Source organism: Meleagris gallopavo, chromosome Z, assembly GCF_905368555.1.
Source record: "Meleagris gallopavo chromosome Z, MGAL_WU_HG_1.1, whole genome shotgun sequence".
NCBI classification, from domain to species: Eukaryota; Metazoa; Chordata; class Aves; order Galliformes; family Phasianidae; genus Meleagris; species Meleagris gallopavo.
In genome coordinates this window covers 43064592-43208770 of record NC_139435.1, presented here as the reverse complement: position 1 = coordinate 43208770, position 144179 = coordinate 43064592, and the positions used below count along the sequence as shown (strand labels likewise).

Genomic DNA, 144179 nt, shown 5'->3' with positions numbered 1-144179 from the left:
AGTACCAGGAGAGAAAAATTCATGTCTCTGTTGTTCTGAAGAACATCTCTGAATAATTTAAACCCCATTTACATCCTCTTTGCAGCATTTAATTGAAGTTACATGAGCAACTGACCCTGCTCTGGCACAGGGGAGAAGTGCTCTTCAAGAGTCTGGCTCACCTTGTATGTAAATCCGTGCATCGCTTATGAACCTGGTTTAGTTGTTCTACATCTACATACTCTCACCCACCTTGGCAGCACAGTGATGAGCTACTTCTTCAACAAAAAGTTCCAGACATATTTGTAATGAAAATCATATTATCTCAGTTTCTGAATGATGGAGAAAAGAGGGGAAGGAGTAAGAAATATTAACTGTTACACTCATTCCAAATAGAACCACTTTTTCATAGTTTCTTTTGTTTTATGCACAGAAACGGATTTCCTGCTGTGATTAATTGAAAGAATCAGAAACCCTTCATCTATTCATGAAGGGACTTTATCTTGGAGGGTATCGGGACACTCAAATTCTTAATTATTTGTTATTCAGAGTCAGACAGGAAAGAATGATGAGAAATTTTCTTGGAGCAATTTTACAATTGAAGAGAACCAAAATAATTTGGGTCTTTCTAAAGCAAATTTCTTTCTAAAGCAGATCTGGTAAACAGGCTATAAACCATGGCTTGTTTAGTGAGCAAGGAGCATTCTTCCTGGACTCACAGCTTTGAGTTCATCCAGGTTGCAAATCTCTGGCTTTACCAATAATTAAGTACAACATAACATAGTTTGCTAAGAAGTGTCATAAGCTATTATGCTTTTGTGTATGACTGCACAAAATACATCACGGAGTAAATACACAGTCTGTATTACAGATTCAGGTCAGGCAGAAGTGGATTATTTACACAGTAGTAGGACGGAACACAGAGTGACCAAATTTCAGCCCTCTCTTGGTACAAACTCTAATATTATGAGGGCTTCTATAACTTTATAGGAGATACAAACTGCTCTGCAAAAGGTGGAGCAGCATCTGCATGGAAGGAAACTTTATTGCAGCAACTGTATCCATTTCACCATGTTAGGTCCCACCCAGGTGGGACTCAGGTCCCACAGCCTCTACCTCCCTCCTTCCAGATTCTCCATCTCTCATTCATGACACTGCTGTCCTTGACACAGTTCGTGATCCAGTTTTTGGCGTGGAATGGCCTGCTCCCATGGATCTCCCAGAAAATTTGTTAGTTTTGAATATTTACTAGGAGACTTGGATAGATATGGTGCCTGCACACATGACTTGAGCAGAGCCAAAGGTTTGAAGTTTTGTGATTGTCCATTTGACCATATGGGGTTTTTTGAGCAAATTTTGTTCATTTTCAGAGAATGTTCCACTATCATCAGTACAGGATGACTTGAAACTAGGATTTTACTGTCTTGGCCCTATACCTGTTTCAGCTAAGAGTCCCAGTAACTTTATACAATTTCTTTCGTAATTGTAGTTTGAACTACTTCCACACAGAGAGGTTCAGTTTTCGTTTCTGTATGTGCAGTGCTTTTGCTTTGGTCTCTGCAAGTGATCTCTCCTGCACCACATGCAGTAAAATCCTCCAAATGTGTTCAGACTCATATGTGACCTTAAATGTGCAATTATTTAGATTTCAAAACAGATACCATTTAGAAAGGCAATGTCTGTTCTCCTAGAGTGTGACAGGATGTCAACTTCAAATCTAAACTGGAATACTGTTAATGTGAATTCTATGCTAGTGAGAGTTGTTAGTTCAAAGTGTCAGTGTGTTCTGCCAGCTGTCAGGAACTACAGGAAGGACACAGACATTAACTAAAGAGATAGGCTAATTTTATTGTTTATTTCAAATTAATACAAACAATAAAGCAGAGCCTATATTCAAAAGACATGCTTAACAATAAAGAAAATAAGAAAGGTAATACGTCTAATCATTACTACATGAGGTTAGCGATAGTGATTGACAAAGATACATCATCAACTGCCCTAATAGTTCACCATCATCCAGATCCGCAGTCGCTGGGGAGCCCAGGTTGCAGAGAGGATCTGGAGAACCAGTCCTGGCAATTGGGAAGTCTTATGGTCCACCCCATAGATGAGGTCTCCAGAGTCACTGAAAGCAGGTCCAGCCTCTAAACCACTGAATAAACATGTATGTGTAACAGACAGACAGAACATCTAGTTTTCTCCTTCTCCTGTTGGTTTTCACCCCAAAACATGGCCAGGGTTCAAGGAGGAGCCAAGGGCATTGTGCTATCTATTTTGGTGTACCACAGTCCTCTTTGGCAAGACTGTCTGCCCAGGCCCCCTGTAACATACTTAATTGGGTAATAAGTATTCCCTTGTGATCAAGTCAGATATCATTTGACCATAATTGTTACATACTAAGCATTGTAACAGAGATTCTGTAGATAAACACCACAATTTGCATACTCACCCTAATGTGGCAAAATATGGATTAAAATTACATGTGCAATATCCACTAGATATCCACTGTGAGTTTATGAGTTTCATTCACGGGCCAATTTTGATTTCAGGGCCTATTGTTCAGGCTCCAGCATTTCACAGTGAAAGCAGCGCTCTTTATAACCACAGATGAGTTGCAGCATTGAATATGGAACCAGGGAACAGAGGATGTGCGCATCAGTGTTGTCAATCAAATCAGGACTGGTACATTAGAATACAATCATGATCTCATATAATTCTCTTTGTCTGCCCTTCCAGTCTTTGTTCTTCTCACCACAAAGGACCACATGTAATGATAAACTTAGGCAGCTTTTGGAAAGAAGATACCTGGATTTATGTCAAGAAATTTTGCTTGGATGCAACTAACTTACAACAATTCAGCAGACCGCCTCAATGCACATATACTACATGGCATCACAAAATGTGCAGGTGTTGCACCAGCTTACTTGGAGTTCCACAGCACACTTCAAACCTATCAGTTTTAAGAGACAACATTTGCTGTTTTATTGTAACAGACATCAAGAGCAGAGATGCTGAGTCACAAAATCAGGAACACTAGTGTACCATTTGAGATTCAGAAAATTGTTTTCACTCTCAGTGTACAAGAGAAATATAACCAGTAGATAGATAGCTGCATAAATGAAACATGACAAAAAACATCATATTTTATGTCCAGGGAAGCAGGCTTATCTGTTAAGGAAGGACTGATCTTTAACCAGTACTGCTAGAATAGAAACCTGAGTACATTTGAAAACCAAACACGAATTACTTCCAAAGCACAGAACCCCACTAAGCATCCTCATTTTGAGACATACACCTATTTGAGTAAAGCCTTTTTTTTTTTTTTTTAAATAACAATTTTGATTGAAGGATAATGCTGATAAATTTAATGTTTACACAGGAATCATACACTTCTAAGTCTGAACATAGTTTTCTTCGACACTCTGTGCATGCATTTGAGATTATTAGCATGAGAAGGAGAGGAAAGGATTACTTGCTGACTATGCAAGTAGTAAAATAATCTTTTGTTATACTATAGTATCTATTCATTTATGAGCATCTTACAAATCTACATAGGTACAATTAGTGTTCAGCATAGTACAGACATTTTTAGGTCAGTAGTAGTATCTATCCACTACCTGCCTGCACAGTTTTATCTGTTTGAATCATCAGGACTCATATCTGGTTCCCACTGTTGCAGAAGTCCAAGAACACTCCTGAACTGAATTAGTCCAATTGGAAATATTTCTTTGGAATTTTACCACTGTGATTAAATTGCAATAATTTTTTTCTTTTTTTGGAGGGGGGGGCATGGAGAGCAGTTCCTATAGGAATTCCTTCAGTTCACAATGGCTGCCTCCAGAGTGTCATGAATTGTATTGAAATTGGTTTAGGGAAATGTAAGTGACACTGTGGAGGTAAAAAAATTAAATCAGTCTTTGGGTTTAGTCAGCTATATGTCCATCTTCATAGAAACAGTCAGAAGAAAATGTAGGTTTGCCCATTTATTACCTTCATGGAGAACATGGAATGTCTAGAGCGACTCTTATCAGTGTATGGCTTTAACAAGTCATGCTAAATAGCAAAATGAGGTTGTGCACAGTCTGGAAATATTAGGAAAAGCAAAAGGTATGAGCTGATACTTTTTTTCCTAAAAAAATTGCTTGCAATCTACTCTTTCCTCTGACTGCACAAAGAGCTACTGATACTTCATTTTGTATTTACTCTCAGTTGAAATGCAAAATGAAAGACTAAAATCCTATTAAAAGAAATTCAAGAAATCTTTAGAGCATTTAAAGAAACTTCCAAGGGGGAAATATGCATTTTAGATTATTATTCTTTAGCCCAAACTGAAAATTACACACTTCAGGTATGATGGAAAATATGTTGCTTTTTCCCATTCGCAGAGAAAATGCAAATAAACTACTATTTTCTGTTTAGATTATTTGTCACGGTCCCATCATATTCTGGCATAATACTCGTAGTTTTCTTTTGAGAGTTCCCAGAGCAATCATAGATAAGAGTTACAAAGGCTAAAATCTGACTGTAAGCCTGAATACTCCTTTAATTGCAAGTCATGCAAAAGATGGCAATACCAACTCTTTCAGGCATGCAACTTTGAGGCAGCCTCTGATAAACTAAGAGAAAAAAAGACTTTCTGCTGGCCTTGTATTTAGTACTACTGTACTAAATTCTAGTACTATTGTACTGCATTCTAGTAAACTATGTAAAATGTATAAGTAACTCAGTAGTTCTTTATTGCTTTATTAATCTATTTTACACATCTGTGCTCAGTAATAACAGTAGCCATAATGTGTAGGCAACAGGAATTGGAAATGAGATGTTGCATTAAGAACCCAACATATCTGACTTCACATGCATCAAAGATCCTTACTTTTGATTCTAAAACATAATTCCAGGGCAATAAAAGATTCTCAGTTGTCAGATGTATCCAGCATTTCAGAAGTTGTTTGGAAAGAAATGTGATTGTCAGCCACAGGAATTGCCTCTAGCTGGCAAAAACTACAGGTCGCATGGTAGGCACATTTCAACCCTACATAAAGCATCATCAGTTGGAACTTAACAAAAAAACCAACACTTCCACTTTAGTCATGTGAACCTTGTCTTAAACGTAAGATCCGTAAGATCTGAAAATAAAACGCAATGTTTTGTCAAATAAAGTAAAATTAACATACCATTTATAATCTAATGGTTACTTGTTATTTTCTTTTTTTTTTAAGTGGATATAGGTTAATCAAGCTTTTAGTGTCTAGATCCAATGAGAAACTATTATTTGCATTAACAGCTAAATGATATATGACTTAACAAGACTGAAAATGTTCTGAAACTTGATCAATGAACTGCATTTTACTCCAGTGCACAGAAAACGATGACTTGGCATTTTCTACTTGGTTCACTACTACTATTTCACACAAACCAAAAACAAGTAGCTGTTAGAACTTAAATGGATTATACTCACAGGCAAACATAACTAATTTGATGATCATAAAGAATTCAATTATAACCTTCAGGTATGCATGTGTGATTCTGTTTTTACCTGAACATAGATGTTAGACAAACTCAGTAGTTCTATCTTAGTCTGCATTGGAGATATTCAAGACCCACCTCGATACCTATCTGTGCAGCCTGACCTAGGGAGCCTGCTTTGGCAGGCTAGATGATCTCTAGGGGTCCTTCCACCCTCTACAACTCTGACTCTTCTTCAAGCCGGCTAGCAGCATAGCAGGAGAGGTGCTGTCAAACAGCATTCAAGTAATGTATCGCCAACAACATTTTTTGCTAAGTTAGTGCTTGCTTAGAGCCCTTTTCTGCAAACCATATACGCACATGGCTAAATTCTTATGACCAGTGCAGCAAGATGAACACAAGCTTAGCTGAGCATAGAACTCCCTCATTTTCATTGTTTCAGTTTCTGTTTTGAGTGTCTCTATTAATGTACGGGAAACTGCCCACAGAGCATAGTTTTACATCTTCTATGTGTAAGATGTTGGTTAAAATGTCAACCAACAGTATTTACAGTAACAACACTGCAAGAAAAAGATGAGATCAAGAGAAATTAATTTTGTACAGCATAAATCAGTTTGCTAATTTGAAAATGTATATACATATATTATACCTCTGTGAAAGTCAAGTGTTCAGCATTTGCAATAGAAAAACAGCCCTAAAGGGTTAGTCAGTAAATAGGTAACTTTGGTGATTAAGGCTAAATTAATTGCTGTGATACTAAGAAAGAAATTAAAATCCAGAAGAATTAAAAATGAATTCATGTCTATAATGCCAATAGAGAAAATGCTTGAAGACTAGTATTTGAGATTATTAGTGGAAAGAATTATGCGTGGGATGCTTACACCTTGAGCAGATAAATATTCTATCACAATGCACAGCACTGGTAAGCAATCTTTTAATATTTATTTATTGAATGGGAACATAACATATATATTTGTAGATTTTTTTTTTTTTAAGGTTGACAACAGCAGCTCTTCAGAAAGAACGCCAAGCAGGTAGTAGGGCTGTACAAGATGGAGAATTATAGAAATAGTATTTGAACAAAGACATCAGTTTCATCTGCTGTGATAATGTCTATATATCCCTGATACTACACTTCACGTGAATATACAAATGGTATAATTAGTGGTAATGTAAGAGACTACAGCATTAGCCACAGCTAGTCACCGCAGTCAATAAAAATCACTGTATGGATCAATTTACAAAGAATCAACTCACAATGCTTGCCATTTTCCTTAACAAAATGCTTCTCCATCAATTCAACATTGTGGGCTCAATCTCAACACATAGTGTTTCACAAAATTATTTACTAATAGAAACCCATATCTTGCCAGTTCAATGAAGGATCAGAGTTGTCATGGTTTTATCTCTAGCTCTGTGTCCATGATGGGACCAGCCCAAAAGGGCAAAGAAAGGAAAGGAATGAAAGGAAAAAAAAACCAACCAAACAGCAGCAACTTACTTTACTAATTTTAGTAACAAAATACAAGTCAATTGAGATTGAAGCTAATAAATATCAAGTAAAAGGGAGTGAGTTTCTGGAAACCCAAACTCTCTCATTTGCCAGGGAGCAAAAAAAGACAGTCTCAGGTGACTTCCAGTCAGTTTTATTTTTCCCTCTTCCCAGAGGACAGAATGAAAAAGCAAGTCTTCTGGGAATCGTGGTTCATTCTTCTCTTCCAATACAGCAGCATTAACTCTTTATCTCCCAGTGCACCACATGATGTTATGATCTGGAATACTGATAACAAACCACAAAACCATGACAAGCGTGCAGCTTCCATCAATGTGACCAAGCTATAGTCTATTGGTATACAGACATACATAACAATAACATATATATGTTGTCTCAACTTGTTGAGAAAAAGTGTTTGATATTCATTATATTTTGTCAGTAGCATTGAATAGTAGACAGTTGAAAGCTGCTAATGAATTTTACAGAAGCTATGGGAACATTTCAATGAATTCAGGTGTCAATATACTGGTAAGTCTGGTTTCCAATGGACACGCTCAAAATAGTAACAAACCTTTACTGTTATCTCAGTGAGATCTGCTCCTGCTAACTCACAAAGTGCTGCCAATAAGCAATTTTCTAATACCCTGTATTTCCTCTACATCAGACATCTATTAATTTAATGCAAGTGAATCATAATTCTGATACTGCAAATACTGATGTGCAAAACTATCAAAATCAAAACAATGAAGTACATACAGAACAGCTTTATGTGGAAAGTCTGTGTGCAGTTACAGAGCTATAACCTCTTTGGGATTACAGCAATGTGGTGAACAGCTTACACAATTTGAGTGCTGCAACAGATGGACACAGGCTCTTAGGAAGCACAGGATGGGGCAGCAAAGAGGAAATATCCACATCCATCCATCACTCCACATGAGAGCAGATGAAGTTCTGGCAGCTATGTACTTTCAGAACAGGTCAAGAGACTACAAACCCAAATAGCAGGCAAACTAACATAGGTGCTCTTGTAGTGTGTACTGCTACAGATTATGTGACCAAGAAGAAGCAGTACCAAATTTAAAATTCCAGAGATAAAGAAAACCCAGCAACTTACATAAACACCACCCACAAAAAGTATGCTATCAGTACTTGAACATTAAACAGGTGTATTTTAATCATGTCATTTACAGATTAGACTGTTAAAATAGAGAAGACTTCAGATTTGTATACTTTAAATATTTATTAAAGCAAACAATTTTGCTGATAGAATGTGTTTATCATTAGAAAAGATTGACAACAGAAATAGCTTCATGGATATATTTTGTACAGATTTTGCAGAATAAGATATTTGCATAGATTTCACAGTGCTTCTTTACTGTCTAAAATAGCTTAACTTCCTGAAATACTTCAGTATTATTAGGAACGCTTTGGTTTGTACTGACTACAGTAGATAAAACAATACAAATAAAATAGACATTTTATGACTTAATGGAATAATCTTCAAGTCAAAAACAAACTCTTTTTTCAAACAAAATTAAATAATACAGCCTTACTCTTCTTGTTCCGAAGATCACAAAAATTGTTCAAAAGCGCTACAAAATCTCCATGATGGCCTGTTTTGCTTGTCAACTTCTATTTAGCTAGAAAAATTCTGAAATATATCCGCGCCCTCAAGCCAGTTCTGAAAACAGGATAGCCCTTTGTCTCTGATCTGTTTTCTTCCTTTGTCAGTAATGACTTCTCCAGTTTGTTTCACAATCACCAGTTTAGGAATTGCTGTTATGTTGTATTTCTTCTTCAGATCACTGAGAGAAAAAAGTTAAATATAAAGACATCATTAGGGATCATTCTAGGAAAACACCTAATTTCTTGTGAAAAGTACGCTGATAACTACATGTGGCAGAGCAGAAGCAATGACTGTCCAGACTCTGAAGAGTTTGAGGCATAGCACTGGGTAGTGTGGAGAGATTGAGAAGGCCCAACCAGAACTGAGCATTTACCTGGTGAAAATTAGTTAAGGGAGCTAGGAGAGATGAAGCAACCTTCCCATCACTGCTCTTCACCACTGTCTGTAGCCTCCAGAGAAGTTGAAATTGAATCTTATGGACTATAAAGAGATCAATTATAGTGTGACATATCCTTCCGCCCCATTTTTATTAGCCAGAACCAGTTGTCTCTTTTTGCTGGCTAGGAGGAAATACTTTACTTAAATCAGCATAAGCTATTTATTCCAGTATAGAAATATTGTAATAAATCAAATCTGTAAAAGAGCACGGTACATAATACTTTAAGCAGGAAAAAAAAACCAACAGAAAAACGCATTAAATTCCTTCAATGACACAAGCTGAAATCTCAACAGAAGACAAACTGGTAATATGTGGCCTTTTTTGCCAACAGTGATCATTTCTTGAAATCAGGATATGGAAAAATCTGACAGATTACAAATAACTATCTTGCAGTCAACTGTTTCCTAAGAAAACAGTTAAACTGCAGGTGAAAAAATTAAAAAGCCATACAGCAGCAATGCTCCGTACTGATGGACCAAGTAACTCAAGAAAAACTAGAGACGACTTCTGAAGGACAGAAAGACACAAAATCACAGAACTGCAGGGGCTGGAAGGGACCTCAAGAGATCATTTAGTCCAACCCCCCTGCCAAAGCAGGCTTCCTAGACCAGGCAGCACAGACAGGCATCCAGGTGAGTCTTGAACATCTCCAGAGGAGACTCCACAGCCTCTGTGGGCAGCCTGTTCCAGTGCTCCATCACCTTTACTGTGAAGAAGTTCTTACACACATTTGTGCAGAACTTCCTATGCTCCAGTTTGTGGCCCCTTGTTCTATCATCATATGCCACTGGAAAGAGCATGGCCTCATCCCTTTGCCTCCCACAGCTTAGATATTTACAGACATTGATCAGACCCCCCCCTCAGTCTTCTTTTCTCATGGCTGGACTGGCCCAGGACTCTCAGCCTTTCCACGTAAGAGAGGTATCCAGGCCATTTATCATCTTTGGGGCCCTCTGCTGGACTCTTTCCAGCAGAGTTTTTTTTTGTACGGAGAAGACCAAACCTGGACACAGTACTCCAGGTGAGGCCTCACCAGGGCAGAATAGAGAGGGAGAACCACCTCCCTTCACCTGCTGGCCATGTTTGTTTGTTTTTTTTTTTCTTTTTTTAAATGCACAGCAGGATGCCATTGACCTTCTTGGCCACCAGGACACACCACTGGCTCATGGCCAATCTTCCATCGACCAGACATCCAGGTCCCTCTCTGCAGAGCTCCTCTCCAGCAAATCATCTTCCAACCTGTACAGGTGCATGCTGTTATTCCTCTACACTTGCTTTTGTTAAACCTCATCTGGGTCCTCCCTGCCCAGCTCTCCAGCCTATTCAGATCTCGCTGAATGGCAGCACAGCCTTCTGGTGTGTCAGCCATTCCTCCCAGCTTCGTATCACAGCATCCCCTCATCAAGGTCATTGATGAAGGTGCTGAACTAGGCTGGACTCAGAACCAACCCCTGGGGAATACAGGCTTCCAACTGGACTCTGCACCACCAATCACAACCCTCTAAGCTTGGCCAGTCAGCCAGTTCTCAACCCACCCCTCCATCCACTCACCTATTGCACACTTCCTCAGCTTCATTATAAGGATGTTGTGGGAGCCATTATCAAACGCCTTGCTGAAATCCAAGTAGACTGCATCCACTGCTCTCTCCCCATCCATCCAGCCAGCGATGACACTGTAGAAGACTACCAGGTTGGTCAAGCATGACCTCCCTCTGGTGAACCCATGCTGACTACTCCTGATAACCTTCTTCTCCTCCTATTGCTTTGAGGAGATGTCCAGAACAAACTATACCATCATGTTTCCATGGACAGAAATGAGGCTGACTGGCCTGTAGTTTCCTGGATCCTCCTTCTTGCCCTTTTTGAAAACTGGAGTGACAGTGGCTATCCTCCAGCCTTCAGGCACCTCTCCCATTCTCCAAGAATGCTCAAAGATGGTTCGGCAATCACCTCTGCCAGCTCCTTCAGCCCACGTGGATGCATCTTAGGGTGCCTAGGGATTTATGTACACTGATGTTGCCTAGACACTCTCAGACCATCTCCTCCCTCACCAAAGGGAAGCCGTCCATTCCCCAGACTCTCTCACTTACCTTCAGGGTCCAAGATTCCCAAGGAGGAGTCTTTTCAGTAACAACAGAAGCAAAGAATGCATTCAGTATCTCCGCCTTCTCAGCATCCCAATTCCAGAACAACACCCTTGTTTAGTAGGGAACCACATTTTCCCCTAGTCTTCCTTTTACTGTTGACATACATTAAAAAGCCTTCCTTATTATCCTTTATCTCCTTTGCCAGATTCAAGTCCAGGTGAGCTTTAGCCTTCCTCACTACATCCCCAAAGGGCCTGACAACATTCCTATATTCTTCCCAAGCAGTCAGACTCTTTTCCCACATTTCATGTACCTTCTTCCCTTTGGGTTTATGTATGCACTCCTTGCTCATCCACACAGGTCTCCTGCCAACTTTCCCTGATTTCTTACTCATATGGATGCACTGATCCTGAGCTTGGAAGAAGAGCTGTTTAAATGCTGATCAGCTCTCACAGGCCCCCTTACCCTCTGACACCCTAGCCCACAGGATAGCTCCAAGTAGGCCCTGAAAGAGATCAAAGTTGGCTCTCCTAAAATCCAGGGTAGCAATCCTACCTTTTGGTTTGCTTCTTCCACTCTAGATGCTGAACTCCATCATCTCTTGATCACTACATCCAAGGTGCCCCTGACCTTCATTTCCCTAACAAGCCCATCCTTATTAGTAAGAACAAGGCCCCCTCTCCTCATCAGTTCCTCCACCACCTGCATCAGAATGTTATCTTCAACAAAGTGCAGGAACTGTCAGAACCACACATACCTGGCCATGTTGCTTATCCAACAAATATCTGGATAATTGAAGTCCCCCATAAGAACTAGTGCCTGTGATCATGAGGCTACTTCCAGCTGCTTGTAGAAGCCGTCATTCACTTCCTCCTCTTGATCAGGGGGCCTATAATACTCACCCAAAACAGTGTCACCCATATTAGCCTCTTAATTCTCAGCCACAAGCTCTGCACTGCTACATAACCCACCCCCAGGTGGAGTTCAATATATTCTAGCTGCTCTTTCACATAAAGAGCAACTCCACCATCCTGCCTAGCCAAGGATCATGAATCTCCAACCACCCTGGCACATGCAAGGCCATCAACCTCCACATATAATATTAGATCAGGCTGCCCAAGGCCCCATCCAATCTGGCTTTGAACACCTTCAGGCAGCCTGTTCCAGCACCTCACCACTCTCTCTGCAAAGAACTTGCCCATGACATCCAACCTAAATCTTCCCTCCATCAACTTAAAAACATTTCCCCTTGTCCTCACAAGAGCAGAGTCAAGGGGGACAATCACCACCCTGTCCCTGCTGGACACCCCTCTTCTAATGGAGCACAGGATACCATTTGCTTTCTGAGCTGCAAGGACACACTGCTGGCTCATGTTACCTTTTTCATCCATCAGGACTCCCAGATCCTTCTCTCCTTCCAGTCTGTATAGATGCCTGGGATTCCTCTGGCCAAAGAGCAAAACCTTGCACTTTGCTGTGTTGAACCTCATTAGGTTCATCCAGGCTCACCTTTCAAGCCTGTTGAGGTCCCTCTGAATGGCATCCCTTCCTTCCACCATGTCAACCGCACCACTCAGCTTGGTGTCATCAGCAAACTTGCTGAGGGTACACTTGATTCAATCATTGATGCCATTGATTAAGATGTTAAAGAGCACCAGTGCCAAGACAGACCCCTGGGGGACGCCGCTCATTACCAGCCTCCACCTGGACATAGAGCCATTGATGACCACCCTCTGTCTGTGGCCTTTCAACCAGTTTCTTATCCATCAAGTGGTCCACCCATCAAATCCACATCCCTCCAATTTGGAGATAAGGATGTGGTGGGGGACCATGTCAAAGGCCTTGCTCAAGTCCAGGTAAATGACATCGGTCGCCTCTCCCTTGTCCACCAATGTCATCACTCAGATTGGTTAAGCATGACCTTCCCCTGAAGAAGCCATGCTGGCTGTCTCAGATCACATGTTCATTAGCACAGGCATTAGCATGTTAGACATTATCTGTTCTCACTGAAATAAGGAGAAGCCTCTAAAATCCTACATGAAATACAGGACCAGAGAAAGCATTCTTGAAATGTGTCTTTCCTTCTCATTTTTTAGCAAGAAAAAACCTTAAACAGGTAACGAATGCTGCTTTGCCAGGTAGTTAGCAGCAACTTTTAGTACAGGAAAAATAGTAAGATCTAGCAACACAGGCTTATTCAGACAACTCTGAAATAAAAACAAGCTACCAAGGATACCCAGAGACTGTTTTCAAATCTCCTAAAATGGTACCAAAAAAAAAAAAAACAACCCAAAGCAAATTCATGTAAGGAGAGTGTAAAAGGTTATCATCTCATATCAGTGCTAAGATAAAGAAGATGGAAAATGCACTATATTGCTTCAGAGACAATCAAATAGTTTATGATGCCTAACACAACTGTAGAACAGACAGAACTGTGGAAACTGAAGGTAATTTGCCATTGAGACTGGAAATAACAAACAGTTTGCTTTCCTAAGGGAATGTGTACCCCGGCACAATATCTTGTTTATGCAGCCCTGGACAGAAGGTTGCTTGCATCAAACCAGACTGAAGCATGCACAGATTCTGCTTATATTTGTGTGTAGGTGGTTGTACGACTAGACTTGAAGAACGCTCAGGAATTGATCTGCAGATATCACTTCTTTATCACCATGGATGTGTTAGAGGTGTTTATAAAAGCATTTTAAAGCCTGGTTAGATCACCTATGGGGATCTCAGATGCTGTGACTCAACTGTACAAAGAACACAGGCACCATCAAATGAACTTACAATGACAATTTAATCACTAGCCATAAGCAGAAACATCCTGTGCCTCAAAGGAAAACTCAATTTTCTCGCAATATATCGAAGTGATAAGTAATGACATTTTTAAATATCAGCTGAAAGAAGACATTCCCAGGTGAAGCCTACAAGTATGTACTGTTTCTCACTGAGAAGAGAAATCTAAAATCCAAATAGTCAAAGCTGAAAAGAAAGCTATAGAAAAGGATAGCTGGGGAAGACTAGATGAGTAGCCTTTTCACAGTTAAAGAATATTTTAGCAAAATCCTTGAAACTGTTACTTTTTGGCCATGCAAGATGGCCAACATAACACAAGATGACAACCTTCATTCACATACGAAATACGAAAAGATGAGAAACATTATTTAAGGATCCTGGAAGTCTCTGAAGTTTGTTAGGCCTTGATTTTTAGGAGAATCTTATCAAGGAATGTTTCCGAGGATACAAAGATTTTACAGTATCACGTACTGATTTTAGACTACGGTAGAGCCTATTTCCTTCATAGAAACCGACACAGTACTAAGATTTGCATTTGGGGCTAGAACAGTATTGGTAACAACACGCAAGTGTTTTACCTATTGCTAAGCAGTATACTTACACAGTCAAGTCTGTGTTTGTCATACTGTCCTCCCAGTGAGGAAGCTGAGGATGGGCAAGAGCCTGGTAAAGGACATGGCTGAGAAAGTAACTGATCAGAGGAATCTCCCAAACCACATGACAGAGTCAGCAATAAAAGCTGGGAGGAAGAAGGAGAAAGTGGGGGGACATTTAGATTTCACTGGCATTGTCATCTTCTCATCATGTATAATGAATTCTTGTTTCTCTGCAAATGGCTCAATAAGTGCCTGCTGATAGGATGTAGCAACTGAATTCCTTATTTTGCTTTGTTTGAGGATGCAGTTGCACGCACTTTATCTTTTAATCTGTCTTTACTTCAACCCCACTTCAACAAGTTCCCTCCTCTCAGATTAATCCCCCAGCCTCCACTGCGGAGGTGGAATGGCAGTTAAGCAAATAAGCAGCAAGTGGTGCTTAGCTGCTTACGAGACTTAACTCCTAAAATAAGTGAATAATTTTATATGACAATTTAAGATTTATACATAAAAGGGTTCTTTAGAGACAGACAACACGTGACAAAGTTAATATCATAATGGAAACATACACAATACACTCATTCACTAGGTTAAAGTGATATTTAACAACCCTTCAGTTAACAGCCTTCACTTGTCCGGTATTTTTCTAGCAAAAGTACTTCCATCTTGCTATGCTGCTTCTAGTAGTATATGCTGTAACCCATAGCCCTGTGTATTTTCTTTCAGCAGTGAACTTTCTGCACTGTTAAGCATTAGTCGCTTAATGATATCAAAGATGCACGTTGTAAGAATGGGATTCAATTTTAGTATTCAGATTTGGGATCAGTTTAAACAGGTTACAACTCAGATGTACTTGCTTATAGACTTGCTTATAGATACTTCTCACTTGCGTTTTTCAGTTCCCCTTGACACACTTCTAAAGATGCTAGTCCACACTCAAGTCTAAAGTTTCTAATATAGAATGTAAGCATATCCTTCCTCTTCCCATTATTTGGGACTGTCTGAATTCTAGTTTTCACTGATGTAAATGAAATGAGTTTTCACTCATGTAAATGCCTGCCTACCTGTCAGCTTGTAACTGACCACAGCTAGCACACCACAGACAGCCACACAACGAATGTCTGATTTCATAGTAGGGTTAGGTATAAACAGAGCAGTCTCTTCACATAGCATAGTGAACACAGCAGTCCCTATTTACTAACATTTGTTGTTCATATATTCCCTTTTACTCCTCCTCTAACTCTCTTATTCCCATTCCTCTACTGCTCCTTTTTTTTCTAGAATGTCCCTGTCCCACCTCTGCAAGAACCCAAAGCCTATGCCTGCAGCAGCAAAATCAACATCAAAACTGCAAGCATTCAAACATCAGGAGTAATATTTCCTGCTAGTCATGTCATAGGTCATCTACTGCAGTAAAAGTAAACCTTTTGCCATCTCTGAGAAAACAGTCAGGACTGACAGCAGAGAAGAGTCCTGCTATGTATTTACTTTTTTGCTTCTCCACAGGAACTTACATTTTGTCCACTATCTTATAGGCTACTTCTAAATAGGAAGAAATTCAGGCCCATGAAATGTTGTACCTGTGTGAAAAGCTTTTTATCCAATTTCAAGTCAGCTCTTTTGTACTATAAGAGAACTGGTTTAAGTTGCAGATTTACGCACTCAAGTCACCAGCTAGCACACCAACTTCAATGTAGACTTTGAGAGAGAGCACAAGAGAGAAATCAACTTGAATGACTTACAATGGAATTTTTAGAAGGTTAATGAATAAAGATTAATAAATGCACAAAATGTTAAAATACCAACTTGATATAAGTTAAATTTAAAATTGTGTTCTTACTTAGAATTGAAATAAATGGCCAGAATTACATCTGGACAAGTTGGATGCACTTGTAAAATGTTTACAGTGATTCATAAATATCTCTGAAGCCGAACTGCCAGCTAATTCAACCTAAGCTTCTTAAGCATTTTCATGCGACTCTTTACAGTAAGCAAGAAACAACTTCAAAATCATTTTATTTTCCTATTTCTCCATACTTTGTTCTTCCATTATACATTTTGAACTCTAGTCTCACAGCTACCCCTGACTGCACAAACCATATTTCACTACAGGTATCTGCAGGTCACTAGAGACTGAAAAGCTGATTAGGTTGCCTCCATACATCCATTCCACATGACTTGGGCAAGTCATGGCACAGTTCGAAATAGAACCCTAATCCACTGACTCTGAAGCCGTAAGCACATTCCAGTGATCTATGCCAAACAGCTTGCTGGATGAAGTGACAAGGAATTCACCTGCTGCATCCCATCAGCAGACAGGAGAACAAGGTCATCACAGGTAACTGCTTCCTGGGAAGGCAAACACCATCACTTTGAATGCCCCTGCCTTCTTACCTCACCCCAGCTTTTACTACCACACACATGGTATGTGAAACACATTTGGCTATCATGGGTCAGCTCTCCTGGCTGTATTCTCTCCTGGTTCCTTACGCACTCCTGCTGTCAGGGCAGCAGAAGTAGAAAGGTCATTGACTTCGCTAAGCACTGCCCTGTAACAACTTAAAACATCTGTGTCCTATCACTGTTTTCATCAAAAATCCAAAGTACATTATCATGCACACCTCTATGAAGAAAATTAACTCCATCCCAGCCAAAACTATGGCAACAGTTTGCTCTCCCTTCAGTTCATCAGCAACGAGTTTTGCTACTCCTTCACTCTTATGTCTTTCCAGAGCAGTACCAAATCGGGAAACCCAGAACTATCGCTGTGCTGGAAAAGCCCTGGATAGAGAGCCAGCAGCAGCCTTGCCCAGAGGACAGGACGATAAAAGCAGCAGAGGCTGATGCGGCCAAAATCCCGCAGGACAGGAAGCGCGACCTGGAGCTGCCAGGGCACCAATCAGGGCTGCACAGGGGTCAGGCAGAGGTATGGGAAAGTCCTTATGCCGGAGAGGGGGATACGAGCCGGCCCCCGCGGTACTCACTGCTTGTAGGGGTCGTGGAAGGGCAGAGCCAGCCAGTCGCCGTGCATGGAGTGCATGTAGCCCACCATTTCCTCGGCGCTGTGGTCAGAGGAGATGAAGACGACCTCGAATGGCGCGGGCGGCTGGCTCTCCTCCAGCAGCTCCGTATAGAAGTCGCAGAGCACGGGGGTGAAGTCGCGACAGGGCGAGCACCAGCCGGCCGAAAAGTAGAGGCCTACGACCTTGTTCTGCAGTGCCTCCTCGGGGTCCACGCTGCGGCCGTCCTTGCTAACCAGCAGCCGCCCGCTGAACACATCCACCATGCTGCCTCTGAGGAGACACGGCGGAGCAAGGTGCGGCACAGGGGCGGTGAACGTGCACACTCCGAGGGCGGCACTGGGCTTGGGTACTCACGCCGTCTGGAGAAACATCTCGGCACGCATGCAACCCCCTCCAAACCCACACACCTTTACCATCAGCATCAGCGACACTACCACGAATTCGTCTTTCACGTCGGCTTTCCAGCTGTATACCCACCCCGCCCCCTGACAGACAGCAGAGCTGGCCAATGGTCGCGGCAGGAGGGCGTGGCCGCGCCCCTGTCCTGTACGTGCTGAGGGATGACGGACTCGAGGTGGTGGGCAGGGCCTGTGCCCGCAGGGCGGTGGGAGCCGTCCCCGAGAGGTGAAGGGCACTTTTTACCTGGGTGGAATTCGCATCCCCATCAGCTTTAGAAAACTTCTAAAGTTTGGTTAAAGGGACATGGTTGGGGGTGATAACCACACGTGGCACATTGTGTCGTGTTCAGTAATTGCACTGCATCCTGTTGGAAGAGAATATATCTTAAACCAAAACTGACCGATACAAGTGCTGCTATTTCTTTCGGATACTTCGAGCTTAAATTATAGAGCTACTATCACAGAAAACATCACACATTAAAACTGGCCTTTACAGTTGCTGGTCCTTTTTCAGCTGCAGAGCCACAAAAATCTTCTATTTTGGGAAAAGATAGAGTTGTGATCAACGTACATCATGACTGAAGTACCAAAAAACAATGTTAATCATAATAAGTATGATTATGTGTAGTTTGGCCGCAAAGTCCTCAGTGAAGGACTTACACAGATGTCTCCCAACCATCTGCCATCAGCTGTGAGAACTGCAATATCAGAAGTCAAATCATAGAATCATAGAATGGCCTGGGTTGAAAAGGACCACAGTGATAATCAAGTTTCAACCCACCTGCTATGTGCAGGGAAAATGTTCAGATCTAATCTGTTACAGGAAGAAACTGAGGACAGGCCCTCCCCCATTCCTTCTGAGGTCTCTTTGAAGTGTTCTTTTTCTCCCCTTGACTTAGTTACTCTCACCTTTTGTCTTGAGAGAACTAGAGAAGAAATCACTTAAAAAACTGAGGAGAAATAGCACTGCAGTATTTTTTCTATGTGTGTTTTTATAACTGTTTAGATGGATCAGTTTTGATTTGAGGCATGCATCCACATGTCAGTTTTCACTGCTTTTTTTCTCTTATTGCAGGAGTCAAGGATAATATCAATTAATTGCTAATGAAAAGACAGCTTGTTCTTGTGCAGAACTTAATGCACCTTTAAAAAAGCATAATTGAGAGCTTAGAATTATTATTCTTTTACAAATTATTTATGTATATTTAAATTAATCCTTTGGAATCGGGGCCTTTTTATTTATGATCTCGTATCTGACTAACTTGTAATCACTGTTCTATTATTTCACTGAATGAAAAAAAAGAATTACTGCATGGGCATTTGGAAAATGTTTTTGATTCAAGTATAGCTCTGATCCATTTTCATGGACTGCTTTTGGTTTCAAATCCAAGTGTCTTTTCAAAATCGAAGTAGCATTTGAAACAAACTAATCTCCATCTCTTATAAATCATTTCTCCAAATTTTGAATTCAGTTTTGTGGTATCCCCCTTTAGACTTCCACCTGATATCCAAAGGAGAAGATTAAAGTAGCTATGGGAAGTTATTTTTTAAAATGACACAGAAAGTAGGTTTAGCTAAACTGACCCTTCAGCTAATGCTTCTGCTCTACTGTCTGCCTTTCTGAGACTACCTGTGAAAAAGGACAGAGAGAGGGTCTTTGGAGAACTGGGGAATCACAGGAAAACATAAAAATATTCCCATAAAAGTTCAGGCTATCACAGGGTCACTGTTCACATTCCCACCAATACGTCCTACTGGTAAAAGACACCCCCCCCCGATTAATTATGAACTGAAGCAATAATCCAAGGAGCATGCAACTATCCTACACTGTACATTAGAAAGCTGGTTAACCAGATACTGCACTATTCCATAAAGAGAAGTCATTATCAAGACTGTCTTCTGGGCCTTTCGGCAAGCAGTAACAACTCCACAGGGAGAAATCTAGATGCTCAGGTTGCAGCTGCTTGTATTTGTATTGAAGTTGCAAGAATAAAAGGTAATCCAAGCTGATAGGGCATATTGCTATAAATAATACAGTCCATTGCTTCTCCCTGTGTTTTTAACTTCTTGAAAGTCTGTCTGCAAGCAAAACACCAATTTTTTTTCTTCTGGTAATTCTTATAGCTGGTAAAAAGAATGACCTTGTATCTGAAAAGTAAACTGTACTACCTTCCAAGGTAATTTTCGTTGGTATATTTCCTTTTATGTAAGCATACAAGCAATGAAAGACAGGAGAAACCTTAAAGGTTGTGTGGAAGGCTTTATGGATAGAGTCGCACCCTGTCTGTACAGAAGATAGGTATAGACATGCATGTTAGCACATAAGAAAAATTATTAGTTGATGTGCTCAGGTTATAAATAATGTTAGTTACAATAAATCTATTGAATATAATAGCTACAGAGCATTAAAAACAACAACAACAACATCAACAAAAAACAACAACAACCAACAAATACTTTCCCCAAGAAGCTTAATGTGTTCATCTCTGTCAGGACATCAAGATTCACTGAAAATGCAGCATATCGCACAAAGTCTTACCTTGCACCTACTTGTCTTTTGACCATAAAGAAAGTTCTCTGTGACATTAGCATGGACCAATATAAAAAGTCTCATTTTATGACCTATCCTAAGCAGGCTAGAACCTGTTTTGGCTAGAAATGTTTTCCAGGAGTATTCTCATTAGAGGTGTTAGAGTTACTGTGATTGCTCCATTCCCTCATCTCCTGATAGTAATGGAGCTCTTTATGCAGAACATGTGATCTTTTCTCAAGGGAAGCGACATTAGCTCTTAAGATGATACTATCAGAAAGGTTGTAAACAGTATTTATTCAATAGAAGTCCCTGGAAAAACCGAGAATAAAGTAATTAAAAATTAAATTTCCCACCATATAACACTGCATTTTGGATTTTGCTAAAAAAAGGCTTTTAAATACTGAATTTACTATAATATTCTAGTGTAACATTGTTTAGTTCTGTCTTTTAATCTGAAAGCAAGACTTTCAAGTTATTTTTACTCAGATTACAAGGAAAATCCTACCTCCCATTTGTATTTAGCCTCAGTTAACTATAAATGAGTTAATTATAAATCCAAATTTTGACAAGCCTATGAGAATTAATAAGAATATCAAGATCAATCACATAAATCTAATTATGTTTTCAATGACTGAGGGCATTATTCTGAGAAGGAGACATGGAAGAAATGAAAAACAAGCAATAATTGATCAAACTTGCTAACTCCTACATTGTGATTATCCTCAAGGCAGTATAATTCCATACCCTTCTGACTGCAAATGTAGTGTCTGCTTTATTTTATATATTATTTTATATATAGCCCTGTAAGCTATATTCAAGTTAAAATACAAGAAGATTCCAGAAGTTTCAAGTGTTTTTCTTGATACAAGTACATTCTTGTTACCCTTCACTCTCTCGGTTGTCTCTCTAATAGCTGGGACTATTCTGAGAAGCAAAGGCTATGATTCAATTAGCATTTCCAATATGTAGTCTTTTTTAAGAGTCCAGAAGCACTTGCAGTATATATATGATGCTCAATATTTAATTGAAAAGGTGTTAGACTCAAGGATTCAATGTGCTTATATTTCTTAAGCATTCTGTAGGGAATGTATACCTGTATTGCACAACTAACATTGACAAGCCATGTAATCAGAGAATGGAGCCATAAGGCACGAGCTGACTCAGAGGAGAGTTCTAAGAGGTTGGAGGCTTGTTGGATCTGTGTTGAGTTTAGTCATTAGCACACTGCATATGTACTTCATTACACCCTAATTAAAAATTGAAAGAGACAAACATAATCAATGTGAACTTTGCTTGAGCAAAACTAAATTAATCCCTCAAGAAGTCAGATTAAAACTGACCTTCAAGCATCCTCCTGTGTTTTGACACCAGCTAGGAAGAATGGCAGTCTGTAAAATGACATAATCAGAAGGAATATATAGATTAAAGATAAGTACCATTTGGATACAATTTGGAATGCAAGCTCCACCGACTCATTCCTTAACTTGGTTAATAAATGTCATGGTTTTATGTTCTTTTTTTGGATCTCAGTATTCTGCATCAAAACATGATGTAGTGTACTGGGAGTTAAAGTGTTAATGCTCCAATTCCAGGCACCTATCCCTATACATTACAGAAGTCATGGGATCTGGCCCTTCTGGGTGGGGCGGTCTCTTACTGCCTGGCAGTGGGTGCTGGAGGGTGCTTTCCTGGCCGTTCCAAGCTTTTCAGGTTTGAGTCGGTCTCGGAACTCTCTGTCTCCTATCTTATTTGATTTATTAGTCTCGACTTCAATTAGATTGTATTATATTGTGTTATCTTGCATTCCGATATAACAATAAAATAAGTTTTCCTCCATAGATTGTTGCCACTGGTTTTTTTTTCTCCCTTCCTTCCTTCCCATTTTGTGGGGTGGTGGACGGAGGGCAGGGGCCTACTGCCCCCCCCCGTCACGGGCGTAAATTGATAAATTGATCTAGTTAACTCCATGACAATAAAGTGTATGGATTTACCATCATTGGTTGTATATCTTTAACATTTCTATTAATTGCTCTCAAATCTTGTACCAAACTATAACTCTTGCCATCCAATTTTTCATTGGCAAGATTGGAGTGTTGTATTTGGATTCCTATCGAGTTAATAATTCAAAATCCAAAAAGTTATTTATTATTTCTTTTATCCTCCTACAATCTCATGCTCAAAGGGCATTGCTTTACCCTGACTGGTCTGGCTCCTGTCTTTAACTTAATTCCTATTGGGCTGCATTTTTGGCTCTGCCTGTGGGAATCAAATGTTGTTTCTGCATTAGAATTGGATAATATATATATTTTTATTTCATAATCTCCACTGTCATAGTTCTTTCTGGGAGTCTTTCTGCTTAACTTGGGGAAGATCTCTGATAGTTTACATCACTTATCGTCTAGATAACCCGTCCCAGGGACGCATGCTCTGTATATAGGTGTATATAGGTGTATATATGTATATTATGTCATACACACTGCAAGAATATCCAGCACCAGATGAAAACAGAGAACAAGTCATGGCATGCCCGAGGAAGCGCCTGAAGAGACATCGGAAGGCCTGACATCATCCCTCACCACGGTAATCCTTGTTTAACGAAGACTTGGAAGCAAATCACCATATCAATACGACAAGAAGAGCACTGAGACATCTTGGAAACTACAGGATGGCGACACCAGATAACAAACAAATTAACAACTAAATAACAAATGTAAATCCTCTGATAAGATTGTGAACCTGGAGTACCCAGCCAGTGGGGAAACAGGGGAGAGGGGGGAGGCAAGGGGGAGAAAACAGGGTATAAAGGCTGTCATGTTGTGTCCATAGGTGCGCTCCTGCTTGCGGGACGCCCGCCATTGCAATCGCGAATAAAATCTGCTTTTATCAGAGATACCGTCCTGGCAAAATTATTCGGATATTTCCAACAATTTGGGGGCTCATCCGGGATTATTATTGCCTCTTTGGGTGTCTCCCTACTGCCCTGGACAGGATAGGTGCACCCCGCTGATTTCAGCGGTCCTGTCTGGGTGGTGAGGTGACTCCTTGGGACGGCCGATAAGAAACCGAGACTGTTAGATAAAGGACGGATTCTGTAAAAGCCAAGGGGCAGGTAGGCACGGGTGTTGGCCATTGCGACCCGGTAACTTCGTGCACGGACCAAGGTAAGAGAGTTTAATTCTTGCCTTGGGGGTCGGTTGAGACTCTTGAGTGTGTGTGTGATTGAGACGCACGTCAGTGCGAAGCGAGTGCGGAGTCCCGACCTGCGGTTCCGTTGTCCCGCGAGGGGCGCGGCCAGGGACGGACGAAGCGGCTGTGTTGGTGGAAGGAAGAGTCTCGGGAGGGAGCTGTTGGTGTACGGTACCCTGTGCACTTGACGAAGTGGCAGCAGTGCACCCCTATTTGAATTCGAGAATCGGAGTAAGGTACTCCGGAGGGATTGGCCCTAAATCCGAGAGTCGGAGTGTGGTGAACTGTGGGCTGGGTAGTTCACAGTAGCACTCCGGAGGGATTTGTGCTCACGGGCTCTCGCCCTGATGGGGGACTTCAACCATCTGGATATCTGTTGGAAAGACCACACGGCAAGCTGCAAGATTGCATATTGATGATAACTTTCTGGACCAGGTATTGGACAAACTGACCAGAGGTGAAACATTTCTGGACCTGCTGCTAATCAGTGTGGAGATCATTAAAGGCATTAAGGTTGGAGGCAGCCTGGGCTGCAGTGACCAGGTCCTGGTTGAGTTCACAATCTCGAGCGTTTGTGGGCCTGGCAAAGAGTGGGGTCAGGTCCCTGAACTTTGGAAGAGCAAACTTTAAGCTGTTCAATGGACTGCTGGACAAGATCCCCTGGGATGCTGTCTTTAAAAACAAAGATGTTGAGGAGAGTTGGCTACTCTTCAAGGATGCCTTTCTGAGAGCACAAGAGCTCTCTGTTCCTCTGAATAAGAAAGCGGGCAGAGGAGGTAGGAAACCAACATGGCTCAGCAAGGACCGGCTGGGCATACTGAGCACAAAGAAAGGTGCATACAAGCTCTGGAAACAAGGGTGTGTCACCTGGGAAGAATACAGGGATGCTGTGTGGACTTGCAGACGTGGGATCAGGAAAGCCAAGGCGCAGGGGGAACTGAACTTAATGAGGGATGTGAAAAACAATAGGAAGACATTCTACGGGTACATTGGCCAGAAGAGACAGGCTAAAGCGAGTGTACCTCCTTTGGTAAATGTAAAAGGAGAACTGGCTTCGATGGACGAAGAGAAGGCTGAGGTACTGAATGAGTTCTTTGCCTCGGTCTTCACTGGCAGCCAGGATTCTACTATTTCTCATGTCCCTGAGCCCTGCATCCCTAAACCTCTAGGTGGGGACCGGGGTGGTAAATCCCCCATCCAGTGTAAGGGCAGAGCAAGTCCGAGACCGCCTCATGAGACTGAATGTGTACAAGTTCATGGGGCTGGATGGCTTGCATCCCAGGGTTCTGAAGGAGCTGCCTGAGGTGATTGCTGAGCCGCTGTCCATCATATTTGGAAGGTTGTGGCTATCAGGTGAAGTCCCGGATGACTGGAGGAAGGGTCACGTCACTCTCATTTACAAGAAAGGGAGCAAGGAGGACCTGGGGAACTACTGGCTGATGAGTCTCACCTCTGTACCTGGGAAGATCATGGAACAGATCCTCCTGGACGACATGCTTGATCACATGAGGAATGAGCATGTCATCCAAGACAGCCAGTGTTGCTTCACCAGGGAAAAGTCATGCTTAACCAATCTGGTGGCCTTCTGCAATAGAGTGACGACATTGGTGGACAAGGGAAAGGTGACCGATGTCATTTACCTGGACTTGAGCAAGGCCTTTGACACAGTCGCCCACCACATCCTTATCTCAAAATTGGAAGGATGTGGATTTGATGGGTGGACCACTTGATGGATAAGAAACTGGTTGAAAGGACGCAGACAGAGGGTGGTCATCAATGGCTCTATGTCCAGGTGGAGGCTGGTAACGAGTGGCGTCCCCCAGGGATCTGTCTTGGCACTAATGCTCTTTAACATCTTTATCAATGGCATCAATGATTGAATCAAGTGTACCCTCAGCAAGTTTGCTGATGACACCAAGCTGAGTGGTGCGGTTGACACGGTGGAAGGAAGGGATGCCATTCAGAGGGACCTCAACAGACTTGAAAGGTGAGCCCGGGTGAACCTAATGAGGTTCAACACAGCAAAGTGCAAGGTTTTGCTCTTTGGCCAGAGGAATCCCAGGCATCTATACAGACTGGAAGGAGTGATCCTTGAGAGCAGCCCTGCAGAGAAGGACCTGGTGGTCTTGATAGATGAAAAGCTTAACATGAGCCAGTAGTGTGCTCTTGCAGCTCGGAAAGCAAATGGTATCCTGTGCTCCATCAGAAGAGGGGTGCCCAGCAGGGACAGGGTGGTGATTGTCCCCCTTGACTCTGCTCTTGTGAGGCCCCATCTGGAGTACTGTGTCCAGGTCTGGAGCCCCCAGTACAAGAAAGACAGAGAGCTGTTGGAGAGGATCCAGAGGAGAGCCACAAAGATGATAGGGGGCTGGAGCACCTTCCCTGCAAAGATTGTGGGCGGTGGGCTTGTTCAGCCTGGAGAAAAGAAGGCTGCGGGGTGACCTCATTGCAGCCTTTCGATACCTAAAGGGAGTCTACAAACAGGACACGTGTCAACTCTTTGAAAGGGTAGATAACAGCAGGACAAGGGGAAATGATTTTAAGTTGATAGAGGGAAGATTTAGGTTGGATGTCATGGGCAAGTTCTTTACAGAGAGAGTGCTGATGTGCTGGAACAGGCTGCCCGGAGAGGCTGTGGATGCCCCATCCCTGGAGGTGTTCAAGGCCAGATTGGATGGGGCCCTGGGCAGCCTGGTCTAGTATTAAATGTGGAGGTTGGTGGCCATGCATGTGGCAGGAAGGTTGGAGATTCATGATCCTTGAGGTCCCTTCCAACCCTTGCCATTCTGTGATTCTGTGGAAATAATCAGTACAATTTATCCTCAGATCCTTCCTCTCTCTGCTTCCCTCCAGGGCCCAACCTTCCCTCAGTATTCTTTTCCAACACTTGCATAGCTGCCCACCTAAACACACCTCTTCTCCAATAAACATATCCATGATAAACATCATTTCCATCCTCAGTAGAAATTAGGCCCCAGAAATCGATCTAATTGTTCTGCTACACTTATAGGATCCTAAATTAAGGAATTTATTTCCTTCTTGAAACTCCTAAATTTTCTGCTAGTAAAAATAGCAGGCATTAGCATACCCTAGTTCCCTTTGACCTAAGGAATCTTCCCTAAGAGGATAAAGTCAAGTATTAGTAAGGTTAGTGTTAGAGAAAGGATAAGTCCCCAGGTCACATTCACATTGCTCTAACTCCCTCAGTAATCGAGAGTACATACTCTCTCCAGGACCCTGCACGGGATCAGCAGCACAGCTACTTTCCTTTTCTGGAGAAGTCACTGCCGCTTACATTGCTTTAGAAATTGAAGGGGGAAAGTTATCTAAGGGATCCCATTTATGATCTTTCTGCTTCTCTTTCATTTTTCTTTTTAACTTTGACTCCTTGTAAGGAGCTTTTTAACTTCTTGCACCCATTAAGCGACATTAGCTAATTCTGTTTAAGAAACAGGAGTCTTACTGTTTACATATAAATTTCAAGTCCAACAGGCCTAATCTTCATCAGATTTGACCCTATTTCAGTCAAAAAATGATTTTCCCTGTAGTGGCTCTCTAGGCTATGTCTGTATACAGTATTTAAACATCTTTTCCCTAGTTTTGAGATTATTTTCCAATTCTGGAGCTTCTTTCCCAAGGGGCTATCTCTAGGCATGAATCTGGGGACCCTTTTCCCCTGTTCCTGGGAGCTCCTATTCCCCTTCCCTTCAAAATGCTGCTGTGAACTCCCCAGAGGTTACCACACTCCGATTCTCAGATTTAGGGCTGATCACTCCGAAATACCTCGCTCCAATTCTCAGATTCAATAGGGGTGTATTGCTGGCACTTCAAGTGCACAGGGTACTGTACACCAACAGCTCCCTCCCGAGATTCATCTGAGTCTCCACCAACCTGCAAGGCAAGAATTAAATTCCCTTTCCTTGGTCCATGCACGAAGTTACCGGGTCTGCGGGGGTCAATACTGTACCCACCTGCCCCTTGGCTTTCACAGAGCCTGTCCTTTATGTAACAGTCTCGGTTTCTTATCAGCCATCCCAAGCAGTCACCTCACCACCCAAACAGAATCTCTGAAATCAGCTGGGTGCACCCATCCTGTCCAGGGCAGTAGGGGGACCCCCAAAGAGGGAATAATAATTCCAGACGAGGCCCCAAATTGTTGGAAATATCCAAATAATTTTTGACAGGGCAGTATCTCTGATAAAAGCAGATTTTATTTGTGATTGCAATGGCAGGCATCCTGCAAGCAGGAGCACCTCTAAGGACATAGTAACAGCTTGTGTACCTTGTTTCTCCCTTTGCCTATCCCCCTCCCCTGTTTCCCCATTGGCTGGGTACTCCAGGTTCACAATCTTATCAAAGTTTACATTTGTTAATTGGTGTGAGGTGATTTTCTTCAAAGTCTTCATTAAACAAAAAGAGCCGGGGGATGGGGTGATGCCAGGCCTTCCCAATGTCTCTTCGGGCACTTCCTTGGGCATGCCATGATTTGTTCTCTGGTTTGATCAATCTCCTGCAGGACATTCTCACCTTGTGTATGATAAAATATACATATATACACCTGTATACTGAGCGTGCATTCTGGAGGAAGATTTGCGTATAGGAAAAGTGATGCAGACTATCAGAGACCACTATCAAGTAAAACAGACAGACTCCCCAAAAGAACTACGTCAGCGGAGACTGTGAAATAAAAAAAAATTATCCAATTCTAATGCAGAAATAACTATTGATTCCAACAACACTAACCTGTGAGCTGTGACAAGAGACCAGCACGCGAAGAGGGTACTGAACCAAAAAGATTCAATTTTACCTGATACAGTCTGTCAACTAAAATACATACTGGATATTCATAGAAATCCTTGGGCCTGTGAAATTTGCTGCGCTGCTTCATCAGCTGAGACCAGAAAACATGAACAAATGGGTCATAGTTTTAGTTCCAGTTGAGATGGAATTGTTTCCTTCAGAATGTCTGGTATGCTGATATGTTTTGGTTCTAGGAGTAAAACAATTTTGATAACATATTGTGGGAATCAAATGTTGTTTCTGCAAACAAAAAAACCCAAACTCAGATCTCTCTCCCTCCCCTAGCAGCAGCTAGTTACATGAAATTGCACTGATACAACTTGAACTAAAGTGTACTTTAAGTTGTGATTATTTTGGAACATTCTTAAGAAAAAAATAAGGCAACTCCTCAAATAAGATGGAAAAAGTTTGTGCAAGAAGTTAATATTTGTTATTATTAAAGAAAAAATAATGGGCATTTGGTTAACCCCATTCTTATATCTCTTTTGAGTCCTTAATTATCTTAAATCACAGCAACCCAAACTCCTCCAAAAGACTCTTACAAAAGCTTATTCCTTCCTAAAAACAATGCAGTCTGCATTGCACTGAAAACAGTAGCTCATTTGCTTAGAGCATGAATATTAACAAATATATGTATATATGTATCTTATCATAGATTCATAGAATGGCCTGGGTTAAAAAGGACCATAATGATCATTGAGTTTCAACCCTCCTGCTATGTGCAGGGTTGAGAACCACTAGATCAGGCTGCTCAAGCCAAATCCAGCCTGGCTTTGAATGCATTCAGGAATGCGGCATCCACAACCTCTCTGGGCAACCTGTTCCAGTGTGTCACCACCCTCTGTGTGAAAAACTTCCTCCTAATATCTAACAAAAATCTTCCGTCTCAGTTTAAAACCATTCCCCCTCGTCCTATCAAAATCCACCTTGATAAATAGTCGTTCCCCTTCCTATTTATATGATCCCTTCAAGTACGGGATGGCCACAATGAAGTCTCCCCAGAGCCTTCTCTTCTCCAAGCTAAACAATCCCAGTTCCCTCAACCTTTCCTCATAGAAGAGGTGCTCCAGCCCTCTGGTCATCTTAGTGGCCCTCCTCTGGACTCACTCCAAGAGTTCCACATCCTTGCTGTACTGGGGGCCCCACTCCAGATGGGGCCTCACAAGAGCTGAGTAGAGGAGGACAGTCACCTCCCTCTCCCTGCTGGCCACCCCTTTTTTAGTGCAGCCCAGAACACAGTTGGCCTTCCAGGCTGCAAGCGCACACTGCCAGCTCACGTCCAGCTTCTTGTCTACCAGGACCCCCAGGTCATTCTCCACAGGGCTGCTCTCCAAGAGATCTTCCCCCTTGTATTTATACAAACCCGGGATTGCCCTGACCCAAGGGCAGTACATTGTACTTGGCCTTATTGAACCTCATGGGCCCACTTCTCCAGCCTGTCCAGTTCCCTCTGGAGGCTTCCCTTCCCTCCAGGGTATCAACAGCACCGCTCAACTTGGTGTCATCTGCAAACTTGCTGAGGGTGCACTCGAAGCCATTGTCCATGTCATTGAAGAAAGTGGTGAAGAGCAGAGGTCCAAAGACCGACCCCTGTGGGACACCGCTTGTGTCCGGCCTTCACCCTAACACAGAACCATTAATAACAACCCTGTGGCTGCGTCCAGCCAGCCAATTTGTAATCCATCGAACAGTCCATCCCTCAACTCAACATCTCTCCAATTTAGAGAGAAGGATGTAGTGAGGGACTACGTCAAAGGCTTTGCAGAAGTCCAGATATATCTATCACCCCTCCCCAGTCTACTGAAGCCATCACTCCATCATAGAAGACCAACAGATTGATCAGGCATGATCTGTCCTTAGTGAAGCCATGCTGGCTGTCTCAAATCACCTGTTTGTCTCGTATGTGCCTTAACACAGCTTCTAAGAGGATCTGCCCAGGCACCGAGGTGAGGATCACAAGCCTGTGGTTCCCCGGATCTTCCTTTCTCCCCTTCTTAAAAAGAGGAGTAATGTCTCCCTTTTTCCAGTCACTGGGGACTTCACCAGGCAGCCATGATTTTCAAATATGACAGAGAGTGGCTCGGCAACCACATCAGCCATCTCTTTCAGAACCCTGGGATGGATATCATCAGGCCTCATGGACATATACACAATTCAATTTCATGAAGAGGACTCGGACTCTTCCACCATTACAGTGGGACAGAAAGCATTCCCCACACCTTCATCTAGAGGCTCATGGTCCTGGCAGGAAGCCTGGCAGGAAGCCTGACCACCCGTGAAGACTGAGGCAAAATACTCATTCAGTACCTCAGCTTTTTCTATGTCTGAGGAAGCCAGCTCCCCATTACCTTTCATCAGAGGGGGAACACTCTCCTTGCCTGTCTCCTCCTGCCTATGTACCTGTAGAACCCCTTCTCGTTATCTTTCACAACCCTCGCCAAGTTCAGCTCCATCTGCACCTTGGCTTTCCTAATCCTACCTCTATACACACAGACAACAGCCCTGTATTCTTCTCAGGAATACATAACCCTGCTTCCACTTTCTGTACATTTCCCTCTTTTCTCTCAGTTTAAGCTGCGGGTCCTTGCACAGCCACGACGGTAGCTTGCCTCCCCTGCTCGACTTCTTCTGCTGGGAGTTGGAGAGCCATTGCACTCTGAGAAGGTTGTCCTTAAAGAGCTGCCAACTTTGTTCTGTGCCCATAGGAACAGTTTCCCAGGAGATCCATGATGTCAGGCCTTCCAATGTCTCTTCAGCCACTTCCTCAGGCATGCCATGACTTGTTCTCTGGTTTGATCTCCTGCAGGATATTTTTGCAATGTGTATGAAAAAAAATATATATATACATATATATACAGAGTGTGCATTCCTGGGAAGATTCGCCTAGAGGATGAGTCATAGAATCATAGAATCACAAAGTTGGAAATGACCTATAAGATCATCCAGTCCAACCATCTTCTCGTTACCACTGCTACCACAAGCTACTTGCAGCTCCTCATCCAGACGCCTCTTAAACACTGCCAGGGATGGAGACTCCACCACCTCCCTGGGCAGGCCATTGCAGTGCCTGGCAACTCTCTGAGAGAAAAAGTTTTTCTTCGTGTCTAACCTAAACCTTCTCTGGTACTACTTGCAGCCATTTCCCCAGGTCCTGTTCATTGCCTGAGAGAAGAGGCCAAACCCCTCTTCACCACAATCTCCCTTCAGGAAGTTGTAGAGTGCAATGAGGACTCCCTTGAGCCTCCTCTTCTCCAGATTAAACAATCCCAGCTCCCTCAGCCGCTCCTCTTAAGACTTGTGCTCCAGACCCCTCACCAGTTTCATTGCCCTTCTCTGGACATGCTCCAGGGCCTCAATGTCTTTCCTGTAGTGAGGGGCCCAAAACTGAACTCAATACTCGAGGTGCGGCCTCACTAGTGCTGTGTAGAGGGGGATGATCACCTCCCTGCTCCTGCTGGTCACATTAGTTCTAATGCAGGTCAGAATGCCATTGGCCCTCTTGGCCACCTGGGCACACTGCTGGCTCATGTTCAGCCAAGCATCAACCAACACCCCAGGTCCCTTTCCTCTTCACAATCATCCAGCCACTCGTCCCCAAGCCTAAAATGCTGCATGGGGTTATTGTGGCCGAAGTGCGGAACTCGATACTTGGCCTCGTTGAACCTCATCCCATTCACCTCAGCCCGGTGATCCAGATTATCTAAATTCCTCTGAAGAGCCTCCCTACCCTCAGGCAGATCAGCATCACCTCCCAAAGTGGTGTCATCTGCAAACTTACTGAGGGTACATTCAATTCCCTCATCTAGGTCATCAATGAAGATATTAAACAAGATAGGCCCCAGACCCCTGGGGGACACCACTTGAAATGGGTCACCAGCTGGACTTAACTCCATTAATTACTACCCATTGGGCACGGCCCTCTAACCAGTTTCTTACCCAAAGGAGATGTAAACTATCAGAGATCTTCCCCAAGTTAATTAGAAGGACTTCCAAAAAGAACTATGACAGCGGAGATCATGAAATAAAAAAAATATCATCCAATTCTAATGCAGAAACAACATTTGATTCCCACAACATCTCTCACCTGGGCACCAGGCAGGCAACACACCTCTCTGTGGGACAGATTAGAGCAGCTTATCGGGCTCTCGGTTTCCCTCAGAAGGGAGTCCCCTATGATAACAGCCCTACTTTTTTTCCTGACTGATGCTGTAACAAAACAGGGAGCAGACTGACCAGCTTTGGGTAACCTCTCCTACACAGATGACTTTCACCAACATCCCCCAGCCCGTCCAGCGCCAGAGGCTCATACCTGTTACGTAAGGGCACCTGGGGAGGTGGGACACACTGAGGGGCAGTCCGCTTGTTGCCCCCAAACAGGGACTTGTTTCCATCCCTCACTGTCTTTAAGATCACCACTTCCCACCTGATTGTGAGACAGCACATGATCCCCCACTGCTTGAGGAGCATCTCCCCCGCATCTTTCTTGTAGGGATGGCAGAGGGCCATCGATCTCCTTCCCACAATCCTGGATGCTCCTCAGCCTTTCTACTTCCTCCTTTAGCTCTACCACCAGGCTGAGCAGATCATCCACCTGCTCACACCACACACAGCTGGTATCCCTGCTGCCCTCCTCTAGCAATGTTGGAAATATCCAAATAATTTTGTCAGGACGGTATCTCTGATAAAAGCAGATTTTATTTGCGATTGCAATGGCGGGCGTCCCGCAAGCAGGAGCGCCCCTATGGACACAACATGACAGCCTTTATACTCTGTTTTCTCCTCCTTGCCTCCCCCCTCTCCCCTGTTTCCCCACTGGCTGGGTACTCCAGGTTTACAATCTTATCAGAGGATTTACATTTGTTATTTACTTGTTAATTTGTTTGTTATCTGGTGTCAGTCGTATGTCTCCAAGATGTCTCAACACTCTTCTTGTTCATATTGATACGGTGATTTTGTTCAGAGGCCTTGTTAAACAAAGAGTATGGAGGGGAGGTGTCCGATCTTCCTCAATACCTTCTTCAGGCTCTTCCCGAGGTATGTAATGAATTGTCTTTTTAAATTGGCAGGATACTATTGCAATGTGTGTGACATATATTCTCAATGCTGGCTATACATATATACATACATATTACTTTACTTATAGAACCCCAATAAAGTAGTAAGACCCCTGAAAAGAACTATTAGTTCTAATAAAGGACCCAAACGGTAGAGGGACCATGAAGTTAACAAAATTCTTATTTTGTTCTGATGCAGAAACAACATTCAATTCCCACAGCAGTGACAGGATCAGGCATTCTCTGCAGCCTGAGACCTGAATTGTGGCACGGCCGTTCATACTTTCAGTCTGAGTCTCCACATCCCCGTTAGCAGCAGCTCGCCGCCATGTGGTGACCACGGTTGCACCTCCGTGTGTCCAGAGCGCAACGACCTGTGAAGTGACCTGTTAAGTGCTAAGTGCTAACCCCCTCCTACATATCAAGGTGCCCCGCCCTGCCTACTCGCTGATCCGCGCGGGGTTTGCCCTGAAAATCACTCGTTTCACAGCGAGATAACAACCCGCCTCCCTGTGTAGTCGAGCGATTAGGTGGCTTATCGTTTCACCTTGTCTGAGCGGCCCACGTGATCCACACCCTCCCTCACTGCTCCCCAAGGCTTTTTCTAGGCAGAGGGGCATGGATGCAGAACCGTTGCCCTGGCAACGCCCACTTCACGTCAGCAGCTCTCGCGAAGGCTGCCGGGCTGCTATTATCTCGGGGTTCCCTGGATGAAGAAACTGACCGAAACCCCCCTACCTCGAGATCAGTCACTGCGGTTCTGGTTGGGACAGCTCCGAAGCAGCAGTCCAGCAGCTAAACTTGACAATCTAGCCAAGCAAGGAGTAATGTCTTTTCAAAAATTTAGCCTGCTCATACAGACAAGGAACCTTGCAGATGTGAAAGCAGCATAAGGTAGTATTCAATCTGCAGCTTCAGCTAGGATTCCTACCTACCTCCACAAGTAAGATGAGCCTTTGGGGAGGAAGACCAGTGTGGATGAAAAGGGAACTAGACTCCAGGAAAAGAAGAATCTAAATCTTGTGAAAAAAGGGATGGGCAACTCGACTTGGGGAAAGTACAAAGAAGTTGTTAGCATGTGCAGGGAGAAAATTAGAAAGGCAAAAGACCAGCTTAAATTCAACCTGGCCATTGTAGTAAAAGAGAACAAAACACTTTATTTACAAATATATTAGCGGTAACTGGAGGGCTATGGAGAATCTTCAGCCTTTACTGGTTGTGGCGGGGAATAAAAATCAGGAAAAGGCTGAGGTTTTCAGAGCCTTCTTTACATCTGTGTTTAAAAGTCAGACATCCTTGGGGTAAAAGTTATCCTTGGGGTACTCTACTCCCTGACCTGACAGTCTGATAGGGAACAGAATGAACCCCCTACAATTCTGGTGGAGACAGAGACCTGCTAGTCCACCTAGCAGAAGGCCAGATGGGGCCAAATTGGATCCACCTGAGGGTGCTGGCGGAGGTCTTTGCAAAGCCACTTTCCAACATCGATTGATGGTTCTGGTCAATCTGAGAGGTCTGAGAGGATTGGAGACTTGCCAACGTGACCTTCAACTACATGAAATTTTGTAAGGGTCTGGGAAACCACAAGCTTGTCAGCCTGACCGTGGCGCCAGGAAGGTTACAGATCAAATCATCTTGAGTGAAATCGTACAGTGTGTGTGGGACAGCTGGGGGATGAGGTCCAGCCAGCATGGGCTCATGAAAGGCAGGTTCTGTTTGACCAACCTGATCTCCTTCTATGATTGAGTGACCTACCTGGTAGATGAGGGAAAGGTTGTTGACATAGTCTTCCTAGACTTCAGCAAAGACTTAGACACCATCTCCCACAATATTTTCCTGGAGAAGCTGGCAGCCCGTGTCTTGGACAAGTACACTCTTTGCTGGGTAAAGAACTAGGTGGAGGACCACGACCAGAGTGGTGCTCCTCAGGGGTCAGTGTTGGGGCCCGTTCTGTTCAGTATGTTTATTGAGGATCTGGATGAGAAGATAGAGTGCACCGTCAGTAAGTTTGCAAGTGACACCAAGTTGGTTGGAAGTGTCAATCTGTCTGAGGGTAGGAAAGCTCTACAGAAGGATCTGGACAGGCTGGATCACTGGGCTGAGGCCAGTGGGGTAAAGTTCAACAAAACCAAGTGCTTGGTCCTGCACTATGGTTGCAACAACCCCAGGCAATGCTACATGCTTAGGGCAGAGCAGCAGGAAGACTCTGTAGAAGAAACAGACCTGAGATATTGGTCGATGCTCAACTGAGTGAGCAGTGTGCCCAAGCAGCCAAAGCCCAAGCAGCCAAGGCCAATGGCATCCTGGCTTGTATCAGAAATAGTGTTGCCAGCAGGAGCAGGGTGGTGTTCATTCCCTTGTACTTAGCGCTGCTGAGGCATCAGCTGGGGTACTGTGTTCAGTTTTGGGCCCCTCACTACAAGGAAGACATTGAGGCGCTGGAGTGTGTCCAGGGAAGAGCAATGAAGCTGATGAGGGGTCTAGAGCGCAAGTCTTATGAGGAGCATCGGAAAGAACTGTTCAGTCTGGAGGATACCCATGGGAGACAGGAAAGTTGGAGCTCTCTACAACTATGTGAAAGGATGTTGTAGTGAGATGGAGGTTTGCCTTTTCTCCCACCTACCTAACAACATGTTTAGAGTGCTCAAGTTGCATCAGGAGAGTTTAAGGTCGGATATAAGACAAAACTACTTCACTAGAAGAGTGGTCATGGACCAGAATGAGCTATGCTGAACAGTGGTTGAATTCATTGCTCCTCAAGGTGTTCAAGAAATGCGTAGGTGTGGTACTGCGGGACATTGTTTAGTGGGCAACATTGGTAGTAGATGGATAGTCGGATTAGATGATTTTAGAGGTCTTCTGCTACCTTAATGATTCTGTTGTCATTACAGTTTTCAAGATACTCACATTGAAATTGCTTGTGTGGGAATAAAATATTATTTCTGCATTAGAACAACTCTCCGCTTTCTTTTCGGGGTTCTCTGATAGTTTTCATCACTTATTCTCTAGATGAACCTTCCCTAGGAATGCATGCTCAATATATAGGTGAAGTAATTTATAATCACAGAGGTTAGATAGATGGAGTAGGTTATGGGCACAAAGACTGCAGCTCCTGTCTGTCCAGCCTTCTGAAATACTCCAAGCCTTACTAATATTTGGTGCTGGGCAGACAAGACCCAAGTAACAGAAAATTTGAGGAGGACAAGTTAAATAATTAGCAATATACTTGTATAGCTAGCAACAATTTATGTCTAGTCAGCATGAATATATGTAATATTTTGTCATACACATTGCAAGAATATCCTGCATGAGATTGACCAAACCAGAGAACAAGTCATGCCCAAGGAAGTGCCTGAAGAGGCATCTGAAGGCCTGGCATCCCTCCCCCTCGGTGCTCTTTGTTTAACAAAGGAAGCATCCTCTGGACAGAATGGAAGAAGCCTTGGAGAGAATCACTATATCAACATGATAAGGTGAAACATCTTGGAAACAGTAGGATGGTGACTGACTGGCACAAGATAGCACATGAATCAACAAGTGTCAGAATGTAATTAACAACTGTAAATCTTTGGTATGATTGGAATACCCAGCCAGTGGGAAAACAGGGGAGGGGGCAGGTATGGGGGAGACAAGGTACAAAAGCTGTACTACTGCATCCATAGAGGCGCTCCTGCTTGCGGATGCTCACCATTGCAATTGCAAATAAAATCTGCTTTTATGAGATACCATCCTGACAAAATTATTTGGATATTTTCAACACTTTTAAGTAGCCTCCTAATGCAAAATTTAAGGGGAATTTTCATTACTATAGAATGGAGAATTTAAATGTCTTTGTTTAAATAAAGCTTTGTTTAAATTCTCCTTAATGAAAACAGATACTACAAAACTCAGGTTGGTTCAGCAGCTGTAATACAAAACAAGTTCAGGCAATGGTCAAAGTATTTATATATTTTCACCACAATTTAATGTAGGCAGCTTGTGCAGATTAATACTTAGACCACGAATGTGATGCTTCTGCTAAGCAGACTTAGATCCTCCTAATTGGCAGAGGTATACATTATACAGATGGACCAGTCTTTCATGCAACAGAATATAATAAAAAGGAGAAAATTAAGTGAATAGAAGAGGCTTGGGTGTTCATCTGAACTGCATGTTAGTATGCTACAGGTGTTCAGCCTACATTTAATGAGCTTTCTAAATTTGGTGACAAAACATGTATTTCAGGGTATCTGTACAATACTTTCCACTCTGAGGGAAGAATAAAGATTCAACATGGATGGTCTGCCTTGGTAATTCATCTTTACTAACATAAAAGAATGAAGTCTTCATATAGTAGCGTGAAAAGCTCCTATAGTTTAAGAAAATTTGCAGCATCATGATGTTATTTACTAATTGTCAACTCTGCTTTGGATCTTCTCAGGAATTAAAAAACAAAACCACCACCAACAAAAATTAAACAAAGTAAGTCAAAGTACACAAACGTATCACCTAACAATTACCAAATGCTTCTGCATTTTCCCACCACTGAAGTACTTCGTTGTGTGCTGTGGAAATAAATGCCTCTTCACAAGAGCATTGTGTGATCCTCTCCTGAAGGGGAATTTTTCTGTGTTTGGTGGAATATGATTTAAACACTACACTTCACCTTTGTCAAATAAAGATTTAGCTTTGCAAGTAATCATATTTCATAAGGTATTATATCAGCATACATTGCTCAGTATTGATTAGAAAACTTTAAAAAACTACTTTTTCACAATCTGAAAATACATTACTACGTTTTGTTCATGAAGAGTTTACAGTCATAGTTGCACATAAAGGGTTTATTTTAAATGTTTTAAGGATAGAGTTACATCATAATTATAAAAATTACTTACAGAATTAAGTAACAGATTTAAAGTGTTTATACTTCTAAATGCAGAGAACAGAGAACTGTCTACATTGTTCAAAATAAAATAAAAATAATGAAACCAAGCTCTAAAGATGAAGTCATTACCTAATTTTAAAATGTGAACACGAAGACCTTTGAACCATACACATACCAAGAACCATCCAAATTGCACTAATGATGTAAAATACAAAAAACACAGCATTTTCAAGGAACCAGAAACTGTTTTTACTGTCATTCTTTTCCCATAAGCAACTAATTAATTTTCTGAAGACAAAGACCTCATTTTTAATTCTTTTTTAAAATTAAATTATCTACCTGTTTCAATAAAAAGGGGTTTTCCCATATTTCATTCCAACTTAGTTTGGGGTTTGGCACTCAAAAGAAAAATGCAGTGTTTTACTGATTAGGTGTGACTTTATTTATTTGTTAACAGAATACACGGTCCCTTTAAATGCTGTATGACACATACAACTGGAAAAATTACCTTCTGTTGGCACTATGCTTGTCTCACCGGTGCATTTAATCCTACTAACAACCATTAAAACAGCACAATAAGCAAACTCACAAAAACTGAACACAAAATAAAAACAGAACAAAACCAAAACCTAAACATTTTTAACATGCAACTTTAGTTTGTTACATTGAACGTTCTAACCCCCTAAGCATGCAAAAAATGATGGTCTGCATTTAACTTTTTTTCCTTTTAAAAAGTTTTACATGGCAGCCTGACATCACACACGCACACACACACAATATACAACAGTACTACAGCAGGTAAATGTGAAAGGCCAATAACTTTTATACAAAGATCCATGGCCTGTGCCATCACAGGCCCTATGTAATTTTGGAAAGTAATGTTGAACCCCTAGAACAAGGAACCAACATTTAGTTACCAGGGTAACGCAAGCACTGCATGCAGATCTGAAACATGAGCCTAAAACAAAGCCCAAAGAAGATGGGCAGGGAGTGGAATTAGTCTCAAGTCTCAAAAAGGTGGTTTAAGCTACTGAAAAAAAGAGAAAAGAAAGAAAAAGGAAAGAAGAAAAAATGAAAAGAAATACCCATAAAATAGCCAATGGGGACATCTAAAAACAACCATAAAATTTACAGTTTATAGATTATACCCTAATTGGCAGAATATGTGGTGTATTAAAGTGGCTTGCAGACAACCCACAAATGCAAGCCTAATGCTAAAAGTGTTCTCCTAGATCTAAACCTCAGATCTTTCAAAACAAACACATTCCTCAATGTATAGCCCCAAAATCAGTGTACTAAGTTATTCACGTGTCTTGTGTGTCATCAATACACTCACTCATTCGTGTTGCCAGAAATATCAACTTGGGCTCATGGAGCCAGGCTCAGCTTTGAGATTTACATGCAGGACTCTTAAGAGTCAATAGAAAACACATATAACAGATCTGCAGGATGAAAACACTGTGTTGCAAATCTGCTCACTTTGTTCAAAACACAAGGAACATTTACTCAGGTACCTAGTGCTTAAGGACTGCATTGAGAAGCTATTCACTATAAGACAATAGCCTGCCTTTGGTTGCCCATGGTGAAATAACCGGACATAATGCAATATAATAGCAATGGACAAAGAATTAAGGTATCATATTTATATGGTGAGTATTTATTACAATTCAACAGCATAATGAGGCACAAGCCTTAAGGCTAAAATATGAAATCAAGCAAAAAAAATGGACAGAAAGGGGCTTAAACCACCGAGTCTTCGGTATACCCAAATCTGAGATCACACAGACTTCTGATCTCTGATTAACAGCATATCTCCTGCATCCTTCCACTAATGGCATAAGGGTGGATTTCAGAGTGCATGTTCCATCAACAGCGCTGTCTTCACAAAACTGCACTTTCATGAAGCAGTTCTTTGAAACTTGCAGAGCTCCGCCTTTGTGTAACACGACAATTTTGTTGCTGTGCTGATCGTTGTTGCCATTCTTATGCTTTCAAAAGCTGCCACACTTACAAGAACAAAAAAACAAACAAACAAACAAACTCAAACAAACAAAAAGAAAAACACCCCACCAACAACCCTAATCTTCATTTGCAACTATCCTGCAAGATTACAACTGTGAAAGGATTTTGCTGCTGAGGGCTGCTAGGTACTTCCACAATCTAATGCAGATGGCTGAATCACTGAGACTGCCTGTAGCTTCAATGAGATAGCACACCACTGGCATGCAGAACTGTAGTGTTCACAGAATGAAATTCAAGTAACAGCATATCTCAAAGTAAGTACAATCTACACCACAAAAAGCAACAACAGATTTAAGCTGCAGATTTGTCTGGACACTCCTACTGTAGAAACGCCAGAAAAAGATTCAGTTGGGAAGGTGCCTTTTTGAATCAAAATGGTTAGAAACAAACAAACAAAAAAAAATCAAAGAAGAAAACAACAACAAAATCAGGCAAACAACAGAATGCAACAGACTGAACAGAAGGCAACAAATGCCTTTCCTTTTCTACAATTAAGTCTTCAATAAAAAATGATTCCTGACCCTCCACCCCCTTTGAGACTGTATTTACCATGTAAAATATAACCATTGTTAGGCATCTAATCCACACATTCAGGTTGCTAGATTTTGGTATTAGATGAGAGACTACTGATTGCCAATGCGTAGTCTAAAGTCTTCTGAAGTAGCATATATATACTGTTAAACTTGTGGCACCAAGCACTTGTGTTTTGCTAAGAGAGTGTAATGAGCAAATAAAGAAGTACAACATTTAGGAGTGAAGGCAGCCTTGTTGCTTGTATTTTACTGGTTCCTACAACTTGTAAATACGGGCTATTAACCTTGCATTTTCTAGTTAACTGGTTATACAGATTAAATATATTTTTATAGTTTTAAGACTTTTCACTGAAAGGTGCGCAAGTCAAACACTTGATATTCTACAGCCATGTGACTACTAAAAATGCACAAGTATTTCCATGTACTGCAAATTCTTAAGAAGCTATATTTAAAATAAAGTGTAGAAACACAGCAGACTGGTGTTACTTGGGTTAGGCACTCCTCAGTGCAGCACAAATCATTCAAACCTTTCAGTAACATCAATTCTGTCCCAACCCTGAAAACAAGGACTGCCAGAAGCCAAGAAATTAAATTTAATGTTAAAAAAGAAGGTATATCAAAATATCAAGCTACACTTGCATGAGGTGAGTGCAAAGCTGAAGAAAGTTAAAATCTATGAAAAAATTTAGAGTAAGGACTACAATACTAGATCAACTTTACACAGCCTGAATTTGCAGCTGTTTTTTGCTTTTAACTCCCTCCTGCCGAGATATACTGACTTCCTCCAAGAAAAGGAGTTCTCCTACACAAAATGTGTCATGTTCACATAATTTTTTTCCTATTATTCAGAACAAAACAGTTTTGCTGGCAGAGATTGTGGGTTCGCAGGGACATTTAAGCTTTCATTAAACTGGAAAGCAGTCAAGTCTTTGTGTCTACAAATTTTACACTTAATAGTTCCACAAATTTGGCAGAGTTCACAATGATGTCTAGGATGTCTTCACCAAATCATAGACATAAATATGGAAATCATCATCAAACTTGATGAAATAGACAGATGGTTTGGCTTCAACTTGATGAATGACCATGCCAGTCCGTTTTGAGCCATCTTCTTTGGCATATTCCACTTGTTTGCCTACCAGGCTGTCCACAACTTCACCTGGTTCCCGTTCTGCAGGAGGTGAATCATCTGTAACACAAAACCAGTGTAGTTTGGTAGGCATGGATAGAATTTCAGTATGGAAAACAACATCAAACTCATCTGCAAAATCAGTAAGAAACTATCAGAACTTTTAAATACATAGTATGCTGTTTTGTTCGGACAAAAATTTAATAACCAGTGTACTTCTGGAATGTACAGTTGCGTATTTTTTTAGCCTACCAATAATGTCAGTTAACATAATGTGTCAGTGAACATGACAACAGTTCAATTTTACAAAGTCAAAAACAGCACTTTTGATTGTTTAATCTTTAATCAAAAAGGTTTAAATACATGTTATCAAAAATGTTTGTGGATTACTGAATTTAAGCTACCAGCAGGAACAAGACTGGATCTCATCAGCAGCTACCCCCTACACAGACATTATGCGATGTTTGAATATATGGAACAGGCACACTTCCAAGATGTGTGCTAAGAGTAACCTCTTTGTTAGAGCTTTTGATGGGACGTTGGAATAGATATCATTACTGAAGTCTAACCGTATTATTTGCTTGGCTAGCAAAATCTACCCAAAAATGCCCTTGTATTTTTTGACAATGTCTATGCCACATGTGGATGCAAAAAGACAAGTAAATTATAGAATAAATACAATAAGAATAATAGCAGTGTCCTGGAGAACTGGAAGTTAGCCTCACCAAAAAACCCACATTCTTTCTCTGCTTCTTTTATGAAGTTTCTCTGTAAATGTACAATTCCTCCATAAATGCATCATCACAAGTAGTTATCATTCTCTCAAAATCAGATTTATGTGAAATATTTGTTGACAAAACGTAAGCTAACACATTTTAATTAGAAAGAATTGTGCAGTATTAACACAGTTTTAGTATCAAAACCGGTATTTTTTCCTTACAAAGAAAAAAGAGCTTAAAAGAAGTTACTAACATCTTTGTGTTCTCACAAAGACAAAGACAAACACAAAGACAAGTAACAACCTAAGCTTGAAAAAATAAACTTCCCTATAAGTTCTAGTTTAACACTATGGCAAATTCTACTCTATCCTATACTCTTGAACAATATTTATTCTCCAAAAATTCTTCACATTAGTAGGAAAAGCCAGAAAAACTTTCATTTCAAGAAACAAGGAAAAAAAACTCCCCATATCTACCGTTTTCTTTCTTCATTTTGCAACATGTGAAAGAAAATGAATTTTCAGTAGCTTAAGTGCTTCTTTTCCCCAATAAACTGCTCGAAGATTTTCCACTTTGAAGACCTACCACAGCTAAATTAAACTGCTTCAGAAATACAAATAAAAAACAATCTCTGTGAGCTACAACACCTCTTTCCTATTAAGAACAGTAGTGGAAAGCTTCTGGTTTGTTGAGTTTCTAATAAAACTCCAGATAGAATCTCTTGCATACTAGCAAGAACATATTTTCAGCAAAGTTAAGAATAATTATAGAAAGCAGTTTTCCTCTACTTACTGCATATACTCCTCTGCTGATTAAAAATGAAATTTTCCAAGTTATAAGAATTATTTTAACATCATCTGCAAACTTAGTGTGCTTTTGAGTACTGTGTCCAGATCACTTATAAAAACACTGAATAGAACTGGCCCTAAAAAGGAGCCTTAGGAACCCCAACAGTCTAATGTAACCCCATTTACTACAACTCCTTGACCTCAACAGATCAGGCAACTGTTCATCCACAAATTTGCTTTACTTCTTAAGCAGAGGATCTCAACTATGTAGTTTCCAAATACAAGTTCCATGCAATCCAAACCCTCTATAATCAAATTTGGAATTGCATCCACAATCAGCTCTAGCCCAGTCTACAGATATGTCCAGAAGTGTATCTAGAGTGAGCGAGCAATTTTTAAGCAGATGAATAAACAAACCACCCCCACAACTTCTCAGATTAACAGAAATGCATTCATACAGGATCATGTCCATGAAAACAAACTCCCATATTGTATGGGGCTGCTGAGGGGCTGCCTGAACCTCTGATTGATCACCTGAGGCAAGCAATGAGTCAGCCACGGGAGTACAGGTGAAGGCAATTCACCTGTGCTGCAGGAAGGGGTGGAGCCTGGCTCCACCTCTCCAAGACCCATTTAAGAGCTGACTGCCAGTGGGGAAGGATCTCTCTGGAGATCTGTTCCACTGGAGTCTATTTTGCAAGCCCAGGATAGGGTGAGTGTCTTTCTTTTCCTACTCCAATATAATAATTACATCATCCAAGCTCCTGGATATGCTATACCATCTGTATATTTATTGATTGTACACATGTCCATAAATACACGCAAATACTTATGTAAAAAGATGATGCTTTCCAGAAGAGAAAAAAATGTTAGTGGGCCTACTTACTTGAATCAGGCATAATGCGAAGGTCACCCTCTTTATAATCATCTAAGAGTTGGTACATGTACAAGACAGGATCTTTCTCATAGGTAATATAAAACCATGTGTTCATAATAGGAGCTCGAGCCAAGACCATCCCCCTCCATTCATCTTTTGAGCCATCTTCTGTCTCAAACATATGTTCCACAGCTTTGCCAATCATTGTGTCTGCCAGGTGGGCATCACTAATTCGAGATGAAGCTGCAATGACAACATTCCGTAAGTTCATTCAAAAGCACAATTATATGCCACTGTGAAAAAGTTTTTGTCTCATGATTCACAAACAGATTTTATTTGAAGTTAGTCAATTCATATACAAAGCAAATACTGTTCATTCCAGAGAGTTTACTTAGTGAAGAAATGCAGAATTTTACTAGTGTTATTAAAACAATAAATCACTGTATTGCTCATATCATAAAATCACAGAATGGCCTGGGTTGAAAAGGACCACAATGATCATCTAGTTTCAACCCCCCTGCTACGTGTAGGGTCACCAACCACTAGACCAGTCTGCACAGAGCCACATCCAGCCTGGCCTTGAATGCCTTGCTCAAGATCAAATACTCATAATGCAATACCAGCATAGGCCACAGCAATGAAAACTATTTGTATATTAGCTAGATATTGGGCAGTGAGTAGGTCAGGCAAACAAGAAAAGGAAGAGAAGTCGAACAGAGAGCAGTTCAAGGAAAGTGAAGTCTTAGAAAATGTTTCCTGTTGTTATGAGAAATACTTAGGTAATATACAGAAGGAAAAATATCACTTCCAGAAATACTACAGACAACATAACCAAGATCACCTAGAGTTTAAATTTTAATGGAAAAATCAAAGTTAACTTTTCATAATCTTGTTATGGTAAGACTCTAAACAAAACCCACAGAATGTAATATATGCTATTTAAAGACAAAAAAAAAACCATCCCAAAAAGACTACTGGATTCTCTGATATTGTCAGATCTTTGTGAAATCAGAAAATTTAAACAGAACATTTAAGATTACCTGCCACGTGACAAAAAATAATTAATGAAATCTAAGTAATCTGATGTCATCTTGGGGATGCCGGGAATTACTGAGAGAGAACATTCAAAAATAAGTGTCAAAATATATGTGTGTATTTAGGAAAACCAAACACTTACCAACTCTGTCTGGAAGGACTTCAAGTGCAGAAACTCTTTCATCTTTGTGCAGCTCTAGTCCATATACACAATCAAATCCATCATACTTTATAAGATAAAGAGAGGGATTTACAGGAACTTGGTCAAGAACTGTGCCCTTCCACTGTGTTACAGGTCCACTCCCTTCTTTCCATCCATGCTGTATTCTGCAGCCTACAATGTTTCTTCGTGGCTGAGAAATAGGTTTGCTTGGTCCCACATTGTTTCTGTGCTTTCTGTACACAGATACAAACATAATATTAAATAAGCATATATTCAAAATTCTACTCTGGATAAGAATTTGTGTACTTTGTCTGCAGGTTAGTGTATCTTAGCGAAATAAAAGTATAAAGCTTATGACGCTATGCTGGAAAAAAAACAAAACAAAACAACCAACCAACAAAAACATACTCAAGAGTAGTGTATTACTCCCAGCAACATTTTAATGAGAGTTTTGTAATTGTATACCTGAAACTAGTTTGCTTAAGAGCAAAATAGCTATGCTATCAACTCACCTGATCACATCTCAAAGCACAGTTACCTCACAGAACTTTACTATCTCGTTTCTCTCCCTTGTGAATAGTAAACATAAATCCCTTACATCAGGATGAAGAAATGAGTGGAAGTATTACTGTCAGGTGACTAAAATTCTTCTAAGGCATTTTTTTCTCCTATAACCTGTGTTTTCATCTGAAGGATATTTAGCTTCCTTCTTTGCTTATTTTGGAGTCGAAGTATTTTTACAGGTATGTCAGCAATAACATTCCTCTGGCATTCCTTTTTATTGTAACACCGTTAAAATTATACGTAATGGTAATGGCAATAGAAGGCATACTTCTTAGCGAACTAAACATTTTTCTGCCTTTCTTGTTTTCATGGAAGTTGCATGAAAATTCCTTCTGGTGAATATCAGTTGTTCTGATCAGCAATCACATAAGCTATTTGACAAAGCACTGAATGCTTTATGCAAGTTTTATTCTATACAGTTATTAAAATCACCAACTGACCATTCGAATACAAATGGAAGAAACATACGAACATTATGACAGTATACTGGGGATAGGAAATTAGTACTATGTTTATTTTAGCATTTTTTAATATACATTTTAATTCTTAAAATGATTATTTAGAGGGGTGACACATCAAAATACTGGTGAATCTCAACTAATACTAAAGTAACTGTTTTGATTAGTTACTACCTGTTACATACTTCATTTATATGGCAAACATGCAATAACATTCTTAAAAGCAACATCTGAAGAATGAAAATAGCTTACAAACAAAACAATTTGTTTTCCTTAAAGACAGCAGTAACTGAAAAGAAAGATGATGAGAGCTCACAGAGCAGTGCATGTATGATAGAGATACAAAGAAGACAGCAGTGAAATCTCAGTCCTACAGAATAAGGCACTCATATATGAAACTAGAATGTATAATGCTGAAGATGTAATCAAAATTCTATCAAAAACGAGATGTATGATTATTTCATCAGCTTGTTCCACCTCCAGAAAAAGATCTTAGCAGAAACTTCAATGGTTGAATTTAACAAAATTCCCCTTTTATGATTAGAATTTTTCAGCAAGAAAAGGCTACAGTGTTTGTAGTCCTAACTTCTGAGAGCATAAATTATTATAAACTATCAGCTACAAGGCTCTTTCTCACAGTTGGTTTTAATTTTATGCTGAAACTAGAACGCATTTTCAAGCTCTTGCTCAAGTTTTCTTTTTTTTTTAAATTATAATGGTCTCAGTAATACTTTATTATGACTGAGATGAGACAACAGAAATGAGTCTTACATTTACTTAGTTCTAATGAATCTTAGTATCACTTAAGACAGAATAAAACAAAGTAAAAAAACTTGAAAGCTACAATAACATCAGTTTTTTATGTTTATATATGCTGCTAGTTATCTGATTCTTGAAAAGTTTAAAGATACTGTTCAATTTCAATTTTTGCTTTCTACCTGTAAAGCACCCTGAAATGTTTAAAGTGAAACAAGTAAGTGAAAAGCTTCATAGTCATTCTAAATAATACGATGAAAAAATACTGCAAAAGTGAGTTCAAACTAGTAATTACCTTTTAAAATGCCTTGGAGAGAGCAAAAAACAAATGTAGTCAAACACCAGCCAGATCAAGTTGTTTTTGAAGGCTGTTCTACTACTGAACTGCCATTCGCTCTCATTTGCAATATTTTTTAATGTAAAAAATGAGATCTTTAAATTAGTACATTTCCAAGGAAAATTTATATTTTCTTACATATGAACATGTGGTAAGAAAAAATATATAGCTTCTTAAGTAACAGCTACCAATTTATTTTCATCCAAGACAGAAAGTAATGAACCCAAGTAATACCTTAACAGTATGCTGTTTCTGTAATACACCAAGTAATAAAAATATACACAGCCTCTGAGATGCTATATCCAGAAGACCCAAAATGTTTACCTCTATTAGAATTCTCTTCAAAAATTCCACTCAGATTTTCAGATTGAGATAATTTTTCTAGATACATACAACACATGGAGTCAAACAAACAAAAAAACAGCAAGCCCTAGAAATAGTTCTCAACACATCAGACATATCCTCAGTGTGTTTCAGATCCTCTTCCATACCTTGAAGACATTAAGCTGGTAAAGAAAACCTAGTTATGAAAAGGCTTCATTATCGAAACCAGGTTTGTGAGACTACACAGGCAGAAAGAAATCTTCCTGCTTCTTCAATTTATGCTTAGATGGTCCTCATACAAACTTTCATTTTGTATGTGCTAACAGGAAAAACAGTGTACTGCAGAACTACTTACGATTGGCAGCTGAGAACCATTACTTCAGGACTGTGCTTACAAGACAAACTGGTATTTATAAAAGGAGCACGGCAATTTCCAATAGTCTATCTAGTTGTCCTTTTAATTAACTTTCGAAAAAATTTAAGTTTTGTCCAGCTCTCAGAGAAATATGAGTTAGAACTAGGGAAAGAAAAGCAAAGGATGAAAGAAAGCCATACCCCTAAGATTTGGAGGAAAAAAAAACAAAAACAAAACAAAACAAAACAAAAAAAACCAAAAAAAAAAACCAAAAAAAAAAGCACAGCTGCAAAAAAACTGGCAAGAAAACTCTGCAATTGTGTAAGTGCAGCACAACAGCAATGGTCCAAATAATTTCAGGCTTTCATAGTATGAGGAAGAAAAACTATTAAAAATGGGACCCCGAACTTATTACAGTCTACCACCAATAGCAGAATGGCAATGAAACAATTATTATTAACTACTTTTCACAATATTCAGATTATGAGGCATGTTAGACAAAGTGCTTTCTACACTCCCTCAAAACTCACTATTTAGTTGCAAAATCTTACGATGCTGCAGGAGCCAAGATTACAAGTTGGTTTAAAGAGGGATCAGAAATTCAAAAGGCTAGGTTCACTGATAGTTAAACTATAGGTACAACCTGCACCTTGAGATCCTCAAATTGCAAACTACAAGAAATGTGGGGAGAAGAAAGGATTGATACATACATAATTTCTTGTACTCTTTTCTTAAGTACCAAGAGTGGAAAAAGAATGAGATCTGAGAGACTACTGACTGATCTGATGCTAATGAGGTCAGATTCATATTCACAGCAATCGTCACTATCCACTGACATCATCTGGAAGATCTGTCCTTATACAACTGAGTATACTATATATTGAACACTATAACCATGGCTGAATCCTTTCCAAAAGGCTCAACAGTTGACTACCACTTAGTGATGACTTCAGAAGAGTAATCTGCATTGCTCATATGATCACTTCCTTAAATCATGCTCTCTTATGTACTCTTGGCTCTTCCCTCTGCCACAAAAATTCTGTAACAAGTACAAAGTCTCCCCTATGGCCTTAACATACCGATAGGCTTGTTCCTCTTGTTTTATATTAAATGAGGAATATAAAAGTCATGATAGCTAAATCAACAACAAAGTATGCATTACTTACTGTCTACTGTAACAACTCAGAGTATTATAAGCACATATTTTTACAGAATCATCCATATCTCACTTTCTTACTGTAAATTACGCATGTAAACAATTCTCTGCTAGTCTCTCTTATTCTCAGATAAGTCAGTGAACAACACGTATCTTCGTTTGGCACATAAAACCTTCACTAAATGATCCAGAAACAGTTGAACTAGGCTAAATTAACATAAAACTAAGCTGGATAGTTAAATTCCTCAAAATTGTATCATATAGCCTTTATGCTAGCAAATGCACAACCTATTTAGGTATTTAAAAACTGTATATCAACACAACAGTAAAGACAAATCTAGCCACCCTCAAGTACAAAAGGCAACCCACCTCTGATAGTCTTCCCATCATACACTCCTTTCTCTGAGCGGTTGAAAAAGAACAAGAGAAATTAAGTTTTAACCAACTCTACCTGCCTCTAGACAAATAAACTTATGTCTTTGCCTTCTATGAAGATAGATAAGAATGGATAATGATGAGTTGGTGGAAGGGATTAGAGTAATTTTACATAAAATTTTGTCTCTGGGAAACAATTATTACTTATTCAAAAATGTTAAGTCACTGACAATACACTTGCTAGGCAAACTGCTTTGCATTGATGCATGTCATAAACCACTATAATAGGACTTTAGGTTTAAAATGGAACTAGTGACTTTTTAATAAGTTTCAGGCTAAAGCAGCCTAGATTTCTCCATCAGAGATGCAGTCAGATACATCTCACTGTTTGATACTAAGATCAATAATGCCCAAAGTATTAACTATTTTCTCACAGCTACTCAGCAACCTTCAGCTGCTAATTGAAGATCTTGTACAGGAAATAATGCATGTCATGAGAATGCATAAGAAGATATCCTGTACACATGAATAGCAGTCTTCTAACAGACATACTTCAGATGTCCTTTATTTCAGAAAAGTGAAAAATCCTTTTCAAAACTACAGTTCTTGTGAATGGAAGATAAAATATTTCTAAGGTTTCCATACTGGTCTACCAGTAAGAATGCTTTAGAATTGTTAGTAACGGATGAACGTTTTGCCAGATTAACAGAGGTCCCTGAGTACATGTGACTGGTTTCTGGCTTGCAACTGCTTCTCTCTGAATCCCAGAGAAATTATAAATTGTAGTCACAAGATAATTTCAGAATAACATTCAAAAATGATGCTTAAAACTCCCTTAGTGGCTTATTCTTTCCTACCACTCTCCAGAAAGAACTGAAGTCTGACTCTACACAAAACGACTGAATGCTATTCCCTAAATTTTACAGAAGCTAAGTGATTGGAACAATGCAGATATATTTCTAAAACAGTCCTTCCAGTTACAGACAGCTATATTTTTGTAAAAATATTAACAACTTACTTGTGGGAAGTTCTTTTCTTCATCATACTGGCAGAGACTCCTGCATGACCTACAATATAAATGATGATGGAATTACTGAAAAATAAAGTCTGTGTACAACGTCACAACAATCTATATTAAAAAAACTTATATATAAAAATTTCTCTATGAGCACTAAAATGTACACAATCCAAAGATGTCATGTTGTGAATTATCAATGTACGCCTGCAATGGGAGAAGGCTTTACAGAAATAAGAAATAAGCTTGAGGAGTGACGAGGCTACAATAGCTAAAAAGGCTGAACTTCACTTAACAGGGACCTGGTCTATGTTCTAGAAAAATGGCCACAATAGTTGAGATGACCAGCTAGCTACAACAGTTAGATGATTGTGTAACTGTCTGTTCTTACGCTAATCAAAAAACTGCAAATGCATGTCTTGCTGAATTAATCAGACCAACATGGAGGAAGCATACATATGATTCAGCCTAAAGAACATAAGAAAACTAAGCAATAAACAAAAAGAGGCATGAAGAGAGCAAGTCTCTTAAGTTGGCTTCAACTCATATATTCCTTTTGAACAACTAAGAATGTCTAGCACTATGATGAGGAGCTTGTTATAGACATGTTAAATAGAATCATATTTGCATTGTGATTCAGCTGGACGTTACAATTACTATATTAATTCTGCCAAGCATAACTTATACTTTAATTGCTGTAATATTTTGCTAAATCAAACAGTAATGAAATGTCTAAAGACTTAAAATAATGTGTTTAAAGAGTTAAAGCCTCCTTTTGTGAAGTATGCAAAAGAATCTGGTAAGAGAGTCCTGCATTCTTGCCAGTAGAGGCATAATGCACAAGAAAGTCCATGACATCACAGGGCAGATGGTAAGCAGTACTGAGAATTCTGATAAAGTATGACAGTCATGAATAAGAGTCTAAAGAAAGGTACTTCACACAGCGATTTAGGAAAAGTAGTGAAAACAATAGCTGCATATGGGCTCCTTAAATGTGCGGAACATTTACCCTGTGCACTTGAGTGCAAACAAAGCCTGGAAGAAGCTAGCAGAAAAATCTGAAGGATGGACAGAAATCTTTGGTGTGATTTTTCATGGATAGAAGGGCATTGCACTTATTCCAGGATATTTGGGATGAATGTGAAAACTTAAAACCTTATAATAAGAGAAAGCAAAGGAGAAAAGAAGGCTGGTGATGGTTGTGAGAATGCTGCTGCTGAACAGTAGTTAACTTGTTTTTTTAGCATGTGATTCTTTCATGATGTACAAAACATGATGAACACATCTAGAAAAAAAATATAAACAAGTTTTCTAAATCAGAACTATATCATCAGAACACACTGAATGCCCAGTGTATACGGATTCTTTTCTACAGCCTACTCAAACAGACCCTATTAAAGTCACATCTGTTATATATATATATATATTTAGACTAATGAATGCTCAGGAGATGTTTGGCTTGATTCTGATTCTCCCAATCTTTATCATATGAATTGAAAAAGCACCAGGTGAACACTTTGGATAATTATGCACTCCCTGAAATAAATTGATCTCAAAACTAAACCAGGAAATAAATCCCTAGAATGGATGGCCTCTCTATAGGGAAAAGGAGCAAACCAGGTTATTCTCAGTATAGATGATGCTCACAGTTCAGTATTAGAAAAAAGGATACTTCTATAAACGCCAACACTGAAATAAGCAGACCTCATCCTGTCTTCTGGGTCAGACAACTGCTTGTCAACTATGGTTAAGGGTAGTGGCAGAGAGCATGGGGGATGAGAAGTATCAGATGGTTAATGGCGGTTGGGAATGCTCAAAAGTTGCAAACTCCCTGATAAAATCAGCTACCTCAGATAGGTTTGACAGACCCAAGTCTGTAGGGTCATGCCAGGGAGCCCTCAAACTTCCTTGGCAGTACAGTGTCAAGAAGCTTTTTGCCTGCTAGAGGGAGAGCTTTATAGAGCTGATAACAAAAGGCAGAGAGGTGGCTAATTGCCAGGACAAAAGTACCATCACAGCCACCACCACAGTGCAACTGCTACATTATGATTGTGCTCTTATAAATGAAAATCCCATCTAACATCAAATACATTCAGAGGGGTAAAGCAGGCATTAAAACAAAAGCTTGTTGTGGGCAGTATTCAAAAGAACATTGTCAGAGCAATGAACTAATGTGTAACTAATCGGACATGTTTTACTAACATCTATAAACAGCCATGTGTATAAACATGCTCAGAATTTTGACTATTAATGCTTAAATAAACACTCACAGAAAGACATTTAATAAAGTTTTTCTACAGGTCTAAACAAACCAATCTTTCTATATTTAACAGTATGTACATGTTCCAAGCATAGCTTTGGGTAAGGTAAGCCATGGTAAGTCATAGCAGTATCACACAAGAGAGTCAAGCACTAAAAGTACTCCTAACCATCAGTCTCCATAATATTCTTATTCTTGCTTTTTCAAATGGAAAAATAAAGAGGACATATAAAGTAACAAATGGCAGAATTAATACTGTATCTTATAACATTCAAGCTTGAATCAAATCCTCAGATTTTTGTTTCCAGCTCTAATGACATCTAAAAGGTCTGGGTTACAAAAACAAGCTTTACAGGGTAAATACTAAAGCAAATATAGCAGTATAGACTTTTAGGAGATCATACAATTAGAACTGTACTTTAAGCACATTTATATGAACTTTCAATGAGAAAATAATAATTTCAAAAGATAACCAAAAGTTTGATTAGAAATGCTGAAGAATTTGGGAGCTGACTGCAACTAAAGTTGCTTCTGTATATGAGGTGGTTATGTTTAATTTATACTTAATTAAACAAAATTTATTTTATTAAAAGTATGGGGGTGTTTTACTAAAACTACAAATCTTAAAAAAAAAAAATTTCTCATAAAGTAAAGGATCTGCATCATCAGAACATTAACACGTTTCATGTTTTAAATTACTGACAGATGATGGTTTTGGCTAAAACAGCTCAGCAGAATCACAGAACACCCTGAGTTGGAAGAAGTCTATAAGAATCATGAAGTCCAAATCCTGGCTTGACACAGGACAACTCAAAAATCAGACCATATATCTCAGAGCATTGTCCAGATGCTTCCTGAACTCTAGTGAGCTTGGTCCACTTCTGTTCTTGTGCATGATCATTCTTGTGTGAGATTGAGGAGGAATTTGTTGACTAGAGAACTATCATCGAGCTACTCAGTTAGAGCTTTCAGAATTATCATGTTATAGGAATGAATCTCTTTACTGTGCTCAACATACTTCTTATATATTCTTCACTAGCAAGCAATAATTTGCCAATAACAGTTTACTGGCTTAAGATTCTACCAAGCAACAGCAATAAGACAATAGGTTTCTCAATGTGACAACATTAACTATGCATATCAGCAGAAAAGTGTAAAGAGAACATCTCGTTATTCTTTAACCAGTTTGTTCTAGTTTGCTGACTCCCAGGGTGTCCTAGCTACAAGGCCTACCATGGAGTTTATCAAACCCATGGTGATTCACCCATAGTTACATCCTCACCCACAGAGAACAATACAGAATACGGTCTAAATGACTAGAATCAAAATCAAAAGATTTATGGACCCTCATTCTGCAAAGACAGTGAGTGGTTATCTTTACTTCTGCTTAAGGATGAAGACCATCAGCTGAGGAAAAAACACCAGTATTAACTGAGGAGGGAGTGCATGATCCCCAGAGACCCTTGTTGAAAATTCCTGAATCCTCTACTCAAGTGGGTTGCCACCCCAAGCGCAGTCAAACTACCTGCAGTATATAATGTTGAATGTGCACATTTACCTTTGTTGTTCCACCAACCACAGATCAAGACTCAAGACAACTCTGGGTCCATGTTAAGTGGTGAAATTTCTCCCTCTCTGTCTTTCCCCTAATCTTCTTTTACTCATTTTTCTTCAGTAACTGTTGCCTACTACTAGAAAATTACCTAATTTTACCTCTAAATAGTTGTTAGAAAGCTCAGTAAATTGTCTGATATGGTTCCGTTGAGTCACTATCTGACTAGGTTGCTCTTGCAACCCTTCTCAAACATACAGTATCACTATTTGGAGGACTTCAAACACTCACCACTCACTGAGTGGGATAAAACAACTCTGCACAGAACTTTTTCTTGATATCCAAACTGAACTTTCCCTGTCGCAGCTCCATCCCTTTCACTTCTACTGCTGGTCACCAGAGAAGACTGCCCCTCCACACCCCTCATGAGAAAGCTGTAGGCTGCAGCGAGGTCTCCCATCAGCCTCCTCTTTCCTGGACTGAACAAACCCAGGGACGTGCATTCCTGGTGCAGAATATGGCACTTGCTCTTGTTAAACTTCATAGCGTCCTTAGAGTCAGAAGGGACCTTTAAAGGTCATCTAGTCCAACTCCCCTGTGATGAAAAGAGACATCCACTGCTAGATCATGTTACTCAGAGCCTGTTCCAGCCTGGCCTTTAAACTCTCCAGGAATGGGACATCCACATCTCTGGGCAACCCACTCCAGTGCCTTATCACCCACACTGCAAGAGACATTTTCCTTTTATCTAACCAAATTCTACCCTCCTTAGGCTTGAAACCATTTCTCCTTGTTCTATCACAACAAACTCTGCTAAACAGCCTGTCCCCTTCTTTCCTGCAGCTCCCCTTTAGATACTAGAAGACTGATACCAGGTCACCTCAGAGGATTCTCCAAGCTAAACAGCCCCAACTATTTCAGCCTGTTCTCATAGGAGAGATGTTCTATCCCTATGATTATTTTTATGACCCAAATTTCATGTGGTTTTTGATTCCTTAGTCCTCCAATTTGTCGAGGTCTCTGTACAGGACTTCTACACCCTTGAGAGTCAGCATCTCCTCTCAAATTATTATCATCTACCATCTTACTTAATCCTGCATCCAGATCATTTACAAAAATTAGAAAGAAGTCTAGATCTAGATTTGAGCCCTACAGAATCCCACTGGTGACTGGCTCTGAGTGATGCAGTCCCATTTGCTGTAACTCTCTGAGCCTGATATGTGAGCCAACTGTTCACCCATCTCATTACATTTTTGTCTAGCTGTGTGCTGGACTGCATTTCTCACAGAATCCTGTGTTGAGATTGGGAGTCATTCTCAGTACTTTGCTGAGAGTATGTGCATTCTTTTAACATTTCATCAAAGCACATAAGCATCATACCAAGCAAACAAATGCTAAAAACAAAAGTCTGCTAAGGGTTGAAGAGGTGACTTTTACTCTTTTTTGGTGTCAGCTGAAACTTGACAGTTCTTGAAGGAACTTGTTTGTTCCTATATTAAGCTCTAAATTGAAGAGACTGACGAACATTTAGCTCCTCACATCACTATTTTGGACAGTTTAATATATAATTACAACATTTAGATATAACAAACTTACAAGAAGGTAAGATGATATGTATTTGAAGATCCTAAGAGAACAAACCCACTGTATGAGTGATTATAAGCCAATTGCCCTGAAATCACTCCCATACTTTCCACTAACATTTCAGAAGGATGTAAACTCATTTAAAGACATTTTAAGATAAGTTACTGAATTATGTAGCGCTTCCCTCAGCTAGCAGATCTCTAATTGTAGCAACAGTTCACCGATTCATGTTTTTTCTTTCTTAATGGGGATGGAACAAGAGTCTGTACTCCAATTTTAACCTTACATAACAAAGCCAAAAGCAAAACAATCTGACAAATCAGTCTGTCCAAGTTTTCCTTTGCTCAGGACAACTGCTACAGAAATAGTTTTTGCATTATGACTAGAAAGTTCAAGAGTATCCACAGACAATTCAGAGTTGTAGCTATACTTCAAGATGTAACTCATGCCACTTCATTATCTATCACTCTGGACAGCATTTGTTCTACTGCTAAACAAGATATAGTGGAGATATACCTCAATAATCCTCGCAATTATCAGTGAGAATTTTGAAATCGGAAGGGGGGGGGGGGAAGGAGGGAGGGTCCCCACACGTGTAGAAAATAACTTATTTTAACAACTGCATTACTATTACTATTACTATTAATAGTTAAATTTTAATAGTTAAAATTTACAAATTTCCTTGCCCGATTGTCTTTCAGCTACAATACACCTAGATAAAACAGTAGTAAGATAAAAACTCTATGATAAGAAGTGGATAGATTGCGAGCTGTGTCTGAGTAACAGCCATGACAAGGTTGAGAGCTTATGGATTAAAATCAGGGATTGGTCCAGTAAAGGACATCTGGCGTCTGGGATCTGCTACAGGCCACCTGATCAGGAGGAGCATGCTGACATGGCCTTCTTGCTTCAACTGCAGCAAGTGTCACACTCATAGGCTCTTGTCCTAATAGGGGATTTCAACCACCTGGATATAAGCTAGGATAGCAGCATAGCGGGTGGCAGACAATCCAGGAGATTCCCAGAGTTTGCTCAGGATAACTTCCTGGTCCAGGTAATAAGAGAGACCAACATGAAGTGAAGCCTTACTGGACCTGATGCTCACCAATGCACGGGAGAGCATTAGAGAGATTAAGATTGGAAGCAGCCTGGGCTGTAGTAACCATCCCTGGTGGAGTTTGTGATCTTTACGAATGCAGGCCTGGCAAAAAGCAGAGTCAAGGACCCTGAACTTCAGGAGAGCAAAATTCCAGCTGATCAAGGAACTGCTGGATGGGATCCCTTGGGAAACTGTCCTTAAGGGTGTAGGAACAGAACAGAACTGACAGCTCTTTAAGGACACCCTTCTGCAAGCACAAGAGCTTTCCATCCCCCAGCAGAAGAAATCAAGCAGAGAAGGCGGGTGACCAACATGGCTGTGCAAGGACGTGCAGCTTAAACTGAGTGAAAAGAGAGAAAATTTATGGGAAGTGGAAGCAGGGTGGTGTAGCCTGGGAAGAATACACAGATGTTGTCCACATGTGTAGAGATAGGATCAGGAAAGCCAAGGCACAGATGAAGTTGAATCTGGCAAGAGATATGAAAAATAACAAGCATGGATTTTACAGGTAAATAGGCAGGAGGAGACAGGCCAAGGAGACTGTACCCCCTCTGATAAATGAGGATGGAGAACTGGCTTCCTCAGACCTGGGAAAAGCTGAGGTCCTCAATAAGTGCTTTGCCTCAAACTTCACTGGTGGTTATCATGGTGCAGATCCTCCTTATTACCATATTAAGGCACATATGAGACAAACAGGTTATGTGAGACAGCCAGCATGGCTTCACTAAGGACAGATTGTGCCTGATCAATCTGGTGGCCTTCTATGATGGACTGATAGCATCAGTGGATAGGAGAAGGGCGATGGATGCCATCTACCTGGACTTCTACAATGCCTATGACATGGTCCCTCACCACATCCTTCTCTCTAAACTGGAGAAGATGGACTGTTAGTTGGATTAAGAATTTGACTGGTCACAACCACAGGACTGTAATCAGTCATTCGGGGTGGAGGCCAGTCACATGTGGTGTCCTTCAAGGGTTGGTCTTGGGACCACTGCTCTTCAACATCTTCATCAATGACATAAGGCGATAGAATTGAGTGCATTCTCAGCAAATCTGCAGACAACACCAAGCTGAGTAGTGCGGTCAATACACTGAAGGGAAGGGAAGCCATCCAGAGGGACCTGGATGAAGTGGGCTGGAGAAGCAGGCCCACGAAAACCTAATGAGGTTCAACAAGGCCAAGTGCAAGGTGTTGTGCTTGGGCTGTGCAATTTCAGGTATTTATATAAAAGAACTCCTTGAGAATAGCTCTGTATAGAAGCATTTGGGAGTCCTTGTGGATAAGAAGCTGGACATGAGCCTGCAGTGTGCATCTGCAGCCCAGAAGGCCAGCACTATCCTGGGCTGCAATAAAAAAGGGGTGCCCATAAGGGAGAGGGAGGTGATTGTCCCCCTCTACTCAGCTCTTGTAAGGTGGAGTACTGCATCCAGGCCTGGGCCCCCGAGCCCAAGAAGGATGCAGAGTTCTTGGACCTGGTCCAGAGGAGGGCCACTAAGATGATCAGAGGGCTGTAGCACCTCTCCTATGAAGAAAGGTTGAGGGAACTGGGCTTGTTTAGCACCAGGAAGACCTCATTGTGGCCTTCCAGTACTTGAAGGGAACATATAAACAGGAGGGGGAATGACTGCTTACATGGGTTGATAGTAATAGGACAAGAAGAAGTGGTTTTACACTAAGATAGGGGAGGTTTAGGTTAGACATTAGGAGAAAGTTTTTCACAGAGATTGTGGTGGCACACTGGAACAGGTTGCTCAAGGATGTTGTGGATACCCGTTCCTTGGAGGCATTCAAGTCCAGGCTGGATGTGGCTCTGGTCAGCCTAGTCTAGTGGTTGGTGATCCTGTCCACGATAGGAGGGTTGAAACTAGGTGATTATTATGGTCCTTTTCAACCCAGGCCAGTCTATGAATCTATGAAAAATTCTCAGACTGCCGTTTTTCCTGTTAAGAAAAGTTTTTAAAACAAATTACTTTTTTAAAATAATAGCTGATATAAATAGATGTTATTTAATGAAGTAAATGAAGTTGTTAACCTTCAAAAATAAGTTACTCAGCTAAAGACTATATATACTACACTATATCATAGATCATATAACCATTAACACTGCTTTGACAAGATATACACATTCCTATCTGCATAACAGCATCGTGTGGAAGAACATTTCTTTATTTGGTACTTGTACAAAAGGTCAGAGATGGCACAAAAAGCCTGTATGTTCCACAAACAATTGCTGCTGCCAGTCCCTATCAGCCCTGAGATCTTGGCATGCAGCTGAGGCTCCACATGGAACACGTCACCCCCTGTCACCCTGCAAACAGGTGGTAGAGGGGAACTGGCAGGCAGACGGTGTTCCTGCTACAGTGAACTCCAGTCCTCTCCTCCACCTAGTCTCCTGTCCTTCCCCCCTAGTGAAGAACTGGGAGGTGTGGGGCAGAGGAAAAAGCAGTATAACTCTCTCCCAGAAAGACACCAGGGTGATATTCACCAGTGGTGGATCCGCTGCCCTGCCATCAAGGCAATTTATGAGAGGAGGAGGGGTGGAAATGGATACTGGCTCAGCGAAGTGGACATCCCCCATCCCGACCATACTCAGCTTCTCAGGTGCCTCTGCACAATAGGTTTAAGGCCCTGGAACTTGAGGGAGAGGTGAGTGAGGCTGTGGAGGGAGGTCCACCCATGAGGTTGCCTTGGGTGAAGCGGTCGACCCCACACTTCAAGACTGACTCCACCCAGAAGGACAGGAGGGTGGTTGTCATAGGCGACTTCCTGCTGAGGAATGGAAGGCCCTATATGTTGGCCTGATCCTACCCACAGGGAGGTGTGCTGCCTCCATGGGACACGGGTCAGGGAGATTTCTATGAAACTTCCTGGACTGATTCGCCTTTCTGATTATTACCCCTCATAGACAGTTCAGGCTGGCAGTGACGAAGTCACTGAGAAAAGCCTGAGAACTATCAAGAGAGACTTCATGGGACGGGGGCGGGTAGCTGACGGAATAGGCGTGCAGGTGTTTTTTTCTTCTATACCTTCAGTGGCAGGAAAGGATACTGAGAAGATCTAAAAAACCCACCTCATGAATAAATGGCATAGAAGTTGGTGCAAACACAGGAACTTTTTTTTTTTTTTTGACCACGGGGCAATTTACTCAGCACCTGGCATGATGGCTGCAGATGGAAGTAGCCTGACTCCAATGGATAAGAGGGTCCTTGCCAAGGAAATGGCAGGACTCACTGAAAGGTCTTTAAACTAGGTATGAAGGGGGAAGGGAACAAAATGAGTGCCACTGGGGTTGAAAGGGCAGATCAAGGGCTCATACCAAACTTGATGTGAAAAGAGGGTGGAGTACAAAGAGATGGATTAGCGCAGAGGGATGCTGGGGATGCTGCTGTTCTAAGGGATCCTGGATCCTCTATAAAGGCGGTGAGACGGAAAGCCCAGCTGAAGTGCCTTTATACTAAGCACACAGGCGCATAGGCACACAGGCACACAGCCTGGGAAATAAGCAGGATGAGTTGGAAACCATGATGCACTTGGAAAGTTATGACCTTACTGCTATTACAGAAACATGGTGGGATGACTCCCATAACTGGAATACCACCACTGAGGGATATCGGCTCTTCAGAAGGGACAGGCAAGGCAGGAAGGGTGGGGGAGTTGCCCTCCATGTCAAAGAGTGGATAGACTGTGTGGAGCTCCTTTGAGAAACAGTCAGGAACAGGTTGAGAGCCTGTGGGTTAGAATTAGGGACGGGACTAATAAACGCCAGCTGGTGATAGGTTGTACTACAGGCCACCAGATCAAGGGGAGACTGCTGACGAGGCTTTCTTCCTTCAGATGCAGGAGGCATCATGCCCACAGGCTCTCAACCTGGTGGGGGACTTCAACCATCTGGATATCTGTTGGAAAGACCACACGACGATCTGAAAGAGGTCCAGGAATCTATTGATGATAACTTTCCGGATCAGGTATTGGACAAACTGACCAGAGGTGAAGCGTTGCTGGACCTGCTGCTCACCAATGCAAAGGAGATCATTAAAAGCTTTAAGGATGGAGGCAGCCTGGGCTGCAGCAATCACGCTCTGGTCGAGTTCATGATCTCGAGGAATGTGGGCGTGGCAAAGAGTGGGGTCAGGACCCTGAACTTTGGAAGAGCGAGCTTTAAGCTGTTCAAGGAATTGCTGGCCAAGATTCTCTGGGAGGCTGTCCTTAAAGACAAAGATGTTGAGGAGAGTTGGCTACTCTTCAAGGATGCCTTTCTGAGAGCACAAGAGCTCTCTGTTCCTCTGAAAAAGAAAGCTGGCAGAGGAGGTAGGAAACCAACATGGCTCAGCACGGACCTGCTGGGCACACTGAAGACAAAGAAAGGTGCGTACAAGCTCTGGAAACAAGGGTGTGTCACCTGGGAAGAATACAGGGATGCTGTGTGGACTTGCAGACACGGATCAGGAAAGCCAAGGCGCAGGGGGAACTGAACTTAGTGAGGGATGTGAAAAACAATAGGAAGACATTCTACGGGTACATTGGCCAGAAGAGACAGGCTAAAGCGAGTGTACCTCCTTTGGTAAATGTAAAAGGAGAACTGGCTTCGATGGACGAAGAGAAGGCTGAGGTGCTGAATGAGTTCTTTGCCTCGGTCTTCACTGGCAGCCAGGATTCTACTATTTCTCATGTCCCTGAGCCCTGCATCCCTAAACCTCTAGGTGGGGACCGGGGCGGTAAATCCCACACCCACTGTAAGGGCAGAGCAAGTCCGAGATCCCCTCATGAGACTGAATGTGTACAAGTCCATGGGGCTGCGTGGCATGCATCCCAGGGTTCTGAAGGAGCTGCCTGAGGTGATTGCTGAGCCGCTGTCCATCATATTTGGAAGGTTGTGGCTATCAGGTGAAGTCCCGGATGACTGGAGGAAGGGTCACGTCACTCTCATTTACAAGAAAGGGAGCAAGGAGGACCTGGGGAACTACTGGCTGGTAAGTCTCACCTCTGTACCTGGGAAGATCATGGAACAGATCCTCCTGGACGACATGCTTGATCACATGAGGAATGTGAGCGGAGAGTCAGCACAGCTTCACTAGGGAAAGGCCATGCTTAACCAATCTGTTGGCCTTCTACAATGGAGTGACGGCACTGGTGGACAAAGAGAAGGAAACTGATGTCATTTACCTGGACAAGCAAGGTCTTTGACACTGTCCCCCACCACATCTTATCTCCAAATTGGAAGGATGTGGATTTGATGGGTGGACCACTTGATGGATAAGAAACTGGTTGAAAGGCCACTGACAGAGGGTGGTCATCAATGGCTCTATGTCCAGGTGGAGGTCGGTAACAAGCAGCATCCCCCAGGCATCTGTCCTTTGACGGCTGCTCTTTAACATCTTTATCAATGGCACTGATGATTGAATCAAGTGCACCTCAGCAAGTTTGCTGATGACACCAAGCTGAGTGGTGCGGTTGACAAGGCAGAAGGAAGGGATGCCATTCAGAGGGACCTCAACAGACTTGAAAGGTGAGCCCGGGTGAACCTAACGAGGTTCAACACAGCAAAGTGCAAGGTTTTGCTCTTTGGCCAGAGGAATCCCAGGCATCTATACAGACTGGAAGGAGTGATCCTTGAGAGCAGCCCTGCAGAGAAGGACCTGGTGGTCTTGATAGATGAAAAGCTTAACATGAGCCAGCAGTGTGCTCTTGCAGCTCAGAAAGCAAATGGTATCCTGGGCTCCATCAGAAGAGGGGTGGCCAGCAGGGACAGGGTGGTGATTCTCCCTCTTGACTCTGCTCTTGTGAGGCCCCATCTGGAGTATGTGTCCAGGTCTGGAGCCCGCAGTACAAGAAAGACAGAGAGCTGTTGGAGAGGATCCAGAGGAGAGCCACAAAGATGATAGGGGGCTGGAGCACCTCTCCTACAAAGACAGGTTGAGTGAGGTGGGCTTGTTCAGCCTGGAGAAAAGAAGGCTGTGGGGTGACCTCATTGCAGCCTTTCGATACCTAAAGGGAGTCTACAAACAAGAGGGGAATTAACTCTTTGAAAGGGTAGATAACAGCAGGACAAGGGGAAATGTTTTTAAGTTGAGGGAGGGAAGATTTAGGTTGGATGTCACGGGCAAGTTCTTTACAGAGAGAGTGCTGATGTGCTGGAACAGGCTGCCCGGAGAGGCTGTGGATGCCCCGTCCCTGGAGGTGTTCAAGGCCAGATTGGATGGGGCCCTGGGCAGCCTGGTCTAGTATTAAATGTGGAGGTTGGTGGCTCTGCATGTGGCAAGGGGAGTTGCAGACTCATGATCCTTGGGGACCCTTCCAACCCGGACCATTCTGTGATTCTGTGAAACAAGCACCATTCATAAAAATAGGAATATATACACTGAGCAACCCCTATTAAATACAGGATTGGTGATGCATCAACAAGTGTGTTCTTGTGTTCTTCTGATTTTTGTTTTCAGTATACCACATCATAACATCATGTAAAACAGTGAGAGTTACAGAGTCAACGTTCTGATTCTGTGGACTGCCTTTTTGGGGGCATTTTGGATTCTCGGAAGGGAAAGGAGGAGTGGCGCGGAATTCCTGGAGGTCTTCTCACGCAGAGGAATAAAGGTGGAGCTCCTGGCAGGACCCCAGCCACTCTTCCTCTTGCTCACTCAGCTTGCTGGGAAGAAAAGCACGTGCTTCCCCTGCAGTCTACTATAGCTTAAGATGTCGTATTTGGACACTCTTTTCTTTCTCATTTCCTTTGATTTTGTTGGATTTAGTAAATTACCATTCCTCCTCAGATCGTTGCCCTTGCTTTTTTTTTTAGATCCATCTGCTATCTTCCTACCCTTCCCCCTCTCCTCCTTTCCCAGAGTGTACAGCACCCAAGTGCCTTTCTCATTAGTCACAGGGCCCAGCCCCACTACAAGAAGCTAGTATTTTTTTTTTCCTCTCTCTTTTGTCTCCTTCCAGGCTTGTGCCCCTATCATGGACACAGATCTAGGGATAACTCTGTGACACTGTATTGCCCATCCCTTACTCAAAAAATACTATCTGACCCTTGTTAAGATAAAAATTTTTTTCAAGAAACTGAGTCTTTGAAGAGCTACAAGCATCACTCCTTTGAAGTGGTAAAATCCATTAGAACATACTACATTTTGAAATGCTGTTCCAGTTTTCTTTTCCCTAGAGGAATTCAAAAAATTAATTCAAACTACGAAAATCCTTCTGCTTTCTTTTCCATACTAAGTCCTGTGCATTTCATTTTCTCCCGAAGATCAAAGGAAAAAATTAAACTACATAAAACTATTATAAAGTAAGACAGAGAAAACTTCAGCAGCAAGAAACATGATTCTTATTTCCTATTCAGAACTGTAAAGAGGCTGACAAGTTTTGTTGTACAGTTGCTCATTTGTAAAGGAATGTGATTTTGATTGTATCTATACTGTCATATTGATATCTACATAGGTTGGTTTGGTTGGCAATAGCGATTAATGCATTAATTTTAAGAACGAATGTATTAGTTTAGCGAAAGGAATCCGTAAGTGATAGTTCTAAAGCTTTCCATTTCAGCTTTCATGATGAGTAGTCTTATTTTCCTCAATAACTCTACAGTAAGAACATAATAAAATAATTTCATCTTTTGCCTCAATGATTTTGCCTTGCACGAAGCAATGGAGTCAAACAGAATACTTGATATCTTCTGTCTCAAAACATGCAAGGACATTTTCCTCAGGTTCCATATGTATTGCTTTTAACAAATGGCTCATCATGGCCTAGTAAGCAATAGAAATCTTCCAAACTGGGGAAAAGTGGATGAAAGTGGGTCAAAGATCTCAGTGATGAAGCTGATGGTGAAAAAAGGGAAGAAGTGGGTGAGCATTCGACCACCCCAAATACCACTGAGCATACTCACAGGGACATTAGCGTATTATGAGTCCTTGAAAAAGAATGAATATGTATGCCAGTGTACTGCATATGTATGTCTTAACTGTTCAAATGGAGAGCCTGAGAGAGTGTGCTTGCATATCATGAGAAACAAAGGAATGCGGCTTTCTAACACAGCACAGGAGTTGGGAGAGTTTTCTTCTTGGATTTTGGATGACAATACGTCTTTAAGACTTAAAATACTGACCGCAAATAAGGAATACTTTATACAAACATATTGCTAATGTTCTCCTTCAACTAACGATTGTAGAAAATAAAGCAGTAACCTGGTTCACGTAAATTCTCCTGAAATCTCTGGTATTATCTAAACGACCTGTGATAGAAGTATAATTAGCATTAATCATTCCTTGTCAACTGCTAAATGTGCAGCTAAAAGATAATTTTAAATATCCCTATTTCAAGGATAACATCTTCAGAAAAATCTTTCAGGAAAAAAAAAAAAAAAGATGTGTTTGGTCATAAGCGGCAATGTAGCTGCAGATATTATCAGATGTTAATAAAATACCAGAGAAGAAAGTCATGATCCTCCTCTATTATATATGCACCACAAATGTTAATAACAGAGTTGGTTTCAATTTACATACTGCCATATTTTAGGTAACATTCAAAATACTCTGTATAACCAAATGGCCTTACGCATAACAGTAGAAGAATAAATTAACACTCAATAAAAATTAAATGTATTCGTTTTATGCTTCTTTGAAACAGCCAGTAAAGACAAAATTTAGTGGATCTGAAGGATAAAATATCTGTTGACCTTGTTAGCATAGAAAGATGCATTTTACATACCAGAATGTGAACAAAAACTCCAACTCAGTCAAAAGCAACAAACTAAGCATTTGATTGTCACAAGGTCTGCATTTTTTTTTTTTTTTTAAGGCCAATTCAGCTCAAAACAGATTATTAAGAAAAGCCTTTAAAAATTCAACAGTAAAACTAGAAACTTCTGCCTCATGAAGACAAAAGAAAACAATAACATAAGACATTAAAACATTACCTCAAGATGCTGACTCTAAGGAACATAGGTGTTATTTCAGCTGAGGAGTAACAAAAAGGAGATTATAGAGAGGGATGGAAGAAAACTACTGGCAATGTCTTTACTATTCTATGTCTTCACTATTATCTTATAGTTATCTTTGAACCATCAAAATCAGATAAACTTTTCAAAACACACCATAGCATCTCACTTCTCTCAGTACTCCTGTCTTTAAAATTAGCAGCAAAAGCTGGACCTTTGAAAGCTGAACTTCAGAATCTGCTGTGGAAATAGCAGTAATCTTGGGGGAATTATTTTTGAACTGGGTGCTACTACAGAATTAATTTCAGAGACTTTAGAGCATGCTTATGTGCACCTAATACTGCCCAATCAGAACTTAAAAAAGGAATGGGGAAGGAATAGGCTTCTTTTCAATCATAATAGATTAAGAGTACAAAGATAAAATACATTTTTGACTGCTTAAAAATGTCATTGAAATCCCAGGTGTGTCACATCTTGGACTGAGAGCTCTGAGTTTGCAGGAGCAGTAACCTACATTTGCCTTTAAGAGGGAAAAACTACATAAGCATGTGTGTCGTTAAGTTTGTTAGTTTTCTTTCCTTCACTAAAATATCCAGCTCTGTTTTCAAACCATTCTGATTGTTTCTGACCATCGCAGTCTGCTGGGATTCTGTGCCTCTAGAGGAAAACTGCTAAGAATGACTGTAGAAGATCACAGGCTTTTTACAGCATTAACAGACAAACATTAACTACACTAACAAGGGTCAAACATGAGAGTAAACACAAGGGTAAACACAATTTATTTCACAATCAATTGTACTACATAATGTTAATAAAATATTGTCTATATTTCCCTGATTGGGGACAGATATGCACAGACACAATACACAGAACAGCTGACTGATCTACTGAATCTACATCCTGAAAAACTTGTCTATAATTCTGAGAAAATCAGAGATTGTAGTCACGGAAGGAACTGCTGTGAAAAAAAAACAATCAAAAAACAAATCCAGCTTTCCTTCTCCATCCTCAATCCTGCCCTTTATTTCTCAAGATAGAACTATGAAGCATATTCTTCATTAAAGTTTGATTTCAGAAATCTTAGGTTTTTTTTAACCAAATGTATCTTTACACTTACTTTACAGCAAAGAAAAATATTTTCTTTGTAGGAAGGAAGGACAGATGAAAATCATCTTTTTTTTTTTTAATCAAAGAAGCTGCTATACCTGAAATGTCACTAAGTCTCCACCTCCGAATGAAAGCAAGATCAATTACAAAAAGCTTTGGGAATGTATTAATTTTAACGATAATCCTCACCACTGCATGAATGCCTGACACAATCACTAGATTACAAATCCTCAGATTGTCTTTTGCTGCCTGTACATGTACAAAATCTCTTACAATTCCAAGATTATTTTATATGACCCACAAATCAAGGAAAGTACGTAAATTTCTTTAAAAAACTGGATAGCTGCTTAATTTCTCTTAAATTAGGAAGAAAAATTAATAATAGAATACACCAACTTAATATAGTTTATTGTCATATGATGCTAGTTCTGTTGGCAGGACTTTAAAAATTTTCTTCCATGGAAGAAAGCTGGAAGTATCCAGCTGTTCTGCAAAAAAAGAACTATCTGTTTCTTGGAAATGGCAATTATGTTCAAAAAAGGAAGGCAATAATCATTAAAATAGCAAGACATTTGCACCAATGCTGCTGTAAAAAGCAGCAAAAGCTGTTTAAAAGTTACTTATAAATGCAGAAGATTATTTCACAGTTGTTCAAACTATTTTTGTGTAGGCACCAAATATCTTATTCCCTCCACACTGTTAATATTATTCTCAATTATTTTAAACAACATAATTGTCAAGTCCAGCAATTGCTTATGCACTTGCTTTCTTCTGAAAATCTCCAGGAAAATAAATCCTATTAGGATTGTTCTTAGTAGGATCATTACTATCAATAGTAGGATAAATTCTCAATGTTTCCACATTAGAAAAGAAAATGAATAATACATTAAGTCAATAAAAAGTCACAAAAATTGCTGATATTTTTAATCCTAACACACGTAACAGGTGTCATTTTGTGACAACGATAGGCCTAAGTCATTCCTTCCTGGAAATCAACTTACTAACTCGTAACTGAGTAAGAACTCTTAACCTGCTTCCAAAGAAAAGTCTTAGAAGAAAAAGGCACTTCACTTAATCATTCCAGCACTTGACCTAGTTGTACTTGTGATTTCTCTGACAAAGACACAAAAAGCACAACTAACACACTAGAATCCTAATTCGTATCACACTGCAAGGCCTCTTTCTTCCTCACTTCAAAATTATTTTATAAACTCTCATGAATTCAATTATCGTTTTACTTTTCTTTACAAAAGGAAAATGATCACTCAGTAAAACTACTGTGATGATAATGCTCCTTATTGCTAAGTAGCTGTCTGTAAACCAAGTCTCTTACACAACCTTCATTGCTGAGTGGGCTATGCAGCTCTTCTAATGATAAGTGTCTGTTGTCCTACCTATGCAATATCAGGAAATATACGGCAGATAATTCATCCCCATATTTTTCTTCCTAAAAAGCAAGAAGCCAGCAAATATAACAATAATGAGAAACAAGAACAGAAGAAGGTCAGCAGCTGTCCACCTCAAGAAAAGAAAAGCTAGAGGCTGAAAGCTCACAACACCCAAGCCAGGCAAGCAGATATGCAAGAGTTCAAGACAACCAAATATATCTAACTTACTCGTTGTTTTTAAATGACAGTGATACTAAGTTCACCAAATGAATATAGATTTAAGGACTTTTCAGTTAAGATCAGAAAACTTCAGTGTGAAAAGGCTGTATAGGGATACTAAAAAGAAAATATAGTACCTGAAGAAATTTTGTATTGGATAAACTACAATGTGTTATTAATGGAAAGTGCAAAATATGTTTGAAAATAAAAAAGAATTCATAAACAGTTTAAAGAACAAGTAGGAAGCAGTATTTTCCATACAACATTGAAGTAAAATTTCAATTTTTTTTAAATGTAAGAATTTTAGCCATTAAATAAATTATCAGCCTTTAAATAAACTTTCATTTGTGACACTTCAAATCTGTGCTGTAATTATGTTGTTAATTGTATATCACAATTTAATTATTAGACAAAAACTAACAATTTCTTTAAAAAAAACAGAGTCTGAATTCTTTCAACTTGGTGCAGTGTTTAATTAATTAACATTTAGAAGTCAACAATACTGAAGTTAAATACCAAGTCAAAACCTGTTTTCCTTTCTGTTCTCTCACAAATATAATTCTTCTCTCACAGACACTCTGCAAGTGTCAAGAAGAAGGATCAATTCTCAGCTGGTTGAATAAAAACTCACTGAAGCTCATGCCTAAACCTTTGCAATGGATCATTCCTATGAAAAGCAACATTCCTTTGAGATGATTTATTAAAACTACTTGCAGAAGTCACGACTGAAATCAGTAGATGTTTCAAATGACAGACAGCAAATTAACATTAGTGGAAGCTAATCACATGTAAGAACAGTAAGTGACCAAAAGATTTCAAAGAAATTTTCCTTTATTGGATGCTTCAGTTCTGAATGAATTCAGCAAATACTTGAAAGCAGCAAAATGGGTATTTTTAAAGATGACTTCCTTTCCCAATTTTACATTGTATTCATTAGGTTTATTGACATTTTTAGAAAAGCAGTGATTCACAATGGTTGATTTTAGGTAATGTCCTACATCATGCATCTACAAAGCTTTTTACAGTGCTGGCCAGTAATGAGTTTAATTTACTACAGAATTGCCATTTTTATTATATTTCTCTCTGAAAAACATTAAGTAATTTCACAGAAAAAAAAAAAAGTTTAATTATATAGAATGATTTGCGTTACTTAAATAGTAACAAAAAAAGACTGAACTGGTTTTGTTTCTAAAGGGCCACGTAGAAAAACACAGAACAATTCTTATCACTTCATGCTTTTACTGCATCATTGCTGATAATCCTCACTTCAGAGTACACGAGACTGACTGCCATTGATTAGTCTATTAAACTGCAAAACTTTAAATAAGCCCAAATGGTCATAAAGCATGCTTACTCACATTTTGCATTTATGTGATTATAAAGTATTTACGACTAATCTTCAATTTAGATAAAACAGTAGCAGCAGTCTGTAGATCTAGACAAACTTTTTTGTAGCGCTTAACAGATGCTCTTTACAATTTTTGATGAAGTTACCTCAAGCTATAAATACATGGGTTATACACTTCTTTCTATTTGTTTCAGCACTTCAGGGATAAACACAAGAAAAGTCTCCTGTGAAAATGTCAGTGTAGGTCTACAACAAACTCATTTTTTTTCCTCCTTTTAAGAAGGCATTTAATTTACAGCTCCATTAATATTTTTTACATTATAAACTTCTTATATGCACATCTGTATTGTTAAATTAAATCTGCTTGAGTCTTTTTAATTTGTCAGCTTCTGTAACATGAGTAAACACTCTTTTAAGATACAAGTAGTAACACCTGTATAAAGACATTAAGACATAAAAACTATCTATAAAAGCAAGAATGTTTTTTACCTACTGAAAGCAAGCAAGCAAACAAAATCCACAAACCTGAAAAGGAGGCTTACCTGCATCAGCTCTGGATCGCTGACCTGGTGATTTTCCAAATGGGGTCTTCATTCATCTGTGTTTAAGTGAGCAGCAAAGCTGCTGGACTAGGGTGAAAATCCAGTTCTTCCCAGCTCTCAGGAGATCTCACTCTTCAAAGAGAAACAGCTACTTAATCCACTATTTGATCATGAATTTGTTCTTCCTCAAAAGTAGAAGACACACCCTGAAAAACAAAATAGGCAAAGCATTAAGTTGTTTGATTTGAAACTTGAAATAGGCATTCATGGTTGAATGAGTCACTGGTTTGTAAAGACCTGCAGAAGCTCTTGGTAATTTTCTATACTTAAATTCATCTGATTCCTAAAGTATTTAGTCATCACATTCATCTAGATAATCAAGGAGGTAACTAAGGACTTTTAGAAGTTCCATTTAGGAGTTAAATTGAAGAAACCTTTTTATTACATGGAGGTTTGAAGAACTGCAGGTCAACAAGGCAAAATTATCCCAATTCAGAAGAAGGGCACAACAAAAAACCTTGAAATTACTGACCAGTTACTATAAATTCATTGCCTGAAAAAAAATGTACTTAAAGGATACAGCAATCACCAGGCAGAATCAGCACAGGTTCTTGAAAGGAAAAGCCTTTCTCACTAATTTGACAATTGTCCTAGTTTATTCACAACATTTAGTATATTGCTGCATTCTGGCTTCAGAAGAAAAATAATGCTGATAACACACAAATATTTTACAATTTTTTAATTGTTACTGAATAATGCTACACAGAGCCAAGGACATTTCATCTTCTCATGCTGTCACATGTATATGGGAACTGCTCAATCACAGAGGTCTGAACCTCTGATTGATCACCTGATGCAAGCAATGAGTCAGCCCTGGGAGCACAGGTGAAGGCAATTCACCTGTGCTGCAAGAAGGGGTGGAGCCTGGCTCCACCTCTCCTAGACCCATTTAAGAGCTGACTGCCAGTGGGAAAGGATCTCTTCTGGAGATACCTCCTTTGGAGTTTTACAGTGAGCCCAGGACAAGGGTAAGCACTCTTATTTATTATCTTTTCAGTATAATAACTGCTTAGCCAAACTCTCTTGTTTATTTCATAATTATAACATCTGTATATTCATTGATTATACACACATGTCAGCAAGGGGGCTGACAGGGCATAAGGAGCTTAGAGGGATCAGAACCAGGATAACTGACCTTAACAGGCCAAAGGTATATTCCATACCATGTGGTATCATGTGAAAAAACTATAGAACTGTGGAGGTTTTTATGAGGAGGGGCAGCTCCTGCTTGGGGACTGGCTGGGCAAGTGGTAAGCAGCTGTACTGTGCATCACTTGTTCTGCAAATATACATAAACATTACTTGTATATGTATTACTTCTGCACGCATATTATCATTGCTATTATTTTTTTTTTTCATAAATAGTTTTATTTCAAGCCATGAGTCCTACTTCCCCCACCACTCCCCTGCTTCATTCAACCATCCCACAGGACTGAGCAAACAGTTGAGAGGGTGCTTAGCTGTGCTGAGTTAAACCAACAGTAAGATATATTAGTAAGATTAATAAGTGAAAAAGTGAAAAGAAGGTGGTAAATGTAGTTTTCCTAGACTTTATCCTAGACTGGGCTTTCAACGCTGTTTTCCACAGTATCCTTTTGGACAAAATGTGATGAACTGGCTGTATGGCTAGCTCTCAATGGGGCTACAAGCAGCTGACAAACAGCCACTAGCATTGTTCCCCAATACACAATTTTGGAGCCATTTTCAACACTCCTATCAGTTATCCAGAAAGAAAAGTTGAAGATAGTCTTAAGAAAAATTGTCTGACAATACTATACTGGAGGCAGTATTGACTTCCTGGAATAACAAGAGGCTTTGAAAAGGGATCTAAGTAGATGGGAACAGTGATCAATCTTCAACAAAACGAAGTTCAATGCAGGAAAAAGCTGAGTTCTGCACCTAGGAGTAATGTCAGAGACAGAAACAGACTGAGATGAGTAGTAGGAAGAGCAGCTCAGCAGAAAGGGACCTGTGGGTGCTGGTGACAGGCAGGCTCACCATGAGCCAGGAGTGTGCCCAGGCAACCAAAGGACAAATCACATTTTGGGATACATTAAACACAGCACAGCCATTAGTCAAAAGAGGTGAGTTTCCCACCACAATCGGCATTGGTATAGCCTCACCTTGAATACTGTGCACAGTTCTGGACTCCATAAAATAAAAAGGATGATAAAGTTACTTGTATGTTTCCAGAGGAGGGTTGATAAAAGGGCTGGAAGGCACATCCTGCAGGGAGATACTGAGGACACTTGGGTTTTACCCAGTCTGGAAAGGGGAGGCTCAAAGGCATCCTCCTTGCTGTCTGTAAGGAAGGGAAGCCTAGAGGGAGGCAATCATCTCTTCTCACTTGTCATCAATGGTAGGATGCGGTAATGGCATAAAGTTCTGCCAGGTTCAGACTGGAAATCAGGAAAAACTTGGGGTTTTAAATAATTTTTTTTTCTGTGTAATGTGAGGGTAGTGAAACACTGCAACAGTGTTCCTAAGGTGGTTGACTTCTTGTATTGGTGTTTAGGAGGCACCTGGTTAACACTTAAAAACAGCAGATTAGGATAAACCATCATAGAATCCTTAGAGTTGGAAGGGACCTCTGAAGGCCATCTAGTCCAAGTCCCCTGCAATGGACACGGACACCACAGTTAGATCAGGTTGCCCAGGGTCTAATGCAGCCTCACTGTGAAAGCCTCCAGGGAAAGGCACCAACCTCACCACGGGGCAACCTGTTCTAATGCCTCACCACCTCACTGCAAAATATTTTTTCCTTAAATAATCTAATCTAAATCTGCAATCCTTAAGCTTGAAACGATTTCCCCTTGTTCTATCACTACAGATACTGCTCAAGAGTCTGCCCCTTTCTTTCTGTAGCTCCTTGCTCAGCACTGAAAGGCTGCTATCACCTTGCACCTTGCAGCTTTCTCCTCTCCAGGCTGAAGAGCCCCAGCTTTCTCAGTCTATCCTCATAGAAGTGTTCCATTCCATGGACCATTTTTGCGGCTCTTCACTGCACATGCTCCAACAACTCTATGTCCCTCCCACACAGAGGACCTCACATCTGGATGCAGATCTACAGCTGATGCCCAACCAGCACATAGCAGAGGGGCAGGATCATCTCCTCTGACCTGCTGGCCATGCTTCTTTTGATGTAGCCCAGGATACAGTTGGCTTTCTGGGCTGCAAGAGCACATTGCTGACTCATGGCTAGCCTTCCATCCACCAGTACTCCAAGGCCTTTTTCTGCAAGGCTGCACTCAATCCTTTCATCTTCCAGCTTGTATTGATAATCGGATTGGATTTGTTGAACCTCATGAGATTGACCTGGGCCTGGACTGCTCAAGCCTGTCTAGGTCCCTCTGGATGGCATCCAATCCCTCTGGTGTTTCAACTGCATCCCACAGCTTGGTGTCATCAGCAAATTTGCTCAGGATGCACCTGACCCCACTGCACATATCACTGATGAAGATATTAAAGAGTACTGGCTCCAGCATCAGGGTGTCCCTGGGGGACACACTCATCACTGATCTCCATCCAGACACTGAGCCATTGATCACCACTCTCTGGACTCAATCCTGCAACCAGTTGTTCATCCACTGAACAGACCACCCATCAAATCCATATCACTCCTATTTGGAGAGAAGTATGGTGTAGGGTACAGTGTCAAAAGCCTTACTTAAATTGAGATAGATGACATCAGTGACTCTTCCCTTGTCCACTGATGCAGCAACACCATCATAGAAGGCCAGCAGGTTGGTCAAACAGCTCTTAGTGAGGCCATGCTGGTTCTCATGTATCATTTCTCTGCCTTCCATATGCCTCAGCATAGTTTCCACGATGATCTATTCCATGATTTTCCCTGGCACAGAGGTGACACTGAGAGGTCCGGGTAGTTCCTGGAGTCATATTTTTTATCCTTTTTAATGATGGGTATGATGTTACCTTTTTTCTAGTCACCAAGGACTTCACCTGATTGCCACATCTTGCCAAATATCATTGAGAGTAGGTTGGCAACTACATCAGCTAGTTCCCTCAGGACTCTGGGATACATCTCATCATGACTCATAGACTTGTGGATGTTTGGGTTCCTCAGGTGGTCACAAACCTTATTTTTGCTTACAGATGGAGAGATGTGGCTTCCCCAGTCCCCTCTTATAGAACCAAATGTTTGAGGGCTATGTGGTAAGCAGTTATTGGAGAAGACTAAGGCAAAAAAAGTTGCAAAGTACAACAGCTTTCTCCTTCTCTGCCATTACCAGCCTGCCTTTGTCACTCACTAGGGGAAGCACGTCCTCCTGGACTTTCCTTTTCTGGCTGAGGTACCTGTAGAAGCCTTTCTTGCTCTTTTTGGCATCCCCTGCAAAGTTTAGTTCAAGCTGGGCTTTGGCTTTTCTGATCCCATCCCCTACACAGTTCAGCAGCTTCTTTATACTGTTCCCCAAAAACATGTCCTTGTCATCAAAGCCAATGCATTTTCTTCTTGCTCTTCTGTTTGATCAGCAGGCCCTGGTTCAGCCATGCTGGTCTCTCCCCTTTCTACACCAGGGGATGGAGAGCTCTTGTGCCCCGAGGAAGCTTTCTTAAAGATAGGCCTGCTCTGCATTTAGCTTCCTAATTTTACACTTCATCTTATATCCCTCTGGAGTGTGAACTCAACCATAGCATGTTCACTACTATAGCCCAGACGACCTCCAATCCTGATGTTGCCAATCGGTTCACTTAAATTAGTGAGCAACAGGTCCAGTATTACATCTCTCCTGGTGGGGCTATTACTTGACTTAGGAAGTTATCCTCAATACGTTCCAGGAGCCCCCTGGATTGCCTGCAGCATGCCATGCTACTTTTCCAGCAGATATCTGGCTGGGTGAAGTTTTGTGCTTGAGACTGCAATGCCTCCTGCAGTTTGAGGTAGGAGGTCTTATCAATAGGCCCTGCTGATCACAAGACTCCTTTTGCTGTCTAGGACTCTCACTTGTAGACTTTCAACTTGCTTTCAATTGTTCTTTAGGGACAACTCTTCACATTCTATTCCCTTTCTGATGTAGATAGCAACACCCTCTCTCCTCCTTCCCCCTCCGTCCATTCTAAACAGCTTGTAGCCTTTGACAGCCACACTCCAGCCATGGGAATCACCCCACCAGGTTTTGGTGATAACAAATATATTGTGGTTTTCTAGTAGCACAGTAGCTTCCATCTCCTCCTCCTGTTAGCTTCCCAAGCTGCATGCACTAGTAGAGAGGTACTCCAGGTGGGCAGCTGGTCTTGCCACTTCCCAAGAGGATAACTCCATAACTCCTTTTAGGCATTTCCTTGACTTTTCCCATTGCTTTCTCCTGTTGTCCCAGCAGTCACTGCCTCATCATGACAGAGTTTTGTATGTGCTCCAGTGTTGCCAGCACATGTGCTCCAGTGTTGCAGCAGGTCCTCCAAGATCCCTGCCAGCACTCTCTCCCACACCTCATAATGGGAAGGCTCACTATCCTTCCATGTCTCCCTTCACACTTAGTTTAAAGCCCTCCTAATGAGCCTCACTACACCTTTTCCCCTAGGTTACTTCTTCCTCTCTGAGAAAGGCAAACCCCATCTGTTGCCCACAGACCTGGTACCATGTAGACTAACTGGTTGCCAAAAAAATCCAAAGTTCTGGCACCAGCCATGAAGCTGGGTATTTAAAGATAAGATCCTTTGGTTTGTTTCTGGGTCCTTACCCAATACCCATCCTTTTAGTCTCATTTTCTTAAGAAACATCACTGCTGTAACACTGTCTATAATCTGTTAATCAGAAGCTTTTTTCCTTTTACTTCAGTTTTGGAATTTGCTGTGAATTTTGACGCACTGGTTAAAAACAGAATACCAGTGACCAGAAAACCAGTGACCTATCTAAGAGGCAATGTGTATCTTGTTCATGTCTTACTGAAAAACAAGAAAACAGACGTGCCTCAAGGTATGATGCAAGTGTTATGCAGAAAGATCCACTTACATCTAACAGCATTTGCCAGTTCTTACATGATTAACATTCCTTAAATTCTAGGCATATTAGAATAATACAGAGGGGTACTCCCTGGAATAATGAGCAAATCGGAGATAAAACTGCATACTCATTTTTGGTATTCTTAGTTTAAGGAAGTATTTGTCAACTTGCAGTTTTTGGAAAAAATCTGTGTTTGGAAGAACTACAACAGACATTCAGTCATGAACTTGTACAAGTTTCTGAAGTTAAAACTCAAAATTCTTTAAAGGATTGTATCATTTTTTCCACATTTCATCTCTTCTGCAATCTACCACTGTATATAAAACAATGCCGAAGAATACAAAGCAATTTTTTTAATCACTTTTCTAGAACGCAGCATAATAATTTTTCCTTACCAACCTAAAAAACCACTAATACAGAGATTAAAATATTTTAGAACAGAAGCATTCCTGATCATTAAAAAAAATTCTGAATTCACAGACAAGTTCAGACACGTTACCAAACTGACATCGCAAGTACTGCATATAAACTTCTACACGTAAACAACTTTTTCCATACAGTGCATACAGAATCAGCTTCAATCTACTATTATACTTTCTATTAAAATCTATTATATGTTGTGCTTATTTTTCCCCCAGATTCTTAGTCAATGGCAAAAATGTGATGTACAACGTATTTTAATTTAATCAGTTGTTAAGAGGCTATATTTACAAAGGTAACTAAACCACCAAAAAACCTTCTACATTTTAATGAAAAGACTTGGCCCCAGTCACTACCACGCCATACATCACTTAGACTTATATAAGATTTCTGCTGGAAAACACTGAAACAAGTTTTTCTAGAGTTATTATTGTGAATTTAATTTACATTTCAGTTCCAATGTCTTCACCAAAGGAGGGATACAATCAGGCTTTCTTAAGACAAACTAATGCACTTTGAGAACATCTTGAATTCTAAAGTCTATGAAACTTCTCACCTGATTTAAAAAAAAAAAAACCAACAATGCATTTTTAGATTTGTTAATATGATGAATGACAAAACACAGTTAATACCATCATCTAAATATTTTAGGCCATTAATACAGAAAATCAAGGAAAAGAAAAATTTCATGAAATGAAAAGCCCTTTATTACAATCACATAGCAAAGAAAAGACAAATAGCTTTACTGAATGCAGACTTTTACATTTAAAACAAACTATACTAGCCTTTTACATATTGCTGGTGACTTTTAGAAGTGAAGTGTCACTGCCTACCTATTTCATACTGCTTTCCCGCACACATGACAGCAAAGGTCACCAACAATTCAGCTGCAGATTAAAACAAAAAAAAAGCATTCTTCTGACTTGTAATCAGCTGCAACTGATTTTTTGCTTCCCTCTGACCCCATCCACTCCTGACTTTCCTAGATAAGAGCATACTTGTGAAAAACAATATGGAAATTAGATATGTTGTCTGATATTGTTTTAGTTATTGTAGTATGTTTCATGCAAGAAATGTTAAGTGTTAAGATTAAAACTAGCAAGCCCTACAAACTATACAAGTCATACAGTTTTACTGAGGACAGTAAAATCATTCTATCAGAGTGGGGAAGAAGATAAATCAACTTTAAAAACAGAGTTATGTTAAAAGAAGTACTTTTCCAGCAAAAAAGTAAAAGAGGAAAAAACAGGATGCACTCAGACTATGCTTGCAAGCATTTAACAGGCCCTCTATAAATACTTACTTATAGAAATGAAAACATTATGAGTTTTCAGCTCTGTAAAAAATAGTTACTTAAAATAATTTTCTAGCTAACTTTCAGTTGATGCTCATCTTAGCTTTTCCACCAAATGATACACACTTCACTGCAATACACAGCACAAAAACTGTTTATTGCATTCTTGTGAAAGCAAGACTATGCTACCACCACAGAAGAGGGGTATTATGCAGCACCAAAATATGGCAGTGATAATTAATGCTAATAAATGCAACCTTGAAAGCTTCAGCCCTGAACAGTATTATCTAACCTTTAATCACCATGAACACAGAAGGAAACAGCACCAGTAAATTTGCTGAAGCGCCTATTCAGTCAAAGGGGAAATGCTTAGAAAAAGACAGAGAGCGATACAACATGATCCTTCTTTACCTCAGGATACACAATTGTAGATTCAGAATATACATCTCTCATATCAACTAAAGTCTTACGACTTGCAAAGTCTGCTCCAGCTCTAAGAGCTATTAGGGAGAAGGCCTTCTGGCACCACCTAGTGGACTCTTAACATTTCAGTTCAGTATTGAAAACACTCCTCTTGCTTGCAGCTCGCCATCGGTTTGCACTGATGGTCTGCTCAGCAATGGCAGCAACATGTCAGAAGACATGTAGGGGCAAAGAGCCACTCTAAAATGGGGATGTTGGTTGAAGGAATTTCTTGGTTACGTAACATTTTAATCTCTGTAATTCTGTAACAGCTCTGTAACTCTGAGCTGTTAGTATGTATCACACATGAACAAAACATAACTTCAGCATTAACTAGTTGGATGAGGCAGGTACCTTATTTAGACTCAAATTTTAGCATAGGAGCAGGAATGATAATCCCATGCAATCTTCCCTCTCCAAAAGAGGATATTAATGTTAAAATATAACCCTATATAACTGGGGGGAGAAAAACAAACGCCTACTTTTAGTTTATGTTACTTTCAAAAACACAAAAACTAACAACATCATCTTAACTCTTCTGTGTTGTGAGAATTTAGCCATGCAAATTCTAAGGCTTTGTTGAAGTAATCTGCAGGCTCATCAGCCTCTCTCGTGTTAGGAACTTTATTCCCTTATCACTAGAATTCTGAAGGAGCGATAACATCTAACAAGAAAGATAATAGATACATAAACCCAGTGAAACACAAAGGTGATTTTCAGCTGACAGTCATGAAGAGCAATACATTTCAATAATGGATTTTTTTTTTTTTAATCAGCTCACAGACTAAATCAAGTATTACTTTCTGACAGCAGCCTCTACAGTTTTTCTTATATTCATAGATGCATTGTTATTTGTCTAGAATTGTACAGAAACAAGTAACAGTGGCATACACCTATGCATTCACATATATAAAAACAAAATACACATTTAAAAAATAAATTTTCTGTCTACAATGCTATACTGACGTAGCTGCAGATGATTCAACAGAAGATTGAAAGAACATGAAATGTAAACAACCACTTCTTGCCAATGGGAATGGCTTTTGTTAAGAACGGGGCTGTAAATACTACACTTTCTGTACAAAGGGAAAGAAACACTACTTTTTTATTTGCTTTAGGAAAGATGCTTCAAGAAAGCAATGTACTATACAAAGACAACTTTCTTAAAAGCTAACATAATAAAATATACTCTACTATCAACACAGACAAAAAATATGTAATTATTCTGGATCTAGATACAGGTGTTTTTTACCTTTCAGCAAAGTTCTGTACTTTGTGTGGACAACGCAGAATGCAGCACAGTACAGTTTCTATTTATTAACATTCTTAAAACATTTTAGCATAAGCAACTGGATAAACATTAACCATAATCATAGAAACATGGAATCAGCAAGGTTGGAAAAGATTACCAAGATCATCTTGCCCAACTGTCCACCTACCATCAATGCTGCCCATTCTTTAGTACCACACCTACACATTTCTTGAACACCTCCAGGTATGGTGACTCCACCAGCTCCCTGGGCAGCCCATTCCAGCACCTGACCACTCTGAGAAGTTTTTCCTAATACCCAGCCTGAATCTCCCCTAGCACAACTTGAAACCATTCCCTCTTGTCCTATCGCTAGTTACACAGAAGAGGCCTATTCCCACCTCACCACAACCTCCTTTCAAGCAGTTGTAGAGGGCAGTAATGTCTCCGCCGAGCTGCTTCTTCCCCAGACTAAACAGTCCTGCCTCCCTCATGCCATTCCATATCACTATCATCAGAGAGCAGAGAGCTCCTGTCCCTCTGCTCCCGAGTGAGTTCAAATACAAGGTAATTTGGCAGAAAATAATCACCTCTGCATTCCAACTTGTCCTCAGGTACAGAAGGGGCTAGGGATTCTAGACTTTCATTCTGAATGATGCCCAATTCAGGGTTAACAGTCTGGTTGTATTCAATATATTGACCACCACAATTACAGGTGTACTAACAATACACTTTCAGGTTAGTAGCATTCACTGAACTCCTACTGCCATAGTTAATGAATCTGGTCACATTCAATAAAAACTCTCATGCTTAGATTAATGAATAGTATCTATCTGTTGCTTAAATAAACTACAGATTTGTTGGCTTGCCAGTAATAAATTCACTGTCTGCAAAGCACATGCAAAGACATGAGAAAAATACATTCTGGACACAAGCACATGAAGTTATAGAACAATACAGAGATTTCCAAGTTTTTCAGGGAAACTCTCAATATAACCAAGTGTTTGAATCTTAGCCCAAGGTGTCCCTATGGGGGTGAAAGAGGATCAGCCTGTCAACTGATCTCATAAATTAAAGGTGGACTGTGCCTAACATCCAATGGTATTTCCCTGACATTTACTCTCTCAAGCAATTTTTTTAACTATTTCTAATTTTTTTTCAGGTGGAGCCTGAGTGACTGTATTGATACACACCTTTGTTATGATTACTGCAAAATTTTCTTGCTATGCTTCAAAGGTATAGACAGAAGAACTCAGGGCGCAACTTAAGTGAGAAGTGGTCATACCGTGGTGACAGGTAGCTTTTGGGATGGAGGTGTGTTTTAGCTGTATGAGATTGTAGTGAACAAAGTTCACCCAAATGATGGTATTTTGTCAAAAAAGTAACAGTCTATCAGTACAGAGTGACAAGGTGGTATCACAGTCTGGCTGCAACGCCTGCATTCCACCCTCCTGCTGTTTCTCTTACAGTTAGCACATCAAGCTCTATCAACACCTAAGGTTGCCTAGGGAATTTCTGCAAGGAATGGATTCCTTGCATATACCAGCTGCACTATGCTTTTGTGCCTTTTCTTGATGTGTGAATAAAGCCATACCTTCAACATAAGTCTAAATTCCAAGTCACCTCTAGCAATCATTCCACAGGAAGCTGCAGGTTGCTGCAAGGCCTCCACTTCTCTGTTCTGAATAAACCAAGAAACCTCAGCTGCTTTTCATATCTCTTGCTCTCCAGATCCTTTACCATCTTTATTGCCCTCTTTAATAGTTTCATGTTCTTATATTGTGACACTACCACCTGAACCCAGCACTCGAGGTGAGGTCACAAAGCATACAGCAGAGCAAGACAACTATCTTCCTTGCCAGTTGCCACTGTTGGACCTGATGTGCCCCATGGTACGCTTGTACCTTTTGGCTGCCAAGGCACAATGCTGACTGAGATTCAACTTGCTATCAATGAAATCCTCCAGATTCCTTTCTGTGGGGCTGCGCTCTGGCCTCTCACCCCTCAATCTGCACTCGTAACAAGCGCTGCCAAATAAGACATAGAATCTGATGCTCTTGTAGGTGTTAATGTGGCCCTCTAATTTGCTCAGTTCTCTGCAAGGCCTCCTTGCCCTAAAGTGAGTAGATAGATCCCCCAAATACACTGCTGTATGCTTTCAGTAGTATTTGCGCGTTCAAGTCCCACATTCAAATCATACAAAGATATAAAAGGAGACAGGCCCTAAAATGGAGCCTGCAGAAACCCCACTAGTGACTAGTTACATCTGCTTAATAAAATTCCTCTTACTATAACACACTAAGCCCAACCTGTCAGGTAATTACACACTCCAGTCCAATATAAAAAAAACAAAACTAAGACTTGCCATGTTCTCTACACCTCTGCTCTTCTCAGTTCCCACTATTTTTAGTATATGGACAATCATAGAATGGCCTGGGTTGAAAAGGACCATAACGATCATTGAGTTTCAACCCTCCTGCTATGCGAAGGGTCACCAACCACCAGACCAGACTGCTCAGAGCCACATCCAGCCTGGCCTTGAATGCATCCAGGGATGGGGCATCCACAATTTCTCTGGGCAACCTGTTCCAGTGTGTCACCACCCTCTGTGTTAAAAACTTCCTCCTAATATCTAACAAAAATCTCCCGTCTCAGTTTAAAACCATTCCCTCTCGTCCTATCACTATCCACCCTTGTAAACAGCTGTTTCCCCTCCTATTTATATGCTCCCTTCAAGTATTGGAAGGCTGCAATGAAGTTTCCTTGGAGTCTTCTCTTCTACAAGCTAAACAAATGCAGTTCCCTCAACCATACAGGATAGATGCTCCAGCCCTCTGACCATCTTAGTGGCCCTCCTCTGGACCCAGTCCAAGAGCTCTGTGTACCTCCTGCACTGGGGGCCCAAGGCCTGGATAGAGTACTCCAGGTAGGACCTGGAGCTATGTAGAGAGGGACAATCACCTCCCTCTCCCTGCTGGGCACTCCTTTTTTAATACAGCCCAGGATACTGCTGGTCTTCTGGGCTGCAAATTCACACTGCTGACTCATGTCCAGCTTCTTATCCACCAGGACTCCCAAGTCCTTCTCCTCAGTGCTGCTCTCAAGGAGATCTTCCCCTATAAAACCTGGGATTACCCTGACCCATGTGCAATACCTTGCACTTGGCCTTGTTGTACCTCATTAGGTTCTCATAAGCCCACTTCTCCAGCCTGTCCAGATCCCTCTGGATGGCTTCCCTTCTCTCGAATGTATCGACTGCACCACCCAGCTTGGCATCATCCGTGAACTTGCTGAGGGTGCACTCGATGCCATCATCTACACCATTCATGCAGATGTTGAAGAGCAGTTGTCCCAAAACTGACCCTGTGGGACACCGCTTGTGACCAGCCTTCACCCTAACACAGAACCATTAATCATAACCCTGTGGCTGCATCCAGCCAGCCAATTCCCCTTGAACAGTCAATCCATCAACTCAACATCTCTCCAATTCAGAGAGAAGGATGCGATGAGGGACCATGTAAAAGGCTTTGCACGTAGATGATGGTAAATGAATTCCATCACTCTTCCCCCATCCACGAAAGCCATCACTCCATCATAGAAGGCCAACAGATTGATCAGGCACGATCTGTCCTTAGTGAAGCCATGCTGGCTGTCTCAAATCACCTGTTTGTCTCGTATGTGCCTTAACACAGCTTCTAAGAGGATCTGCTCCACGATCTTCCCAAGCATAGAGGTGAGGATCACAGGCCTGTGGCTCCCCAGGTCTTCCTTTCTCCCTTTCTTAAAAGGAGGAGTAATGTCTCCCTTTTTCCAGTCACTGGGGACTTCACCAGGCAGCCATGATTTTCAAATATGACGGAGAGTGGCTCGGCAACCACATCAGCCATCTCTTTCAGAACCCTGGGATGGATATCATCTGGCCCTATGGACATATACACAATTCAATTTCATGAAGAGGACTCGGACTCTTCCACCATTACAGTGAGACAGAAAGCATTCCCCACACCTTCATCTAGAGGCTCATGGTCCTGGCAGATACAGGAAGCCTGACCACCCGTGAAGACTGAGGCAAAATACTCATTCAGTACCTCAGCTTTTTCTATGTCTGAGGAAACCAGCTCCCCATTACCTTTCATCAGAGGGGGAACACTCTCCTTGGCCTGTCTCCTCCTGCCCATGTACCTGTAGAACCCCTTCTTGTTATCTCTCACATCCCTCGCCAAGTTCAGCTCCATCTGTGCCTTGGTTTTCCTAATCCTATCTCTATACACACGGACTTCCTCTCAGGATACACAACCCTGCTTCCACATCCTGTACATTTCCCTCTTTTCTCTCAGTTTAAGCTGCGGGTCCTTGCAGAGCCGGTTGCTTGCCTCCCCTGCTCGACTTCTGCTCTGAGAAGGTTGTCCTTAAAGAGCTGCCAACTTTGTTCTGTGCCAATAGAGACAGTTTCCTAGGGGATCCCACTCAGCAGTTCCTTGAGCGGCCGGAATTTTGCTCTTCTAAAGCATGGGATCCTAGCTCTGCTTTTTGGCAGGCTCTCATTCTTCAAGATCACAAACTCCACAAGACATGGTCACTACAGCCCAGGCAGCCTCCAGTCTTAACCTCTCTGACGCTCTCCTCTGCGCTGGTGAGTACCAGGTCCAATAAGGCTTCACCTCAAGTTGGTCCATCTATTACCTGGACCAGGAAGTTGTCCTCGACAGACTCCAGTAATCTTCTGGATTGTCTGCCACCTGATATTCCACTATTCCAGCAGATATCCAAATGGTTGAAACCCTCCATCAGGACAAGAGCCCATGAGCACAACACCTCCTGCAGCTGAAGCAAGAAGGCATCATCAACAGCCTCCTCCTGATCAGGTGGTCTGTAGCAAATTCCAATCACTAGCTGCCCCTTACTGGACAGATCTTTGATTTTTACCCACAAGCTCTTGACCTGATCATGGCTGTTCCTCACACACAGGTCTTTGCAATCTATCCACTTCCTAACATACAGGGCAATTCCGCCACCCCTCCTACCCTGTTTATCCCTTCTGAAAAGCCTGTAGTCCTCAATCAAGGTATTCCAATCATGAGATTCATCCCACCATGTTTCCGTGACAGCAATTAGGTCACTTTTCCAATTGTGCCACGGTTTCTAACCTCTCCTGTTTATTTCCCATGCTGCGTGCATTGGTGTAGAGGCATTTCTTGGAGCCTTCTCCGAGCCCTCCTTACTACCTCCAGGACAAGTCTGGGATTTTCCCCTATCACCTCTCAAGGTAACAGTGTTTCTCTGTCATCTAGTATACCTCCTTGCCTCATTATATCTAGTTTAAAGCCCTTCTAACCAACCCAGCCAGCTTGTTGCCAAGAATATTTTTAGCCCTTCTAGTTAGTTGACTCCTGTCTGATGTCAGCATCCACTTTCTCTAGGCTGCCTCCGAAACCATATTACCCAAAGCCCTGACTGCGACACCATTCGCAAAGCCATTCATTTAGCATGTCTACCCTCCTCCTTTTGTGCAGATCCCAGTCACCATCTGAGAAGCCAGAGGAGAACACAGTTTGTGCTGTTGATCCTTTCAGCAGTCTCCACCAATAATCTCCCTCTCACAATCCCGGATGTTCCTCAGCCCTTCTACTTCCTTCTTTAGCTCTACCACCAGGCTGAGCAGATCATCCACCTGCTCACACTGCACACAGATGGTATCCCCGCTGCCCTCCTGTAGCAGTGACAGGGTCAGGCATTCTCTGCAGCCTGAGACCTGAATTGTGGCACGGCCGTTCATACTCTCAGTCTGAGTCTCCACGTCCCCTTTAGCAGCAGCTCGCCGCCATGTGGTGACCACGGTTGCACCTCCGTGCATCCAGAGCGCAACGACCTGTGAAGTGATCTGTTAAGTGCTTAAATGTTAAGTACTCTCCAGTATGGCCAGGTGCCCTGCACTGTCTGTGCAAACTGCTCTGCCGTCCCCTCTTTGCCCGTCCTGTTCGCCACGATCCCGGCTCGCTGCGCTCCCTAGGCGCCGCCTTTACTCGCACAGGGAGTGGTTGCCGCCGACACTCCTCACTCCGCCCACACACGTCAGAGCTGCCGGGGGTGGGGGGACTCTTTCGCTCTCCCTCAGTTTCTTGGAGCTTCTTAGGTGCGTTCTTTTTTGTTGCGATTTGGACTTCTACGAACAGTCCTTCGTTGCGAGGCTCTGCTATAAGGCTCATCTGCCCAGGGTTTGCCCTGAAATGGCGGCTACAGGCACTTTTAAGATTGCCGTCGACACTCCTCGTTCCACCCACACTAACATATAATGACTGTGTTAAATGTGAAAGAAACCTTAAGGGTGCACTTCGCGAATCCTTCCACCCCACTAGTCACAGAACCGGGCAAACCAGCCCATAAACCGTTGACACTGTTAATACTGTATACATAAATTAATTTATTGAGATAAATGGGTTAAGTAGTCTCACCACCTAGTTTATCTGGCTTTGCCCATGTTTCAGTACACATCAGTTACGCTTCTAGACTGCCTTGGACTCTTTGCTGGTCAAAACCATTTATTTTTGTATCAGTTTCTAAAGCTATCTATCACTCCCAGCATACTGGATGCAAGTAAAACAAGTTTTCCATTCCTTTCCAAATGTGGCTTTAAAAATGTTAGTGCACCAGCACTGCCTTACACTCATTCATTACTCTTCTCCCTCACAACTTCCAGTCTTTACATTTACTCAAGTTATTTTATCACTGACTGTAGAAAAATTCCAGTAGACAATAACCAGTCCAATCAGCTGCCTTTTTTTTTTTTTTTTAATTATTTTTTACATCATTCCCTGTACCAATAACCTTCTGGAATCACAGCAGTCTTTTTTCTAAGACAACTCGCAAAACTAGCTGCAATATATGCTTCCCTGTGGTTTCTGTTTCCTGAGGGCTACTTGTTACAAATACCTTTTAGCCATCACCACTAAGAATCTCACAATTTCAGTCAGTAATAAAGCCATAAATAAGTTAAAAAACAAACAAACAAAAAAACCTCTCCCAGATTATGGTTGCAATCATACTCACCGCACACAGTGCTGGATAGAAAGAAAACATACATAAGGACTGAGAAAGTCCTGCTGATAAACCCTAGCAGGTCACTGCTATATATGCATGAGCAGGAATTACTCAATACTTAATTGCTCAGAGTTGACGTCTTTCACTAGTAGCTCACTAATTTTTCCATTAGTAAAAAACACACTACATCTTTATCAAACTTTGTACATTAAATACACTCTTGTATACCTGTTTTAAAAGTTAAAGCAGTCTACAGGTTCTTAAGAAAAATAATCAACATCCTTCTCCCATTTTCTCTTGTCATATCATCATCATGAAGACAATTAAACAATTTTGATTGAAATTTTCTTAGAAGTTTAATTAGCTTAAAGAACACATCCAGAACAAAAGAGAAATTCTAACAGTCCATCTTGGATAGTGATAAGCAATTGCAAACAATGCCATCCAGGTTTAAATACAAAGTAGTTTCCAGCATACACAGAATAATGGACAGACAGCACCACAGTTCCCCAGTACTACTAAATTATTAAACAGCTTATTTAGCATTTCCCCACCATGATATCATCCCACAAACAAGCCACATTAACCCAAAAAATGCAATAAAAGGAAACAATTGTTAATTCCTAACTGATCAGCTCCAATATACTGGTGTTTCCATCATTTACTAGAGAAAGTATATTTGTTCAAACTTTTGAGATCAGTAGTCTTTTTGCACCTTCCAACCAATCAAGTAACATTTATAATTCACAAGGTTATTCACGTTCTTACAGTCTATAAGCAAAATTAGGTAAGCCAGCTACTACTTTACTGAAAATTCTCTAGCAGCTCTTAATCCACACACTGCAGTCTAGTACGGACTCTTAATTAAGGAACCATATTTGTCCAAAAATTCAACCTGATGCTTGACAGGTCAAGTTATAAATCACTTTCAGTTAAGTTTTTAACCAGTTTAAGCCATGCACAATATGGGACATGCAAAAGCAGTTTCATATATCTAAGAGAACGGTCTCAAAATATTATTTGAAAGAAAAAACGTTTAGTCATCCCAGCAAATGTTTCATTACAATACATAAAATTCAGTGACTCATAGTTTTCACCTTAAGCCACTAGTCACAACTTTAAAAACAAAAGAAAAGGTTTAGGAAGCATTTTTCAAAATTCCCTATTGTTTTAATAGTTTTACCAAATTCTTCAAAATGGACTAGAGGTAATATTGTTAAGAGGCAGAATTCTTTCAGGTAACACTTCATTAGCCCTAGCCACAACAGCCTTTTTCCTTTTATGAATATGAACTGAAAAACTTTCATTTTCCTCAGTATTAACTGCACTCAGGATGGGAGCTAGTGAAAACAAGAACTGGTATTATATGCTCTCATGCTTATGTAACTGTTTATGAGAAAAAAACTATAGTAGTAACTTAATTGACATCATTACCTCACAGGTTTGAAAGGTAGAACAGCTACAACCATGAAAGCCTTTAATAAAACAGACAAAGTTAAAATTTGATTATTCCGTAAGGCAGATAGACAGTTTGCATACACTAAGCTAATGACAGTCTTCAGGTATACAGAATGAGAAAACCAACATTCTCAGTGTAAGAGCTAAAAGTTATTTTACAATTAAGAATTAGTGAACTAATTAAGACTGCCAAAAGAAGAGAGAAAATCCACTCCTGTTACCACCTCAGAGAGCGGCAATCCCACAGAAGTACACAGACTGGAAGAAGAACTCTCAGTCTTGAGAGCAGCTCTGCGGAGAAGGACTTAAGGGTTCTGGTAGATGAAAGAGATAAAAGTTGTAACATGAGCCAGCAGCGTCTGCTTGCAGCCAGGGAAGCCAACAGTACCGAGGCCTGAATCAGAAGAATGGCCATCAACAAGAGGGAGGTGATTGCCCCTGTCCAATGACCCAAGAATATAATGCTGAGGAACACTCCTAATGCGGTACAAAAGGCAAACTGCAATTTAATATCATTTTATTTCTGTAAGAAGTACTAAATAAGTACTTAATTTTTTTTTTCTTCCAGTAGAGTTGGAGCAAATGTTTCTGCTTTAGTAACTTAAAACAAATAAACAAACAAACAACACCAAAATAACAAACCACCTGGAAAACAAGTATCTCTCCTATTCCTTTAATTTCCCAGAACACAAGAAAGTATGACTTAACTAACAAGTTTGTGAATTTTACTGCTTCCACTAGAAGTCTTAATGATTAATTCTACTAATATGTAGGAAGTCCAGTCCTGATAGAATACAGTAATTGCAGCCTTCTACGCAAGACAAATTTACATCTTGTCAAATTCTCTTCAAACAGCTTAAGAAAAAGAATTTCTCTCAGAGAATGTGCATGGTATGCGGACTCTGTCATGCATGGATATATTTATTCATGTACACTAAAATTTTGCAATTGCAATGGAAGTACAGATACACAATACCTGATATATCTCTATCTCCTCTGTACCTCTTCCTATCCTCAAAATCCTTGGAAAATGGATGAAGGATAGGAATGGGATGACTGCATATTCCTGGAGTTATTCAGAGAAGAAAGAAAGGCCTATAAACTACTGTAGAAGGAATGGTACAGCAGTGGGTTTTATATCCAAAAGGTAATAATATTTAAATACCAATCCTCAAGTCACATGGGCTGACAGTAAGTAACTGACAATTACACTACATGCTCACTAAACAAGACAAGCTATCAGTATGTCAGCTGGTGGTTACAATTAACAATAGGTTTAGGATTTTTCTTAAAACGGAAGAAGGACAGACAATACACGTGCAAAAAACAGAAACAAAATGAATGGAAAACTGAAGCAATTATATCATTAAAGAATGATAATCTTGAAATAAAGGATTGGGAATGGGATATCACATATATAAGCCACACTCAAAAAATAATGAGGAAGAAAGCCCCAACAACCTTGTTTAAATAATAGGTTTTAAGTTTGGTCTCCCTTTAAATAAAATTATTCTTCTGAAATTCTCTCTAAGTATAAGGAAACACTTCAACAATACATAAATAAACAACGAAGAGAACAAAAGATAGTTAAGTTCTCTAAGAGAATGTATTGCAAAAAACTTCACAGATTTAGCTTATTTTAGAGCTTATCAACAATAAAACTAGGATTTGCCTGAAATTAATCTGATTTAAATGTAATAGTTGCTGTCTCCCATATTAGTAATAACATCATAACCACATTTAATAACATCTAGCTAATGGACTAAGTAACATTTTGCCATACGGTTGTTCTTTGAAGAATTTCTTGTTTCCCATACTAATCCAAATAACACAAATCAAAACATAATACAAAAATAAAAAAAAAATGGATCACTTCAGTGCATATATTAAAAACATACACTGGCTGTTCCACTGAGCAGGAATCAAGCTGAAAAAAAAAAAAAAACAGGCTAAAGTCAAATGAGCTTGCAACAGCATAAATAAAAAAAATGTATTCATTAACATAAACTTTTAATTTCCATATTAACTGATGTACAGATTTTTTTAAATAAAAAAAAACTAACAACAAATCTATTTCCCCGTGAACAGGTGGGAAGAAAAATCATAACACTTATTTATACGCATTCCTTGGCACAACTAAACTAATTTTCCAAAAAATTATTTTGCTCATTACTGCAATACTATGCACACTTTCAATACTAGGACTCTGAAGACATAAGTATAGAACATCATTTTTAAAGAGTTATTTTAGAGTTCTTCACTCTTTCCTCAAGCAGTTTGACTAGGAAAAACTTCTGTTGTTCTGAAATAGTATGTTTTAATAACAAAAGTAGAATTATGAGGACAGAAATTCAACAGCTCGATTTCAGCACTATTCTATTTCAAAAACTGCTAGTTTAGCCACCTTACTTTAAGAACAGTAAAATGTATTGAGATAGTAAGCTGAAGAATACAAGATGTAAGGGGTCCATAACACCGCTTGGTTTTGCTAACTCAAAAGGAATTTGCAAATAGCATTGCTTAGTTTAACTTTTGCTAACTCAGAAGGAATTGCTTAGTTTAACTTTTGCTAGCCCAAACACATTCCCAAAAGGAAGCCTTCTCAAGTCAGCAGAAAGGGGCCAATGAGAGATCAATGGAAAGGGGAACAAACAGGATAAAAAATTGCAGAGGCACGCAGGGTGGGAGAAGAGCTCAAAACTGGGACAAAGGTCAAAAGGACATGGCGAGGAAGACTACTAACTTCATTCAGGGATGACCACCAGGTGGGGAGGAAGATGTCAAGCCTTCATCCAACGACCATCAGAGGAAGCTACTGTGCATGCACTAGGGGGAGGGACAGTATGTAAATGAATTCCCATAAAAGTAATGAATGTGTCAATAGGTCTTGGGAAATACTGCTGAATATGTATGGCTTCTTGGCTTATAAATACATTGCAATCCCATTCTCCGGTGTGCAAGCTAGGAGGAGCGATCCCTCTTGTACCCAGCGTGTGGCACAGTGCTGAAATAAAAATGTATCTGCTCTTATAACTTTACGTGGGTTAGAGAGTTTGATTCCGCAAATCAGTATCCCTCCCTAGTATATCTCCCAGTAATATTAAGATACAACTTTTCTGCCCATCCCACTGCTACAAGTCTTCCTGCAGCTTTACACAACATGCCTCTGAAGCACAACAGAGATCTTAGACCATCCCTACTTAGTCTAAACAACAATCTACTTGCTGACTGAACCTCATGTGTATGTTCCAGTGACTGATGATTTAATGAATGCAAGGTCCTAGAAGATCATTCTTTTACAAATATTTTCAAAGGATGTAGTATTTATTAAAATCCCAGAGCATCTTCCCTGCATACCTTTATTCAAAGGCAAATCTTAAGTCCAAAATCCAGTGGTAACCTTAAATAACTCATAAGTGTTCAGCCTACTTCAAATTATCTTGTGTTCAACCATAGGGAAAGAACATGTACAGACATCAGGGTTACAAGCTGTTACAGGTCACTGTAATTGCCTGCAGTTGCAAACTTCTGCACTGTAGCAAATACGAATTGTCTTAGATTTCCATCACTGATAGGCAGCCATTCTTCTCCTCCCTGGAACCAGCACATGCACAAAACCAACCACTGTTTGGGATACTTTATGATAATACAGTGCTGCGAATCACTGTGTTTGCTATCGTTCTAAGGTAAATCCAGCTTTAAGTACTACTGCAAGTGTTTTGTTCTTACTCATTCTTTTAAAGACGTAGTCAACATAGCTCAGTTAGTGTATTTGTAATACGGTTTAATGCTGTATTCCGATCTCTGGAAATTAGGTGAGGAAACATCCAACAGAAAAGCGAGAAACTTCTCTGTTTTCTGCTTAAATGCCTCCTTTTAGGTGATGAGAGGCACAAAACAAAGGCTGATGACTTGAGTTTTAATTGCTATTATCAGAGAAATGAAGGCACAAGGATGCCCCAAAATTCTGAAAAGCAAGACCAGGGCAAACATATCAATCTGGCTGTTAGGAGGTAATGGAGTGGTAAAACTGAACTATGTGTAGCAAACTATGTAAATCAAATTCTGGAGTGACATCTCTTCAGGAGGCTGTTTGATCTTTCAATGATGTTTTTCAGGATCCAGCAGCCAGTGATCTGTACAAATCGAGCTAGCAGATGCTGCTACATATAGCTGCTATTGAAGAAATATCAGTTTAATATTTTTACAGAAAGAGGAAAAAAATAGGCTTGCATTTCACAGACCACTTTCATCAGTACTCTGTAGACTATAAGTGAAAAGAATTTTCTTGAGCAAAGCATTCAGAACTTACAAATCCAGTATGCCTGAATTTTCAAAGATGTACTTGACTAGGAAAAGCCACTGTGACACTGAACTGAAAGTAAACCTGATTTTTCTGAGCAAATCTTAAGAATTTTTTACATTAGTTACCTAGACTAATTATTTTGATGACATACTTGGAGCACTATTTCCTAAGGCTTCAACAACTTTATCCATGGACTTCCACAAGCAAGAACATACTTTGTTTCCAGCCCTCAGACACGACAGTCTTCAGGAATTACTGATTATTACGAGTTTACATTCAACTTCTGCAGCTGTTTTATAACTCACAAAGAAATCACTCTTTGTCTAAGATAAGCACTGGCACACTATCAGTCTAGGGAATTCAATGTCAGAACAACCCAGCAACACCATGAAGCATAATAAGCCAAGTAACTATGTATCACAGAGAATGATAGAATGCTTTCATTTGAGAGGGACCTCAAAAATTACCTAGCTGCCAACCACTGGGATCAAGCACCATATCAGGCTGCCCAGGGTCCCATCCAACCAGTCCTTCTCAGCAGAGCTCTCAAGGTGTTTTTCTCCCAGAGAGTGGGATTGGTCTCTTCTCAGTGGAGACAGGACAAGAGGAAATGGCCTCAAGTTGCGCCCAGGTAAGTTTAGGTTGGATATCAGGAAAAACTTCTTTACAGAAAGGGTTGTTAATCATTGGGATAGGCTCCCTGGGGATGGTTGAGTCACCACCCCCAAACGTGTTTAAAAACCTTTTGGATGTGGTGCTCAGGGACATGATTTAGCAGAGGGTTATTAGGGATAGGATATTATGGTTATGTTGCGATTGGATTTTATGATCTTTAAGTTCTTTTCTGTGATTCTACTTGTAGAAGAGCTGCAAGGCTGTAGAGAAAAAATATTGTTTAAATACTCCATCAACACTGGATTAACGTGAAAGGGAATGGTAAGAACTTAATTTACCTGCTGGTTATACTGTTTTGCTTTTTAAGTAAAAGATGAGCACTCTGAGCTCTCAGCATTATATGGTATTTTGCTTACATACTGATTTTTTAGTGGAAAATAAAACATCCTCCACATGTAGAAGTTGAGATGGAAAAGAGAAAAAAAATGAGGGCAAGAAGTCAAGCCTCTAAGAATGAAAGCTGCTTTGAAATCAGTGTTGTTTCCTCACAGACAACATGTATTCATTGGACTGGACAGTAAGCTCTGGTCAAAAATCTTGTGTTCTAATTATTTTATTACACATGAAAATAATGTATTGTAAAAATGAAAAAGATATAAGAAAGCGCATTCAATAAGACAGGACTCCAAGGTAGAAACTTTCAACAACAACAGTTAAACGGATAAAGGTTTTTCTCTCCCTTTTAGTTTTGCCATCCCTGCAGAAAGCTGTTTCAGGTCAGATAGAAAGATCAACTAACAAACATTTAACTAAGACTTATTTCTTGAGATTTTCTGAGATTTTTTAATCACTACAGTTAATGATAACAATGACAACAAAAAGCACACCCTTCTTTCTTTTGGAAGTACAGATGCAGAGAGAGACTAAATTGATTTTTAGTATTTAATCAAGCTTGAGTCTACTCACAGAGAAGGTGTCTCGCTCCAGTTAGTGGAGGGAGAGGACATTCTTTGATGTATGTATACCTGATGGTGAGATTAAGATACTACAGGTCAAACATTGGCCCAACCACTTTATTGCAAATCCTAGTTGCTTAGGGAGATGGGGGAAAGGAAGATAGGTGGAAAAAGATAGGAAATAAAAGCAAGTTGTTTTTGCAGGAAGCAAGAGAGAGAGAGAGTAACCACCACGGATTCAGCGCTGCTCATAGTGCATCCATTGGTCTGGCCATCATAGGGAATGTGAGAAAACCCAAAAGCTTCACACCACAGTAGCAAGGAGGCCACTGGGGATTCCTACTCAGGAGATTTTTTTTTTTCACCCTAAAGGAATTTTCCCAACTACTTAGTTTAGCTGGGGCCTCTTATGCCTCCCTTCTCAGTGTTTTTTTGTTTGTTTGTTTTTCTTCTTGTTGCTGTACACTCTTGGCCAGATAAACTAGCAGGGAATGGTCCTTCATTTACGAGTGCACAAACATTATTGCCTTTTGCAGTGATCAGCTCCAAGCAGCGCTCCCAAAAAAGACTACTTGTCTCCCTTCTGCTTATCTTTACAATCATAAGCAGAAGTATGGTGGCACGGTGTAGCTCACCACTCGCCTTCTAGACAAGTTCCAGCTGCCCGTTCAAGCCTTATAATCAAAAGGCCTCACAAAGCGAATTTTGAGCCAAGAAAAAAAAGAAAAAAAAGGGTTCAGAAAACATCTCTCACATGCAGGGAGAAAGAAATTCGGAAAGGGAAAGAGATATGCATCTTACAGTGAAAACAGCATCTCAGAAGGCAGAGTATCCATTCCCATAAAAACATGCTAATCTTTTATCTACAGATTTCTATTTGTCCAATCAATAAACAGAGTGCATACAAGATCACTCCTGACTTTCATGTTGATGCTTTGTATCTAACCTCGTGCAAACTCCACCCAAATGTCTCTGAGACATGTGTTTAGAGGCTTAATTATGACTGAAAACTATGTTTACACGCAGCACTCTCTCTTCCAACTTTTCCTCCTTCAACTAAGTTTTATACATAAGGGGAAAAACAAAAAAACAACATTAAAAAACCCTTCAAATTAATCTACATACATTCAGCAATAATACAGCATGTATTATTTGTTGATACAGCCACATGTCTCCAGCTATATGAAACAAAACCATCTCACCATCCTTTCCATACAAGCCAATGCTCACTTAAGCCAGGTCTTGAGCTACAAGGACAGCATATAAGACAGAAGTCTTTTATCTCAGTATTTGCCCCAGTTCTTATTTCACTTTGCAACTCACATCATTGTTCAAAACATAAAAAATTAAGGAACATGATGGGCAAATAAACATCCAGAGTCATGCAGTCAGAGCCAACTGTCTTCTGAGAATGAGTTACACCCTCCTAGATGTAGCTTTTTTGTTTGTTAGTACCATTCATGTGAAGAAAAAAAAAAAAGAGAAGAAGATCACCTACTCTCTAAACATTTTTCCAAAGACCAGTGCATGTATGCTGAAGACCAATGACTGTATGTTACAGACATTCAGAACAGATACAGCACTCATCAGTGGTAGCTGACAAGTGCATACTGTTGAATACTGGAGACCAAAGCAATTAAAGCAGGTGTTATGTTTGTCAAGGCATTTGAGAAAGCTTAACTCAAACTCAGGGAAACATGACCACAGAAGTATTCCAGAACATCCTCTCTTCTACCTACTCAGCTCACAACATCTAATTTAAGTCTAGAAAATTCCATATTTAATTATCTCAACTGCAAATATAATATAGCACTTTAGCTAACTTTCTTCAGTGTTATTAGGGAAGAATTTTGCATGGGGGAAACATACACAAAGTTAGCAGAATAAGTTCTGAAACAGAAATAAATAATTTTAAATATCAGACAAATTTGATACATCTTTCAGATTTTACCCAGTGAGGGTATGAGATCATGACCTAATCAAATTTATTTTTACATTTAAATTAATACAAGAAGAAGAAAGTAATTTGATTTTTTTTTTTTTAAGCATGTCAAATTAAGTGTAAATAGGTATAATTCCCTAGATTACATCATCATTTCTAGTAATTCCAGGATTACAGATTGAGAATAGCTGAGCTAACTTGACTGGATATTAGGTCATATTTCAGAACCAGTGTTGAGGCATTATAACAAGCTGCCCAGTGAGGTCGTACAGTCACTGTTCCTGGAGGTGTTTAATAAATGCTTAGTGGGCATGGTGGTGATTGCTGAAAGTTGGACTAGATTATCTTAGCAGTCTTTTCCAACTTTATGAATTACAGAATCATATCTTAACATGCTAGTTATCACTTATGAGCAAAATATGGCGTAAGAAGTAATTTTCTGAATTTTAGACACTACTAGAGGGGATACACTCAGACCATAAAGTCCATTCCTATCCCAAAAGTAAATTGCCAATCACTTTACAGAAACCTTTTTTGTGAACAATTACTGACAGCAGCTTTGAAGAACGCATTGTTTGAGTAAGTGAAATTTCTCCTTGGGAAGAATACTGCAGTGTTCCACATCAACACAAAAGGCTCCCATCCAGAACATAAGGTGATGGTTGGTCTGAGCTCCTCTAAAGAAATGTTCCTATATGCATCTCGTTCAGTAACAAAAGGTTCGGCCATTATAATTACCTAAAGATAAAGCAAAGGCAGCATGAAAGCTGGCACACAAGAAAACTGCTTCAAGTTGTGCCAGAGGACATTTAGATTGGATATCGTTAAGAATTTCTTCACTGAGTGGCTGGTTATTAACCAACAGGCTGCCAAGGAATGTAATGGAATTGCCAGTACCAGAGGTATTTAAAAGAAGTATGAACATAGCATGTAGATGCAGAGTTCAGTGGCGCACTTGCAGAATTTTGTATGAGGGTTAAGTTTTACAGACCCCAGCACTGTTTGATCAGCTAGAACAATTTCCCATGCTTCACAACAAGCCAGTGAATGCTACAAAAAAGGCACTACATTATTACTTTTTACAATAATCAACCACACCTGAACAGAGCAATATCACTTTAAAAAGCAGCACCAGTGTTAGATGTGAAATTGCCAATGTTATACTTTACAAACCAGTTAGCAGAGTGGTCTTAAAACAGATTTAAGTTACAAACATTCCCTGTATTCATTAATTGTTCTAACAGGAAACTAGGAAAGAAAAAAAAAAAGAGAGACAAGCATGTAAAGGATTGAAAAATAAAATAAAAAAAATTAGAAGTCCTTTTGAAAGCTACTGTTATGATTCAACCCAGCAGGCAGCTTAACACCACACAGCCCTTCGCTCACTTTCCTCCATCTCGGCGGGATAGGGAAGAATTGGGAAAATAAAATTAAGTAAAATTTGTAGATTTAAAGAAAAAATTAAGAAAGTTAAGGAAGATATACATATATAAACTATCATCACTGCTATTATTTATACGTGCTTACATGTATCTGTGCACTCATATACAAAAATACAAAAAGGTCTATTTCTACATATAGAGTTCTGTCCCCTTGCTGCTCCTTGTGCCCCCTAGGCCTCTAGCTTAGAGGGACAGTATGAGAAGCTCAGAAATTAGCATGCCCTTGACTCTCCACAGCCCTGCTCAGCAACAAGTAAAACTTTGATGTATCAACACTGTTCTCCTCCAAAAGCCAAAAATCAGCATCATACCAGACACTATGAAGATTTACTCTGTCCCAGCTGAAACCAGGTCAGGTACACATTCAGAGGAGAACTATCAACAGGTACTTTCTCCTGAAGTTACGCACTCACTTAGTCCAAGTTGAAAACTTAGGATGCAAAGACTAGCTCTGAAGCACTGGGAAGATTCTGATAACAAAAGAAAGATCCACTGTTCACCTTAAATACAGCAATACGTTTTATCAGAGAACTTTAATTCGCAAGCATTTTCAAATTTACAGATACAAGCAGTCTTAGATTTACTAAACTAGTAAATGGTATGGCACTAAGCCAAACAAAAAAATCTGAGAAGCAAGCACGAAGAATTGCTTTGTCAAGATGGCAAGGGATTTAACCGAATCAATAATCATGAGGTATTAATCAATATAGTGATTAAAAAAAAAAAAGAGTTACCATAAGTCAGCTACATAACAGCAAATGCAAAATTGAGAACACAACACAGGAATAAGTGAAATGATACAAATTTGTTGTTCAAATCACCATATAAAATTAAAGATCTAAAGCTCAACTGTCATTCTAAATCACTGAAATCCATACAACTACTCCTAAAATGCACACTACGCTCACCAGAATTTGTAGGTGTATAACTTGAACAACCTCAGAGCATTCAAAAATAATGGGAAAAACAACAAAAAAATTACAATAATCAAGTGGTTAGGAAAAACCCAGGAACTAACCTTTACCAAAACACCGTAAATATCTGCCTGTGATTGTTTACAGTACTTTCAGTAACTCTTATATTGCAGACAGATCTCAAAAATTAAAAGTATATATAACATACATAATATACCTCAACATCATCTCCAAAACTTTTCAATAATTGCAAATATTGGAATATATAATCAAGTAGCATTTATTCATCACAGTTAATGACAACAATTTATAATAACATTTTGTGGAATTACAACAAAGTATGCAAGTATGCAGATCAAACAAGACCTCACATAACTTGGATTTAGCAGTTCTACAACCAAAGCAAAAGAGATGTTTGCGCATCTGCAGAAGCATACACAGCAACTCAACATATTCACCTCCTAGATTCTTCAGCAAATTCACATTTTACAGTATAAGGGGAAGCTAAATCACTACCATATCATGAAAGAGTTGTTTGAATTAAATAACTTTACCTTCATTTGGAAAGTACTTTAATGATACAAGGCCTCTTTGCCACTAGAATCAACGGTACACACATAAAAACAAATTAGTTAACTACACTGCTTCAAGGAACTAAACACCTATCCATGTTATAAAGATGAGGGGGATGGGAAATAGTCTGAAGCCTGATGGAAGGAAAGTCAGATTTCCCATTCTTGTAAGTCACGCAGTATGCCAACATGTAAATAGCATCTGCATAGCAAGCATCTTGACACGCAGAAAGTATTTACCAGGTGTGTGTGCATGGGAACTGCTGAATCATGGCCTGAACCTCTGACTGACCACCTGAGGTGAGCAATGAGTCAGCCGGGGAGCATAGGTGAAGGCAATTCACCTGCGCTACCGGAAGGTGTGGAGCCTGGCTCCACCTCTCCTAGACCCATTTAAGAGCTGACTGGCACTGGGGAAGGATCTCTTTTTGGAGATCACTCCTCTTGGAGTTTTCTCGGCAAGCTCAGGACAAGGATAAGCTTTCTATCCATTCTTCAGCGTGATAACCTGTTTAGCCTTTCTTCTCCATTTCTTAATTATAACATCCATATAATCATTGATTATACTCCAGGAAAACCAATAAAGATTAGCATCTGCCCCCCATAATAAAACTTTGAAGTTCTGAGGAGTAGTCAGACAAGGAAAATTAGAAAAACTAATAAAAACCTCTCATACCTCTTACAAAAAAAAAGAAGCTGTCTGATCATAGAAAATAACTTTCCATTACAATGATTCTATCCTTTAGTTAACTTCAGCTAACAAACACTTTAAAAAAAAATAATAAACTATTCGTCACATCGATTCTAGAGTAACTTATAAAAACATCTTCATATGCCCATATGATTAGCAAGTCAAGTCTGACCTGAGAGGAAAGTAAGCTGGGCAAAACAAAATGAAAGCATGTCACAAGCCACGAAGTCTGCCAAGACTGGTCTTTTCTTCAGACTAGAACTTTACTGAAATTATTTTGTTTTTCTAACACTGGGAAAGTAATGCATTATATTAAGGAAAAAAAAAAAAATCAACATACCTAAACACTTTGGAACAGCTATAGCATCATCTGGGTATTTACAGACATCAAGACATCAAAGAGCACAATTTGGCAACTGTAAGCAATGAAGGTAAAGGACAAGAAGTCAACATAAGAATGCTACATAAATCAAAACAATACACAGAAAATACTGAAGTCTGAGATAAACTAAAGGTATGTGATACCTTCAGGACTTGTAATTTAACTGGTAATTTCAGATATTCAGAATTACATTGAGTCATGACTTAAAACAGTTCACTGAGAAATGCTACTTTGCAAAAATTAATCCATTTATTTCCAACAGAACTAACCAACTGATCACAAAGGCTTCTCTCTCAGGCTTATTTCCCAATATGAGAAAGTGAACAGTTTCAGAAAAGAAGATTTTACTAAGATTTAGCTAAACATTGCCTTACATTATCCACAGTGAAAAAAAAAAAAAAAAAAATCACTTGACTGTCCTCGCTTCAAGACACCAGAGGCACAACAATTTGGCAAGTTATTGAACAAGATCAGATTATCAGGAGTCACTTCAACCAACAGCATATCTTTTATAACCAACTAATCAACACATCTAAGACAGAAAAACTATCTTCTGTGTGTCAATTAACTTCAACAAAGTAGAAATGAAGTTTACAGAATAATTTCTAGAAACAAAACTAAAATGTCACAGAGTAATAAATGTGACTGTTAAAGTGGCTCTTTTCAGACAAATCCATTGTCTAAACAGATGCGTTATATACGATGTATTTTTATTTTGCACGTTTTGACCATTTTGTTCGGTCCCCTAAGGACCAGCTTAAGTAGCCAAATACTTATTCTAGGGGCAGGAGCTGCATATCGCAAATGTTTTAGAAACATTTCACACATTAGCAAAACAGCATGACTGCAAAATTTAGTGGCTATAATAAAGAACAACATATTACCTACAACAAGTAAAGTATTCCAGTGGTTTTACCAACATCGCCCTCTTGGACAGGTTGTTAAATGTAAACAAATTGTAACTGCTGCGGAACCTAGCGATATATAATGTTACAGGCTTTTGCTCAGGCTTTTCCATCTGAGTAGTACAGTTGGCTCAGAAGCCATTAAATAGATACACATTCTGAAGTTGTCTTGTAACCTGGGTGACTCCAGCCAAGTTTTACATTGTTGTAAACTCATTACCATCATTTATTTTCTCCTTGTGCCCAGTTAACACAGAATAGGAAAACAGATGAAAAAAATGTCACAAAATTAGGAAGCATTTATATGTGATACTACACTTCAGCACTAGAATTAAGTAACTATTTATGTATCATATGACTATGCTGTCCCAGTGCTCATCTGCTAGAAACTTCCAAAGCAAAGTAGACAAAGATGACAGACCTATGGCATTTGTTACTTAACAGCAATGCTCACGTTTTAAGAGAAGCTGTGGCTATCTATGTCTGTAGGCTTGGAATAAAGTCCATGTCTTTAAATATAATATTTGAAGAATATTTACTATGAGTTACAGTAACACGCCTTGAAAGCAGAGGCAAGTATCTCTGCACCTTCAGCATTCACGCCTACAATTAAAATTGATACAGAAATCAGTTCTGCAGCAGGTCATTTTGGACAAGCCCAACAAATAACTTTATTTTGGTTTTGCCTGCAAGAAAGCAATAAAATAAGCAATTTTCAATGAAGCCAGAAGGAGATACTCTCAATAACTCAGGTCAGGGGGTACTGAACTGAGCGTTCCTCTGGTGGTAAACGAGGTTAGATGTATGCTGTCTTGTTTTAGTTGAAGAGCTCTCTTAAGCCACAATGCCATACCTTTTCAACAAAAAAGGAAGCAGGAAAACAGAAGTGCTCCTATTAACAAGGACAAAGTACTTCAGTTTGCCATCATCCTCAGAAGGGAAAATTAATCTGTGACAGAAAACTACCAACACGAAGGCCTCACAAGTGTTAATTCCTGTTTGTATTCCATGATTTGCCAGCTGTTTGAGAAACTGACAAGATGAAACACAGAACGCAAAAAAATATTCCTTTTACCTACACAATGCCTGTTCTGACTCAACTAGTTCAGGTCTTTCAAACGTGACTGTGCCGAGTTGTTACATTAAACTGAACTACACCCTGAAATTAAAAGCCCTTGATCGTTCTACAAGAGTAACACAGTATTCAATCTCTGCCAGCAATGTGGTGCATCAGCCTCCCCCCCACCCAAAAAAAGAGAAAAAGATACGCACATTCCAAACAAGCCTCTCTCTGCAGGACTCATCCAGCTCTCCCCTTTCCTCCTGCCCTCCCCCAGCCTTGCCAGGTTCCCAAACCCGCTGATTTTAGGTTTCATTTTGTTGTAAACTGCAAAACGAACGGAGAAAGCACCCAAAGCAAGGATCCTTACCCTTGAAATCCCACCATGCGTGCAACCAAGGAGGGTGAACTGTTTTTTTCCTTTTTTTTTTTTTTTGTTTTTGTTTTTTGTTTTTTTTTTTTTTGAAGGGCGCTGAGGAGGGAGGGGGAAGAAACAAAGCCTACATGGAGGAGAGGCTTAAGCGGCAGAGGCAGAAGGAGAAGGCGGAGAGCCCGGCAGAGGAGCAGGGCGAACGTCAGCCATGTTGTATGTGTGTGTGTTGGTAGAGTATTTACAAACCTGCAGCTGCGGCAGCGCTTGGAGTCTGGGAGAGGGGGCAAAGCAGGGATGAAGAGAGAGGAGGAAGGGGAGAGACGCACCGGAGAGCGAGAGAAGGGTGGGTGGGAGGAGGGGAAAGCGGCGGCGGCAGCGGCAAGAGACAAAGGACCGCGCACCGCCGGGCGCAGTGCACACCCTTGCGCTCACGCACACGTCCGGGCGTCTCACGGTGGCCGCCAGCCCAGAGCCCACCAAAGCGTCAGCACGCCGCCTCCCGCAACCACAGCTTCCAGGCCGCCACTGCCAGTCCGGCCCCACCGTGCGCACACCCCTCGCCCCGCCGTCCCGCGGTGCTGCTCCCCGCCCCCGCTAGCCGCCGGCGGCCCCAGAGCGGGCCCCAGGCCGCGATATAACAGCCACAGAGGGAAGGGAGTACTGAGAACCGTGCCGGGAAAAACGGCGGTTCCCCGGAGCCAGGAAGGGTGGGGGCCGCCGGGAGCCGGCAGGGCGCTACAGGACTAGCCTAGGACCAGCAGCCGCCCACCCCCCTTGGCTTCCGGGCAGGCGAAGCGGAAGGGGAGCTGGGCTCGCGTTTAGGGCAGGGTGTGGGTGCCCCGGGCGCGCACACAGCGCTGGCCGGGGGAGGGAGGGTAGGACGGCAAGGCAAGGCTGGGAGCGGTGGCGGCGGTCCCCCCACAGCGACTCCCTCCGGCGCTGCCCGGTACTGGGCCGGGCCCGGCCAAGGGCGGCGCGACGGGCCGCGCTTCCCCCCCACCCCCCCTTCCCTCCCGCTAGCTCACCTGCCGCCGGGACGGGTGCCCGGGGGTGCCAGGCGGGCGGCCCAGGGATGCCAGCGCTACCGCCGCAGCGCTCCCTGCCTCGCTGGGCCGCTCAGCTCCTCCGCGGCGGCAGCGTGGACGGCCGCTCCCCTTGTCTTGTTTGCACCCCTCCACCGTCGCCACCGCTGCCTCCTGCTCGCCTCTGCCACATTTGGATCCCCCCTGTCCCTACGCAAGCTCAGCCGCCAGTAGAGAGGCCTCCTCACCTTCCTGCCAAATAGTGAGCCGACCGCATAGAGTCGTTCAAAACACAGGGCCTAGCCCCGCCCTCCGCCGCCGTGCCCTCCCCCGCTCCCTCCACGCCGTCGCACAGGCGCACTGTGGTGCCTGAACTGCGACAGCAACGCAGGAAGTGCGCTCCCGCCCCGCTAGGGGTGCCGTTCGTAGTGCGCATGCGTAGGCCCTAGTCTTCTGTAAAACATTTTTGTTTTGTAAGACAAAGTTTAATGAATGACCAGAGCTACTAAAAATTGTTATGTGTAGAAGATGACTGGGAGATACAGGTATAGTTAGTGTACAAAAACTGAAATTGATTTGTAAAAATTATTTCAAGTACACATTTGGGTTCTCTAAGTTTGGCATTGGTAAGTGTGATGAATGAGGTCCAAATTCCCAACCGTCGTCCTTTGAGAGAAAATACCACAATATGAATGTGAAAGCATGTATATTTTGCTTAAAAATGGTAAAACAGGAAAGAAGCATTCATAACTTTAGTCATCTCTGTGTTAATTTCACAATTCATAATTTCATCAAACATTGGCTGTATCTCTTGAAGCTTCTTAGGGGGTCTCTGAGCAGACCCTGGGATGCAGGCTACAATTTAAGGATTTTTTTTCTGCAAAGATGACTAAAGAATTTTGCAAGAGCATTAGGACAAAGTATGTGTATGAAAGAAAAAACCAGGAGAATTATACAAAACAAACAAACAAACAAAAAACAAAACACACATACAAAAACCCCACAGTAAGGAGTACTTTTGTTGTCCAATTATCTGGTCTGGATCTTTACACTTTTCTATCATATTGCATTTATCTCTTGCTATATACAGATGTGCAATCTTAATATTTTCATGTACCAAGGTAAAGGGCCCTTACTTAAAAAGTGGTTGGAGTAGTTGAGGCAGAGAATAAAAGATTGCTTCTGATCCTGGGCTGAGTCATGGCAATCCTTAATTGTTGACTTCCAGGAACAAAAGAGAGATTCCTTGAAGACATTACTTTGGAAATCCATCCAGATCAGGCTCATCCAGAGCTAGCAGAACATGCTCTTGATCCCTCAGTGCTAGGCATTGTCCACAAAAGAATGCTGTTACATTGCCCAGAAAGAGAATTACATGATCATGCTTTCCCATCCTAGACTCATCAGCAGTGGGTGATCCCTGAGCTGGCTAGAAAGAATGTCCAGTTGAGTGAGAAAATTGGAGATAGACTGCCCATCAAGGCCATTTACTCATTCTTCTGTATTGCAAACAGTTCTTGTCTTACCTTTAGGCAAGGCGAAACCTTTCTCTTTAACCCTTGAAGTTTTGGGTGTGACTTTCTGCTTCAGATACAGACAGTGATTTAGCACTGTCTCGGTGCAAGCTTGGAGCACCGTGTTTGGAGCACTCCAAATGATGTTCCAATTTCTGAGAAATGGTGAGTAGTTGTGCTTGTACAGAGAAGACCAAGTTGGGGCAGGCTCCTTGCATATCATGTGACTAGACAAGATGTGTAAGTAATAGAGGCCTACTCAGAATAAATTTGGGACATAGCGTCAAGTTTTTGGGTTGATTGTAAGGTGATATCAGAAAGACAAAACAGAGAACAACATTTTGTGCTAGGCTGACTTCCTGTTGGAGGACAGGCAGCGTAATGTGTAACTGTAATGAGGTAGTTTCAATCCTTTCAAGATTGTTCTTGTTATCCATGGAGCAGTGAAAAAAACAAGAAAGAGTTGTGTGACTGCATATGAGGGACAGTACTTGACAAGCCTAATCTCTTTCTATGATCAAGTGATCTATCACTCAACAGTGGATGAGGAAAAGGCTGTTGATGTAGCCTACCTAGACTTCAGCAAAGTCTTTGGCAGTGTATTCTTCTGAGGAAGCTAGCAGCTCGATGCCTGAAAAGGTACAGGTCTGGGAATTGAATGTTGTTTCTACATTTGAACACGATAAGAATTTTTATTTTATGGTCTCTGCTGCCATAGTTCTTTTCGAGAGTCTGTGATAGTTTTCATCACTTATCCTTTAGATGAACCTTCCCCAGGAATGCATGCTCAATATATAGGAGAAGTAATATATAATCATTGAGGTTAGGTAGATGGAGTAGGTTTATAGGCACAAAGACTGCAGCTCCTGTCTGTCTAGCCTTCTGAAATATCTCTGAGCCTAATATTTGGTGCTGGACAGACAAGACCCTAGTAATAAAGAATTTGAGAAGTTAATTAACAACATACATATATAAGCTAGCAACAACTTATGTATATCCAGCATGAAAGTATATGTTACATTGCAAGAATGTCCTGCACAAATTAAAATGACAAGACAAGACATGCCTTAGGGAGTGCCTGATGAAGGTGTTGAGGAAGGCCTGGCACTCCCCCCCCTCCTCCTCTTTTTGTTTAACAAAGACTTCGAAGAAAATCACCATATCAATACGACAAGAAGAACACTGAGACAGCTTGGAAACAACAGGACTGCTACTGACTGACACCAGATAACACACGGATTAACAAGTAATTAACAGATGTAAACCTTGAATAATATTGTGAACCTGGAGTACCCAGCCAAAGGGGAAACGGGAGGGGGAGAGGCAAGGGGAGGAAACAAGGTACAAAAACCTGTCATTGTGTCCATAAGCACCCTCTCCTGCTTGCTGGACGCCTGCCATTGCAATCGTGAATAAAATCTGCTTTTATCAGAGATAGCTGAGAAAATTATTTGGATATTTCTAACACAGGTAAAGAAATGGCTGGAGGGCTGGACCCAGAGAGCGGTGTCACCAGTGGACTTAAATGCAGCTGGTGCTCACGAAGGATTTTTTTCCCCCAAGGGTTGGTATTGGGGCCCATCTTATTTAATGTCCTTATTGATGATGGGGATTGAGTGCACCCTCAGTAAGTTTGCAGATGATACCCAGCTGGGAGGAACTCTCAATCTGTCCGAGGGTAGGAAGTTCAACAAGACCAAGTGTCAGATCCTGCACTTTGACCACAACAGCCCCAGGCAATGCTAAAGGATTGGGGCAGAGGGATGAAAGACTGTGTGGAAGAAACGGATCCAGGAGTGTTGGTCAGCGCTCAGCTGAACATGAGCCAGCAGTTTACCAAGGTGGCCAAGAAAACCAATGGCATCCTGGCTTGTATTATAAATAGTGTTGCCAGCAGGAGCAGGGTGGTGTTCTTCCCCCTCAGCTGGAGTTCAGTTTTGGGCCCCTCTCTACAAGACAGATATGAAGGCCCTGGAATGTATCTCCTGGATGAAAGTGAAGCTGATGAGGGATCTAGCACACATGTCTTACGAGGAGCAGCAGAGGGAAGTGGGATTGTTTAAGAAGAGGAAGCTCAGGGGAGACCTTATAGCTCTCTACAACTCCCTGAAAGGAAGTTGTGATATGGTGGATGTCAACTTCTTCTGCCATGTAACTAGCAGTAGGGCTAGAAAAAATGGCCTCAAGTTGTACCAGGGGAGGTTGAGGTTGGATATCAGGAAAAACAACTTCTCCAAAAGAATGGTCAGGCACTGGAACAGGTTGCTTAGAAAGGTGGTTGAGTCACCATCTCTGGAGGTGTTCAAGAAACGTTTAGACATTGTAGTAAGGGACATGGTTTAAGTGAGGAAATATTGGTCATAGGTGAGCAGTTGAACTAGATGTTCTTGAAGTTTTTTTCCAACCTTGGTGATTCTATGATTCGAAAATCCCAGCTTTTAGAATGAACAAGCTAGTTACAAGTTCCTTGTATGAACTAGATGGACTGTTCAGGGTGCTCCCACCTTTTGGCTTCCATATGGCTGAAGGAAGATATCTGAGGTGTTAGCTGTGGGAAAGCTGGGTCAAGATAGTTCTTTAGCAATTGCCTAATGGCAGATGAGTGTAATCTGTTGGACTGTTAAATTTGGGGCAGCAGTCCAAAGAGTGTTAAACACAAGTGAATGGAAAGTATGTTGTACACGATACAATTTTTTTCTGTTTAAACAGTGTAAAACAAAGTTCAGTACTTGAAAAGAGCTAAAACCCACTCTTTGGCTTCCAATGACCTAAGGCTTGAGTAGAATCTGATTGAAGGCTGTCATGCTGTGAAATTAAGATGCAACTTAGCCCAATATATAATGTCCTGTGAGCTGTCTTTTAACTACTCTTTCTTTAAAAAGAGTGCTCTGCATAAACTTCCCAGAACATTTTAGTGCTTTGGTGTAACAGTTATTTCTTCTGCAAATGGAGTGGCCAAACTTTTCCACAAGATTTCAGTAATATTGGGTAGCTCTGGATAGGAACCAAGTTCACCCTTATTTCAAAAAGCATTGTTTTTCTGATCTCCTCCCCCAGCCTAAAGTGAATTAGCCTTAATTATTGAAAAATCATGTTCTCCTTTTGATAGAGCCAAAAAACTTCAGAAATCAAGTGGCAACAACTAATTTGAGGGATGAAAGACATTTTGCCTCTTAGCCTGTTGACTTGAAATGCAGCCACTTCTGCTTTAGCTTTGCCTTAATGAAGCAATTTTATTTAGCTCCCTAGTCAGTTTGACTTTTTGAAATAAGTTGCTTGAATAAGAGAGGTCTTATTTAAATCAAGAGAACAATAGGCCTTCTTCCAAGAGGTTTGCTTTATCAAATGGTTTCAGCATTGATGCAATGTATCATGCTTGCAGGAATCAATCATTTATCTTTTAATAACTTCAGTACAATAGCAGTAAGCTTAAAATGTATGTGATCTACCTTAAAAATTGCTTCACATGAATGCTTGCAAATATCAGGAAGTGGTGAATGAAGTAAGGCTTTTAAAAGAAATGCTCCAATGTCTACTGAAATAAAACTCAAACTGGATCAGACATTTCTACTTTTTTCTGTCAGAGACAGTGACATCTGCTCAACATGTTTTACATACAGTGTCGGGCTTTCAGTGTGCCTGCTTTATTTAAAATTGAAAAATATGTGAAAATTAGGTGAGATATCATGTTTAAAAGAAATTAAATTGATAGTAGTCAATTGTAGTAAAACCTGAAAACTCTCTGAGGTTTGAGAGATTTCTTTTAGTTCAGCCTCAGGTTTGTTGGATTCAGTGAGTTCAATTCAGTAAAAGACTTTAAAAAATGAACCATTTATAGTAGAGAGCTGATGGGTTTACTGTAAAAACCTATAAATAAGACAAGATTCTAATTTCCAGTATTTGGTTAATATGGAGAAGTTTTAGTTGCCAACTTGCTTTTGCATAGTTTATTCTCAATCCGTGGTTAGATTTTTCACCCAATCAGCAAAATTCTTAATTTTTTACTATTACAGTTACATCTATTTGGTAAGTAAGTGAACCCTTACTATGTGTCAAGGAATGATAAGCTAGTAAATGTGCCTGAAGAGAAATGACTGACATTACTCAGACATCCTGTTGAAACAGGTATGGCTTTCTGTTATGGAAGACGAGACCTTTATTCACAGACTTTTTTTGGTCACAGCAAGAGAGAATACTAAATTAATCATACTAGTATTGCAGAAATTTAAACCCTTCTCACTCTTTTATCTTCCCTCCTCTCTTTCAATTATACGTAGAAGTAGCAGTCATCAGGCTTTTGGTTTACAAAGTATAGCAGGGTTTTTTTTGTTTCCAGGTGGATTTTTTTGTAGGTAGAAAAAAAAACAGACAAGGAAGGTAGTACTCCAAAATATATTTTTCCTTCATTTTTTTTTTAGATGGACTGTGAAACATGAGAAGCCTGGTGAGCAACTTAATTTGCAAATACTTAGTGCTCATTTTCATCCTGAAAATTTTTATTTTAAAGCAGGTTTGGAAATATTTGAGATAAGTGTACTGTCTGAGATATGTACTGTAGTGCTTTTCAAGAGAACTTAGAAATAATACTAAAATAATACTAAAAAAGTTGACTTGAAGAAATTTATGCAGACAGACTTAACAGCAAAAGTTTTATCCACAAATAAGGCACATATTCATATTGGCAGCAGTAGGGTAGCACTGGAATAACTCTTCAAAAATGCTCCCCCAGTTGATCCTTTGTGCACTATAATCTGTCACATGTATTACACATTCATTATGTTCCCCAAATCATTGTCCTATTCACTCCCAATGATTACCCAACAGATACAGCCTTATGTGGCCATCTTCCATGTCATCTAGGGTCCTTCTAGTATTGTGATGGTCCACTGTTAGTCCTTGGGGTAGCCTCCCTTATTTCCTGCAACAGTCTTTATATTTTAAGCACACATGAAAAATGAGCGTGTGATCCAAGACAGCCAGCACAGCTTCACCAGGGGAAGGTCATGCTTGACTAATCTGGTGGCCTTCTGTGATGGAGTGATGGCATTGGTGGACAAGGGAAAGGCGACCGATGTCATTTACCTGGACTTGAGCAAGGCCTTTGACATGGTCCCCCACCACATCCTTATCTCCAAATTGGAAGGATGTGGATTTGATGGGTGGACCACTTGATGGATAAGAAACTGGTTGAAAGGCCGCAGACAGAGGGTGGTTGTCAATGGCTCTATGTCCAGGTGGAGGTCGGTAACGAGTGGTGTCTCCCAGTGTCTGTCTTGGGACCGGTGCTCTTTAATATCTTTATCAATGACATTGATGACGGAATTGAGTGCACCTTCAGCAAGTTTGCTGATGACACCAAGCTGAGTGGTGCGGTTGACATGGTAGAAGGAAGAGATGCATTCAGAGGGACCTCAACAGACTAGAAAGGTGGGATCGGGTAAACCTAATGAGGTTCAACACGGCAAAGTGCAGAGTATTGCACTTGGGCCAGAGGAATCCCAGGCATCCATACAGACTGGAAGGAGCGGTCCTTGAGAGCAGCCCTGCAGAGAAGGACCTGGTGGTCTTGATAGATGAAAAACTTAACATGAGCCAGCAGTGTGCTCTTGCAGCTCAGAAAGCAAATGGTATCCTGGGCTCCATCAGAAGAGGGCTGTCCAGCAGGGACAGGGAGGTGATTGTGCCCCTCAACTCTGCTCTTGTGAGGCCCCATCTGGAATACTGCATCCAAGTATGGAGCCCCTAGTACAAAAAAGGGAGTTATTGGAGAGGGTCCAGAGGAGGGCCACAAAGTTGACCAGGGGACTGGAACACCTTCCCTATAAAGACAGGCTGAGGGAGCTGGGCTTGTTCAGCCTGGAGAAAAGAAGGCTGCAGGGTGACCTCATTGCAGCCTTTCGGTAACTAAGGGGAGCCTACAAACAAGAGGGGAATCAACTCCTTGTAAGGACAAGGGGAAATGGTTTTAAATTGAGGGAGGGGAGATTTAGGTTGGATGTCAGGGAGAAATTCTTTACAGAGAGAGTAGTGAGGTGCTGGAACAGGCTGCCCAGGGGGGTTGTGGCATTAAATGGGGAAGTTGGTGGCCCTGCCTGTGGCAGGGGGGTTGGAGATCCATGATCCTTGAGGTCTCTTCCAACCATGGCCATTCCGTGATTCTGTGATTCTGTGATTTTAAAAACACTCAAACTTTGGTTTGTCTGAACCAAAGATTGCTGTGGAATGCGAGAGCAACAAGAGGAGATTCTGCAGAGCCAGATAAGAAATACTAAGGGGAATATCTTGATACTTGTCAGTCACATTTTAGGCTAATTGAGCCTGCTGTGGGAGTCCTGGCTCCTTTTGACATTGATAAGAACTCTACAAAGCAGGCACAGTTTTTCCATTGTTGTGTTTTCTTTTGCCTTGTAAAACAGAATAGTGTTACAACATGCTTCTACATCTTCAATGTTACATCACAGTTAACATCCACAACATCTAAAGGCTCCTATGGTGTTATAAGCAATCATTAATCATATTATAAAATTCAGGCTATCATTATGAGGATATATTAACAGAATATTTTGTGTAATTCTCAAAACAAAGTACATAATGTCAGTGGAGTAAGAATTAACCTATAAAGATTACAAACCTTTGTATGTTTATCATTTAATACAACAAACATGTATTTTATCTAGGTCAGGATGACCATCCTTGAAAGTGCTAATGTGATTAAGGAGAGGAACTCTTAATCACAATGTGATGACTAAACTTTGTTTGAGATAGGAGCATCTTGAAAAAATTAGCCTTCATGTAAGGAGATTAGCCCTATCTTTAACTGAACAATTTTAGGCTGGAGACTGTATCAGGTGTTGGAAATCTCCAAATAATTTATCAGGACAATATCTTTGATAAAAGCAGATTTTGTTCGCAATTGCAATGGCGGGCATCCCGCAAGCAGAAGCATGCCTGCAGAGACACTGCTACATCTTTTATGCCCTATTACCTGACGCTTATCTTTTTCTCCCTTGGTTCTTCATTGGCTGAGTACTTCAGGTTCACAGATCTTCCCAACGCTTTACTAAATGTATAGATACTGGCTAAACATAAGTTATTGCTATCTAAACATGTATTTTGCTAATTATTTAACTTCTCCTTCTTAAATTCTCTATCACTAAAGTCTTGTCTCTACAGCACCAAAAATTAATAGTTTCTCAGCATAATGAGCTTATTGAAATCCTTGTCACACTGTTTAGGAGTGGGATATCCAACTTGTATTTAACTCAAGACTCAGAGATATCCCAGATGGCTGGACAGACAAGAGCTGCAGTCTTTGTACCTATAAATTACTCCTAATCTCTATAAAATACTACTAATCTACCTAATCTCTGTGACTATAAATTACTTAATCTATCTGCTGAGCACATGTGAAGATGATCAGAGACCCCTGATGAAGTAAGAAGACTATGCTCCTCCCTCCCCGCCCCGCTGTATGTATGTATCCCCCCTCCGCCCCCGAAAGAAAGAACTATCAGTAAAATATTTATCTTGTTAGTTCTAATGCAGAAACAACATTCCATTCCTACATAGGGTAGTGGTCAAGGGATAAAAAGTATGGAAAAAAAAACAGCATTGCAAAAATCCTGGACTGTGCTAGTTTTGTGGAAAGTCACCTAGCACCCAGATTTGAACAACCTTGCAATAAATCAATTCAATGTTTGTGTATGAGATTAGATTACTGCACGCCAGGTAATGAATCCCGCCTTTCAGACAACAATTTTCTGATGACTTAGATGAGACAGTTGTGTGGCCTTGCCTGAATTGTCTTGCTGCAGCCAGCTGGAAGTGGGAGAGTGATCGGACTCCAACACACACTGGTCTTTTGATCGAGGACTCAGTTGGATTCTCTCCCTGCTGGTGCATTAAATGACATTGAAGTGCAGTGCTTAAATCAAGATACTGAATTCATGATGTTGGGTGGAATAGGAGGCTTAGATTTGTTGGGCTTCTTTTTTTTGTTTAATAAATAGAATTGTTATTTGGTTATATACACTGATGTCTAAGAGCAGAGTATATCTGGGGGTCCTGGGTTCTTTTGATGTTGGTAAGTCTAACTGTTCATAAGGACTCTGCAAAAACAGGCATGCAGTTTTACTATTGTTGTGCGTTTCTTTTGCCTTGTTAGAGCAGAACAGGCTTACAACTTGCCTCCCCATCTACAGTGCTACATTGCAATTATTATCCACAACATCTAAGAGCTACTTTAGTGTTGTAAGCAGGCATTATTCATATTATATAACAATTCAGTGGTTATCCATATAAAGATGTATTAGCAGAATATTTTGTGTAATTACTTCACATCTCCTGCCTTTTCAATAAGCTTGCAAATTCTTTCACAAAAGCTCACATTGCTTATATTTAATCACTGTAAATTTATACCAAGTGAGAGAGTTAAAATTGTTAATATCAGAATTATCACTAACTACGCTATAGGGAAAACCTGGTGAGGGTTCATAGAATCCTTCAACAGTTATTTTAAATTGTAGTCCGGACTGGAAAGATATACAGGTTTTGCTGAGTACATTATTATTCTCTCAGGAAAAGCCATTCGTTTTAGAGAAAGCTAATGAGGAAAACAGGTGGATAAATGCAAGGGAAGATCCAGAACAGTTTATGTCTGAAAGAAAATCTAAATGGCATCTAAATACTGATGGTGGGCAGCTAACAATTAAACAGAATTAACAGTTAATATTATATATGTGAGAAATAACTCAGATGATTTTTCTGAGACCGGATATTTTGTGAAAAAGTTTTAATTTTGCAATTGCGGTGGCGAGTGTCCTTCAAGCAAGGGCACACAACCAAAATCACATCACAGCTCCTGCCCTCCATATGCTAAGAATTCCTCCCATTTCATTGTTCATTGAGTACTCCAGGTTCACAACCAATCTGACACTTGCTACTAGGTAGATGACAAGTCTCTTTGTTTCTCCCAGTAAGCAGAATCTATAAAGTAGTCACCAAGCCATGATCTCCCACCACATGTCTGCCGGCTAGGTTTGTTTCTGAGTCCACCCTCTCCCCTGCGATCTCCCCATGGGAGGAGAGTACACAGATTAACATGCCAGTCAGAGTCTCCTCTTATGTCTCAAGAATATGCAGTATACTCTTTTCTTTAACCAGAGATAAAAATTTATTTTGTATCAAGGGTCCTGAGGTATATCCCTTTGGTACAACATTTTATTACTTACGGAAAAACAATATGTCATTTCCCACATATGGGTACAACATGGGGTACCCATACCAAATAATATATCCAAATTATATCAGATGACACAGAGCCTGACTCAGGATCCATCAGCATTTTATGAGAGGTATGTGAGACATCTAGAAGGATTTGGACTGAGAAGGGGAAAAGAGTGAAACTATAATTAAGATGCCCATTGGATAGTTGGTCCCTTATATCTGAAAGAAGTTGCAGAAAGTTGATGGGGTTTGAGGGATGTCCGTTTAGCAATTGGTTGAAATCACTTATGAGATATACAGCATTAGGGAGGAAGTAGAAAAGAGAAAGAAACAGAAAGATAAGCAAAAGAATAATAAAATACAGGCAAGCTTTTTGGCAACAGTTAGAGCTCAAGCCACAAATCAAAAAGAAAGAGAAACACTGAGAGGAAAATCTTGGGAATGATTCACAGTGGCCAGAATGGATGACAGGTACTGCAGTACCCCTTGGTCTGCAGTGATGATTCTATCAAAATCAATGTGTGAAACTTGTGTTTGTATATGCCACTTACCTCTCATTAGATGGAATTTGTTGAAGAAGCTAGAAGCTCAGGTAACTTTTGATAAGGACAAGATTTAGATACATATTCCTCAAGATAATGCCTAGCAAGCACAAGTTTGTTTATTACAGGAACGTGTTAAGAGAAGAAAGTGAGGAAAGACAAGTAAATGAAATACCATCTGAAATCATGGATTCAGTATTCCTCTTTATATGGGCAAGAGAAAAGCCTGGGAGAGCCAAGTCTGCCAAACTGGTAAAAGTAGAATTGAAGTCAAGAGCTAAACAGGTAAGACGAAAGCAGTATCCTGAAGCTGGAGGCTCATATTGGACTTGAACTTGTAGCTGAGAATTTTCTAAAGTATGGATTATTATGAGAATGCCAGTCTAAATATAATACTCCAGTCTTATCAGTTATGAAGCTACATCCTCAGGAGCATGATCCTCAATGCAAGATTTAAGAGCTGTAAATCAAATAGTTACTGATGTGCATCTTGTAGTACCAAACCACTGAAGCCTCCAGTTGACTCTAATGTCTATTTTATAGGATTCTGTGGGAGACCACATACTGTTTTTGCATCATAGAATGTTGTACCAAAGGGACTTACCTCAGAATCCTTGATACAAAATAAGTTTTTATCTTTGGTTAAAGAATAGAGAATGCACATTCTTGAGAGATAAAAGGGGAGGCTGGTTCCCTTGGGGAGATCACTGGGGGGAGGGTGGGCATCCGAAGGTAGGGGCCATAAGACGTACATTTGTACACAGAACTGCACAAGAAGAAACAAAGCTATCTGGCAGATACATGGAAGGGACATAATGGCTTGACGACTATCCTGTGGATTCTGCTTACTTGGATAAACAAAGAAGGATGAACTTTGTCAAGTACATAGAGGATGTGCATGGGAATGGGCTGGGGATGGACTCTGCATTGAGAATCAGGAGATACAGGAGCTTGTTTTTGTAACAGTGTTAAACATGCTTCTGTTTGCAGAATGCCTGCCCTTGCAATAGCAAAATAAAATACTGTTTCTGGGATCCTTGCCTAGGTAAGCCTAAGATACTGGCTTGTGAGCGTTTCTTACATTTTAAAAGATGCTTTCTTTTGCATGCTTTTGGAAGAAGAGAGCCAAAACTTGATAGCTTCCGAATGATAAAACCCAACAACAAAACACTTAGCTATGCTATGTTTCCCCTAGGGTTCAAGAACAGTTCTTCACTGTTTGGTAATGTGCTGGCTAAAGATGGCAAAGTAGGACCTCATCAGTAATTTACTACAATACATAGATGGTACTCTGCTGGGAGCAGATATTACTGGTCAATGTAATTAAAGAACTTCTGATTTGCTTAATTTTTGGGACTAGATGTATACAGAGTGTACCAAAGAAAAATGCAGATTATGGCATGACTGAAAATGTCTTAAATCCTGCATTCCTTTTACATATAAATGAGAGAGAAGAGGTATTTAATGATTGTTTGCAAGCAATTGAATAAGTGTATTCCAAGTGTATTTCATGGTTATACCTGAGAGGTACCCCTCTGCAAAACCCTGACTGGAAGTTATTCACTGATGGAAATAGCTTTGTAGTTAAGAGGGAACAGAAAGTCTGGATATGAAATTTAACCCTGGAATTAAAAATAGAAGTAAGACCATTGCCAGCTTTGCCGTCATCTCGGAAAGCTGACCTAATCATTCTCACTCAAGCATTAGTGCTGTCAAATGAAAAGTGATGTAACATTTTTATTGACTTGAGATATACCTTTGCAGTGATACATATGCCCATGGAGCTATTTGCAAGGAAAGAGAGTTGCTATCATCTCAAGGAAATCCTGTCAAGAAAAATTAGAAATTAGGAGATTGTTTGATGCAGTTATTAAACCAAAAGAATTGACAGTAAGTCACTGCAAGGCCTACTGGTCTGGACATATTGATGTCATCAAAAGAAATAGAACAGCAGATAAAGCTACCAAGAAAATATTGTCAGTAACTGTAGGAACCTTACTTTCTGAGAAGTTCTTATATTAAGACTCCTGTTTAAACAAAAAATGAGGACAAGTTAATGGAGATATGAAATTGTACTGAAGGATAATGGGTAACAATTCACAGACAATGAACTTACCCCTGCAATAATGAAAGAGTTCATGGAAAAATTACAGAGGACTACTCATACAGTAACAGAATCTCTAGTTGAAAGTGGAAGAAGTTAATCAATGGAAATGAGTTGGTTGCCAAAAGTACTGTCCAGAAGTGCAGGATTTGTCTTAAAAATAATCCTAACATCCAAAGGAGGCCTCACCCCTAGAAGAAGTTAAAAAGGGGTTCTGTACCCAGGGAATACTGGCAAATCGATTTTTCTGAATTACTGAAGTGTAATGGGTATAAATATTTATTGGTATTTATTGGCACCTTTGCAGGGTGACCTGAGGCATTCCCACGCCAAACCAACAAAGCAAGAGAAGCAGTCAAATTTTATTAAAATAAATAATTGCAATATTTAGTATTCCAGGACAACTCTTGTCAGATAGAGGACCTCATTTGGTAGTAAAAGTAACCCAAGGAATATCTAAGTTTCTGCAAATTAAATGTGATATATACTCACAGTGGAAGTGTGAATCAGGTAGGGAGAATGAATCAAACATCAAAAAGACAGGTTGAGAACTGTACCAAGAAAAACTTTTGAAACAGATTTAGTAGTTCTCATTTTGGCATTGTTGAGAATTTGAATAACCCCTGGAGTTAAGGAAGTAGTTAGTACTTTTTAAATCTTGTATGGAAAACAGTGTACTGTAAATTTGGCTAGAAAAGGTGATCAGATGCATGAAGTTTGCGATCAACTACTTACTGAGTATCTCTTATCTTTGGCAAGAGTTCTTCAGACTTAAGAACTCCTTTTGAGTGACCTTGAAAGTGCCTGTGCATTCCTTCAAACCAGCTGACCAAATGAATCTACAAATTTGGATAGTTGAATGTTTGGCTGAGAAGTGGAAAGGACCTTATCTGGTACTCCTAACAACACATACTATGGTAAAAGTAAAAAGGATTAATTCTTGGGTTTGAATCAAGAGAACAGTTTTTATATATTGTGAGAACGGTCTTTCGTATAGCTTGAGCAGATATAAGCTGAAAGACAGGATGCTTGTGTAAATGTAAGCTCAAGAACAGAATGCAGAGGAGGCAACAGAACTTCTTGTCAAGTAAAGATAAGAAAGTAGAATAGATGTCTTGTTGTTAAAGGTAAAATGGCAAAACGGATGCCTCAGTTCAGTGTAACATCAATTTAGGAGTGGGATGTCTAATTTGTATTTACCTCAAGGCTCAAAGGTATTCCAGATGGCTGGACAGACAAGAGCTGCAGTCTTTGTACCTATAAATTACTCCATCTACCTAATCTCTGTGACTATAAATTACTTTACCTATCTGTTGAGCATGTGAAGACTATGAGACCCCTGATGAAGTAAAAAGACTATGCCCCTCCCCCCCCCCCAAGAAAGATTGATTAGTAGAATATTTATCTTGCTAGTTCTAATGCAGAAACAACATTCTATTCCTACAGTTCCTCCCTCTTCTTCTTTATATGTTGTTGATTTCTGCAGTTCTTTTCTAAAGCATGATTTTATAGACACCTTCCTCTTTTTACTTTCTTCATTCCCCATCTCCTTTAATACCATCATTTTATCTGAATGTGATGGTTGTGGCTCCATTGGTATTTGCTTCAGTAGTACTGTCTCAATCAATCGCTGTACCCGTCCTTTCACAAAGGGGATTACACAGCAACTGACTGCTGTCAGGGCTCATGCTACTATAATCAAAGAAGTAAATATGGACACAACCTCCCTTTTCCCTTTACCAAACCAGGACTCCAACTACGCAGTGATAGAAGTTCCTGAATTTTCTGCCAATTTGTCAGCAAGGGTGGTAAGCCCTTGCAGTGCCTTTGTTATTGTGCCATCCAGAGCTGTGTTATTGGGGATGAAGGTGCAACAGCAGGTACCCAGTATTACACACACTCACCCTTTTTCAGCTAGCATCATATCTAGGGCTGTCCTATTTTCCTAGGCCATCTGTTTGTGGCATCTAACTGTTCTGCAATCCCCTTTATTGCACACTTTGTATAATTTATAGATCTGTAGATTATAATAAATGTAGTTAATCCAATCTACATTCTTGTTGATTGTAACCCACCAAAACAGTGACCCAAACCCTGCAACAGTTTGATTTTTCGCCTTAAATTCATCAGGGATTCCAAGAAGTGGAGAGTTAAAATAGTGAGCTTGCCCATATACCAAACAACTACTAATATTAATACACTTAGCAATGCTTTTCACAAGAGATCACAAGCATTTGCATCAAAAGACTCACTAATCAAATTAACATGTCTAACAATATACAAGAGCCCATATTACTCTCTTTGGAATCACACTTTTAAAGGTCCAGCTGACTTCAATTCCCATTGTTTTTGAGGGACCTTCTTGTTTCTAGTATGATGTATCCACAATGCTTGCTCTTTAATTTTGTCTGTTGTGTAGGACATTAGCAGCACCTGGAATGGACCTACCCACCTTATTTCCATGGGAGAATCTGAAAGAGATCTAATATACACATACTCTCCTGGTAAAATATTATGTATCAGAAATCAAGGCCTTGGGCTGTAGTTCCTAGAACCAGTGTCTCTATTTTCTGAAGTTGTTTCTGTGGACTTAACAAATATTCAGTTAGTATTTCAGTTAGTATTCCCTACCTGGGTAGAGATCCCCATTTGTACAACATAAGACCTCCCATATAGTACTTCTAAAGGACTTAACCCTTCTTTGGTTCTAGGTTTCATTCTGATATTCAGGAGAGCCAAAGGCAGTGACTGTGACCAGGATAGTCCAGCCTTCTGACCCAGTTTTACAACCTGTGATTCAATTAGGTGGTTCATCTTTTGCACCTGACCACTTGTCTGTGGTTTGTGTGGTGTGTGCAATTGCCAGTCTATTCCCGATAGCTTGCTGACCTGTTAAATAATCCTTGCAATGTTTCCTGGTTGGAGGATATTGTTGCTTGGAATAATCACCTGCAACAGTACCTTGGTTACTTCTTTAGTTGTATTGGTCTGGCAATGGAATGCTTCTGGCCGCCCTGAAAAGGTATTGGTTAGAACTAACATACAGCGAAACCACTCTTTTTTCTGTCAGTTCTGAAAAATCAATTTGCCATTGTTACCCTGGAAGGTTCCGTTTCTCAACAATCCCCACTTGTACCCTGTTCCTGGTACTAGGATTGTACAGTTACTTTCTGGTGTCTGTAGCCCCCCATATGTTTTATTACGGTCCCTTAGAACCAATTTCCATAAGATACTAAAGGGCACAGCAATGTGTCCATCTGGGTACACTCACCATTTGTCAGCTTGCTCACTTTCCTTCTAAATCATTAATTAGATTCCTATCCTTTCTAGAATACTTTACAGGTTCTGACTCAGGTTCAGAAATTTTAAATTTACTGTCTGGAATTAAAGCCAGTTCACCAATCTCTTTTCCTTCAGCTGCCTGTTTTGCTGCCTGATCCACCATCATATTTCCGATTTCCTCTATTTCCCAATCATATTTCCAGTGTTACCTTTCTGATGTCCTTCACAGTGTATAATAGCCACACTCTTTGGTAGATTTCTGAATTTGTTTTCTGCGTGTGTGAGTGATCCTCACTCTTTCCAGATGGTACTGTGAGCGTGTACCCCAAACACCTATTTAGAATCTGTCCATATATTTAAGGCTCTTGTCAAGACAATTATTATAGCCTTCTGAGTGGAAGTCCCCACAGGTAATGGTTTTCCTTCAATTACCTGCTCAGTAGCAGTTACTGCATATCCTGCCTTACGGTCTCACAAAACTGCTTCCGCTGATGAATCCAGGAATCCTCAGCATCATTAAATGGTTCCTCCTTTAGGTTCGGCAAACTGGCATAGACAATCTCTAAGCAGTCACACACTGCCAGCTTGGAGGTAGCTCTGCATTGGTATTCTAGGTGTTTGGCAAATTGCTTCCTTCTCTTTGATCAGTTGAGCTTTCTGTTGAGAGACTTGATAACCATTTAAATCAAGAAAATCAGCAAACAGTCCATTGTATACAGTCATCTTTTGTTACTGTGGCATCCATGTACTGCAGTAAAGTCCCACCTTGGGATGGAGGAACCCAAGTCTTGAGCTCACAAGCTGACTGGTTCTCAAAAATCATTGGGCTGTTTCTGCAACCCTGGGTAACACTGTCCAGGTTAATTGAATCTCTTCTCCCTATATGGAGGTTTTCCTACTCAAAGGTAAGTAACTTTAGACTTTCTTTGGCAAAACCAGGCAGAAAAGGCAAATCCAGAATGGTAAACCCTACCTGCTCATTCCTTAACTTGGTTAAGAAAGTGTATGGATTTGCCAGCACCAGGTGTATATCTTCAATAATTCTATTAATGGCCCTCAAATCTTGTACCAAACTATAGCTCTTGCCATCTGATTTTTCAACATTTATTTGTTTGTTTGTTCATTTATTTATTTATTGGAAGATTGGGGTGTCGTATTTGGGTTCACATTCAATTAATAATCCAAACTCCAAGAAGTTAGCTATTATTTCTTCTATCCTTCTACAGTCTTGTATCCTCAAAGGGCATTGCTTTACCCTGACGGGACTGACTCCCACTCTTAACTTAACTTCTATTGAGGCTGCATTTTTTGCTCTGCCAGGCATCCCTCACTCCTGGGTGTGCCTGATTTAAGATTTCTTTAACTTTTAGGGGTACAGCATTATTTTTCCCAGTTTGTGTTTAAGCCAGCCTTAAAAATTTCAATCTATTCATCTTTACCTTTAGCTCCAATTTTTTCTGTATTTAATTGATAAGCTTTTTTCTTGTAGGCCAGTAGCTCCTCCTACATCTACAGATATGTCATGGTTTTACAATTTTTATTATTGGTATTCCACATCATAACATCATGTAAAGTACTAGGAGTTAAAAAGTTAATGCCCCACTTCCATGGACTGCTGATTTTCCACATACCTGGCTCTTAGAAGAGAAGAACTACGTACCTAATGGACTTTGCACTCAGAAAGAAAGATACAACTCCTGACAAGTCATGGGACTCTCTTTTTCACTGCCTATAGGTGTGTGTGCTCCCCAGCTGTTTCGTCTTCAATTTTAGAGTAAGGCCTTCAGTTTCAGACATTCTTTCTCTCATGTTACTTGATTTATTATTCCAACTACATATTGCATTATACTGTGTTATCTTGCATTCTGATATTGTACTTCATAAATTTACTTTCCTCCTCAGATCATTGCCACTGTTCTGTTTTTAGGCCCATCTCCCATCTCCTTCCCCTTCCCTTTTTCCCCTTTTCTTCTTTTCTCCTTTTCCCAATGCATCGGTCCATGGACTCCCCTGCCACATTAGTTGCAAAACAGGGCTGAACTGGCCCATAAACCATTGACATCCCCTCCCCTATTCGGGCCTATGGGCCTGTAGGCCTGCTGTCCCTGTCACAGGCACAGATAGATCTAGAGATAACTAGACAGTTATTGGCAGAGAACTTGAGCAATCTGAACTGAATCTGAACTTTTTAAGATTAGCAGAAAAATAAAGGATTTGTTAAAGTCAGAAAGTTGCAGAGCGCTGTAGGTTTGACCTTCGTAGATTAGATTATAGGCTAAGTGGACTGCCAGACTTTGGAAAACTGTACTGAGTTTTAGTGTTGTTTGTTTGTTTGTTTTTGTTTTTCTTTTAGCAACTGCCAACTATGAATCTGTTCTTTATTATGGGAGCGCTGTATAAAGGATTAAAGGCCATTATGTTTTTTGGAATTTATTTGTTTCTTATTAAGTTCATCATTTTCTGTTTTGGACTTGCAACCAACAAGTAAGGGTACTGATGGAGACACCTGTCTGGTACCTACATGCAATGTTGTATGATTTGAATATTGACAGTTACATCCCAGACAGAGTAGCTAATTTTTCAACCAACACAATGTTTAAAGCAGTTTCTAGGCTCTCTTCTCAGTTCCGTATCCATTTTTGGAATGCCAGGTTAGTGATCATGTTATCAATCTCCCTGAATGTATTCTTTTCCATTTACGTTATGTGGAAGAAGTCTTTTCCAAAAAAAAGAAGTCTTCTCATTATGTGGAAAAGTCTTCAGTCAGAATGCTGGAATGGCAAGGAATATGGAGAAGTTTAGGACAAATCTCAGAAGTGTGGAGACCCCCAGTGTCATGGGATTTCACTCTTGAACACTTTGGGATCCCAAGAAATTAAGCAAGTATTTAAGTAGGGATGGTAGCTTAGGCTTAGGTAGATCTGAGGAGGTATGACTTATTTGGGCCTGGCTTGTGCTTACTAAGCTCTATATAATACTGTTCTGGAGAGTTTCTGAGCTGAGATTCAAGCCAAAGGGGGAAGTCTCCAAGTCAAACCCAATCAATTGCAGGGGGCACCAATATTGATGTCAGTTGCCCCTGTGGAAGAACAGAAATGGATATGGGTGTCATTACATCTAGAACGGAAAGAAGAAGAAGCAGAGGAAGTGGAGGAAGATCCAGGTGAGTGGCACATCCCAAAACCACTGTCATTGATAAGAGACATGGAGAGAAGAGTGAGAAGGAGGAAGTCACTGTTACAGAAATGATCTGGAGCCTGAGATGAAGAAGTGGACCACTACTAAAAAAGGTATCCGCTATTTAAGAGAGACAGCTGTGGTGGAAATGCTGTATGACCCCATGTTTGTTCTTAACAATCCATGACAAGACCATGATCCTGAAAGAGTTAGGAGTATGTCAGATATATGGTGGAAACTCACAAGAACAGCATCAGAAAGGTACACTGGTACTTGAAAGGTAGAACAACAGAGAAGATCCCTAGTGTTTGATCTGATTATTACACTTCAAAACTTTGAACATAAACATCTGACACTTCCATTTCATCTCAAAAGTAACAGAAAGACTAGATAAAGTGGATAGATGATAGATAAAAAAGAGAAGCAGGACAGTATACTGGAGGAATTGTCTCTATTGATTAATTGTGATGAACCCATAGTAGTATCAGAAACGCCTGATGAAGATTGGGATGATCAAAAGAGTACTGAAGGAGCTGATCAAACTGATTAATATCTCAGCTATCAAAGGCAAATGCCTTCCTGCACAAGCAAATGACAGTAGCAAATCTATGTCGCATGCTGCCTGGTGTTGTTACTTATACGAGCATGGAGAAGACATGAAGAAGTGTCATAAAAACCCCACTCCTGCACTACGAGCATGGGTGAGAGAATTACAAAACAGATCAACTATCAATGAAATTGCTCCCATTATTGCAGGTAACCAATAGAGGGGCCCTGCCTTCAGCTGGGGGAGGGGAAAGGATAATAGAGTATATTGGACTGTGTGGATTCGTTGGCCTGGCATGTCAGACCCACAGAAATATAAAGCACTGGTGGACAGTGGTGCACAGTGCACTCTAATGCCCTCGAGTTGTGAAGGGACAGAATCAATTTATATTTCTGGAGTGACTGGGGGCTCACAAAAATTGACTGTGTTGGAGGCTGAAATAAGCCTCACTGGTAAAGACTGACAAAAGCATCCCATCGTGACTGGCCCAGGGGCTCCATGTATATTTGGTGTAGAGCAAACAAAGACGATGACAGGCATCTATTTGAGGAATAGGTACTATAGGAAAAGATATTAAAGAGAAATTAACTCACCCATCTCAGTAACAGTTTGGAGAAAGGGGTGAGCTGAGGAATGCAGCCTGCATACTTGCGCTGCTGGAGGAAAAGGCGAGGGAAAGGGGGATCCGCTCAGGCTCAGATTGCACATGCGCTCCCAGAAGCATTGCTGAGACAGAAAGTGTGGATCTAGTCCCCCTATCTCCCCCACCCCCAGCTCCAGGCACTCACGTGCTCATGTATTGGTTCACACTGTGACCTTGGAATTCTACTATGCTCCACCCCTTCCCAGCATGAACCAGTGACTGAGCTGGCAGGGGGTGAGCTCCTGCAGTTTGGTGGCTCAAAATACAATGTACATCTCAACACATGTACAATACCTACTGCAACATAGAATGTTAAGACAATAAAGGCAATTAGTGGTAGTCTTTTCTGCGGTTCTGTTGGGCCAGTACTTGATGTTCTTTCTCAAGGCATATCTTCTTCAAGGACCGGTAGCAATTCTGATTCATGCTCACCAGTTCCCAAAAGTTCAGCAATGCTCCACAGGGTGTCATAATGTTTCCACATGGTCACTGGGGCATGCTGGAGTGATATTGCTCCTGCCGTCTCTCCTGTGAACTTATAACCTCAAGGGGAGTAAAACAGATGTTTAATAGATACGAGGAGGAGTAGGTCTGCCCTCCATGGAAGGATACAGGCTGTGTTTAGGTCTTGAGTCAACACTTCCGCCTGTATCAGGGCATGTCCTGGCCTTCAGTACCACACCCTTTGGCCTGATATCTGTGGCTGAATCGCTGTATCAGGTACCAAAGAGGGGGTTCTAATTTGCCGCATGGACATAATCAATGTCCCCTTTGCAATGAAAATAGAGGTGTCAACTACTACCTCTGCTGGCAATACACCAATTACTGGAGGGTTTACTGATCCCCCACCTCCTAACAATCTCCCCCAAGGTGCTAAGAGACCACACCATTTTGGTCCTGCTTGTACCTTCCAAGGCCATTTTGCCTTGTGTCTCTTGGCTCTAGTGCTGACTTGTGGATTGAGTGAGGTGTCCTTGCCTGTAATTTGTATCCTAAGCAGGAAGACCCAAGTTGTTTGCAATATTCTTAAAGCACTGCGTCTGCCATCTCTTGGTCTCTCATTCAAGTCTCACAGGGTTTTGTAAAGTCTCTTGGTCCACCCCTGCAGGGACTGTGAATCTGCCTTCAGAGCAGCCTTCAGGATCCCATTATATTTTTCTATTAGGCCTTCTTCCATTGAATTATAGGGCAGGTGAAACCACCATCTAATGTTGTCTTCAGCCCACTTCTGCACAGTTGCACCTGTGAAATGTGTGCCTTGGCAAATTTCAATGACCTCAGGAGTCCTGCATGATGCCATTAACCTAGTTACAGCTTTGATGGTACAGGCTTGTTTTGCCTTTGCTGCAGGATAGGCTTGCATAAATCCACTTGCTGTGTCAGCACAAGTTAGGGCATATCTGGATCCCTCATATCAAAGAAGGGGACTTATATAATTGATCTGCTATCACTGTAATGGGTTATGTTCCTAGCGAGATGGGCTGTAGTTTCTGGCAGACGTCTTGGTCTCATTCGTGAGCAAGCGTTATAGTCCTGAAATTATCTGGTAACTCTGTGGCAGCCCCCATGCTTTAGCTGCTGCCCACATGGTTTTCTGGCCTGCATGTTGTAATTTCTGATGCAGCCAGTGGGCTATGTCTTCTGCTGATGTACTTCCTAGCCATCGAGCTTCATCATTGCCTGGTGACTGCAAGGGTTGATGCCCAGAGACATGGTATGCTCATACAATCCTGTGCCTAACCATGTTCCATATATCAACCCATGTATCTTAGTCTCAGATAGATTGGGCATGGATTGTCCAATCCTGAGTGGCCCACTGTGCTATGCAGAGTGTGAGCCCTCAGTAGACTGCCCAACTATCCTTGCAGATGTTCAGTGTGCTGTTGTCAGGTTCTTGAGTTATCACCATCCACATAGCTCATAGCTCAGCCCACTGGCTACTTTGTCCATCCCCCTCTTCAAACCATCAGTTGAGGGATGGCTCTCCACCTACTTGGGTTCCCTCTGCTGGATCCATCTCTGCACCAGGCATCTTCTGGAATAAGGTATTTCCCCTTCTGTATGGGACTCTTCTCTGGGCAAGTGATCACTATTTCCTCAGGTGTCTCATTCTGATATGTTACCGGCCCAAGTATCTTCTGCAGTTCTTTAGTGGAGAAGATGACAGGTGGCTTCTCTGATTAAGATAGATGACACAGCATGCCACTGTTTGTGATTGGGCCACCCCAGTCTTAAAAATGTGGGTTAGATCTTTTACCCACCCCTGAATGGTAAAGTTATTTTAACAATAATCTCTGCAGTCTGAGTCTGCAGTACAGAATAGGTAGCTACTAACTGCTTTTCAACATGTTGTACATCTTTTCTACTCCATGCCAAATCTGTGACCAGAACCCAATTGGGATTTGAACGGAACTCTGGCGCTGCCACAGCCCCCAGCCAAACCCTTCTTGGGTTACATGCACATCTAGTTTATCTGGAAGGGTTGGATCAAATATACCCAGTGCCTGGGCCTGATTAACGGCTATTTTTGCTTGCTGGAAGGCTTCTTGTTCTGTTCTACCCCAATCCCATATTTGGCCTTTTTTTTGTTAATCAATATAGAGGTTTTAGCAGTTGTGCTAAGTGGGGTATAAAGGATCGCCAGTATCCTAATATACCCCAAAATTCCTGCAACTGCTTCAGTTTTGTGGGAACCGGAAATGCTAGGATCTTATCTATGATTGTACTGAGTAACACCTTAGTCTTACCTGACCAGACAGCATCCAGGAATTTAACTGATAGCCCTGGTCCTTGAACTTTTTGTGGGTTTATAGCCCATCCTTTTTCCTCTAAATAAGTAGTTAATGATGATATTGTCTTCTCTAATGCCTTGATTGAGTCAGTCAAATCATTGATGTAGTAGTACATTTTGACAGTAGGTGGTTTGTTCCAACTTGCGAAGTCACATGCCACCAAATTATGACAAAAAGTAGATGAATCCATATATCCCTGAGGTAGGACTTGAAAAGTTCACTGCCTGTCCTCCCATGTGAGTGTGAATTGGTCTTGAGATTCCTTAGCAATTGGAATGCTGAAAAATGCATTTGATAGATCCAGAACACAGTGATATGTTTCTATTTCTCCACTTAATGTATCCATGAGGGAGGCGATATTGGGTACAACTGCAGCATGACTTTATTTAGTTCTCTGTAGTCTACCGTCATTTGCCATGTACCATCTGACTTCCTGACTGGCCATATGAGGAAGTTGTATGGGCTGTGTGCAGGTCTAATGATATACCTACTGTCTCCAGCTCCTGCACAGTCTTGGTAATTTCTTCTTGCTCACTCGGGAGTCTATATTGCTTTGTATTTGTGATCTGGCACAGTTGTGGCAAACAAATATGTTCAATTTTCACATGACCCCTTGTAATTGATTGCTCTGCCCGGATATTAATACATCTTTCCCTTAATCTAAACTCTCCCACAGCTGCCTGGAGAGCCAGACCCCATAAAATGTCTGTGCCCAAGATGTACTCTGGGACTGGGGCAATAAACACTCTATACTCCCAGGGTGGTAGACGCCCAAACCCCAGTTTCAACCACATTTGGGTGGCAGGAATGGTCTGTCACTCAATGGTCTGTCTCCATTAAATTTAGTTGAATTACCATAAATAATTGATGTTTCTGCACCCGTGTCTGCTAATGCCATAACCCCTAGTATGTTCTTTTGAGACCAAAAATTGTGAACTCAACACAGGGCCTCCGCTCCTATATGGAGACCCTAGGGGAACTATCATCCTCTGTCACACCACAAACTGTCCTATATCCAGGTCTTTATCCTCAAGTGGCTCAGGCATTGCAGCTCAAGTCACCTATGGAGGCTTCTTTCTTCTATTAGTGACTATGAAATCCTCTAAATTCCAAGTCTTTGTTGGCATTTGTTGAATTATTTGTACTCCTGATCTGGGAGTATTTTGAAATTTCTGATCATTTTGCAGTTTTTTCCATAATTGGAGTAAAACACGATTAGGCTGCCCATCAATCTTAGGAAAGGCAACCCCAGCCTTGAGATTGTTAAACATTTATTTTTGGGACACCTGGATAGGGCCCGATTGGGGTGCCTGTGGAGCACCCTTCCTGGTTTTAACTGGGAGAACCTTGGCTTCTTCTACCACTCAAACTCGCCTTGTTCTTAGGCGCTCTGTTTCCCCCAGATCAGCTACCAGCTGGGCATCTGTTGGATAACGTCCTCTGAGGCCACTAGGGAGTTTAGTATGGAAACTAAAGTTACATAGAGGTGGGAAGGAGCCTGTTGTATAATCAGGTCTCTCATTCCCACTGTAGATTTTGCTAAGTCTGGGTTCTCAAAAGTTTCCTAATATATTGCTTCTCTCATACCTAATTCACGAATATAAGTTTGAAGGTTCTTCATGGAGGAAGGACCATAAACCTATGTGCAAAGGAATGCCAGTCTTATTGGGCCAAGCCAAACAGCATGCTGCCATCAACCAATCTATTACTGAATGGTTCTCCTTAGTATATTGAATGGCAGCATACAACCTCTGCCTGAGGACAGAATGTAAAGTAGTGGATGCCAGTTTGGAAATTTCTGACCCATTTAGCATGACACTCTCTACCTCTAATTCCCATAATCTCAGAAGCCAGGCTGGCATGCTTTCTCTGGGCTTGTGTTGGAATTTCTGTACCAAATGCATTAATTCCGTTGCCATATAAGGACAAGCTGCTACATGTAGATGGGTATGGGCAGGGGGCCACTGATCAGGGGGCACCCCTGCTGGTCTATCCTGTGTTTTTTTTGTTTTTTTTTTTTTTGAGTTATTATGAGATGGATGACAAAGGGATCCATTGCAGATGGAGCTTCGAGATCCAATTTGAAAGCTTTGTCTTCTGGATTGACCAGATCCATCAATTCAGGAATCTGGGTATCATCTAATGAAATTTTACTGACTTGCTTCATCAAGAAGTTTAGTTTTGATTTTTTTCCCATCAGTATTCCAAGCTGTTGTTCTAATTTCTCAGTCCTATCTTGTAATAGTTGATTTTCCTTTACAAAAGTATTAGTTGTCATTTCAGCCTGATTTACAGCATCTAACGGTGGCCATGCTCTGGTGGAAGCAGCAAGCTGGCATTCTTTCGTAACTAATACATCTTTATCTAAGCCATGGAAATAACTTGCCATGTGGGATGGGGAAGAAATAATTCCCAGTAACCCGCAGGGGACCCCATTTTTCAACTATAATTGTGAGTTCATAGTAAGGTGATCCCAGAAATCTTGGGATGTGTCCAGGAATGGTCTTATCTAGGGGGGTAATGTACTCCCCCTTCATCGATTTAAAGGCATTCCAAAGAAAGACATTTTCTTTTAATATTTTAGCCTGACTGGCGTGCCAAAATGTAGAGCAAACAAAGGCGATGACAGAGCCTTTATTTCAGAAATAGGTGCTATAGGAAATGATATCAAAAAGAAATTAACTCACCCCTCCCAGTAACAGTTTGGAGAAAGGGGCGAGCTGAGGAATACAGCCTGTGTACTCACGCTGCTGGAGGAGATGGTGGGGCGGAAGGCTCAGATTGCACTTGCGCTCCCAGAAGCATTGCTGAGACAGAAAGGGTGGCTCTGCCCCCTCTCCCCCCGCCCCCTCCAGGCAGTCCCATGCTCATGTATTGGTTCAGGCTGTGACCTTTGAATTCCACTACACTTGGTACTGATTATGTCAGAAGGGAGCATTTCAAGGATCCCAAGGGGTATAGATGGGCCTGTGGAATAGCTGCTATAGACACAGAGAACATTAAGCAGCTGTTCTGCCTGGCCTGTCAGAAGATCCATCTGTTGTGAGGTTGCTAGAAGAGTGTTGTGGTTTTGTGATTTTTTCGTTGTCAGTATTCCACATCAGAACATCATGTGAAACAGTGGGAGTTAAAGAGTTAATGTTCTGGTTCTGTTTACTGCCTTTTATGGGCATTTTGAATATTCTGATGGGAGGGAAGGGGCGGAATCCCTGGAGGACATAGCGCGAAGAGGAAGATAGGTGGAGCTTCGGATAGGACCCCTGCCATCTCTCTTTCGGCCCCACTCAGCTGTCTCTCTCTCAGCTCGTTGCAGAGAAAAGCACGTGTTTCTCTTGCAGTCTACTACAGTAAGACTACTTCGTCTATTATCTTGTACTTTGGATGTTCTTGTCTCTCTCATTTTGTTTGATTTGGTTAAATTTAGTAAATTACCTTTCCTCCTCAGATTGTTGCTGTTGGCTTTTTTTCTTACACCCATCTGCTATCTTTCTACCCGTCCCCCTCTTCCCCTCTCCTGGAGCACAAGGCCTGCCTTCAGGGCTAACCAGCTAAGCTGAAAGAAAAGAGGGAGGGTATTTTTCCTCTCTCTCCATTTTTTTTTTTTTCCCCCTGGGCTTTTTGCCCCTTGTCATGGACTCAGATAACTCTGTGACAAAGTGGAAGAGCAATAGGTACTAATTACCACAAAAATGGCGCACGGACAGTACCTCACCAACAGGGATTCCTTGCTCCCCACTCATGAGTTGATTCATCAGCTAGAGAGCCAGGGAGTGATAAGCAAAATTCATCTTTTAACAGTCCCATATGGCTAGTGCATAAAGCCAGAGGGGAGTGGAGATTGAAAGTAGATTACCGTAGCCTGAATGAAGTCACACCCCCCACTGAGTGCTGCTGTGCCAAACACACTAGAACTCCAGTATGAACTGAAGTCAAAAGCAGCCAAGTGATATACCACCACTGACATTGCTAATGAATTCTTTTCAATTCCTTTAGCCACAGTTTTCTTTCACCTGGAGGGATATTCAGTATGCCTGTAACTGTTTCTCCGTGGGGTGGAAACACAGCCCAGCCATATGCCATAGGTTGATCCAAGCTGCACTGGAACAGGGCGGTGCTCCTGAAAACCTACTACATATTAATGATATTGTTATATGGGGCAATACAACACAGGAATTTTTCAAGAAAGGAGAGAGAATAATCCAAACCCTTCTGCAAGCTGGTTTTGCTATTAAGCGAATCAAAATAAAAGGTCCTGCACAGGAAATTCAGTTCCTAGGAATTAAGCAGCAATATGGATGTCATCACATTCCAGTGGACGTGGCCAACAAAATTACTGCTGTGTCTCCACCTACTAGCAAGAAAGAGACACAATCTTTTCTGGGCGTAGTGGGCCTTTGGAGAATGCGTGTTCCAAGCTATCACCTCATTGTAAGCTCCCTTTATCAGGTGATGTGAAAGAAGAATAATTTTACAGGGGCCCTGAGCAGTAGCAGGCTTTTGAGCAAATTAAATGGGAGAGAGCCTGTGCCACAGCCCTGGGGCAGTACAGATGGGATAGGATGTAAAGAACATCCTCTATAACGCTGATGGAGAGAAAGGTCCCACTTGGAGTCTGTGGCAAAGTCTCAGGAGAGACTCGAGGCCAACTCCTGGGATTCTGGAGTTGAGCATACAGGGGGTCCAAAGAGTGCTACATTCCAACTTGAAAAGGAGATCTTAGCTCCGTATGAGAGCGTTCAAGCTTCTTCCAAAGTAGTCGGTAGTGAAACGCAGCTCCTTGCACCTCAACTGCCAGTGCTGAACTGGATGTTGTAAGAGATCATTTAATTTTCATTGTCTCAAAGCTTGCTGGGGACACATATGGACTTGTTCAAGTCCAGGCAAGTCCTGGGCAAAGGTTGTGAAATCCTTTCTCTGGAGAACTTTGATGGACAAGGCCAGGGGCAACGAGAGAGAGAGAGAGAGAGAGAGAGAGAGAGAGAGAGAGAGAGAGAAGCTTCAGCTTAATATCTGTGAAGTGGTCTTTTGTGTGGACTTATCTCAGGAAGATGGCCATCTCAGGGGGTGCTGCACATGACTCTGACCCAAGCGCTCAGGAATGTCACGTAGGCAGGAGAACAAGTAGGATAAAAGAGGAATCAAAAACCATGAGGCTTAGGTTTTCTGGCAACAGATTCCTCATGAAGAAGAAGAGGTTTCTGCCTTGAGAAGCCTCGCAACCTGCCTCTCTCCCTCCTCGACCTGCTCTGCTCATCTCCCTCCCAGATTTGCTCTGCGCTCAACCATGATGCTGCAGAAGAAGAGAGGTGTCTGCCATCAGATTCCTCACTACATTCCTGCATGCTGATGGACTCTCCTGGGCCTGCTACCTGAGTCCTGCTGCTTCCTCCTGGATTTGCTCCATGATTGCCTGCTGTCACCTGCTTGCTGCCCAAGGCCCGCCACGCTGCTGCTGCTCCCCCCGCTGCTTCTGCCTCGGACCTTCAAAACATCGTGCAGCAGGACCACTGCTGGATCCTGGTGGTGACTATCCCCGGTTTATGCAATTCTTGCTTCTTTCCTATCTTTTCTATTGCTCTCCTTCCCTTCTCCGTCTCCCTGATTAGGATTTATAATAAACTGGTTGGACTGACATATGAACCGTTGTTTCTTAATCTCACGCCGGGTATACAGATATTAAAAGAACCTCATCTTCCTCCTATAAATTGGAGCGAGACAGATGTTTAAAGTAAAGGTTCCCCTCACCCTTCATGCTACTGATGCCATTTGGAGTAAGTGGATTGCGACACAATAAGCTCAGATGGGAACCTCAGTCATCCAGAAATCTTAGAAGTGATCATGGATTGGCCTAAAGGTAAAAAGTTTTGAACATCACCAACAGAAGAGGTAATGTGTGCTAAAGAGGCCCCACCATACAGTGAACTACCGGAAAATGAAATTTGCCTTGTTCACAGATGGGTATCATATTACAGAGAAGCATCGCAGATGAAAATCTCCTGTGTGGAGCCCTACACAACAAGTTGCACAGACCACTGAAGGAGAAGGAGAATCAAACCAATTTGCAGAGGTGAAGGCTGTTCAACTGGCCTTAGATGTTGCTGAACAGGAGAGGTGGCCCATGCTTTGTCTGACCGTGGCTGACTCATGGATGTTGGCAAATGCTCTATGGGGGTGGTTACAGCAATGAGAACAAAACAAAACAAATAGGGGTAAACCTATTTGGGCTGCTGAACTTTGGAAAGACATTGCTGCCCAAATATAGAATATGGTTGTAAAGGTGCACCATGTAGATGCTCATATGCGTACAAGTTGGGCTACTGAAGAACAACAAAATAACCATCAGGTGAATCAAGCTGCTAAAACTGAGATGGCTCAAGTAGACTTGGACTGGCAAAACGAGGGTGAATTATTTCTAGCTTCGTGGGCCCAAGAGACCTCGGGCCATGAAGGGAGAGATGCAACATGTAAGTGGGCTAGAGACCGGGGGGTGGACTTAACTATGGACGCTATTGCACAAGTTATTCACGACTGTGATACATGCACCACAATTAAACAAGCCAAGAATATGAAAACTTTCTGGGGGGGAAGGGTGATGGCAAAAGTATAAATATATTTTTGGAGGCATAGAGGGTTGATTATATCACTTTGCCATGAACCCATGATGGTAAGTATTACGTGCTTACCATGGTGAAGGCAACCACTGGGTGGCTTGAAACATATGCGGTACCCCATGCTACTGCCTGAAACACCATATCAAGTCTTGAGAAACAAATCCTGTGGCGACGTGACACTCCAGAAGGAACTGAGTCAGATAATGGGACTCATTTCAAAAATTCTCTTGTAAATACTTGGGACAAAGATCATGGCAGTGAGTGGATTTATCATATCCCTTGTCATGTACCAACATCTGGTAAAATTGAACAACACAATGTCTTTTTAAAAACTGTGCTGAAAGCATTTGGAGAATAATCTGGCAGAAGCCATGTGGTTGGTCCACACTCAAGGATCAATCTCAAGATGGTCCTACCTAATCCAGCTCCCTACATACTGTAGAAGGAGATACAGTCCCTGTATTACATGTAAAGAGCATGTTGGGAAAAGTAGTTTGGGTCCTTTTAGCTTCTGGAAAGAGCAAACCTCTCTGTGGAACTATTTTTGTTCAGGGACGTGGGGCAACTTGGTGGATGATGCAGAAAGGTGGGGATGTTCAGGGTATACCACAAGGGAATTTGATATTGTGGGAATTTGATATAGTGGGAGAGTATAGACAGTAATTCCATCTATCTATCTATCTATCTATCTATCTATCTATCTATCTATCTATCTATCTGTCTATGTGTTTGTGTGCATGTGTGTGTGTAATGCATGTTATTGTTTGTTTGCATATATGTATGTACATATATGTTTATATTAAGCATGATGTAGTGATGTGGAATAAAGGTGGAATGTCATGGTTTTTATGATTTTTGTTATTGGTATTCCACATCATAAGATCATGTAAAGCACTGGGAGTTAAAAAGTTAATGCCCCACTTCCATGGTGTATGGGAACTGCTGAATCATGGCCTGAACCTCTGACTGATCACCTGAGGCAAGCAATGAGTCAGCCACGGTAGCACAGGTGAAGGCAATTCACCTGTGCTGCAGGAAGGGGTGGAGCCTGGCTCCACCTCTCCTAGACACATTTAAGAGCTGACTGCCAGTGGGAAAGGATCTCTTCTGGACATCCCTCTTCTGGAGTTTTGCAGTGAGCCTAGGACAAGGGTAAGCTTTCTATCCATTCTCTTTTTGTTATTATAATCTGCTTTGCCAAACTTTTTTGTTTATTTCATAATTATAACTTCTTTATATTCATTGGTTATACACTAATGAACTTGTGTTTCAGTGTCTTGTATAACAATTCTGTCCAGAAAGAAGTATGCTTATCAAGCTGTACTTTTCAAATATGTTGATGACTAGTGACTTCTGTTGGTAGTGTCTGTAGAAGCTTGCCATCTATACAGTGAAGTAGGAGGTACACATTTCTACGATATTTGCATTGCCAAGTACGTAATTCATGTCTGACCAGTTTGGTTTTGCAACTTCCTCTATGATTACTGCAAAAGCAGATAAAAGTGATGTGATAACTTTCATGTTCTTTGCTTTTTAAATTAAAAGTAACTTTCAAGTAGATTACAAGTACTTATATAACATTATAAGTATTATATTGTACTATTATAATAGTATTATATGGATAATGGCAACTGAAAACCTATATTAACAAGTTAAAAAGACCTATATAAGAAAATGTTCTACTCTGTGTGGAAGAGTTTGCACTTTTTGCTGTCATACTTCCATTTTTCAGGGAATAGAAAATGACACTGAATTAATAGCTGGCCTGAGAAAACAGGAAAATGAATGAAGGAGTTGTAATATGTTGCTATGTTTGACGGGAAGGAAAATAAATATTGAAAAAATCATCTTAAGTGAGGAGTGGAGTCTTCACAAAGTATACCACTGTTGTATAGTTACTGAATTTAATGTTCTCTTAAAAAAGCAAAAACAAAAACAAAACCTGTATGTATCAATCATAAATACATCTTTAACACTGATAACTTGAAGTTTAACAAAGTGCAGTTAATGTTGGAAGCATGAAGGATGTACAGGAGACAGAATTCTACAGTTTGAAGGGTGTGAATGGAAGCATTTTACGTAGCTTTTTAAAATAATTCTGCGTGATCCTCTTCTCCAGGCTTCATTTCTAATAGAGACATTTAAGACTTTAAGAAGGCTAGCTTTTAATTCAACTATGAAAACTTATGAGATTAGTAGTTAAATGAAAGTATTGATCTTTCATTTTTCATTGAGAAAACTGGCATAAAATAAGTTATGGAGTGAAATTTTGCCACCTAGTGGCTCATTTTTTTTTCACTTTACATGTCAACCTTTGATGAAAGAACTCAGCAAGTTTTACACCTATTTGCTTTCCTGCAGTTTTGCAGGTTACTGCCAAAAGAAAGAAGGGGTTATACAGGTATAAGGCTACTGATAATGTAAAAATAGTGTCATGTAGCATCATAGTTTTTCAAAAGTTAGTACCTTTTACGTTGTTAAAATCTATTGAGCTTGAAACAAAAATGTGTCTGTGGATTGTAAATGTAATGAAGGTATTGGTAGATATATTTTTTCAAAAAGAATTTTGAATTGACTGAACAAATTAAAAAAAAGTGTATATCTTGAATCTTGTTCCACATGAAGTAGAGGTAACAAGCCTTTTGTATGACATGGTTTATTTTTTAAGTTAGTAAGTTCCCTAATGCATAATAAATCTTCATCTTAGGCTTTCTAGATTTTGAGAGTGTGTTCTTTCAGTTTCACTTTTGAGCTTTTTGAGGTGTAAAATGGAAACAGTTTAATGCTAATACTGTCTAATGGCACCTGAATTTCTCCTACTGTGATGCTGCCTGTCATCAAGCAAAGAAATGTGTACTTTGTTCAGAAGATTTTGAAACAAGTTATCTGTACACTTAAGCTTTGAAACAGGATAAGACTTCTTGTAGGTGACGGAGAGTTGTTGGCAATGAAGTCTTATGATGATGGAAACATTTTAAACTTTTTTCATAACTTTCTGTCTATACAAATGAGTTTCTTCCAGAAAAGCAGTTACATTCTGACTTAATTTCTAAAATGTCATTCTAACCTCGGAGGGACAGAGAACACATCTTCTCCCCTAAACCATTAGAGCAGAGTGGCTGGAAGGCTGCATAGAGGAAAGCAATCTGAGGGTGTTAGTTGGTAATTGATTTAACATGAGCCAGCAGTGTGCCCAGGTGCCAAGAAGGCCAATAGCATCCCAGCTTGTAGTCAGCAGCACTAGTGATGATTGTCCTTCTGGTGAGGCTGCTCCTCGAGTACTGTAATCAGTCTTGGCCCCTTGCTGCTAGGAAGAGATTGAGGTCCTGGAACATGCTCAGAAGGGCAATGAGTCTGGTGAGAAGTTTGGAGCACAAGTCTTAGGAGTGCCGAGTGGCTGAGGGAACTGGGATTGTTTAGTCTGGAGAAGAGGAGGCTCGAGAGAACTTATCATTCCCTGCAACTGCCTACAACTGTGGTGAGGTAGGGTTTGTACTCTTCTCCTGGGTAACTAGAGACAGGATGAGAGGTAATGGCCTCAAGTTGTGCCATGGGAGGTTCAGGTTGGTTATTTGGAAAAGATTCATCTTAGAAAGATAAGTTTAATGCATTGCAATACAGGCTACCCTGGGAAGTGATGGAGTCACCTGGAAATGTTAAGAAATATGTAGATGTGGCACTGAGGGAAATGATTTAGTAAGCATGGTGGTGATGGGTTGACATTTGGACTAGATGATTTTGTAGATAATTTCCAACCTTAATGATTTTGTGATGCTAACTTTCCATTAGTGGGTCACCAACAAATAGTTTTGAAAAGTATTTAATCATTTAAACAATCTAGCCAATACCATAAGCCTAAACCTCTTATTTCATAGCAAACTTCTCATACATTATAATTTATTCTAGTAGTTATTAATTTAAATCTTTTGCAATATTTTCAGTTTATTTTACAGCAGTATTTGCTAAGAAAGAGATAACATACCATTTTATATGAATTATTCTTGTCATTGTTACCACAGGATGTGTTCTCAGTGTTATGTAGCATTTTATCTTCTGCATTAGAAGATAATGAAGTTTCTTAAATTTTATTTTTATTTTATTTTATTTATATTTAGTGAATTTTATTACATTTAGTGAAGTTTTGTATTGAGAATTGCATGACTTCCCCAACATCACTGGAAAAAAAAGTTGTAGAGATTTGTTTTCATGTTCTGCATGTTTGTTTTAAGTGTATTGCCAATACTGATGACCTATGGTCATTAGCTAAAATCTCAATACACAGCATACATTTAGACTGGAGATCATGTTAACAACAGTGATTGTAAATTTGTATTTCAAATAGTCTGCTTGACAATTTGAATTCTTATCAAATCTGATTTGGTTTTCATTGTCCAACCACATTACAAGGTAACAAGAAATTATGTCAGCAGTAGAAGTATCACCTGTGCAGCTTTTTTTTGCTCTTGCTTTTAGCATTACCTTCAACATTTTTGGAGTTTAATTCAGTGCAACTAGTGATCCACGTGAGTTATAAATATGACACTTGCATGGTGTAGAAATGTGCATTTTGTGACAGCTGTGCATGGTCATTTGGAACATAGCTTGTCTTTCATTGTTGCCACTGCTGAAACGCACAACTCACCACCTCTCTGTGCTCATATCCACTTTGTTGTCCACAGGGTTCAGCAAACAACAGTGAATGTCATTTTGTGCCATTTTTTTCTGCACAGAGGAAAATGTCATTTTGTCAGACTGCCCTTCTGTTGCCATTTATCACATGGCACAAAATGTAATGGAATATGATAGTAGTATAATATTGGTAACAATATGGTAATATATGAAAATAACGGTGGGAAGATTCAACCTCTACTGTGATACTGCCAGCATCTGCCTCTGACATTCTGGCCCAAAGTAACAAAATTTAAGATGTTACTTTTTAAATGACATGCCTACTCCCCACATTGAAACAGGAGATATGGCAAGTTCAGTAGAAGATTTTGACTTTTTTTTAGTGTTTCAGAATAATTTTTAAAATTATTTTTTTCATAAATGAAATTTATTATCAGCACTGAACCTATCCTTTGTGATGGTGAAATAAATGAAAAACTTAATAAAGATCAGACTGCCAGGAATACGTTTTGGATAAAATACTTTCAAGGGTCATGTTTCATCAAGAGTGGGCTAGTGTCATAGGGTAAAAATAAATTTAGGTAATAAGTGAGGATAGTAAAAGCAATACATTTGTCCTATTTTTTTTCCATCTCTGGGGGGTAAAAGTGTCAAGCTACTATGTAGCTATAATGTTTAAAAGTACTGCACTGGTACTTCAATAAGCTGGTTGAGGTCATGGTCTTGTATATTATTAGCAAATACGTACAGAGAAAAACTTTTCTCTCACTTTGCCGATGGTAAAGGTCTCAGAATTTTTGCTTTTGTTCAGTGTTGAATGCAGTTATATTTGGAAAAAAGACTTTTTTTAATTCCTAAATTACGAAGACTGCAGACTCAACATGAGATTTTCAACCCGTGTTTTACTGTTTCTAGTTACAGTTATCAGAAATGCTGACCCACCTAAACTATAAGGTGAGTGCAATTAAAAGCCCATTTGAGGTGCCATGGGGTTGTGAATGAGACAGAAAGAAAGCAGGTTGATTTCCATAGTGGACTGAGTTTCCAGATCAGATAATAACCTCATGAGATGAGCAGGCTTTATCTGGAAGTTGAGACAGTGAAGATTAATACAGATTGCAAGACAGTTTTCTTAGTGTGGTGAAAAAAATAAAGTTTAAATTTAAAAAGTTCAGTGAAAAATTTCTTTCCTTTTAGTAAGACCTAACTTTGAAAGGAAACATTTTGTCATCCAGTAGATGAATGACTTCAGCCAAGGTTGTATCTGAAATGTATCTGTACACCAAACAATCTCTGAAAATAAAACAAAAATCTCTTTGCCCTCAAAGAAGGTAATTCAACTTATTCTCAGCCATTTTCCTTTGCAAGTGTGGCTGCCACAATCTTCCCTACTGTTTGTTCATTCTCAGAGAAGAACATATACAGATTTATGTAGCTTGGTTTTTAGAGCTGGCAGAATCCATCTGAAGCATGGTAACTTTGTATGGCTGATTCCAGTTGAATACATTACTACTTAACCCCAAAGCTATTGGGTTCTTTTGTTAGTGTGTTTGGTTTTGTTGTTCACTTTTCAATTTTTTTTCCACTGAGTTGTCAATTCCTACTTTATTTCTGTCTGTGACTTTTGAGACTTTCTAGTATGTATGCACATTCAAATAACCAGGTTTGAATCTGAGATTTGAGACATTTGTTGTCAAGGGAGCAAGAGTTTAGTAGTTTCTCATTTCCTGCATTAAAACAAACTAAGAAAAGTCATTCAGCAATGCTTTTAGAGCACTGTGTATGTTAGTCGCTTGACTACATTGTTCCCTTTCTTAACAGAGTACAGATCATTAGTCCTCTTGACAGTAAGGACTGGAAGTGTCTAACCCTTCTAGTTGTAGTTGTCTGTGAAGTCTAGTACTAGTAAAAATACTAGTATAAACTTTCATTTTTGTTGACATGGTGTTAGCCTTCACATCATGGTCACAGGAATCAGTTAAGGTGTGGATGTCTTAATAGAGATGGTACTTTTATTACTAAATGGAATTAATAATAGATGAAAAACTTAGCTGAAGATGTACATTTAGCCATGTTTGAGTTAAAACTACCTTGAGGCATCTGTCTTCAAAAGTTAGGGTAAAGCATCATTAATTCTTTTTGGATATTAGTTTGAGACCTTCTTATCTCCTAGAAAATACATTATGGTAAAAGGGTATCTAGAAAATTATACCTGGCATTATCCTTCAACCCAAAGGGCCAAAAAAATCTTTGCCAAGTAACTGGTTGTAGAAGTTGTTTCTGAAGTTGTGTAAGACAGTTCCCAATAAAAGATAGAATAAGATAGAAAAGACTGCTTTTCGTTATGATCTCTTTGAAAATGCCAGTTGTGGAAGCTGAGATGAAATTCATTTATGCGTAAAAGTCCTTACTTATGCACAGTGTAGTATAGTTGTTCATACCTTGCACAAATTTTGGTAAGGCAAATGAGCTTACTGTGCAACCGCATTTCAGAAAATTTAGGAATCCTGCTCTCTGTGCAAAAACCTAAATCAAGGAAAGTTCTAACAGCACAAGGTAAACACTTGTGAATCAATCCATTTAATGATGGAAGGGAGGAAGCAGTTTTGAAGTATAAGAGAGCAAAAACTTTGAACATCAGGTATGCAGAAGTTTTCATGCTGTAGAGAGTGAATGCTATGGATGAAATGTGGTGACAGATGTGCTACTCTTTGTAAAGTTATGGACAGCACTGCATCTGAAAAGACACGAATGTCAGCCTGAAAGCATACTTCAAGCTGTTTGGAACTCCACAAGTTAGACACTTGAGATTTGCAGTGTCTCTCAACACAAAAATTAGGCATGGGAGTAAAAAGCATACAGCACTTGTGTGAGTGTAAAAAGTACCAAAAACGTACCAAACTTCTAAGGTAATTCTGAAACTCAAAAAGTGAAGAATTAAGCCACTATAGGAAGTTCTTGACTCAAGAGAAAATAAAACTGAAGAGCTTACCTTTAGAATTTTAAAGTTACAGAGAAAGCGGTAGAAATCTATTGCCAGCAGCTTTTATCAAACAAAAAACTCATGACATTGCTGACTGGCAAGGCTGACTGATCCAAGAGGGAGCTGGAGCTACAGAGAATCCCTGGGCTGGGACGTGTGTGTGATACTGGTACAATTGCCCGTAAAAAGTGACTTCAAAATGTACGATTGCCAGCCAATAGATGCATCTGTGAAAAATATAAGGAGAATCTGAGAAAAATGAGACAAACTCCATGGAGTACTGTGACAATTGTCAAAAAGCTAATCCCTGGGTGTTTCCTGGTGTGGCAATGGCCTGGCTAGACTAGGCAAGTCTGTTTGTGCCTTGGGAAGCATATAGACACACTTCACAGTACCTAACACTGCTGAGGCTAATTGTCTGAAAATGAACGATTTTTATTTTTGTTTTTGAAAAATCTATGTTCTGCTAGTGATGACTGGCAATAGAACAGCACAAATAGTTAACACTGAATAAAGAATATCAGATCTTGACCTTGAGATGTTTGCTTAATAAGTTTTATTATACCTGCATTAGGAGATAACTTGCTCCAAAAGAAATGGATCAGTAGCTGAAGGCTTCTCCTGCACATCTGTTTCTGTTTGCAGTAGTGATTCCAGGGGATTTCCTTTAACTTACTGGGGCAATCAGGCACAAACTCAGATGTGAATGATCCAAATTGTTTATTACAGGTTCTCACATAGCTTATATACATTCACAAGTTTCCTTTTCTAACTTTCCCATCTGCCCTTACAACTTTCCTGTCTGCCTTTGTGTCAACAAAGTATTGCACAAACACTCCTTAACAGCACATCCAGGTGCTTGTCCAGTCAAAGCATGGGCCATTCCTTTTGCTTTTCTCTTCTTCTGGAGATATTCTTGGTTCTAGCCTTGCCATCTCATGATGTTTGTCACAGCTGCTGCTCTGAATATCCTTTCTTGTATTCCCCTTTTTTGTTTGTTAGTGAACTATTATCACACTATAAAATAATAGCACTAATTACATTAATAACATACTAATCATAATTCAATCACAGCCTTGACTGATAATATGCTAAACATAAGAAAAGAGTTACATAGGATATCACGAGTTTTTTAGTTGGTATGTGCGCTCTAACACAGGCGATCTTAGACAATTCCATGAGTGGGAACTGAAAACTCTCTAAGCTAATGTATTGTTAACTACTGACTCCTGAGAGATGGCAAACCACTGGAAGGGAGAGAGAAGGACCATGCCAGTGGTGGATGTGATAGACAATGCCAACAGGGCATCCCTTGCTTCAAAGTGCACTTTTCCACCCACTGCAGACTCTCTCCTGCTTTTATTCTACTTGGGGTCTCCAGGGTTTTTTCCATTTGTACTCTACATCCACATGGCCAGCAGGTGATACAGAGCCCAAGCAGGACACCTGCTCACATAATAAAAACAAACTACTGGAGCTAGTTCTCTCGACAAACAAAACACAAAGTATTTACAGTCACAGCTACTTACTTCCATGGTTTCTTGTTAACCAAAGCAAGAATGTTGTCATCCTCGCTTACCGACATATCGCTGACTGGATCCACGTTGCCTAAGTTATTATTAACTTGAATAAGAAATACTTGATTTACTGTTTTGTTAATAGTAACTCTTACATAGGATATAATGCAAGGAATACAAATTAAAAGGCACGCAAAAATGAAGAAACATATTAGCCCTAACTTAATTAGTTTCTGAATCTAAGGGCCCAGACCTTGAAACCACCCATCGAATCACCCCCATGAAGTTTTCACATGTAATTTCTCCTTGCAGTTGCTGAATACACTGATTAATGGAGGTGGAATGATCCGATAAGTTCATACAGCACAGTCCTTCAGTGTCCTCACAGCCATGTCCTTGTGTGAGAAGCAGGAAGCCAATAACTGCTCTGTTCTGCAACAGTGTGACAAACTGACAATGGCTGTGGTGTTTTGCAATGTTCGCAGTCAGATTTGGCATTAATAAGG

At 40.6% G+C, this 144179-nt stretch overlaps 2 protein-coding genes across 7 annotated transcripts; both read right to left on the bottom strand.

The window, feature by feature from the left end:
• Positions 1-7075: 7075 nt before the first annotated feature.
• Positions 7076-17991, bottom strand: NXNL2 (nucleoredoxin like 2). Its single transcript, XM_031557336.2, has 3 exons — positions 17916-17991; positions 17470-17778; positions 7076-8745 (listed from the first exon to the last, which is right to left on the bottom strand). Exons 2-3 carry the CDS (start codon positions 17769-17771, stop codon positions 8577-8579), a joined length of 471 nt encoding a protein of 156 aa, XP_031413196.2. The 5' UTR covers positions 17772-17778; positions 17916-17991; the 3' UTR covers positions 7076-8576.
• Positions 17992-38284: 20293 nt separating this feature from the next.
• On the bottom strand, positions 38285-130719 carry SPIN1 (spindlin 1). 6 transcript variants are annotated; one of them, XM_085212648.1, is made up of 7 exons: positions 104111-104428; positions 100706-100781; positions 70985-71190; positions 50953-51001; positions 45589-45842; positions 44421-44654; positions 38285-42087 (listed from the first exon to the last, which is right to left on the bottom strand). In XM_085212648.1, exons 3-7 carry the CDS (start codon positions 71034-71036, stop codon positions 41888-41890), a joined length of 789 nt encoding a protein of 262 aa, XP_085068774.1. In that variant the 5' UTR covers positions 71037-71190; positions 100706-100781; positions 104111-104428; the 3' UTR covers positions 38285-41887. The 6 variants fall into 6 exon arrangements, with proteins under 6 accessions (XP_085068774.1, XP_085068775.1, XP_085068777.1 ...); XM_085212649.1 differs by lacking the exon at positions 104111-104428 and adding an exon at positions 103083-104005; XM_085212651.1 differs by lacking the exons at positions 100706-100781; positions 104111-104428 and adding an exon at positions 130621-130719.
• Positions 130720-144179: the final 13460 nt, after the last annotated feature.

What these genes read in the sequence shown, in the direction of transcription:
- NXNL2 (XM_031557336.2), bottom strand. Translation starts at nt 17,771, where the DNA reads ATGGTGGATGTGTTCAGCGGGCGGCTGCTGGTTAGCAAGGACGGCCGC. An exon ending in TTCCACGACCCCTACAAGCA is followed by an intron (nt 8,746 to 17,469) that starts GTGAGTACCGCG and finishes TTTTTCTCTCAG; the next exon opens with TGATCTGAAGAAGAAATACA.
- SPIN1 (XM_085212651.1), bottom strand. Translation starts at nt 71,036, where the DNA reads ATGAAGACCCCATTTGGAAAATCACCAGGTCAGCGATCCAGAGCTGAT. An exon ending in GCGATCCAGAGCTGATGCAG is followed by an intron (nt 51,002 to 70,984) that starts GTAAGCCTCCTT and finishes TTTATATTGTAG; the next exon opens with GTCATGCAGGAGTCTCTGCC. An exon ending in TCGCATTATGCCTGATTCAA is followed by an intron (nt 42,088 to 44,420) that starts GTAAGTAGGCCC and finishes TTTGTGTTACAG; the next exon opens with ATGATTCACCTCCTGCAGAA.